Here is a 144,179-nt window from a genome sequence, read left to right as displayed (position 1 = left end):
CTCCCCTACTCTGAGTTAAATATACATGTAAGCACAGGTTTCCCCTTAAACCAGTCCCCTCAATGCTGCTCTCAGAAAAGATATCATGGTAAAATCTGATGAGTGACAGCATGTTTGGAACAGATCTGGAGTCTGGCTCTGCTGTTTTCCCAGACTCACCCTCCTACCTCTGTATTCCGACTCCCGTGGCTGGTCATCAGTGATGGGAACAGGAGTGATTCCTTTGCATCACTGCAAATATGTCACTGCGGATATATCACTGCGGATATGACAACGTAAGAAGACACCATTTCCTTAGCATTTTTGAAATGTAATGTTTGCTGAGCCTGATAAATAATCTGATTGAAAACAACTCAAACTGTATTTTTATAATAAAAATGGTCTTGTGATACTTTTTTATATGGTCCCAATAAAATACTTTCTTCTGACGGTGTGGAATCAAGTAGTTCTGAAGGGTTTTGGAACTAAACGGTACATAAAACTCACCATCCCTTGCATTCTTTAGGATGGTACCTATTAAAATGCTATGGATTTTCTCTCTGTCAAGAATTGAAATTGTGCATGTATATGTATATATACATATATATTATATATATACATTTTCACATATGATGTTCTGCTTGTAATTTCAGTTGTTTCTGAATCTTCTGGTGTCCATTCAAGGATCTGGACATCTGTGACTCACTGTAATTTATTCAGTGTTATGTAACCGCCAGCTAGTGTATTTTTAAGTGAGCTAGACTGGCTTGTACGAGGCACCAGTTTGGCATTTGGTCTCATTTCTGACCAGAGTGAAGTGTCTCTTCTGTAGTTGGAATGGGATCTACTCTGTTATTCGCTTGGTTGTCATCAAACACGAGAGTAGGTTCTCGACAAAACGCTCTCTTTTAACGACATCTACATGGAACACCTCACTGATGATGGCAGAAGACCAAAGCACAATGTTCTGTCTTCTGTTTCTTCTTTCCAAGTCCCTATTTTCTCTGCATTGGTTACTTTCCTCACTGTTGTGGCAGGACACTTGCCGAAAACAGCTGAGGCAGGAGGGGCTTATTTCGACTCACAGTTCAGGGAAGTACTTCTTTGCGGTTGGCCAGGTACGGTGGCAGGAGCACGCGGCAGGCGGCTGCATAGCCCCCGCAGTCGGGAAGTATGGAGAGAGAAGGCCGTGGCTCAGCTTGTACCATTGTTTTTAGATTCCATTCAGGACTCCAGCAATGGGGGTGGTGCTGATAATATTCAGGGTGGGTTTCTCTTCTCAGTCACACATCTCTGGAAGCACCCCAAAGACGCACTTCAAAGTGTTTCTTGGGGCTAGAGAGATGGTGGCTCCTTAGTAAAGAGCACTCGTTCTTACAGAGAACCTGGGTTCAATACCCAGCACCTCCATGGTGGGTCACAACCATCCATAATTCTAGCTCCAGGGATCCAACATCCTCTTCTGACCTCCTCTGGCAGCAGGTATGCATGTGGTACACCCAATACATGCAAGCAAGTACTCATAAACATAAATAAAGAAATTAAAGAAATCTAAAAAAATTAGCCTGTTTCCTAGTTGATATTAAATCCCCTCAATCTGAGAATGAAGATTAATAATCTCATATTGTATCTATTTTTGGGATCAGATATTTTGACTATTGAGTTTGCCCTAAGTCCTGTTTCATATTATATCTACTTTTATTATATCTATCCTCCACCCTAATATCTATTTTTGGCCAACAGAATTGAGTTTTGTCTGTATTTAGAACTCCACCACCTCAGTGAGAAAGGTTGTGGCTGTATCAGTGCATAAAAGAAATGGATTTTCTGTTTTCTGTAAATTGTTCGAGACAGAATGCATTTACATCTGTTTCCTTAGATGGGGGTTATGAGAGGTTTTTTTCTTTTTTTAAGATACTGTCTAATCTGTAACTGGGCAACAGTGCCAAAAACATCTCTCATATTAGTTTAGGAAATTATCTTCAGTTCTTGTAAAAGTGACTCGTTCTGTTCTGTAGTAATACAGAGTCACAAGCAGAATTGTAACCACCTTACTTATAAAGTTTGATGGCCGAATGCAGGAAGACCTGAGACCATTTTGGTTCTACACAGAGACCCAAATTATCACAATTTCTTGCAGACTGTCTTCTGTTAAAACCATGCCTCTCTCCTGGGGACAACAACCATGCCCAGCTCTGGGGTGTCTTTGCCTTGAAAAGCAGCATATTTAGAGTGTGGGAATGGGAAAGAGAGGTGGCCCAGTGACAAGTCTGGGGTGTGCTGTGTGTGGTGGAATACTGGGAACAGAGCTTGACACCAGCCCTGGGCATGCACATTAATGGCCCAGGGAAACTTTGCAGGTAAAAAGGTGGTGTCTCCGGCGAGTTTTGGTGTCAGCTCTACAGAGTTAGGCACTTCCATCACACAGTCTCAAGTCTTACTTCTGTGTAAAGACCCACTGAAGCAGCCTCAAGTTCAAGTGGAGACGGCTGTGACAAGCTTGCCTTATAACTATGCAGTGGGTGTCTAGACTTAGCCTGAATTCACTGTACTTTGATGTATTTATTGTTTAATTACAATGTGGAATGATTTATTCTTTCAAAGAAGTGAGATTAATGGCATCCAGCGGCTTCACTGGCAACACCATCGGAGACAAGAACCAAAGTCTCAAAATAGAACTGAGGAGACAGATTCTAGGCATAAATAAGTGAAAACTGGTTACAAGATTTGTTACCACTTTAGTGAATTCAATGGTGCCTATTAGTGCTATTCTAAATTCTTAATTTTGAATGTATGGTGCTGAGATGACTTCTATAGGATATGTGAGACTGGTATTTCAGAAATGGATAAAAATCCAGTCTTTGAAATGGTCAACCTGAAACTCTAAGCTTTTTCATATCCTCTGTATATACAATAATATTTTTGGTGAAATTCTGGAAACTCCTGAAAAAGAACACATTTCTATTTCCTTTTGGTGTAAACATTTCTTTGGTGCAGGAGGTCCTTATGTATTTGTGTTGCTTTCATTGTTTACTAAAGAAACTGCTTTGGGCCTGGTGATAGGCAGAACTTAGTTAGGCAGGGAGACAGAAAGAGAGTGAGACAGAGAGCCACCATGGAGACACTAGGTCAGACATGCTGAATCTTTCCTGGTAAGCCGTGACCTCGTGGTGAACACAGATTAGTAAAAATGGGTTAGATCAAGACGTGAGAGTTAGCCAATAGGAGGCTAGCGCTAGTGGCCAAGCAATGTTTTTATTGATATAGTTTCTGTGTGATTATTTTGGGTGTAAACTAGCTGGCCAGGACAAACAAGGGGCCCCGCTCCTACTACATTTCTTCTGTGCAATTTTACTTTAAATTTCCATGGTTTTCCTCATTGCATCTTACACATTCTTTGTCTTAGATGATCTAGGAGCATATATATATATGTGTGTTTTAAATTTCAACACTTTTGTTTACTTAGTGTGTGTGTGCCTGCATGTGTGTGTGTACATGCGTGCATGCATGTGTGCATGTATATGCATGCCATGGCTCATGTGTAGAGGTCAGGGGACAACTCACTAGAGTCTTTCCTTTACCACATCGATCCTGGGAATTCAGCTCAGGTCACTGGACTTGGAGGAAAACACTTTTACCCACTGAGTCATGGTCAGATATTTTGACAATTGAATTTTTTCTAAGTTCTGCCTGATATCTATAGCATCTTTTGTGATGCTGTCTTTTATATATTCTGCCAGTGCATAGACATAAAGATAGCCCTATCTTAGTACATTCACACATTTGCGTGTTCTGTATCTGGTCACATTCTCATCTTTTTGTTGTGGTTGCAGTTAGTTAAACAATGGAACGTTAGCTTTAGTCTCTGCTCGGAGACCTTGACATCTAAATTCCAGGTGTGAACAGACTCTGATGGTTGAGGATTCTCACTATGACTAGCAGACTGCCCCTGCTCTCTCTGCTCACATGTGCTTTCTCCTTGAAGCCATCGTCTCTGGTGGCTCTGCCTTTTCTTGTGAAAATTCCAGTCCCCATGAGTGAGGCTTCCTTATGATCTCATTTAACTTAACAAGTTAAGAAAGCACTGTCTCTAAATTTGGATGTATTCAGGGCTAGCTAGATTTTCCACCAACGAGTTAGAAAGGATAGATGTAGTTAGAATCAGAGACTTTCCATGTAGGTCAGTGGGTCAAAAACTGGATCTTCTGACTGTTTTCAGAGGGATGTGGTAGAACCTTTAGGAGGCAGGGCCTAAAGGGAGGAAGTTAGGTCTTTAGAAGCATGCCTTGTAGATAGGGGAGCTCTAATTCCTTCATTTTCTTGCTGATGCCTGTGTCTCACAATGAGGTGAGCAAGTAATTTGCTCCTGCCTTGATGCACAACCAAACGCTGGGCGCCAAGTATCAGTGAATCAATCCTACACCAGTTATGTTTCAAGGGGTTATTTATTTTGGGGGGTAAAACTTACATACACCATAAACCTGGCCCATTATCTGTAGAGAGTTAGTTACTGGCTAACTCTCACATCTTGATTAACCCATTTCTAATAATCTGTGTAGCACCACGAGGTGGTGTCTTACCGGGAAAGATTCAGCATGTCTGACCTGGTGGCTGGCTCCATGGCGTCTGCCTCATTGCCCTCTTCCCAGCATTCTGTTCTGTTTACTCCGCCTACCTAATTTTCTGTCTGATCAGAGGGCCAAGGCAGTCTCTTTATTAACCAATGAAAATAACACATAACAGAAGGCCCACCTACATCACCATATTCTTCAAAATATAAGTGCACTGCAATTTTGCTCTGTTATGTAGCATGTACTCATCACAGGAGAACTAAGAACTTTAAAATACAGACATGGAAACAAGTGAGCATATTTTCTATCTGTTAGGTCATTTTAAATGTTTTTATTGATATTAGGTCATACATATTTTTGTGTTTTTCTGCATAGGCACTTTATATATTTATATTACTGCAAATGCATCACTTTTAATTAATTTATTTTTTAAGATTTTGTTATATTAGGAGGGCCACTTGTTTGTTTCCCAGCTGCCTGGCAACTCAGACCTGAAATAATCATACAGAAACTATATTATTTAAATCACTGCTTGGCCCATTAGCTCTGGCTTCTTATTGCCTAACATTTATATCTTAATTTAACCCATATCTAGTAATCTGTGTATTACCATGTAGCTATGGCTTACTTGGTAAAGTTCCCAGCATCTGTCTCCGGTGGGGCTACATGGCTTCTCTCTGACTCTGCCTCCTTTCTCCCAGCCTTCAGTTTAGTTTTCCCTACATAGTTAAGTTCTGCCCTGCTATAGGTCCAAAGAAATTTCCTTATTTATTAATGGTAATCACAGCACACCGAGAGGAATCCTACATCACCTCCCCATTTCCATTTACATAAAAAAGAAGGTTAATTAAGGAAAACTATAATAATAACTATCTATTCTTCATCTCCATCAAAGACTTCAGAAGGATATATTAAATGCCATATTCTGTAGTCTTTGAAAGGTTTGAAGAATGCCTATCCATCTGGAATACATCTCTGTACATCTAGAAAATCTAAGTAACATAACTACAAGCTTGACTATTATATATGACTATCTATTAACCTATATTTCTTAATTATACATTACATTTTTAAATAAGCTGGACAAACATAATACCTTAATCAAGAGCAGAAATATACATATAACAAAATTGACCTAAATTTGTATCAATAAACCCAAGACCCATAACAATGCAAATCTTTATAATATATCCCCCTATAAATATAAACAAACATTAACAAACAATATTTGGGAATATGGGCATAGTTTCTCTGAACTGCTCCCTGCTTTTTGTTAGGCAAAGTATTTTTTGGGGGTGTTCATGGTGACCTTTTGGGGAGTCGTTGTGCATTAGCCTGGAATGAATCCATAGGTTCTCATCCTCCATGGAAACAAAAGAAAAACATCTTTTCTAAAGCTGCATATCCTTAAACCCAAATTCTGAAGTCAAGATATTTTTTAAAGTATATATTTTGGTTACTTAGCTCCTTTATAGGTAAAAAATTCAAAGAAAACACAATAATATACATAATCTAGACTCTCTTTTATTTTTACTTTATGTGGGTGAGTATTTTGCTTGCACATATATAAGTGCATTTTATGTGAGTGGTGTTCACAGAGGTCAGAAGAAGGCACTGGCTCACTTGGAACTCAAGTTACTAGGTTGTAAACTGTCATGTAGATGCTGGGAATCAAACTTGAATCTTCTGGAAGAATGTCCACTGCTCTTAACTCCTGAGCCATTTCTCCAACCTCTTTAATTTTATTATTTAATTACTTTGTAGGAGTGTTGTATGAGGAGGGTGCCCTTTGTTTGTCTCGGCCACCCTGCTATTTTAGCCCCTGAAATAACCACACAGAAACTGTATTCATTAAAAACTGCTTGGCCTATTAGCTCTAGTTTCTTATTGTCTAATTCTTACATCTTAATTTAACCCATTTTCTTAATCTGTGTATCACCATGTGACTGTGGCTTACCGGCAAGATTCTAACCAGTGTCTGTCTCAGGCAAGAGATCCATGGCATCTCTCACTCTGTCCTTTTGCCCAGCATTCAGTTCTGCCCTATTAGGCCCAAAGCAGTTTCTTTATTCATTAAGCAATGAAAGCAACACATGAACAGAAGAACTCCTACGTCATCAGAGGTTTTATATTGATTCCTTTGTCTATGACCCACATAAAACCCTACTTATCAGGAACTTATTTGAAAGGGCTTGGGTTGTAGTTCAGTGGTCAGGTGCCTGCCTAGTATGTACAAGGCTCTGGGTTTGATTCCTAGACTCTCTGTTCTTTATTACTTTGTATAATACTCTGACTGATAAGAAAATTCAGCAAGAGTCATGGATGTCATGGTAGGAACTTTTTCCCAGCAATAAACTCACAGAACAGTGTAGAGAGCTGCATGATGCCACGCCTTAAAGGTGGCACTGGTTTCGGCCTTCCACCTTCCCAATGGTGAGTGCTCTCAGCTGTGAACAACTCCATATATGGCTAACGCTAAGAGTTTGGCTTGCTTCTGCATTTCTGAACCTATCTGCGTTTCCCACGTGGCTTGCTGGGGTTGGCTACCCAGAGGTTATTTAAGTTGTAGACTGGCTTTGCCCCGGGGCAAGAGGTGCGAGAGGGTGAGAAGATGATTCAAAGGGCCTGAATAAAATCACAGAAGAGTCTGGTGTTGCATCTTCCTTGCTGGCGAGGTGGGCGTGACAGTTGGTGGCCCAAACGGGGAAACGACAAGTGGCTTACGGGGACACAACCTCTTGTCTGGACTCAGAACTTGCTGCGGACAGGGTAGTGCACTGGTAAGTTTCCGATAAAAGCGGGGGTTAATGACCGCGTCAAGAGTGGGGTTAGAGTTCCGCGGTAAAAGCAGATAGTCTGCTCTCCTCTGTAAATAGAGAGTGAGCAGGGAAAATTAGGATAAGTTAGGATAAGTTAAGAAAAATTAGGATAAGTTAAGGAAAGTTAGGATAAGTTAGGAAAGATAGGATAAGTTAGGATAAGTTAGAATGAGTTAGCAAAACTGTAAAACCGAAAAGTAAGAGCGTTCGCATACAGCTCAAAAGGATAAATGTGTACAAATGTATGAAATGTTGATTGTGTTGTCTTTTGTGTTCTGGACAGGAGAAAGACATTTGATTTTAGGAACTGCTAAGAAAGGTATTTTGACTTTAGAATATAGACCTAAGGATTTGATGCTTTGGAAAAGAGGTTCTGTTTTCATCTCCACAGAAAATGAGAGCCTAAGGATTTGTTCGAGATTCATGTGGTTTGAATCACCGAGATAACTGAAAGGTTGCTGTATATACGCTTGGTTTACCCAGTGTTTCAAGGATTTTAAGATGATTGGGTCATTGACTGAATCTGTGGGAACTTGCGGGATTGCAGCTTCTTTTACTGTGGCACAGGTGGAAGCCTTGAATAGATACTGCATGACACCTGGCGACTGAAGTGGGCTTGCTTAGGCATGCCTGAGCCTTGGACAGTACTTAGATTGGAAAGCCTTTTAGATTGAGTTTGCCAGCGAGCAGGCTGCGGCTAATCAGGCAGCTGGAAATCCTGCCTGGGACAGAGATATGCTGCTCAGACAGGGCCGTTTTGCCAATCAGCAGACAGGATACCCAGTACAAGTTTTTGAACAGATTAATAAGATTGGTATAAAAGCTTGGAAGGTCTTGCCTAATAAAGGGGAAGTGAGTGGCAACCTCACTAAGATCTTGCAGGGCCCCATGAGCTGCAGCGGCTCCGGTGCGGATCCCGAGGTGGAGCCGGCCTGTGCCATCTTGGTCACCGGTATGGTGCCTCCAGTGTCAGCTCCCGCCATGCTCCCCACCAGCACAGCTGCGGAGAGCAAGGCCAGCCTTGTGGGGATGGCAGGGAGGCCTGGGGCTGGAGCTGCCACTACAGGCACGGGCTCCATAGCCGCGCGAACCGGGGAGCCGGCGGAGCGGCATGGGCTGGCCTCGGTGGCAGCGGGGGCGCGGCTCCCCCTGAAGGGGCAATGTCTAATGGGGTTTATGCCCTGCCAAGCCCGGCCAACGGAGAAGTGAAGCCCGTAGTGTTCAGCATGCCTCTGGTGAACTTCTTGATGCAGCTGGAGGGTTATACCCCTACGATCCCAGATGCAGTGACTGGTTATTACCTGAACCGTGCTCCAAATTTGTCTAAACAGTTGTCTAGTTATCTTCTAGGTAACAGAACTGGAGAGTTTGATGCCGTGATGGAGCAGCTGAGGGTGGTCATTGTCACTGTGAACTCTACCCGAGTGGATACTGGAATGGCTGAAGGACTCTCGTCCTGGATCTCCACTGCCATGGAACATCTAAAAGAGTGGGTGGGCTTGGAAGTGTTAGCAGGCCTCTTGGTGTTGGTCTCCCTGGCTTGCCTGTAGTGTATATGCAAGATTAGGTTTCCTCTACAATGCAATGCAGCCATGATTATTCAAGCCTTAACAGCCATTGAAGCAGGACAGTCCACCATACATGGTTGACGACCATACAATTGTTACGCTCAGGATGTGAGGCTAAACACTGCACTCAGGGTCAGCCGCTTTGGGCCCAGAGAAGGGCATGCCTGATTGCATGTGGGTTGATACCCTAGATCCCACCTCTGAAAAAAGGTGTCGGACTGGTCTGATACTCTTCAGGTGGATGACACCTGAATGAGGATCAGTACAAGGTCCCAATGTCATTCTATATTCAGAGATCAGGCCTCTACTCTTGCCTGTTGCATCTAAAACAGAAAGGGGGAACTGTAGAGAGCTGTGTGATGCCATGCCTTAAAGGTGGCGCTGGTTTCCGCCTTCCACCTTCCCAACGGTGAGCACTCTCAGCTATGAACAACTCCATATATGGTTAACGCTAAGAATCTGTCTTGCTTCAGCGTTTCTGAACCTATCTGTGTTTCCCATGTGGCTTGCTGGGGTTGGCTACACAGAGGTTATTTAAGCTCTAGACTGGCTTTGCCCCGGGGCGAGAGGTGCGAGAGGGTGAGAAGATTATTCAAGGGTCCTGAATAAAACCACAGTGAGAAGAGTCCGGTGTTGCATCTTCCTTGCTGGCGAGGTGGGCGGAACAGGACAGGATTTCACCATTGATATTAAGCTCACAGGACAGGATTTCACCATTGATGTTACAATCTGTTAAATTGTATAGATATTCTCAAACCCAGGATTGAGAGTGTACAGATGGACCATAGGCTGAACCAAAGATGTCATAGGTTTGAAATGAAATATCACCAGAACACAACCACATCCATTCATATGTAGACATTCTCTGTGGCTGCTTTCATCATCAACAGAATGGTTGTCTTGTACGGTAACAGTGATCCTACGGAAGAACAGCCTCCCAACTCCTGCTTTACCAGGTTAAACTATATCTCTATTTCGATATATGTGTGCCTGCGTGTCTGTGTGTGCCCCCAGCTTTTAAAAGAGGATATTAGATCCCCTGGAGTCAGGTTTATGCATGGTTGTGAACTTCCTGACCCTGGAGCTGAGCGCATGCATGTTCTCTGCGAGAGTAACACATGCTTCTAACTACAGAACCTCGTCTTGTCTGTTTTTATTAAATACCCTTGCTATAAATTTAGCCACTGAAGGATTTTCTTGTCTGTCTGATGTCCAGATAGTGTAACAATGTAGGGAATCAAACTGCTTTTCTCATGTTTAGCTTTTATTCTTGCATAAGCTCTCATTTGTTAAAATGCAGTATCAGTTCTTGATATTGTTAGATTTAGCTGGCTGCTATTTTGTAGAGAAAATTTCCCTCTTGATTTATAGTAAGATTAGCATGTGATTTTTTTTATACTCACTGTTCCATTGTGTTTTGGTATCAAGCATATGCCAACTCTTCAAATAAGCATAATTTATCCATGGCTCACTGGGCAGTGGAACCATGATGCCTGGAACTGGGTTACGGGAAAAGTTCTCACTGTTGATTCAGTTCCTTTCATGACTCTAAGACAGTTCATGCTTCCTTTCTCACTGAGTCATATTTTTTTTTCTGGGAATTTGTTCACTTGTCCTAAATTTACACAAATTCTCATAAGCTGTTCATAACATTCTCTTTGTCCCTATAATATCTGCAGGGTGTTCCCTGTAACTCCCAATGCAAGTTGGGTCTTATCCCTCACTTCCCCGTCAGTGCTTGGTGGCCTGGACTGCTATCAGTTAGAAATTTTTCTTTGATTCAGGGAAGTTGACTTGGTATTATATAACTTCTTGGAATGAATGTTTAGTCATTTTTAAAAGCCATTCTCTTTATTTTAGTATGTACCTTTAAAGATTAAATTTATTTAAAGTTTGTAAATGCTGTGCTATTGTTATTATTTTTAAGAATTTATTTATTTTTATTTTATGTGTACCAGTGTGCTGCCTGCATGTTTGTCTGTGAACCTCATGTGTGCCTGATGCCCACAGAGATCAGAAGAAGGTGTTTAATTCCCTGGAAATGGAGTTACATACTGTTGTGAGCCACCATGTGGGTGCTGGGAATTGAACTTGAGACCTTGGCAAGAGTAAAAATGCTCATAACGAGTGATCCATCTCTCCTACCCCTGAGCCATTTATTTTTATTTATGTGTTTATGTGATAATTGTGTATACACATGAGTACAAGAAGCTCAGAGGAAGGCCTTGGTTTTCCTGGAGGTGGAATCACAGACAGTTCTGAGCTGCCACATGTGTGCTGGGAACGTGGTCTTCTGCAGAACAGGATGGGCTCTTCAGTGCTGAGACAACTCTGCTTCTACCACAAGTTGGGATTAAAAAACCGTAATTCATTCCAGAAATTTACCAAACTTTTCCTTAAATGCTTTTTGAAACACCACTCCCTAATTTTTCTCTGAATACCTTCCTGTCTTAGTCTGTTCTGTTGCTGTGAAGAGACACCATTACCATGGCAGCCTATAAAAGAAAGCCTTAACTGGGAGCTTGCTTACAGTTTCAGAGGGTGAGTCCCATGACCACCACGGTGGCAAGGGTGCCAGTAGGCAGGCATGGCGCTGGGGCAGTAGCTGAGAGCTACATCTGCATCTGCAGACAGGAGGCAGAGAAAGGAAGATGGGGAGAGAGGAAGGGGGACTGGGCATGGCATTAACTTTTTAAACCTGAAAGTCCAGCCCAGTGACACACCTCCTCCAACAAGTGCATATCTCCTAATCCTTCCTAAAGGGCCCATCAACTGGGGGCTAAACATTCAATTATATGCGCCTCTGGGGCCTTTCTCGGTGACCACTGCTCTTTCCTTTACACTCACTGTCTGCTTTACCCTTCACTTGCTCTGTTTCTTTCAGACAAGTGATCCAGATTTTATTTTAGCTTTTTCATCTACAAAATGGGAATAGCAATAGATCTTACCTTATAGTTTTTTTGTAAGCATTAACTGAATGAATACATGCCAACTGCTTTAAAAAAAGCTGGAACAAAGTTCCACAGTATATTGAAGGTTTTACCACCACCACCAACATTATTGTCATCGCCATCATCATTATCATCATCATCATCAACCTCCTCCCTCAGTTTAGGTTTAACCAACTGTCTAACCTCTTCTTGTCCTCCTAAATTCCCTTCTCATCCCTTCTTGTTCTTTTGTTTTATTCTAACAATGAATGCAGAATCACCTATATAAAGCTTAAATTGGACCTCTGGCATCCCTGCTACAACCCTGTGATCTCCTCTGGTTGGTTCTTTCCCTTAAAATTATTTTACATGTGTGTGCATGTGCATGTATGTGTGCTGAGTCAGAGGACAACTCCGTGGAGCTGGTTCTCTCCTTCCACCTTTACGTGGATTCCAGGGATCGAACTCAGGTCAGCAGGCTTGCACAGCATGTGCTTTCACGTGTGGAATCATCTTGTCAGCCCCTCTGGTGGCTTCTGACTGCTGACGGAGTCCGCACTGAGCAGCAAAGGCTGACTCGGATGTCTGCCCAACAAGATTTCAACCTCAGACTTTTGAATTATGCACATGTAAAAAAATAGCTGGAATTTGACACGTAAATATAATTAGACGAGAAGCCTCAAGATTTGTCCTGAACCACATACTGACTTTTCTTGGGACTTTCTGTCTTCAGTGAATTCATACTCCATTTCCAACTATTTTTTCTTCCTGAAGGGGTTAATCTTAATCACCCCAAGCATCTTTCTTTTTCATATTTCTGGTGGATATGCTTTTCTGGCATAATTAACTCCCCTTTTGATCTTTCTTTCAATGTATGGGGAAAAAAAACCATCTTTCTTAGGACACTGCTTTATTCTTTTTTGAAAGACCAGTCTGGCTTATTCTCAGTTTCTCTTACATTTTGGGTGACTCTGGTTGCACGGTTTCCATCTGCCTCAATGAATTGCACACGTGAAGCTGTGCGGGTTTGCATGCCGAGAAGACAACAAGGAGCCCAGACGTGGTCGCTTCCCGTCAGATTCTGAAGCCACCGCCGCAGGTAGAGGTCTTCTTCCTTGTGTTTACACTTGGTTTAGAGTTCCCCAAACGCCTGGCCAGCTCTCTTCTAAAGCCTTCGAAGGTGAATGAAGAACAGATGGTGTAAGCCTTGCTTCACATGTTGGGATTTCTTTTAGAAATCCCCGAGAGCAGCACCTGTCCACGGCCGAAGGAAAATTCTATTGAAGCTTAAGGCAGAGCCAGCGGTTCTCTTGGCACACAAAGCTCTCTCCCAAACCTTCAAATTATAATGAAAATGGATTATGGGGCTGGCACACATTTCCCCCATCAGAAAGCCCCAACCCTATGAACGATCTATTGTGATAATATTTATTCATTGCAAACAACGTATTTTGAGAAAATGTTTGCAATGGGAGATGGCTAAATCAAGTTAATTTATAAATGCAAGACCCCATATACTTATTCTGGGCTTATTGAAATCTCTCAGGAAGATTCAAGCCTATACACTGTTAACAACTCTGGTTAGCAAACTGGACAACTGATCTCTTAGATGCTTTCTAACTGACATATGACAACCTTTACTGATATCTGTCCTGTCTCTACCCCACCTCTCCCAGTCCCCAGTCATTCCCATTTTGCTTCCTCTAAAGTGAGTTTAACTGTTTTTTAAAATACACACATATGTGAGATCTTGTGGCATTTTTTTCAATGACTGACTTCTTTTACATGTTAAATAAAATTTGTGTAAGGTCATTGGTGTGGGCTGAGTGGCACCTGTCCAAACATAATAGATGAGAGTGGGGCATCCTTACCACTAAGACAGCATGGAGTTGCTTATCTGATTATCTGTGAAATTAGGGGACAGATCTGTGATAGACAAATTCCTGAGCAGGCCAGTTTTATGTGTGTGTGTGTGTGTGTGTGTGTGTGTGTGTGTGTGTGTGTGTGTACACTCACATGCATGCTACTGGAGGCCAGAAGAAGGCATAAATTCCTCCTGGAACTTGGGTAATTAAAGTTGTGAGCTTCCAGGTAGATGCTGGGATTCAATCCCAGGTCTTCTGCAAGAGCAGAAGAGGTAACTCTTGGAGATGCACAGTCACTCTCCTGGACCAACTGGAACATCATTCTCTTCCACTGACAGTCTCCTGGTTAATCCTGTTGCATTTCTTCACTTTTATCTGCTGGCTGGTCTGGCCCTTGTTTAGAACAAAGCTCAAGATCTCAGAGCCTAGCAGTGAGTTAGCCCTTCCCCAAGCTGTTTTACCCAGAGCTTTTTTAGGATCTACTCATTGCTCAGGTTCCCATGGTGAAAACTTCCTAGGCATCCCAAGTAAAAGGTTTTTTTCCTGTTCCACAGGATGGCATCTTGCATCTTCCTACAGAGGTAATCTCTTTTCCTAGCCATAGAGTTAATTTTTCTTTTTTTATGTTTCCCAACTAAGATAGGATTACATACTTTCTTGTCTGAGACCAGGAGGGACAGGAGGGGTATTTCCATTTTAATGTTTTATGCACTAAATTATTTGCATATTCATTATTATGTTTCCTCACTAAATTGTAAACTTTAGTCGTGGGCCTTTTTGTCTTGTCTAATATAGTACTAAACTCATTACAAAGAACAGTTACTCAATAACTGACAGCGTATTTAAATTGTGCAGTTAAATGTGCCTCTGTGGTCATGTATCTGGTGGCTAGATGGTTGATTAAGTATAACCCAGAAACCTAAAGATTCAAGATACACACACACACACGCACACAGAGAGGGGGAGGGAGGGAGGGAGAGGGAGAGAGAGAAATCTCAGATTGGCCTTGAACTCACTATGTAGCTGAGGGTGGTTTTGACCTTCTAATTCTACTGTCTTCATCGTCTCAATTCTAGGACTATAGGTATGCCCCACCATGCCTGGCTTGTTCATTCTTCCATTCTTGATAAATTAATTCTCTAAAAGAAAAATCATAGTCGGGTGGTGGTGGTACACTTTTTTAATCCCAGCACTTAGGAGGAGAGGCAGGTGGATCTAAGTGAGTTCGAGGCCAACTTGGTCTACAAGGGCTAGTTCCAGCACAGGCTCCATAGTTACTGAGAAACCCTGTGTCAAAAAACCAAAACCCACTACCACCACCACCACCAACAAAACAAACAAACAAACAAAAATTACAAGTGACTTAAAATTTGTTTTCCTTTCCCTGTACATACAAGTTCATATGCCACTTAAATAATCACACAATTCTTATGCTGCCCTATGTTGGAACAACCATGTTATTTATTTCAGTAGAAGGGGAATTAGAGCAACCAAATTAGAAAGGTCATTAAGAGCACAATTGAGCGAGATAATAGTCTGCAGTCCTGTATCAGAGTGAAGTACACTCCAGAGTAAGGGAGTAACAGTGGGGAGGAGAGCAAGGGCATTGAGAGGAAGGAGAGGAAGTGGTAAGAGGAGGCATATGGAGAACTCAGAGTTCTGTATGAGACAGTTTGCATGGAAGGACCTGGGCATTGCTGTGTCTGATATGAGGACATTTATGATTGTTTGACACTGGGCATCATGATAGACCCTTTCTTGCTCTGTGATTCTTTGATTCTTATTTTCTTCGTGATGAAGATTGAAGATTGTCATAAAAGAAAAGGATGCAGAAGAGAAACACGGATAGCAGAGATGAAAGAGCAGATACACGGGGCAGTAGGGAGCTATATTGCTCCCATCTCCCTCTCTGACTTTATTTATTCTTGTTTCATAGCTGGTGAAAGTGAGGCACACAAGAGGTGCTATGATGTGAGTTACTTAGCTGGTGGGAACCAGAGCGGGCTTTCAAACCCAGGCAACCCCTGAGACCAGAGTTCACACGCTTTAATTCACTCCACACTTCCTAATTGCAACCCCCCAGATCAAAGACAGAAACTTATTGAACGGTAGCGATAATAATCAACCACCCCAGACTTATTTAGGTTAGCACATTCCCTGTTAGTGTTGGGCTATTATGCTTTCTCAGTGGCTGTCGCGTTTTGTGTCACTGTTTCCTTAAAGACCCTTCAAGGCTGAGTAAAACAGAAAGGAGAGAATTGTTCCCCCTTCAGCTGCAAACCAGACAGACAGAGAAGAAAGCCAGGCTCCAAAGACAGCTGAGTCCCCCCTCACACTGACTTCACAAGGGGAAACATTTATTCCCTGTTATTACGCGTTTAAAATCTTTTTATGCTGTCTTTTTCTAATCATTCTAATCAAGCAAGAAAGCACCAGCACCATCCACAAAAGCAAAAAGTAATGACATTAAAATAATTCGAGGTAGATTTTGCCATTAAGAAACCTCAAACTTAATTGCTATGCTGTTCTCCAACTGTAGGGGGCAGCACCTCATTAACAAAAACAAGGGCCAGGGCTGTCTGCCATTGTTTTTGTTGTTTGTCTCCTTCCTAAAGTTTGACTTCTGTAGAGGAAGTACCTACAGGTTAATAAGGGCATGGGATCAGTGTCTGTTGTTGATTTAGTCATGGAGAATTGAATTCCTTGCCCTTATTTCAACATATTCCGTCGAGATCTTACACTCATCATGCCTAGACTTTAAAATCTTACAGCTGGGAGGAAATTACTGCGGCACCCCTTCTTTTGATTTAATCGTTTCATTTTACAGCTAGGGGAGTGGTGAAGTGATTTGCTTGCCTAGAATACCTCATAGCGCAGACAGTACGGCTCCCTGGCTTTCCCACGGCTGGTTCCCTGCCTTCCACCCAACACTTTGGTTTCCAGACCTTTCAACCCTTGTTATTTCCACCTCCACAGCTGAACGCACATTTTTTCCATATTCCCTTTGACTTTCTTTCTTCGGGTCCATTTTCCTTTGGAAGATTGGTGAGAGTAACTGGGGACTTAATGCTGGTGTCTAGAGGGACATTTGGCTTGCTGAAGCCCCAGCAATGAAAGGTCTGCAGGGCTTTCCATTCCTGGCGCCTGGGAGGGATGCTTGCTGACAGATGTCCCAAGCTAGGAGCTAGGTCTTGCCAAACCTCAGGGCACTGCTGTCCTGTTGTCAGTGTGCATTAGAAGTCATCCTTAAGTCTGCAGTCCAAAGCCCGTCTGCCTCTCTGTTCCATCTTTGCTTTATAACTTATTTACATAACGTATGCATTTTGTATTAGTGTAAGACTCGGTATTTAATGACAGACCCATACTCTCTCAGTCTCCGATGCCCCCCCTTTTAAATTCTGCATTTGTTTCTTTAAAAAAAAATCTTGTATTTCATCATTCAAAACTTTAGAATATTCATGGTGCGTGACTTTCCCCCAGGAGACATGAGTAAACAGCGATTCACCCCAAATAGGGCACTGACCACAGACCAAAGAAAAGACTCCTTTCAAGTCTAACTCAGCGAACCAATGAGTTTGCTGGCGTTGGTCTCAGGAATGAGGACAGGGAGCTATAGCAGGATGGGTGATTCAAAGACTGCTGCATCACTGAAAGGCCCACCCAGGACAGGTGACCATGCAAAGGGGCTGCTCCCTGCCCAGCTTGCAAGCAGCTCTACTGGAGAGCCCCTTCTCACTTGCAACTGTTACTGCTTATATAACCTTGAGAAGAAACCTGCAAATCTTGTAATTTTCTGAGCTTTTAGAGCCTTGTAAGTTTCTTAAGCTTCCTTAGGGCTTCCTCTCCCTCTAGGGTGGGAGGTTTCCATTAAAAGGAAACAGCTGTGTGCCAACTCTAGCCCATAATCCCCCCCCCCCAAATCTGGAGCATCCGTTTTGCTGGTTATCTTCTGATACTCTGTATCTCTGTGCTGGTATGAGTATTTGTGTGCATGCTTATGGAGGCCAGAGGTCTCCTGGGAGTCTCCACATGAATAAACACAGATGTTTATTATTTATTTATTTGTGTGTGTGTGTGTGTGTTTGTCTCCACCTTCCATATTGTTTGTTTTTGGGGATCAAAACTCAGGTTCTCTGATGGAGGAGGGTTATCTGTCTATTGTGTTATTTTCATTGGTCAATAAAGAGACTGCCTTGGCCCCTTGATAGGACAGAAAATTAGGTAGGCGGAGTAAACAGAACAGAATGCTGGAAAGAGGGCTATGAGGCAGACACCATGGAGCCAGCCACCAGGTCAGACATGCTGAATCTTTTCCGGTAAGCCACCACCTCGTGGTGCTACACAGATTATTAGAAATGGGTTAATATCAAGATATGAGAGTTAGTCAGTAACTAACTCTCTAGAGATAATGGGCCAGGCAGTGCTTAAATGAATACAATTTGTGTGTTGTTATTTCTGGGACTAAGCTAGCCATGCAGGAGCCGGGTGAGACGAAAAGCAGGCCTGCCCGCAGCCCCTCACTACAGTTCTCAGGCTTGGCAGCTCGCATCCTTCTGAGCCATCTCTCTAGTCTTCCACCTTGTATTTGGAGACAGAGTTCCTCCCTGAAATTGGAGGGGTTGGATTGGCCAGACTAGCCAGCCAACAGATGTGTTTGCCTGACCCCAGGAACTGGTGTGACAGGTGTATACTGCTTAGTCCTGAGTTAGAGCTAGCTCAGGTCCTCATGTTTGTGCAGTCAGAACTGCACAAACTGAGCGATTGCAGCCTCTTCTGATGCTTTTTTAGTGCATGAAGTCTTGCATCTCTGATACTGTGATTTGTCTCAGGATATGCTCAGGTTGGCTCTGCTCTGGGCTACATGATGGCCCTGTAAGGATGAACAACTCCAGCCTCTGACTCTCTCTCCTTGTCACCACATGCCATCCTGCTTTGTGATTGATGAGGTTGACCCGGTATTGTAGGATGATGCATTAGAACATGCTTATTAGGATACTGACCTTTGCTGAGGGGCCACCTATGATGGTTCAGGATGGCAGGAAAACTGTTCCGCAGGGTAGCTTTGACCAACTTCTCTTCTATATTAAAAAATATCTGGACTAATCAAAGTAAATATTAAAAGAGTGGGCTAGTTGCCTTAAAATAAAATTTGGAGTTGGTGTTCAGTAGTAAGGAAAGTAACTGCTGAGGACTTAAACTCAATGTATTTAGAGCTCTGATGTGGGGCTTCAGGAGCAACTGAGTCCACAATAATAAGCTGGCCTTTGATTTTTTCCAATTATTAGTCTTTACTGTAAGGCAGAAAACTCATGAAACAGGAACGAGAAGTCCAATCTCAAGGTGTGGAACAGGGGAACAAGACAGTGAGAGCTGGGTGGGCCGATGTTTTTTTCTTGGTACCCAAAAGGTTGTGACCCAACCTGGTACAGCTTCTTAAAGGTCGTTGGCTGAAGGAGGTTCCCCATCATCTTCCCCTTTTGTCTAAATAAGAGAGTTCCAAAGTCAATACAAAATTATATACTCTAGGAACAGATATCAAGTATAAAATTAGAATTACAACCAGCATAAACAATATTAAGCAAGGAACATACGCTAAATGCTTTAATAAACATTCTATCCTAAGGAGTCTAAGTCTTGCATTGGAAATGGCTTGGCTAGATCTTAAGAGGAAAGTAACTAAGACTATCTAATCTTAAACCCCATAGAAGGCCTGAGAAGGAGATAATATTACTTGAGTAGACAGGAAGTGCAATCAAGCAGCTTCCAAAACAGGCAGTATATGACAGAGACAATTGGCTACGTGAGAAAATCACCCAAAGTCTCATTTGCAATGTTGAAGTTACCAACTTTTTCTAAGGCCTAGAGTAACTGACAGACCATTTTCAGAGGCAGGAAAAATTTCAGAAACATCTTACCTTGTCTTGGCAAGGTTTGGCAGTCTTTTTCCTTGTATCCTGAGTGTCCTATCCAGACACCATGCACTTTGTCAGTGGTTGAGGCATGGGCAGTTCCTTGCCCAAAGGACAGTTTTGCCAAGAAGAAAACAAGCTCTAAGTGGAGTGTCTTTGGTGTTCAACATTCTCTTGGGAATAGATTGGTGCTGACAGGAGCAATTGAGTCTGACTTCAACAGAATCCTAAATTATTTTGGTGTGGGAGAATTGTCTGTAATCTGTCAATCATATTTTAAATAAATGCTGATTGGTCAGGCAGGATGTATAGGCGGGAATACCAGGCAGGAAGTAGAGGTTGAGCAAAGAGAACAAAATACAAAGAGCATTCTGGGAAGCAGGAAGCTCCCTCTGCCATTCCTGCCCAGACCACCAGAGAAGCAACATGTAAGCTGACAGCTGAAAAAGGTACCAAGCCATATGGCTAACATAGATCAGAATAATGGGTTAATATAAACTACAAGAGTTAACAAGAAGCCTGAGCTAATGGGCCAATCAGTTTTATAATCTTATGGAGTCCTCTGTATGATTTTCTTTGGGATATGCTGGCCAATCAGTTTATAATCTTAAAAAATTAAAAAAAAAAGAAAGAGAGAAGTAGGGTGTGGTGGTACACACCTTTAATCCCAATGCCTGGGAGGCAGAGACAGACAGATCTCTGTGAATTCAAGGTGTGGTAGCACATGCCTTAAATCCCAAAGTTTGGGAAGCAGAGACAGTCAGACCTTTGTGAATTCAAGGTGTGGTGGCAGATACCTTTAATCCCAGCACTGGGGAGGCAGAGACAGAAGGATCTTTGTGAGTTCAAGGACAGCCTGGTCTACAGAGTTATTCCAGGACAAAGATATACAGAGAACCTGTCTCAAAAAGTAAAAGTAAAAGTTAAAAAAATAGAGGTTAAAATAAAGCCTCATAAAGATGGAAAATACACAGAGAATCTTGATACTGTATGCTATTATGCTCTCTTTGAATTGTTTGAATGCTGAGGAAGGAGCAACAGTTGCTAAAAGACTTTTGTTTATAAATGCTGCTGAACTAACCCAAGATAGGTATTTTGAAAATCCCTTGGCTTCAAAACTGAAGTCAAAAGGTATGCTACTTTGGAGAAGAGATTTTGCTTTTGTTTCCACAGGAAATGAGAGGCTGTGGATTCATTCTGAGCTAAGAAAAATCAGATTTGATCAAGCAAGACCACCGAAGAAATCTCCAGTAGGAACAGATGGCCTGGATGTCTGAGTTCTACATCCAAAATTGATTCAAGACTGCTGCCTGAGATGATTGAGACTTACAGGATACTCCAGTCAGGATTTGATTATAACTCTAAATTTTCTTTAGGTCCCCATAAGATTATCTGTGCCCCCAACCAGCCGAAAGTAGCCTGGAATACTACGCCCACATTCGCAAAAAATGGACTGTGGATATTTTCCTTTGTTCTTTTTTTTTTTTTTAAAGAGGAGGAAATGGTGCAGGATAATTGTCTGTAATCTGTCAGTCATATTTTAAATAAATGCTGATTGGCCAGGCAGGAAGTATAAGTGGGAATACCAGACAGGAAGTAGAGGTGGAGCAAAGAGAATGGGAATATTCTGGGAAGCAGGAAACTCCCTCTGCCACTCCTGCCCAGACCACCGAAGAAGCAACATGTGAGCTGACAGCTGGAAAAGGTATTGAGCCACATGGCTAACACAGAAAAGAATTATGGGTTACTGTAAGATGTAAGAATTAGTTAATAAGAAGACTGAGCTAATGGACCAATCAGTTTTATAACCTAATGTAGACTGTGTGATATTCTTTGGGGCTTGTCGGTTGTGGGGTACTGGGTGGGACAGAAACCCCAACAAGCCGGCCCTCATGTTACATTATTTAAATGCCATATTCTACAACTCTTTGAAGTGGTTGAAGATTGCCTGTCTATGCAGAATACAATCTCTAGGTATCTAAAAAACCTAATTAGTCTGACTATAAGTAAAAAAATATGAATGACTATTGACCTATAATATTTAATACCTATGTAATCCAAAAACTAAAACTTCATATCAGAATATTAAGCAATTTTTAAATAACTGTGCAGTAAATGAGGACAATGACCTCAAAATGTAAACAATGTATAAATATCTTTTAAAATCTTTTTTCTTTTTTTCTTTCTTTTTTGGAAAAGAAAGCAAGCTATCTTTTATTTTTATTATAAATACATTCCAAGTCCCCACTCCTTCCCTTCCTCCCATTCCCTCCACATACCCTCACTCCATCCTCTGAGAGAGTAAGCCACATTGCTTTGAGGAAGGTCCAAGGCCCTCCCTACTATATCTAGGCTGAGCAAGGGCTCCATCTCAAGAGAATAGGTTCCCCAAAAGCCAGCACAAGCAGTAGGGATAAATCCTGGTGCCACTATCAGTGGCCCCTCAATCTACCCCAACTATGCAAATGTCAACCACATTCAGAGTGAGTAGTTTGGTCCTATGCTTGTTCCTTCCTAATCTGGCATGTGTTGGTGAGCTCTCATTTGCTCAGATAGACTGTTTCAGTGGATGTACCCACCATGGTCTTGATTTCTTTTCTCATATTCTCATTCCTCCCACTCTTCAACTGGACTTTGGGAGCTCAGTTCAGTATTCCAATGTGGATCTCTGCCTCTGTTTCCATCAGTTGCTGGATGAAGGCTCTATAGTGATAATCATCAGTCTGATTACAGAGCAAGGCCAGTTTGCACCCCCTCTCCTCTATTGCTTGGGGTCTTAGCTGGGGTCATCCTTGTGGATTCCTGGGAATTTCTCTAGAGCCAGATTTATTGCTAAACCCACAATGGCTCCCTCAGTCAGGATATCTCTTTCCTTGCTCTCATCTCTGTCCTTCCTCCATCTTGACTCTCCCATTCCCTCACATTCTCCTTGCCCTTCCCCTTCTCCCCTTCTCTTCCCCTTTTACCCTCCTTTCTCCTCCCACCCCTATGATCCCAATTTTGTCAGGCAATCTTCTCTATTACAACTTTCCAGGTGGATCTTTATATGTTTTTCTTAGGGTTCACCTTATTACTTAGCTTCTCTAGAATCATGAACTATTGGCTCAATATCCTTTGTTTATAACTCCTATCCTCTTATGAGTGAGTAGATACCATATGCATATCCAACACACTGTAAACAGTCAAGGCAAGAACAGTTTCTTGCCCAAATAGCTAGCCTTGCCACATTCATATGAGCAAACATATAGAGTTTCTTCAATGCCTATCATCCTTTTTTGAAGTAGATTGGTGCTATCAGAACCAAAATGTCTTACTGTCATGAAAAGCCCTATGTTAACAAAACATTTTAAATGCCATATTCTAACAGGTCTTAGAAGTTTTTGAAGTGTTTATCTAAGATATATCTCTGTATGACCTTGGAAACATATATAACATATCTACAAGTTTGATTATTATAGATTAAGTACCAACCTCATTTCTTAATTATCCATTGCATTTTAAATGAGCTGCATAAGTACAACACCAAAAACAAGAGTAGAAACATACAGTATCACAAAAATAACTTTAATTTTGTATAAATATATCTCAAAAAAAGCTTAAGAAAAAAGAGAGACCTTCTAGCACCACAAAAATGGAAGCCAAGCATAGCTTCTTGGTTGCTACATTTTTTTTCTGATGGGCTCTGTTTGCTAGAGGCAAGCAGAGACACAATTTCTCTAAAAAAAGGTTTCTTTACTCAGCAGCAAAAAATCTGTGAGACTCCTTTCTGATTCTTGCTGGTCTGGCTATGGAGGACTTAAGTGGGATTTGTGAGCAGAGTGCTACAACTTGCCTAATGGCAACATAGACTCATTGTGTCCCTGGAACTGGGGCAGTGAGCATGGCTCTCACAGGTAACAAACATAGCTCAACCAGCTTGGACAGTGTAGAGTCAACAGGCAGAGTTCTGGAGTTGGTCTTATCCGCTCCCGCTTAGCATTTAGAAAAAAAGGCACTCCTGGTCAGAAAATGTTTACATATATGCAATAAAGACAGATTCAGAGAAAAAAAACTCTCAGCAGGTCACAGTGTGTTTCAAAAATATGTGCAAACTTGGGAGAGAGGAAAAAGAATATAGATAAGAGTACAGACAGCCATAGATTTGAGAAGTAAAGATAATACAATAAATATTAAAAAGTAATTAAAAAGTAACACCACATAAAGATGAAATATACACAGAGAGTCTGGATTATATATGATATTGTGTTTTCTTTGAAATTTTTGATTGCAGAGAGACATTTGTCTCTGGGGGGGCTGCTAAGCTATCCAACATATATATTTTAAAGGTGTCTTGACTTCAAAATTTGGGTCTAAGGATATGTTGCTTTGGAAAAGAGGTTCTGCTTTTGTTTCTACAGAAGATGAGAACCTGTGGATTCCTTCCAGGCTAATATGGCTTGGTGCACCAATACCCTCTTGAAAGATCTCTGTGAACCCTAAAATGCTATAAAATAAAGGAGCGGTGGCCCCACCCGGCTCCCGGCTAGCTTTATCCGAAATAACCACATGGAAACAGTATTCTTTTAAACATTGCCTGGCCTTTTTAGCTCTGGCCTCTTATTGGTTAATTCTCACATCTTGACTAACCCATATCTAATAATCTGTGTAGCATCACGAGGTTGTGGCTTATTGGGAAAGATCCTAACCTGCATCCATCTCGGAGAGGAAAGCCATAGCATCTGCCTCACTGCCGCCTTCCTCCCAGCATTCTGTTCTGTTTACTCTGCCTACCTAATTTTCTGTCCTATCAAAGGGCCAAGGCAGTTTCTTTATTAACCAATGAAAGTAACACATAGATGGATGACACTCCTCCATCAAAATACTTTGCTCAACAAACAACAGAAAGCAATTTGAAGAAAAAACACAACACCTAAATTCCCAAAAATGACTTTTTTATAAATGTTTGTTTTCATTTAAAGGGGGATATGATATAGAAACAAATATATTACATTGATATGGCCTTTGGTTTATTGATACAATTTAAGGTCAATTTTATATGTATATTTCCATTCTTGTTTAAAGTATTGTGTTTGTGCAGCTCATTGAAACATGTAATGTATAATTAAAAAATACAAATTAATAGGTGGTCATGTATAATAGTCAAACTTTAGTCATGTTAGTTAGATTTTCTAGATATATAGAGATATATTTCAGTTAGATAGATAATCTTTAACACTTCAAAGATCTACAGAATATGGCATTTAAAAGGTTTTAAAAACTTAGACTTATCTCTGTGATATATGTCTGCCTCTGGCAGTACCAATTACTTTAAGAGGAAGATGGGAATCAACGAGGCTCCTTGTGGAGTTTGCTAGCCATTTAGGCAAAAAATTGCTCTTGCCTGGACTGCTTGATGACATGCTGTATAAATTGGACACACAGGACCCACAAAAATGTGACTGATAAATTTACCAAAAGAAGATAAGACAGTCCTTTAGGGTTCCTGCTTCATGAAAACAGTTTCCCTGTTACTATGGGCCTGTAGGCTGAAGATGGATGCTGTGTTACGGAAGAACTTTGGGTGACTGTACAGGCAGCAAGCTGTCTCTCTTAATTCTAGGGTTTTGAAAGTAGTTGACAATGCACTTTCTGTTTATTTTGGTAATATTATATCCTTCTGGAGTCTTTGATGGTATTAAAGATAGATAGTTATAATTATAGTCACAGTTTTTCTTAGTTATGATGAAAGATAAATTGATATGAAAATTTCCAGATACACATAGACTAAATATTATAAAAGTAATTCTTTCTTGATACCTGTTTGTTATATGTAATTTTACTAAATTTTAAAGTTAATTCCTTACTTTTTATTTAGACAGAAAAGGGGAGATGATGTGGAATTCCCTTCTATTTGCTGTGAATATGTTTCATTACATTGGTTAATAAAGAAGCTGTTTCAGCCAATGCCTTAATAAAGTCAGGTGGGAAATCCTAATAGAGGTATATATAGAGAGTGGCAGAATCAGGAGATGCCATGTAGCTGCTGAATTAAAAAGACACCACTAGAAACTTACCAGTAGGTCACAGTCTCATGGTGATACACCCATGTAGCAGGAGCGGTGGGCTGCATTCCCACCACCCGGCTCCCAGTTAGCTTACCCCCAAAATAATTACATGGAAACTGTATTCTTTTAAACACTGCCTGGCCGATTACCTCCAGACTCTTATTGGCTAACGCTCACATATTGATTTAACCTATTTCTAATAATCTGTATATCACCACAAGGTTGTGGCTTACCGGGAAGATTCTAACCCACCTCCATCTCGGAGAGCCATGGTGTCTGCCTCCTCTGCTTTCTTTCTCCCATAATTCTGTTCTGTCTTCCCCGTCTACCTATGATCTGACTTATCAGGCCAAGCAGTTTTCTTTACTAATTAACCAATGAAAGCAACAGATAGATAGAAGAGCCACCTATATCACACACATTAATATAAATGGATTAATTTGAGATGTAAGAGAGAGCTAAGAATATGCCTAAGCTATTGGTCAAACATTGTTGTAGTTAGTATAGTTTTTGTGTGATTATTTGGGTCTGGGCAGTTGGGGAATGAGCAGGCAGTCTCCAGTTACACACCAACATACTTATACTGACCTAAATACATCTTTTCCTAATGTTTTTCTGAACTCCAGGAATAATGAGCGTGTTTCCTGAGGTGTGTGTATTCTCCTTCAAGGACATGACCCCATCTACCTTTCACTGTGCAGTTTCCTTAGCCTCACTGTCTTCACCTGGGTGTATCATCTTTCACATGGACTTTGTTTTTCTAGTGTTGTTCAAGGGCCAGCTCATGGGCTACATTCCAGTGTTCATTTTATGCCTGGCATTCTCGACGGTAGCTGCTGTGCTTGCTTGGCACTCTTGACTGTAGCTGCCATCACAATTGTTGGGTTGGATGATAACAATGCACAGAAACCAAAACACATTACACTCTGGGAACTGTAGCCTTCACAGTTAACCAAGGAAAATGTTTATGTTAAAACTATCTATCTTGGTTTCCTTTTTAATAGTAGATAATAAACCTGCCCAGGTTTGATGTTGGTTGTGTAAATGTCGTCTGAGGTTCTGTGGTCTCAGAAATCTCATCATAGGCTGCTGCTTTCTGCCCTTTTGCCAAGAGGGCAGCAGAGAGAAAGATACTGTTCTCAATGAAATAGTCACCATCTCCCCTGCACAAGTACTGTTCATCACACATTTGCATTCCAATATATGCTGGAAGACATATTTTTAATCTTTTATTTGTGTCTGCCCTTGTTAGAACTCAGCTGCTAGGGTTTGGAGCACAGCAACCCCAAGTCATTTGAAACCACTTGTTAATTATTGGCCTTTGCCCCTTTCTTGTTGATCACAATACAGTTTTCACACTCCTTTCCCAGTTGGTGACACAGATAGTCAATAATTAACAGGAATAAAATACAGATGGTTCCCAGCTTAAGATGGTTTTTGACTTGATGATGATGTGAAAGTGAGGTACATCCAGTGGAGACCCGACCGCAGGTTTTGTATCTTGACCTTTTCCCAGGTTGGCAGCATGAACCATGATGCTCCTTCATGGTACTGGGCAACGGCAGTGAGCAGGAGCTCTCAGTGAGCCATGTGCTTGTGGGAGTAAACAACCCATAATCCACAGAGTGCTGTGTTGCTAAGCTGTGCTGTCTGGTGACTTAGTTGGATCGAGTGCATTTCCATCTGATAGTGTGTTGAGCTGAGTGTAATCTCAACATGTGCTGGGAAGTGTCTGCCTAGTATAAACCCCAGGAATCAAGACTGCATGACCCTGGAATATAAACAGACATGGCACCAAATCAATGCACAGAACACAACCCACCCTAAAACAAATCCAGAAATTTACCACACATTGGATATTGACAAACGTGCCCAAAACACATCATGGAGAAAGGTGTTATCCATAAATTAATAGGGTTACAAAATCCAGGTGTTATATGCAGAAGAACGAGAGTGAACGCTGCTCTCACACTACAGCAAAATCAACTCCAAATGAATAAAACACTTAAAGGTAAGGCTGCAAACTGAATTAATTGCTTCAACTTGGAGGAAACATCCACCATATTGGTTAGGGCAATGATACTTTAATTTTAAATGAAGTTCAGAAGCATAGTACCAAAAGCTAGAATAGACAAAAGGGGCCACAAATAAATCTATTCATGGCTAAGGAGCCAACAGTGTGAAGAAACAGTCAAAGAAACAGGAGAAATATTTTTAAACAATACATATGACAAGCAAGTTATATAAAAACACACAGGGAATGCAGGGAAAGTAACAGAATGGAGGCAAACAGTCCAACATGAAACTAGATAATAATCCTAAAAGCGTGTTTGTCCAGAGAAGAGATACAGAGGGCCAGTGAGCATGTTAAAAATGCTCAGTGTCAGTAGTCATCAAAAAGAGTGCAAGTCAAAGCCACCACTGCACTCCTGTTAGACTAGTTGATAACCAGAAAAAAGTAAAACAACAAAACAAAATCAAGTGAGGTTGTGGAGAAAAGGGGGCCCTGAATATTGTTAGTGGGAATATAAATTGGTATAGCCGTCATGAAAAACATTCTGGAGGCACCTTAGAAAATTAAAACCAGAATGACTGCATAGTACAGCACTTCTGCCACTGGCACATAACCAGAAGACATAAAATCAGTCCCAGGCAGTTATGCACACCCTCTGTTGCTTGCAGTGCATTAACTAAAATATGGAATCAATCTAACTGTCCCCCAGTGGTTAGCTCATAACTAAAATTGCATGGAATAATGAAATAAAAGAATAGTATTTGACTGTTCAAAAAGAGGGTGCTGATACTTGCTGTACCATGAATGGGCCCTGACAATATTTCATTGACTGAAATAAGCCAGGCCTGTAATGCCATTGTCACATGCTCTTACACTCCTATAGGGAATCCTAAAAGAATTCAATTCTTAGAGATAGAAAGAATGGGTGGAGGGGTGAGGGTGTGGATAGAAAGGTATTGGTCAAAAGGTAAAATTCCTTTCACGGGGAAGGAGTCCAGAATATCTACTGTGCAATGCAGTGATGATAGTAGCTATGATATATAATGTTTGTGAAAATATTGAGAATGGATGTCACCTGTTCGTGTGTTCCCTGGATCTAACCATCCTGCAATGTATGTACACTTCCACATATCAGTATATATATACATATAAGTTCAGTTTTCATTTTACAAAACAATATTAACCTCTGTAAACATGACGTGTAAAATTTCTCTCATCTTCTTAGAAGAACCCCAGGAGAATTTTGGTATTAGCCACCAGAAAGAGTGGTTTTTCAAAGACTGATAACTTGCTAAATGTGGTGGCACAAGCCTGTTAGCCCAGAACCTGAAATGGTCAGGCATTCAAGGTCATCCTTGGCTACATAGTTAGTTTGAAGCCATCTTAGACTATATGAAACCCAGTTTCTAACAAACAAGTCCTGTGCTGACGCTTTCCTCAGACTCCCCACTTGACTCTCAGATCTTGTGAGGATGTCTTGTTGGATCAGGAAAAAGTCCACTTTCCAAAGTCGCTATGGGACAATGGTCTTGTACCCTGTAAAGAGTTCTTGTTTTGAAAAGAAAAAGAATGGGGTGGAAGTGCTGTGGGACAATGGTCTGGTGTCCTGTAAAGATTTGTCATTTGCATTCATTTAATAAAATACTAATTGACCAGTAGCCAGGCAGGAAATATAGGTGGGGCAATCAGAGCAGGAGAATCCTGGGAAGAGGAAAGGCTCAGTCTGCAGTCATCATCCATATGCAGAGGAAGCAAGATGAGTATGCCTTACTGATAAAGGTACCAAGCCATGTGGCTAACACAGACAAGAATTATGGGTTAATGTAAGATGTAAGAATTAGTTAATAAGAAAATCTGAGCTAGTAGGCCAACCAGTTTATAATTAATGTAGACCTCTGTGTGTTTATTTGGTACTGACGGCTGCAGGACTAGGTGGGACAGAAATCTCTGTCAACAGCAAAGCCCACTAAAAATGACTGGTAGCCCTTTTCCTACACTCTGAAATTAGACCATGGCATCTTCAATGTTTCTGTTGTTTCCCTCTGGCAGAAGCAAAGAGAATCTATGGAGAATTTCTTAAGGAAGACAGTATACTTTTGTCTTCATGATAGGATTATCTTTTTCATCTTACTTGTGTAGTTGACAAACTGATTGCAGTAGAGCACAGTGAACTCTGCATGGAGATTTCTTATGTGTGACTCTCACAAGTCATTAGAGTAGTTGCACCTCTTAGATTTTTCACCAACATCATGGTACAGGATATCACTAATCCACATGAAGGGTGAAATCTGAGTTCAAATTTGTTTGACCTGAACTTGCAAGTGCTAGAAATATTTGTTTTAAAAAATTGAGAGATGAGTTTGATTATTATTGGTGATGAATCAAGATCTGTGCTCTAGTGACTTGACAGACCTTTTTGTTCTGAACAAGTTATTCCTAGGCCTATCATAGTCAGGATTTCTATCACTTCAATGAAACACCTTGACCAAGAAAGCAAGATGGGGTGGGAAGGGTTTATTTGGTTTACACTTCCACATTTCCATTCATCATTAAAGGAAGTCATGACAGGAACTCAAACAGGGAAGAAATCTGGAGGCAGGAGCTGATACAGAGGCCGTGAGGGGATGCTGCTTACTAGCTTACTCCTTATGGCTTGCTCAACCTGCTCTTTTTTCAGTTTGCTTGTTTATAGAACTCAGGACCACCAGCCCAGGGATGGAACCTCCCACATAATCACTAATTAAGAAAATGTCCTTCAGTCAGATCTTACAGAGGCATTTTCTCTCCTTTTAGAAGACTTTAGCTTGTGTCAAGTTGTCATAAAACTACCAGCACAATCACTTCTCTGTACAATAAATTGCTTGACTAAAGCTTTCAATGATCCCACAGCAGAGCCTTCTTTGAAGGAAGTGGGAAGAACCACGTTCAAATAAGAAGGGGCATTGACTTTCATTGAAGAAGGCTGTTAGGCTCCTGTAATATTTGTATTAGTAATACATATTATTATAAGTATCTGTTATTTATTTATTTATTTATTTATTTATTTACTTATTTATTTATTTGTGTGTGTGTGTGATTCTATAGCCTAGGATGGCCTGAAAATTATTATCTATTATAGGTTGGTGTTAACATCATGACAATCCATCTGTCCCAGATTCTCAGATATTGGGATTACAAACATCAGGATCTTCAGAGTCCTTAGCAAGAAAATTTTTTTCTGCCTCTCTGGCATTACTGGATCACAGGTATGTTGAGAGTGAAGAGTCTTGGTTTCTTTCAAGATCCTAAATCTAAGGATTGCTTTGCATGTGAGTTGGTAACAATAAATTTATGTTATGATAGACAGAAATCTCAGAATTTTATTCTCTACCTGAGTCTGATTCCTTATTCTGGTTTCTGATTCTCTGTATTCACTTTGCTAGTTATGTCTCATGTTTTTGAGTGTGTGTGTGTGTGTGTGTGTGTGTATGAGCATGTGTGCATATGCAGGTACATGTGCATGCCCATGAAGGTTAGAGGTTTACATTGGATGCCTTCCTCAATTTTTCTTCACCTCAATTGTTATTCACCTTGAGGCAGTGTCTCTCTGAACCCAGAAGTCACCTTTGCAGCTGACCTGACTTGGTAGCTTGCTCCAGGATCCTATATTTCTGATCCTATGGACTGGGGTTATAGGTGGGTGCTTCACCTTACTGGCTTTCCCATGAGTGTTGGGGATTTGGTATCTAGTCTTCAACCTTGCCTGGCAAGCACTTTTCTCACTGCTCTCTTATTTTCATGAACTTCCCTTCATTAACATAACATTAACATAACATTAATTATCTCTTGCTTTTCCTTCCTTCCTCCTCCATTTCTCTCTGCCTGATATAAACAAAGAAATGATGTGGGGTTCCCCTCTGTATGCTGTGAGTATCATTGGTTAATAAAGGAACTGCTTTTGGCCTATACCAGAGCTATAGCAGAACAGAGTTAGGTGGGGAAAACTAAATGGAATGCTGGGAGATAGGAGGTGGAGTCAGAGAGAAGCCATGGAGCCACAGGAGATAGATGCTGGGAACTTTACCCAGTAAGCCACAGCCACAAGGAAATACACAGATTAATAGAAATGCGTTAAATTAAGATGTAAGAATTAGCCAATAAGAATCTAGAGCTGATGGGCCAAGCAGTGATTTAATTAACATAGTTTCTTTGTGGTTATTTCGGGGCTAAGAGGTCAGGAATTAACTAGCAGCCTCCTTACAACAAAACCTCGCCATTAAAAATGTACTGTCTTCTACACATCATCTGGTCCCATTTGAGGTGATAAACTACTTTGAGCAAAAGCAGCATAGGGAATTAAAGGTTTATATGTGGTTTCTGCTTTTAGGTCACAGTCTATTGTTGAGGGAAGTCAGGGCAAGAATATTACCACGAACTGAAGCAGAAGTCACAGATGAACACTGCTCACTGAATTGTTCTCAGGCTCATACTCAGATAACTTTCTTATAAAGCCCAGGTCCATCTGCCTAGGGATGGTTCCACTCACAGTAGACTTGGCCCTTCCTCCTTAATTGTCATTTAAGAACATGCCCACAGGCCATTTGCTAGAGGCAGTTTTTCAATTAAACATCTCTCTTCCCAAGTACATCAAGTTGAGAGGTGATGCTAACTCTTAGAAACTGTGTATATAAAATGAAAACCAAAAATATTTGAAAATCTTTAGAACATTTCTCAGCACTGGGTAAATAATAGTCATTACTATCAGTGTGGTTATCAATAATAAACTATATCAAACATTTGTTCCCAATTGTTATTTAGTGTCCGACAGTGGTGATGGTGACAAACTGCTGTGGGACAATGGTCTGTACCCTGTCAGTTGTATTTTAATAAAATACTGAATGGACAGTAGGCAGACAGGAAGTAGAGGCATGGCAATGAGGATTATGGGAAGAGGAAAGTTTCAGTTTGTGATTGTCACCCAGACACAGAGGAAGCCAGACACAGAGCAAGCAAGATATGACTGCCTCGCCAAAAAAGGTACCAAGCCATGTGGCTAACACAGACAAGAATTATGGGCTAATATAAGTTATGAGTTAATAAGAAGCTTAAAATACTAGGCCAATCAGTTTATAATTAATGTAGACCTCTGTGTGATTTCTTTGGGACTTAATGACTGCGGGAACCGGGCAGGACAGGAACCTCAGTCAACAACAAACAATGCTAACATTCATTACTTTGCCCTCAAACATCATTCTACCACAGTGGTTCACAACCTATGGATCATAATTCATCTGGGGGTTGTTTGTCAGATATCCTAAAATCAGTTATTTACATTACAATTTATAAAACTAGAATATTACAGTTATGAATTATCTATGAATATCATGTAATAATTTTATAGTTGTGATTCACGACATGAGGATCAGTAATTATTAAAGGAATGTAGCATGAAACACTGTTTTATTATCTTAGCAATGGCCTATAAAGTTTTACCTTCATAATCCAGGAACACAGGTTGAGTAAGAATATGGATAAAATCAGTATGAACTGATTTCAGTTCCTGGAAAACCGACAAAGAAACAACAATCATAATTACCTTTTTGTTCTTTCTCTAAGAAACTGTTGATTGACTATCCTGATGAGTTCCCCTCTGGATTTGACCCTTTGGATGCCATACTTCTTTCATTGTTTGTATTTTCATCTCTAACTCCAAGGACACTTGTTAGAGCAGTCTTCATTTCATCATGAACAACACTTCGCTCAGCAAATGTTTTTGCCTTATTAGAAAAGCTTGAAATATTTTAGAAGAAAGGCTGTGTGTGTTCATTTTTTTGACAGGGGATTAACTAGAGCTATAATCATTTTATTACTTGATATTTGAGGAAAATTCCATGATTAGCCTTCTTGTGGTTCTACATACTTTAGCAAAGGGCAAGAAATGCAATAGAAAGCCACTATATGTTACCTCACCAGGAAGATTTGTTTGAGATAGGCCAGATTCATAGAACTAGATGAGCACTAGAGAGAGAAGCCATGGGAAAGACTATTAAATCAACTAACACGGGCTTTTAAAATTAGTTAGCTCTCTCCAGTCACCAGATAGAAGCTTCTTTTTGTAGTAACCATGCAGAAAACCATGATGGTGAATGTGCAGATACTGTAGATTTCTAATCTTAAAAGGAGACATCTATGCACAACTCCTACGTGGAAAGCTCAGGGATTATCGTGGGAGAAAGGCAGAAGGACTGTACAAGCCAGAGGACCATGAGGACAGTGGTGAGACAGTGACTTTCAGACTACTGTATCTATGAACTTTCAATAGTGTGGTTTCCTATACAAGGCTGACAGTAGACCACGTCGGTCAATATTCCTGAACGGACAGGGGAAGGACTTGAAAGGCTCTACCCTCACTGCAAGAGCTACAGGAAGTTGGTGACTGTGGAGGGAGGAAGAGTCAGTGTCAGTTTTCTTCAGGGATAAGACTCTTGATGAGCTGACCACACTCACTTTGTCAATCCTACACCCATGCACATGTAAGCAACATTGCCTGAACACACACATATATATATAGGAGACGGAGAAGACATGAATCTCTAATATTTATGAGGGAACACAGGAAGAATTAAAGGATGTAGTAATATAAAATACATTGTACTCATGTATAAGATTCTAAAACCAAAACAATAAAATAACTAAACTCAGTTACAAAGACAACTCGATTTGAGAAATTTCTTTGCAATAGAAAGAGAGTAGGAAAACGTCTGAGCCTTTCATGTAGTTAATATATTTATTTGGTTTAACTGTGATCTCTAGTAGTTTATTATTCCTAAAGCTTTAAGATATTTGACATAGTATAAGTTTCTTCTCTGTGTACTTTCAATCATCTCCAAATGGTTGGCCTCTTGAAGTCAGAAGGAATCATGTGGCTCAAATATGTTTCATTTCCAGATGGGAATGGAGGAGAATAACAGAGAATATGGCAGGTCCTGACTCTTAATCAGATGTATTTGCCAGTGAATGAAAATTAGAAGCAGATTCTCAGAAAGGTGTTATGATTTTCCTTCATTCCCAGTGATTGACCTCCCTCTCCCGGTCAATCATTGTTCCTTTTAGCAACTGTTGTAAAAGAAAACTCTATTTTCCAACATTTGCTCAGTGTAACTTTCTCTTAGAAAGAAGAATGAGCTTTTGATATGGTGTGTGTGTGTGTGTGTGTGTGTGTGTGTGTGTGTGTGTGCATAGGAATGGATCAAATGCTTCATGTCAGTGGGAAATATCTAAGCAATTTGACAAAATTCCAGAGTTGCGTACTGTGTTCCCCAAACCCTGGGATGCTAGGATAAACTCCTCAGGTGATTATAGCAGAGAGCTATGCTAAATCACGTGTTCAGGAAAGAAACAGCTAACATGGTAGTGAAGAAAAATAGAATAGTTTCAAATGAAAGAAGAGTTATCAACTGTGTGCAGAAGAAATGCTACGGCCAGAAGACAGAGAAATTAATAAATGCTTTTCCTGGAGGAGTCACATCACAACTATACCTGTTTTCAGTAGCACTGGTTGAAAAAGAGAGCCCCACACAACATTCCATAGAACTATTTAATAAAAGCAGAATCACTCTGGGGGCCCTTTCATAGTTGGTAGGCTATGGCCTTCTAGAATAGTCTTACCTCTTGATCCAGGTTGTTCTTAGCCTAAAAATTATAGGTATTTTTTATGTGTAGTGACACCTATGTTGAACTTCAATACAATGATTGTAGGTTGACTGATGAATTTATTTACCCACATTTGAAGTTATTGCTTCATTATGCAAATTTATGCAAAAATAAAGCAAAGCCACATTTTTGAGCCAAGAATACTGTTTTCTTTTTAAAAAGAGTTAAAAGCAAACAAAATCAAGTTGAAGAGAAAGAGCATTAAGGAAACATGAGGGTGACATCTGCTATCCTTCTGGGGCAGTCCCACTCAAGACTCCAGAGACATTGTGGGGTGCTGGGTATGCAAACACAACCTGCAAGTTCAAAGCACTATTCTATGCCTTCATCAGTGCTTAACAAGCATGCAAGGTTGAGGAATGAAGGGTTTTCCATTGGCTGAGGATCAATGTCTTGATGTTCTGCACTCACTTTCAAAAGTAAAGGCAGGAAAAAGAGAATTAATGAGAAAATTTTCATACTGAACAACTTCCCAGAAAATCTTATACTTCTATTCCTGAATTTGGGGAAAAAGAGGCCCAAGAAGGAGTGCTCATCTTTATTTTCTTTACCTTTTGTTCTGAGTATTACATATTTATAATTTTCATAGGAAAATCTGTCCTTTGAGTCTTTGTTATGTAATTTTAAAGAATGTAAATTTCCAATTGAATCATATTCTTCCTACAATAATCAAGCTATAAACAATCTTGACTCAGAATAGTCCCCAGTTGCAGACTTTACCCTTTGGTGTATTATTAAAGTCAGAGACAGCACCACTTATGAATAGTTTTTGTGTCCACACATTAGTTGATTAATAATAATTTATTAGACACCTACTATAGCTTTAATTTTGAGGTATATGTGCATGTGAGTGTGTGTGTTCATGTGCACGCATGCACACATACACACAGTCCACTAAAGCTTACATTGGTTGTCTTCCTCAATAACTCTCTCTTCTTCTTTTGAGTCAGTTCTCTTATCAAATCTATATTTTTAATTTGGCTTTGATGGTTGATCAGCAAACCCCAGGGATCCTCCTGTCTCTAGTTCCATAGCTCTTGCTAATTTTTATCCCTATGGGTACTGGGGTTTAAACACTTATGTGGCAAACACTTTACCAACTGAGCTATCTTCCCAGCCTCTCTAGCCCTAGCTTTATGACCAATACAAAAACATTTGTCTCACTGAAAGATTCCATATTTTGATAAGTATAAATATCTTGGATCATAAACTGACAATCCACTAAAGAAATTGATAGGGATGATGGATGGTTCTGATGCTACTGAGAATTTGGAAGAAATCCAGAGACACTCTGTGGATGTTTGAAAATATAAAATGGAACAGTAGAACAGAGGAGAAAACTGAAGGAGAAAACTGAGTTGCAAGTGCAGAAAGAAGTTTGTGGGTGAAGGCAGGAAACGGAAGACAACATTCTAGGTAGGTGAAATAATGTGAGAGTGGTACTCACCTTTTGTAAATAGTTGAAAAATTCAGAGATAGAAACTCATAACTTCAGTGTTCTTGTAAATAAACCCAGTATATTCATTGGTTCACCAATCTAGACTTGGATAGAACAATTCTTTTGCATTATCCTAGTTACCTGTTTTCTGTCTGAGGTGATTGGACATTTATTCTCATCTTCCAAGGGACAGTGGCATCTGTCCATGACAAGAGTGAGGTTGATCAAGTTTGTGTTTTGCCATGAGATGTGGTATATGGAAAGTTATTTGTGGGTAGTGGTTATCCTGATAGATGGATAGATGAGGAAAGAAGAAAATGAAGAATGGAATGATAGACAGAAGAGGAAGGGTGATGTAACCAGTTGGAAGTCGTCATTGGTTTCCTTCTTGGATTGCCCACTCCCTATCCTTTGTAATAGTAATGTTCCACTGTGGTCATATGCATCTTTGTTCTACTATATGAGCTAGGTCAGGATGACCACCACATGAGGTGTTTCGACATACTCTTGACTTGCTTTTATTTTTTGTCTGACTGAGTCTCTAGCCTTTTAACCTTGGCTTCCTCCATGGTATACTTTCAGCAATTATCACAGCACCCCGCAGTTATTCTGTATTTATTTCAGTTAGCTTCTGTAATTAAAATGCAAGTCTTGTGAGAGAAGAGATCATGCATTATTTATGCTTGTGTCTCTGGCACAGGGCTTGGTCTACAGTAGACAAATGTTTCTGGCAGAAGTGAGCGCTTTGGGGGATTTCAGAAACAGATCACAGGTGAGGAGCCTCCTCCCCCACGATAGAGTATTCTTGCCCCTACCTCTGATTTCAATATTCATAAGCCATATGTTCTCTTTTGAGGGTAAAAGGATCTTTTCATGGTGTTTTAATATAGTCTCCTCATTTACTTTTGACTTCATTTTGGCATCAGCCATCATCATTTATAAACAGTACCAAATAAAGTAGGAGTTTGAGTAGAGTCCTGCAAGGCATGGTGGTGCAAACCTGCAATCTCACAAGAGGTCAAGGTAGGAAGATTGCCTTAGGAAGGTTTTGAGTTCAAGGCCAGTCTGGGTATATTAGTTACTTTCCTGTTGCTGTAAATTAAACATGATGACCAAGACAACTTTGATAATGGAAAGTTTATTTTGGCTCATAAGTTATAGAGGCATCACCATGAAGGGGAAGCATGGCAGCAAGCAACAGGCATGGGGGTAGGTGCAGGAAGTTCACATATTGAACCACAAGCACAAAGCAAAGACAGCAAATGAAGTAGAGGAGGCCTTTCGACCCTCAAAGCCTTCTCCCAAACTTCTTCCAGCAAGGCTGCACCACATGAACCTCACCAAGCAATACCACTAGCTAGAGACCAAGTGTATAAATGCCTAAGGATAGGGGGGCATTTCTCATTCGGATCACCACACTGGAATACACAGGGGGACACTAGGAAAAAAGATCTATCTATCCATAGATCCATGGTGGTTCTCCTTATACTCAGAGAATAGAAAACCCTCTCAGTGGCACCATTTTAATTCTCTGTGGACAGACAGGTGGGTCATTGAAGGCATTAATATGAAATTGTAGATGACATAAGAGCCTTTTTGGCTTTTCTATTTATCCCTCCCAATTTCTTTTTCACAACACAGACAAAATGCGAACAGATTACTCTAATCCTATCAGTTCTTTCCCTAGTCACTTAAACTCTGGAAACCTAGATTTCTCCTCTGAAGGGTGATGGTTTGTATTGCCTCTTCATCAGTTGAAAAGTCTTTAGGATGTAGGTGTCATCCTATAGATTTCTATTCTCATTTTGGAAACATGAAACAGAAAATTTCCTGATAGATGCTTTCTGCTAGTTTTGGGTTTCTGAACACAAAATAGCTGCATATATAATCTGACAGAGACTCACCTGGAACAGCTGATCAGTTAAGAGGTAGGAGATGGATGTAGGGGCATAAGTCTGGGACCTTTGAGGGAGTAGGCAGGAAACACAGACCTCTGCAGGTCTGGACACAAGTCTGGGACCTCTGAGGAAGTAGGCCTGTGCCAGAACCTCTGCGGGTCTAGGTGCAAGTGTTGTAGGGAGGCCTCTTGTTGGTTCCTGGCTGCTCAGCAGCTCAGACCAGAAATAATCACACAGAAACCATAAAGTTCCAGGGTCTGTGTCCGGAGAGGCTACATGGCTTTTCACTGACTCTGCCTTTCTTCTCCCAGCATACAATTTAGTTTTCCCCACCTAGCTCTGTTCCTCTATAGCTCTGCTATAGGCCCAAAGTAGTTCCTTTATTAACCAATGGTATTCACAGCATGCAGAGGGGAATTCAACATCACCCGAATCTAGGCCCTCTGAGAGAGTAGGCAGGTCCAGAGACCTCTGCTGGTCTGGACACAAATCTGGAACCTCACAGGGAGTAGGCAGGAACCAGAGACCTCTGTGGGTCTGGGCAGGACTCTGGGACCTCCAAGGGAGTAGACTGGAGTCAGAGATTACTGCAAGACTAGGTCCAAGTCAGGGACCTACACAGGACCAAGCCCAGGCCAGGGTCATCTACAGAAACAGGTCTGAGCCAGTGACCTCTGCCATAAAGGACTGAAGCAGCAAACTCCACAGGAGCATGTACAAGGGAGCCACTTCTGAGGGAGCAGGCCCAAACCAGAGACCTCTGCCAGAGCAGGCCCAAGGCAGCAACATCAGCAGAAAGAGCTCCAAGCAAGCAATCTTTGTGGGAGCAGGCCTGACCGACCCCTGATATTACAGAGCAAATCCCGGGTGCACCGAGCAACCTCCAGGAACATGGAGTGACAAACATGAGGAGCAGCCATCTGAGCTTTGGGTCTACTGGCACCTGGAAGATTGAGCACCAGAGTAACAGACAGACCCAACTCTACCAATCAGAGGAAAAGATGGGTAAACAAAGTGAGAATACATACAACACCACAAAGAGCAACACGACAGCAGTAAAAACTAGTGACCCTACAACAGCAAGACTTAAACTGCTAAATATAGATGAAGCAGAAAAATGTCCTAAAATAACATTAGGAGAATGTTTAAGGCCCTTAAAAAGGAAATGAAAAATTTTCCTCAAAGAAATGGAAGAAAAGACAATCAAAAACAAATCCCTTAAAGAAAACCAAGAAAAAAAATCAAACATATGAAAGAAACTATTCCAAGACTTGAAAACTGAAATAGAGACAATAAAGAAAACACAAGCCAGGGGAGTTACTGAAATAGAAATCATGAGAAAATGTTCAGGAACCACAAATGCAAGCATAAACAGCAGAATACAAGAGATGGAAGAGAGACTCTCAAGTGCTGAAGATACAATAGAGGAAATGGACTCATTGGTCAAAGAAAACATTAAATCTATAAAAAGCTTAATACAAAATATTCAGGAAATATGAAAAGACCAAACCTAAGAATAATGGGTGTAGAAATAGGAGAAGTCCAACTCAAAAGCACAGAAAATATATTTAACAAAATGATAGAAAAACTTTCCCAATGTAAAGAAAGATGTGCCTATGAAGAACACCAGATAGACTGGAGAAAGAAGGGTGGAGTCAGGGAGATGCCATGGAGTCAGAGCCGGAGATGGACATGTTGAAATTTTGCTGGTAGGCCACAGCCTTTTGGTGATGCACAGATTAATTGAGATGGGTTAAGCTAATATGTAAGAGATTAGCCAATAAGAAGCTAGAGCTAATGGGCCAAGCAGTGATTTAATTATTACCATTTCTGTGTGATTATTTCAGTTCTGGCTGGCAGGGACGAACAAGCAGCCCCCCTCCTACAATCTCTTGAATAAATTAAGAGCATGGGGACCATGGGTAAGGACCGAAGGGGAGGAGATGGGAAAGAAGGAGAGCAGAGCAAAATGTATAGCTCAATAAAATCAAGAGAGAGAAGGGGGGGGAAGAGGTGGATGGATGTATAGCTCTGTAGTAACATGTTTGCCTAGCACTAGCATGTATGGAACCCGTTGATTAGGTCTTTGTATAAAAAAATAAAGGAGCTTCAGTGTGACTGGTTTTATGTTGAGGTCTTGATCCATTTGGATCAGTTTTGTGCATGGTGATAGATAAATTTATTCTCATTCTTCTACATGTTGATATTCAGTTATGCCAAGCACCATTTTTTAAATATGCTTTCTTTTTTGCATTTGATATTTTTTGCTTCTTTGTCAAAAATTATGTGTTGTTAGGTGTGTGGATTAATATCCGGGTCTTTTGTTTGGTTCTATTGATCCTCATGTCTGTTTTTATGCTAATACCAGGCTGTTTTCAGTACTGTATCTCTGTAGTAGAGTTTGAAGTCAGGAATTGTGATGCCTCCAGAAGTTTCTTTATTGTACAGAATTGTTTTGGCTATCTTGGGTTTCTTGCTTTTTCATATGAAGTTGAGTATCATTGTTTTGAGGTCTGTGAAGAATTTTGCTGTTCATTGCCTTGAATCTGTAAATTGCTTTTGGTAAGATTGCCATTTTTACTATGTTAATTCTACCAACCTAAGAGCATGGAAGATCTTTCCATTTTTTTGATGTCTTCTTCAATTTCTTTCTTCAAAGATTTAAAGTTCTTGTCATACAGGTCTTCTACTTGTTTGGTTAGAGTTACTCCGAGAAATTTTATGCTATTTGTGGCTATTGTAAAGGGTGTTGTTTCTCTGATTTCTTTCTTAGCCCATTTATCATCTGTGTGCATAAGGGCTACTTATTTTTTTTGAGTGAGTCTTGTATCCTGCTATATTACTATATTAGGTGTTTATGAGTTGTAGAAGTTACTTGGTAGAATTTTTAGGGTTGCCCATGTAAACTATCATATCATCAACAAATAGTGAAAGTTTGACTTATTCTTTTCTGATTTGTATCCCCTTGATCTGCTTTTGTTGTCTTATTGCTCTAACTAGGACATCAAGAACTACATTGAATGGATATAGAGAGATTGGACAACCTTGTCTTGTTCCTGATTTCAATGGGATCACTGAGAGTTTCTCTCCATTTAGTTTCATGTTGGCTGTTTGCTTGCTGTATATTGCCTTTTTTATGATTAGGAATGTTCCTTGTATCCCTACTCTCTCCAAGACCTTTATCATGAAGGGATGTTGTATTTTGTTCAAACTTTTTCGGCATCTAATGAGATGATCATGTAGCTTTTATATTTCAGTTTATTTGGTGGATTACATTGATTTTGTTATGTTGAACCATTCCTGCATCTCTGGAGTAAAGCCAACTTGATCATGGTGGATGATGGATGGTTCTGACGTGTTCTTGGATTGGATTTGCCAGTATCTTATTTAGTATTTTTGCATCAATGTTCATGAGTGAGATTGGTTTATGATTCTCTTTCTTAGTAATGTCTTTATGTGGTTTGGGTATCAGGGTAACTGCAGCCTCATAAAAAGAGTTTGGCAATGCTCTTTCTGTTTATGTTGTGTGGAGCAATTTGAAGAGTATTGGTATTAATTAGTTCTTTGAAAATCTTGTAGAATTCTGAGCTGAAACCTTCTGGTCCTGGATTTTTTTTTGTTTGTTTGCAGACTTTTGATGACTATTTATATTTCTTCAGGAGTTATAGATATGTTTAATTTGCTTACCTGGTCTTGATTTAATTTTGGTAAGTGATATTTATCCAGAAAGTTGTCCATTTCCTTTTAGTTTTCTAATTTTGTGGAGTACAAGTTTTCAAAATATGACCTGATGATTCTCTGGATTTCCTCCATGTCTGTTGCTTTGTACCACTTTTCATTTCTGATTTTGTTAATTTGGATATTCTCTCTCTGCCTGTAAGCAACTCCATCGCTGGATGTGGTGGTGAGTGCCTAGAAAATCAGGAACTGGCAAACACATGCAAGGGGATTGTGAGTTTGAGGTCAACTTGGGCTACATAATGAATTCAAAGCTTGCCTGTGTTACAAAGTGAGGCCCTGTCTCAAGAACAAAACTGAAGATACAGCTCCATAACAGAGTTTTTCTTCAGTGTGAAAGAAAACCCTGTTTTTTCCCTACCACTGACCAAAACGAAATAATAGTAAACCATCAGAGAGAATGCCAGTTGAATGCTTTCTGTGGAACAACACTGTGTATGTGACTCAGTGTTAGAGTGTCTGCTTAGCATGCATATGGTCTTGGAGTTCTATGCCAGCACCACACAGAGAAAGAAAATAAAATGAGAAACAAAGAATCCAAGCAGCAAGAGATGAGTAATAACATGTAAGCATGTTTCTAATGAAGTCATAGGCCAAAGATCATCAAGAACAAACGTTGTTAGTTGTTAAACTCTTGTGTCTAGAGGGAAGTGGCCCTATGCTCTAAGCCAAGGTTGATGAGTTTATGGGAAAGATAGAAAATGTTAGGTATGGAAGTCAGTGTGGAGACTCTTCCAAAAGTTAAACAGAGAACTCCCACATAAGTTGTTTATGCTGTTCATAGTTCACCACAGCACAGAGACACCTGCACAGCCATGTTTATTGCTATACTGTTACAATAGCTAAGTAATTGAAGTAGCTTAGCTGTTCATAAAGAGAAGAGTGGTTAAAGAGTGGATGTATACACAATGGAGTTTTGTTTAACTGTAAAGAATCATGTCATTTACAGTGAAACAGATACAACCAGCTCTCAGCACATCATGCAAAACAAAGCAGATTAAGGATAGACAAATAATGAATGTTTTCTCTCATTTTATGTACATAAAATTTTATATGTATATAAAGACTCAAAAGTAGGAATGAGACTGTTTGAGGTTATGAATGGAAATAATGTGAGTGGGGAGTGGGAAGAAAGGGAATGCATGGCTGAAGTATATGGTAAACTTATATAAAAATGTCTTTGTAAAACCTGTAATTATGTTCAGTGAATACATACCAATAAAAATTCCAAAAGGTGCTACATGTTAGAATAGACAATTGTTTTTTCCATTTAATAGACATGAATTTCATTTTTTTGTAAGGATATAGCATCAATTTCATTACTCTAATGAACCAGATGTGACACTTTTCTAAAATTGCAGGTGCATTAATTAAAAATTATTAAAACACACTATTATATTAACAAAAATCTCAGCCACTCTGGAAATGTTTAAAAATGTAGATAGTGACAATAATAGTTTCTCCTCTAGGGTTCCCACATTTATGGGTGCAATTTATTGGAGGTTATGTGAATAAATGGTATTTTGGTAAAGGAAAAGGTTTTGTAAATTAGCAACAAACATAATTGTGTCCTCAGGCAAATCAAATTTCATTTGTGGTAGGTATATTGAAAATTCCCTAATAAGGAACAGGCATGAAATTTCTATCAGGAAAGGGTTACAGGCACTGTTGGTTGGCACTGATACTCTATTTCCTAGAATCCACATGAGTAGTTTATAAATGCTATCACAGCACATTAAATGTTATTATACTGATTATTATCACATGGTTAATTATGCCTAATGCAGAGCGGGACTTCATTGCAACTGATTATAATTGGATGTATTTGGCTGCTGTTGGAATTCATAATAGTGCAGGGTTTATATTTTCACTGGGCCCGTGAAAGGAGAGCTTCAGTAATGAGTTTATAGCAATAATTAGGTCATGGATTTACTGTTAAGCACTTTGCTACAGTTAAGCAACTTCATATGTGTATGTGTGTGTATATATATATATGTTTATCTCAGAATAAATGTATACATACTTTAAAAATTTATTAGTTCTTTGAGAATGTTGTAAAATGCATTTTGTGTTTTGGTCATATTCACTGGCCACCAACACTTCCCCAATCCATCTCACTTGCCCATCTACCCAAATTTGTGTCATTTGCAAAAGCTAACCCACCAAGACCAATTTGTTATGTAGGCAGAGATTTCCTGTGCTGATAGTTGCTCCCAAATAATCACTCAAACTTAATATAATTTTAGATGCTCAGCCAATAGCTCAGGTTTGTTACTAACTAACTTTTACATTTAAATTAATCCATAATTATTATGTATGCTGTGCCACATGGCTCATGACTTGTTACCTCATTTTCTCCATGTCCTGTTTCCTCTGTGTCTTCTGGCATCTCCTCGGAGTCTGCCGTTCTTCATCCCAGCATCCTTAGTTTGGTTGTCCCACCTATACTTCTTGCATGGTTACTGAACAGTCCATTTTTTATTAAACCAATCTGAGCAACAAATCTTTACAGTGTACAAAAGAATTATTGCACAATATTATTCCTCCTAAATATTTTTGAATATGTGTCCTTCCATTGGGGTGTGGTCAGTTTACAAGGGAGTTTACCACTCACAGCAGATAATTGTCAATATTTAAATAGCTAGAGATATGAGTTGGTGCCCATCTCACCTTTGGTGCATGCTGTCACAACCACTGTGAGTTTATGCGTGCAGCTTCCCCACTATGTCCAGAAGACTAATGAGAGATACATTAGCTTATGGGTATAATAATGTCATTAGCAGTCCCTTTAATGCCATGTCAGTTTAATAGTAGGTTCTTTCCTAGGGGCTATGGCCTGTCTAGTTATAGGTTCTTGGTCTAATCATGGTACCAGGTATGGGTTTCATCTCATGGAGTTGTACATAAATGTAATCAGAAAGTAGTTGGTTAGTCCCATGACATTTGTGCCCAGCAGGAACTGTTGGAAGGAGCTGTTTGTTCATTCCCTACTGCTCAGCCTTGAAATAATCACACAGAAACTGTAGTAATTAATTACTGCTTGACCCATTAGCTCTAGCTTCTTATTGGCTAACTTTTACATATTATTTTAACCCATTTCTATTAATCTGTGTATTGTCATGTGGCTATGACTTACGGGCAAGATTCCCACTGATGTCTGTCTCTGATGGCTCCAAGGTTTCTCTCTGACTCCACTTCTTTTTTTCCCAACATTCAGTTTAGTCTTCCCCACCTACCTCTCTTCTACCCTATTAGGCCAAGCCAGTTTTCTTTATTAACCAATGATATTCACAGCATATAGAGGGGAATCCCACATCAGGGAATGCCTTGCCAAGCCAGTCATTATAGTAGCTCACAGGGATCAGAACTAGATAAGACTGATGGTTTATTTTCTCCTCCAATATTTCTGCTATATACACAACCAAAGACATATTCAGTTGCTGAAACAAACTGATTTTCTTTTTGCTTCCCTTTTTGTTGCTGTTGTCTTGAAGGCAGAGCAGACATAACTATGTTTTTATATGTGTGTGTTCAATATTTTATGACCTATTGAAGTCATTGGTAAATGACAATCCAGTTTGGGAGCATAGTCATTAGTTTAGTATCTGTGTAAGCAAAGTCTAGGTATGTGTACTAGCTGGAAAGTGTCAGAACAGAACAGCTAAGCTTTCCTTGCATAGCATAGTAAATGTTCTATAAAGGAATTGGGCACACCACTTGCCCTTTAGATCCTCAAATGGCAACAAATAAAGAATTGAGAAAATATTTCTGGGCAGAATGCATTATTTGAAGTGTGATAGGATATTTGCAATAGTTCATAACTTAACCCCAAAATAAATCAGTATATAATTGAGAAGTCTTAATTTTATAGCAAGACGTCAATAAAATGACTTTCAGTTTTAGTGACTCCCTAATTGAAAATTCTTCAAATAATGTTAAAAAAATAATTAGAGTAAGATGTCTGCTCTAAGATCAAAGATGGCTACAAAAGACTTCCAACTTTGTGGAATCCCATTTATGTCTTCTTGTCTTGTGCGAAGACTTTGGTACTATAGCAGTTGACTTACAGTATGTCAGAGTAAGATGCAGGGGCAGAGGTGGAGGGCTTCTAAGATGGCTTCTAGTATGGTCAGCCCTAACCAGTGAAGGAGGACTAGGGTCATGGTACCACATGTACTGCCGTCTAGAGGACTCAAGATAATGGTGGTGCAACTATGCAGAGAGAATTGAAGGTTACTGCTCAAGAGTGGGGGTGGTGGTGAGAGGGTGAGAAGGAAGGGAGAGGAAAGAAGGGAGGGAGGGGGAGAACATGAGGGGATGGGATGTTTGAGATGAGGGAAGGACAGAGAGGGAGAGCAAGAAAAGAGATATCTTGATTGAGGGAGCTGTTATGGGGCTAGCAAGAAACCTGGCACTAGAGAAATCCTCAAGGATGACCCCAGTTAAGACACTAAGCAATAGTGGAGAGGGTGCCTGAACTGGCCTTCTGTAATCAGGTTGATGACTACTTTCATTGTCGTCATAGAACCTTCTTCCAGAAAATGATGGAAGCAGATGCAGAGGTCCACAGCTAAGCCCTGAGTCAAGCTCCCAGAGTTCAGTCAAAGAGAGAGAGAGAAGCAATAATATGAGCAAAGGGATCAAGACCATGATGGGCATACCCACAGGAACACTTGACCTGATCTAGTGGAAGCTCACTGACTCCAGACTGACAGCAGGGGAACCTGCATAGGACCAAACTAGGCCCTCTAAATGTAGATGACAGATATGTGGCTTAGGCAGTCTATGGGGCCACTGGCAGTGGGATCAGGATTTATCCCTACTGCTTGTGCTGGCTTTTGGAGTCCATTCTCTTTGATACCTTGCTCAGCCTAGATATAGGGAGGAGGACCTTTATCCTTCCTCAACGTGTTATGCCAGACTTTGTTGACTCCCTGTAGGAAGCCTTACCCTCTCTGAGAATTGCATGGAGGATGGGGTAGGGGGAAGATGAGGGGAGTGGAAGGAGGGGAAGAAGTGGGAACTGGGATTGGTATATAAGATGAGAAAAGATTTTTTTTTTTTTAAAGAGCAGACATGAAGTTTTGTTTCAGAACCTCAAAAAGAAATTCAGAGGTGGTAGTAATGGGACTTTAATGTTCTTTTAGTTAAATACAAAGTTACACTCCCTCCCCTTTGTGAGGTTTAGATTACTTACTTGGTAGTTAACAAGTAACTAAACATGAAATCATGAAACATGAAATCATGAAACATGAAAACAGAAGTTGTTGCCAAGTCATCCAGGAACAATATGTAGAAGGAAGAATTGTGTTCCAGGAGCAAAGCTCCCATGACTTCCTGAGTACTTAGCTTCTTGATTCTTCAGGTCCTTCAGGAACACACTAAAACACCCTGAGGTTAATGAGTGTGGGGAAAAAAAACCCCTGAATTCTGGACTATGAAAGACCAAAATATATACAATAAATCCTGGAAAATTTTAGCATTTAGATTACCTTTCTCAGATATATATAATTATATATATATAGTATATATACAGAATATATTCTGTATATATAATATATATACATACAGAAGTTTGCTGGTGAATAATATGCTTACAATGTAATAATTAATAGAATTTAATAGAAATTTTAAAACATAAGAAAGGCAGTGAAACTGAATGATGTCAGAGTCTACATGAAATTTAATAACATTATTAGCATGTGCATAAAGTTTGAGTGTTAAATTGACTGAGCTCAGACCAGCTTCCAAAGGAGGAAAACAATACACTCTCTCTCTTTCTCTTTTTCAGTTGGCATCTGTTATATGGTAGAAATCCCAGAGAAAAAGTGAGAGAAGCTGAGTTTTGTAACCCTTGACATGAAGAAAATAAGCCCTCTGGGGACCAAGGAAAGAGGTTGGGAAGGTTGACTTCAACTTGGTGGGCATGCATGAATTTTGCTACTTCTGAGAATGAGAAAATGAAGCAGATTCCTGTTACCAGCTGTGGTAGCCAGGGTGCTGGAGTGCAGAAGAATCAGCTACACAGCCTAAGGACATGTGGAAAGCCAAGGATGAAAACCATCCATTTAAGGGGAGGTAGTAGCTCAGAGCTCAAAAGCTTGCCTGGTACACTAGCTCCTTTTCTTGTTGACATGACAGATGCTTGACTGGAGCAGTTTAAGGAAGGAAGGATTTATTTGGGCTCATGGTTGAAAGGAATACTGTCAATGGGGGGGGGGTTGGGGGAAGGCGTGGTGTGGGGGGAGAAGGCATGTGGTAGGGTGGGCTTTCGGCCAATGGCTGAGTGGAGCGTGACTCACAGTGGTCCTTTCGTAGGACCAGGAAGCTCAAAATAAGCTTTGTTTTTAATCTTTTGTTATTCAGCGAGGAATCCTTGCTGGTGAGACAGTGCTACCCACATCCTCTCCCCGCCCCCCAGCCAATCTGCTCAGAAACTGCTTCTCAAAGGGGTACCTCACTAATACCCCAGGGATTTCCCAATCCAAGTCGACAAAATTAAGTTCTATCCCTGTATGAAAAAATGATGATGATGATTGAATAATACAAGAGAAAGAAAACTGAAGTCCTGTGTCCCAGAGAATGCCATGGAGGAGCTTTCTGATGAAGTAGCATCAGGGAAAGCTGGCATAGCATCTCTGGCTGTAGCAAAAATTACACGGAGGTGTCTACAGTTCAGACTGCTTCAAGGCCTTACGTGTACAGATGATGGTGTTTCTGGCCACCAACATCAGAATTATTGGCAAATCTATGAGTCTTCAGCCTCTTTATCATCTTCTGGAGATCAGAGAGCTCCAGAGGGAAAAAAGAAGAGGCCCTGTGGTTAGTCGACAGTCTACTGGCAGCTGTTATGTGGTATGCCTCTCTCTCTCTCTCTCTCTCTCTCTCTCTCTCTGTGTGTGTGTGTGTGTGCATGTGTGTGTAAGTATGTGTTTAGTGAGGATTTCCCCACTTTCCTTTGGAAAACAGCTTAAAGAGTAACCGTTTAAGAGCAAACGAACCACTTGAACATTCTGAAAAACACAGGGCAGGCATTGTCTCCCACACCTGCCCTTCAGACAGAGAGGGTATTCCTCTTAGCACCTAGGCATCTCTGAGCATTTCTCTTCATTCCCTGTTCCTAGTCATGCCAAAAGCTTGTTCTTCCATCCCTTCAGGCTCTGACTGATGCAGGCTGCACTAGTCCTCTACTATCTCCCTGCCTAGGGCCCTCTTGCCTTGATCTCCATTGCGGGGCCAAAGAGTCATACAGGCTGTATTCTAGATCTCAAAGTGCTTCGCCAGGTTTGTTTCCCCTCTAAGGGTAGATTACAGTCATTGCTGCGGCTGAAGAGACCCAGTGTGGTCTCACACTCCCCCAATCTCCATTCCCTTAATTCCTCTCCTCTTAAGAGAGGGTCTCCTGTATCATGTGCTGGCCTCAACCTCTAGAAGAGAATATGACCGGATGCTCAAAATCATTAGTTCCTAATAGGATGTGATAAAAGCTTTGCAATGTATTGTCAGAGTTTCTTACTGGTAAGTTTATTTCAATATGCATTTATGGAATTCATAGACTGTATAGTCATTCTTTATCATGCCTCTGCTGAAGAATGTCCACAAACAGCATGTTGTTCAGGGGAAAGGAAGGGGATCTATTATAAATCTGTTACAGGTCTATCATAATTGCAGTTAGAGTGAGCAGCACTCTCACAGTGGTGCCTCAGAGAGCAGCCTGGGAAGAGGGAGATTGATTGACAGGGCTTTAAGCCTGGAATCAAGTCCTTGGGAATCTCTCTAGGAAGGGCAGTGATTGCTGCTGGGCCAAGTTTCCATACAACAGGCTTCATATAAAATGTAATAATAGAAAGGAATGCCTACCTCTACCAGCTAAAAAAGCATACATTAGTGATGGTCACTAACTAATTTACAGCTCTCAGGTTCAGCTACTCACCACGGCCATTTCTCACCCTTAGGAGTGAGGACCCTTTCTGGCAGCTGGACCCAGGATATGGTTGGTGTTCGGTGTGCTCCAGGCTTCCTCCCTTTGTCATGCGGGCGGGTGCTGTGTTTATTCTCTACTGTTTATATCCTGATGCTTTGGCTTCCAAGCGGCTTCTCGAGAACAGCGCCTTCCTCTGTAATCAGGACGCAGACTCATTGTTCACTTAGACAACCCGCAAGTGTAGAGTGTAGTTCCTTAGATGTCCTCTTTTCCAGAGTTTTTGACAAACATCTTACTGCCTCTATCACCCAGACGCAGACATTCCTTTCTGGAAGACTATTGCAGACACATTTTCATTATGGCGCATGTCCCAGAAAGGAAGTTACTAGGGAAAGACATGTAGAGAGGGCCCTTGTCTACCTCTAACTAGCAAGAGTTACATGTGCAAAACAAACACTCAGTACATTTTGCACTGTGCAAGCCTCTTAATGAGAATTACTTCCAACTCAAATAGAAAAATGAAAGCAGTGGGGAACAACATGAAATGAACTGTGATAATATGAAGACTTAACTGGCTAAGTGTTTGTGATTTGTCACTCGGGTTGTACAGTTAACATAACTCAACACTGATGGTAACCGCAGCAATGTCTGAGGTTTTTATACCTCACATAGAGCTCCAGTTCTGCTGTTTTGTCCACATGTTACTGTGATGTCATATGCAAGCAGCAAAATATTCGATCTTAAATGCATGACTGACTCACACTGAAATATGAGTCTGTGTCTTCCAACCCCTACCCAGGAATAGGACGTTTCTATCAGTCCCTTCTAGTTTAAAAACAACCACACAGCAGACATCAGGACCTGACTGCTTCTAACTAATCTAGTATTTTATTAAAGTGAAAATGTAAACTGTATACTGTTTTTGCCTGACTGTTCTTCCCTAGTGTGATTTATTTTTTGAGGCTCATGTGTTGCATATTCCATTGCTTAAATGTATACTAGATTGCAAATAGTGGTTTATTTTTCCGATCTGTTGAGGGGCAAGGAACAGTTCCTAGTCTATGCCTGTCATGATGGAAACCACAGTAAACATTGGTATGCAGGGGTATTTAGAGGACATGTGGTTTGATTTCTCCGAAGTAAGTATCTAGAAGTGAGGCTGTTGTCATGGGTGAAGTGGGTATCTCTATCATGTTAGACCTTTGCCAGCGGTGAGCAAGGTTCCTACCTGTTCTGCCTCCTCATCACAGTATGTGCCCACTTCTTTTCTTTCAGCCATCTTCACACAGTGTGTTGTCATTATAAGTGTACTTGGCTTTTTTTTTTGATAGTCAACGGGGCAGAACACTACTTTATGTGATTATTGGCATTTGTGTTTCTTTATATTTTTTTCATTTTATTTTTGTGTATATGGGTGTGCTGCCTCCATGTGAGTGCCCACAAAGGTGAGAAGGTGTTTGATCCCCTGGGACTCAAGTTACAGACAGCAGAGAGCCACCATGTGGGCACTATGAACAAATCTAGGACCCCTGGAAAAGCAGCCAGTGGTGCTCTTAACCTCTGAGCTGTCTCTCTAGCGCCTGTGTTTCTTCTTTAATGAAATGTTTTATGTATATTTTTTAATTAAGATGTCTTATGGTGATATTTTATTTATCTTTTATAAATAAAGCTTGCCTGAAGAACAGAAGGTAAAACTAAGTCACTCGAGGTCAGTTACATACTTTTAACCCCAGGATTTGGGAAAGAGAGGCAGATGGATCTCTGTGAGTTCAAAGTCATCCTGGGTCACACAAGATTAATGTAGAAGCAGATCCAGGATGTGGTGGTTCACACCTTTAATCCCAATACTAGGGAGTCACACACCTTTAATTCCAGCACTAGAGAGGAATATAAGACATTATGAGACAGGAATTATCTCTCTTTTCAGTCTGAGGATTTCTTACAGGTAATAACTCTCTAGTGACTTGCCTGCTTTGCTTTTCTGATCTTCAGACTGAGCTCCAATATCTGACTCTGGATTTTATTATTCATGTTACAGTGTCTATTTTTTTGTTAGTTACATTTTTATGATTCTGAGTTAAAACTCTTGGTCTTTGTACATATTATGACTATTTTTCCCAGCTTGTTTATTTTAAGATTAATTAATTGATTGTGTGTTTGTGTGTGTAGAGGTGGGATTGTGTGTGAGTGTGAGAAGGACAAAGGACATCCTCACCTTCCCTGTTTGTGACAGTGTCTCTCTTGTTCACTGTTGCATATGCTAGCTAGATGGCCCATAAGTTTTCTGGATTCTTCAGTGTCTGTGTCCCATCTTCCAGGAGGGGCTCAGGAGCATTACATGAACATTGCTATTGTATCTGACTTCTTTTCTTTTAACTTTTATTTATTCTTCTCTCAAATAATACATTTGGACTATAGCTTACTCTCCCTCCACTTCTCGCAGTTATCACCGCCTCCCTTCTCCCCCAGAGTTACCCCCTCAGACCTGGATCCCCCCAGAAAAGTGCAGGCCTCCCAGGGACATCCACTGACCATGATACAACAAGATACAATGAGACTACACACAAACCCCCATATCAAGACTGTGATGCGGTAGGAGGAAAAGGGTCCTAAGAGCAAGCAAAAAGCATCAGCATTACATCAGTCCCCCAAAGCAGTAAGTCAACAACCATAACATATATGTAGAGGAACTAGCACAGACCCATGTAGGTTTGCTGATTGCTGCTTCAGTCTCTGTGAGCCCCCATGAACCCTGGTTAGTTGATTCCACAGGCTGTGTTCTCCTGGTGTCCTCAATACCTCTGGCTCCCATAATCTCTCCTCTCCCTCCTCCATGTGGTTCCCTGACCTCTGAGGGTAGGGACCCAATGGAAACCTCCAACCTGGGCTCTCTCTCTCCCTGTGGATGCTCTCCCATAAACTGCTGGAGGCAGCCTCTCTGATGATTGTTGGACTAAGCACCCATCAATGAGTGTAGCAGAACATCGTTAGGAATCATTTTATAGATTTTTCCCCCCAGTCATGTTTGGTTCTACCCTCAGTCTTGGAGCTAACCATCCTTTGATTCCTGGCCATCCAGGTAGTGGCCAGCATGGGCTCCTTTTTATGGCATGGGACTCAAGTTAGACCAGCCATTGGTTGGCCATGCCCGTAAGTTCTGCACGTAAGTGAGTAACATTGTATATCCATATAAGATACCTCAATTTGAATTGAATTTTATCAGTTATATTTTAAAAGTAGATTACAACCTAATAGATTTCCATAAGTCTTTTTACCTCATCCTTAGTATAAGTTAGTCCAACACTGGGCCTTTCTCTCCTCTTTCCTCAGACACCATTCCTACTTAATCCCTCAAACTCCATTATCTCCCCTATTCTTTCATATCACAGCTAATCTATTTCTTCAATAATATATTTGCCCCAGCACATATTGCAGGCAGGATAGACTGTAGGTTGACGGTTTTGTGGCTGGGTTGTTGTACCAGTCCCCGTGCCAGGAGCTTTGCCTGGTTACAGAAGACGGACAGTTCAGGCTCCATATCTTCCATTACTAGGAGTCCTTGTAAGGCCACCCTCATCGTTTCCAGGGAGTTTCAACTTCACTAGTTTCCCACATTGTCCCTCAAATGCCCTCCAATTCCAGTCATCTCTCCCAGTACTCACTTTCTCCACCTGCCCACAACTTGATGCCTGCTGTTTCTTCTTCCTACAGAGATCATGGTCCTCTGTAGAGTCCTTCTTGTTACTTAGACTCTCTGTGTCTGTGGATTATAACATGATTAGAATTTACCTAACAGCTAATGTTCACTTATAAGTGGGTACATACCATGTTTGTATTTCTGGGTCTCGGTTACCTCACTTAGGATTTTTTTTTCTAGTTTCATTCATTTGCCTGAAAATTTAATGATGTCATTCTTAACAGCTGTGGAATACTCCATTTTGTAAATGTACCACATTTTCTTGATCCATTCTTTGGTTGAGGGACATCTAGGCTGTTTCCAGTTTCTGGTTATTCTGAATAGAACATCAGTGAACGTGGTTGAGCAAGAGTCCTTGTGGTAGGATGGAGTGCCCTTTGGTTATATGCCCAAGAGTGGCATAACTGGGTCTCAAGATAGACAGATTCCCAATTTTCTGAGGAACTGCCACACTGATTTTTTCAAGTAGCTGTGTCTTAGGTTTCTATTGCTGTGAAAAGACAGCTTGGCATGACAACTCCTATAAAGGAAAGCATTTAATTGAGCTGGCGACTTGCAGTTCAGAGATTCAGTTCATTATCATCATGATTGGGGGCCAGCCAGCATGCAGGCAGACATGGTGCTAGAGAAGGAGCTGGGAGTTCTTATATCTTGATGCACAGGCATCAAGAAGTGATCTGACTTACCGGGACCTTGGAACCCACCTCCACAGTCACACACTTCCTCTAACAAGACCACACCTACTCCAACAGGGCCACACATCCTAATACTACCACTCCTTTTGCGGACCATTTTCCTTCAAACCGCTTCAGGATGTACAAGTTTGCACTCCACCAGCAATAGAGGAGTGTTCCCCTTGCTTCATATCTTCATCATAACGAGCTGATGCTTGTGTTATTATTCTTAGCCATTCTGCTGTGTCTGGCTTTTAATGTGGCTTTCTGGGCTGGGAACTTGGGTTGCCATGTTTGTGTAATAAACACTTTACTCAATAAACAATCTCTCTGGCCTGTGGATTTTTTTAAATTGAAAACAAAATGTTAATTGAGATGAATAATATCTCTCAATTTTTCTTTTATAAAAGTCCTTTTTATTTCTAGTTTTGTTTTTCCTTGTAGTGTTGGTGAAAAGCATTATGAATGCTAGGTGAGGACTCTAAGCAATGAGCCACACCCCAACCTGTAATAGGCCTTTCTTACTTGAGAAAATCTTTGTTTATTTTTTTTTCCTTCTGGAAGTGTTTTAAATTTGGCTTTTTTTACTTGAGATTGTGAACTCTTGGAAATAACTATCGCATATAATGACTTTTTTTTCATTGTATTTACAGATCCTTGCCCCTATACATGGTGGATTATGTAGTGCTTCAAAGGCTCAATGTTAGAGTAAGATGACAGGAAATACAGTCTTGATTATTATTGATGTAGGCATTCTAGCTCACTAGGGGTAGTTCCCTAGGCAGGTATTTTTGGGTTATATACGAAAGCTAACTAAGAATGGGTTTATGAACAGTCCCTCAAGCATCTTTTCTTCATGTTTTCTGTTCTACTTTCTTGGTTATAACTCTTCCCTGGTCAGAGTTAACACTGTATTCCTGCCTTCAGGTTTCTGACTTGATTTCCCTCAATGATGGGTAATATCCTGGAATTGTAAGATGAAATAAACTCTTCCTTTGACAGAAACAAAAGAAAAGAAAAGAAATATCCATGCATCCATGCAGGAATGTGTGGTTAAACATAAGGTTTATGTTTCAAATCCTCAACAATAAAAATCTTTTCATAAATCTCTTAGTAGAGAAGCATATCTTTTTTTTTTTAAAAAAATAACACCTTAAAACACCCAGGAGACATCATGAACAAAGCATAGAAACAGAGGTAGACTACACAAAGCAAAATAAAACTTCACAATCTACACATTTCTCCATAAATTGAGATCACTCATTATACCTTATTGTAGATTTTTTAAAAATCACATGCTGCATTTTTTTTTTGTTCTGGAGATCCATATATTTCAATTATTGAGAGGTTTTTTGGTGGTTATTATTTTTAACTGTTTTATTGCATTTAATTATTTTTTATATGTGTATTCACACTTCATGACCTGCATGTGGCAGTCAGAGGACAACTTGCAAGAGTAAATTTTCTTTCTGCTGTATAGATTATTGGGCTTGACCTCAGGTCTTCAGGCTTGGTTGCAAGTGCCTTAACCCACTTACTTAGCCGTCATGCTACCCCATATTATTATTAAAACATTATTTTTTAAAATAAGTTCCCTACTGTTTTATCTTTTATCTCTTGGAAAACTGTCAGTTCCATTTTATACTTCCCAAATTAATCTACCTCATCTCCCTTTTCTTTCTTCTACCACTCACATTTTCACAGGTTTCTTATCTGAGAAATCTGTTCACTTTTCTAGACTCAAAATAGGTGTCTTAGTCAGGGTTTCTATTGCTGTGAAGAGATATCATGACCATAGCAATTCTTATAGAGGAAAATATTTACTTGGGGTTGCTTAAAGTTTCAGAGGTTTAGTTCATTATTATCAAGGGGGACAGAAATGTCGCTATTTTAAAAAATTGTTTACTTATTTTGAAATAGATATTTTTCTGCTCAGAGATGTGCTCAAATATTATACATTTTCTGTTCATGATCTTTCCTTTTGTAAAGAGATAACACTTCTTAGCTTTGAGGATGAATTATAGTTACCCTGTATTAAGATTTCAGCACGTCTCAAATTATTCAAAATATTCTAGTGTCATAATAAACTATTAGTTCAGGAAGAGGATTTTCTCTTTCATGCAGCTCTTGTTTTCTGAGTGGTAAAACAAGAAAGTTAACTACAAAAATTTTATAACTCAAGATTATAATTTAATGAAGTTTAATTAGGGGGAAAGAAACTTTAAAAGTTGGGACACAGTCATAAGGTGTTTAATCTGGAATTTGAATCTTCCTGTTTATAACACAAATTCAATAAATGAGACACAGAAATAATGTTGACTGAACAACAGGATATTGTCCTTCCAAGTCATGCAGCTGAGGTTTGTCACTGTTACCCATTGGCTCTCTGTCAGGAATGCTAATCTTTTATGGATCTGTAGCCCACAGCTTTTAGTGACGCAGTTTGAGCATACACAAATAAAGCTGTGCTAACCCCAAGAAATCAATCGCCCAGAAGTATCTCCTGGTTGGCAAACAGCATGGAGACACGAATATTATTGCCAACGCTCAGTCATCTGACTCTGGGTTGCTTACCTGGTGACTGATATCATGAAGAACTGTATTGTTTTTATTGGCCAATGGTTAAGTAACTGTGAGAAAACACAGAGTGTGCAAAACAGATGGCTAGAAATAAGTAGATATGTAAATAAGATGGATGTGGGGCTAAGTAAAAAACCTGTGACAAGCATAATATTGTCACATAATTGTATCCGATGAGACAGAGTTATTAGTGAGGGTATCCATTTCAGGACTCATTGTTTAGCCAAGTTATCTATGGTCCTGGCCTGTGTCATCTATCCTTGTGCAAAAAAAAATGTTTTCTCTTATCATGGAGCTATTTCATGATGCAGAAGGGCAGTGATTTTCTGAATGCCCCGTAGAACACACCTCCTGCCATTTCTCTTACTTCCCTAGCATCCACGCATGATACAACCCCGCTGTCCTTTAGAAAAGGGACAGAGAGCTTTGACAGAGCTTTGAATGGAATTTAGTTTATGAAAACCCTGTGAGTCAATCACTGTGGTCACACGCTTTCCTCTTTATTCTGCCTGGCTGACTCAACTCCCTGTGAGAAGCTGGGCACTTAAGGTTATGTAAGCAGTGCACTGATGTTCAAATATTCATCACAGGAATGCCCATGAGAAAATGCAAAATGGAAGGGAAAGACTGGGGAGAAAGAACTGCCTAGACCTGCTAGGGAGGAATGAAAAATGGAAAGGGATTTGGAGACCTAATTTGGAATTAGAGATTTGCTCCCAGAGGTGATTAATAAAATGGATTTGAGGCATGTTCAGAGTGCTAGGGTACTATTGACTGACATTTAGCCCACATAGATCCCAGCTTCTCCCTGCTATTCCATAAAGCCAAATAAAATTATTTTATTTCATCATAGAATAACAAATGTCTTCTCTTTATTAAAGGCTAGCTAATTATGGTGATGACCTACATTCTTCTCTCACTGACAGAGCTACATATTCACCTTGAAAGCTGGTGACTATCTAGAGCAATGGTTTTCAACCTGTGAGTTGTGACCCCTTGGGGGTTGTATATGAGCTATCCTACATATACATTTACATTATGATTCATGACAGTAGCAAAATTACAGTTATGAAGTAACAGTGAAATAATTTTATGGTTGGGGATCACTAAAACATGAGGAACTGTATTAAAGAATCACTACATTAGGAAGGTTGAGAACCCTCCTCTAGAAAGACCACAGTTAGAGTGGACAGTACCTACCCAACTGTGAGCTCCAAAAGCTCTGAAATGACCAAGGTATGTCTACTGAGAAGGTGTAAAGTGAAAAGAATATTCTATTATTTTATTTTATTTTTTTTTTATTTTTTTTTATTTTTTTTTTTAGTAAATTTTATTAAATTATAAAAGTTTCCATTTCCACCCCCCCTCCCAACACCCTCCCACTCCCCCTACTCCCCCTCCTCCTCCCTCTTCGTCCCCCAGGGCGGTCAGGGTTTCCTGCCCTGTGGGAAGTTCCAGTTCCTTCCCCCTCCCTCCAGGTCCAGGAAGGTGAGTGTCCAAACAGACTGGATCCCCAAAATCCATTATATGTAGAGGAAACAGGTCCCAGTGTCATAGTCAATGGCTTTTCAGAAAGACTTCGGGTCAGCCACAGTCAGAGAATCCGGCCAAATTCGGAGAGTCTGGTTAGATCACGTCCTCTTTCAGTCCCAGTCCAACTGGCCTTGGTAAACTCTCATCAGATCCGTTCCCTTGTATCAGTGGGTGATGGCATCCCTCGCAGTACTGACTTCGTTTTTCATGTTCTTCCTCCTTCTGCTCCTCATTTGGACCTCGGGGGGCTCAGTCCCGTGCTGCAATGTGGGTTTCCGACTGTATCGCCATCCTTCGTCAGATGCAGGATCTATGGTGATAAGCAAAATATACATCAGTATGGACATGGGCCACGGCCGATTCAGGCACCCACTCCTCTGTCCAGAGAGCAATCTGGGGGATCTCTCCTTGGACCTGGGATCCCATATATACTCAAGTCTCCTGTAAACCCTAAAATGGGTCCCTTAGTTGAAATATAATCTTCCCTGATCCCTTGTTCATCCTTCCTCCCTCCCCCCCCATCCCAGGCCACCGAGCTTTCCCCTTTCTTCCCCTACTCCCTTCTCTCTAACCTTCTCCCCTTCCATCGACCCTCCCTCCCCCCCATGCACCCGAGGTTACCTGGGACTCTTGTCTATTTCCTACCTCCTGGTGGATAGCTAAATAATCTTCATCAGGTTCATCTTCTTATTTAGCTTCTCTAGGATCACGAATAATAGGCTCAAAGACCTTTAATTATGGTTAGAATCCACTTATGAGTGAATACATACCGTGTTCCTCTTTTTGGGTCTGGCTTACCTCACTCAGTAAAGCGTTTTCTATTTCCATCCATTTGCATGCAAAATTCAAGATGTCATTGTTTTTTACCGCTGAGTAAAACTCTAATGTGTATATGTTCCACACCTTTTTTAACCATTCTTCTATTGAGGGGCACCTAGGCTGTTTCCAGGTTCTGGCTATTACAAATAGTGCTGCTATGAACATAGTAGAACAAATGCTTTTGTAGTATGATCGGGAATCTTTAGGGTATATTCCCAAGAGTGGAATTGCTGGGTCCTGAGGGAGGTTGACTCCCAGTTTCCTGAGAAACCGCCACACTGATTTCCACAGTGGCTGCACGAGTTTGCATTCCCACCAACAATGGATGAGTGTTCCCCTCACCCCACATCCTCTCCAGCATAGGATATCATTGGTGTTTTTGACTTTAGCTATTCTGACAGGTGTAAGATGGTATCTCAAAGTGGTTTTGATTTGCATTTCCCTGATCGCTAAGGAGGTTGAGCATGACCTTAAGTGTCTTCTGGCCATTCGAAGTTCATCTGTTGTGAATTCTCTGTTAAGTTCAGTACCCCATTTTTTAATTGGGTTAATTAGAGTTTTAGTGCCTAGTTTCTTGAGTTCTTTGTATATTTTGGAGATCAGACCTTTGTCTGATGAGGGGTTGGTGAAGATCTTCTCCCAGTCAGAAGGCAGCCTTTTTGTCCTACTGACAGTGTCCTTTGCTTTACAGAAGCTTCCCAGTTTCAGTAGATCCCATTTATTCATTGTTTCTCTTATTGTCTGTGCTGCTGGGGTCCTGCTTAGGAAGAGGCCTCCTGTGCCTAAATCTTGTAGACTACTTCCCACTTTCTCTTCTATCAGGTTCAAAGTGGACGGATTAATGTTGATGTCTTTAATCCATTTGGACTTGATTTTTGTGCATGGTGATAGATATGGATCTACTTTCATTTTTTTACAGGTTGACATCCAGTTATGCCAGCAAAATTTGTTAAAGATGCTGTCCTTCTTCCATTGTATACCATTAGCTCCCTTGTCGAAAATTAGGTGTTCATAAGTTTGTGGGTTAATATCTGGGTCTTCTATTCGATTCCATAGGTCGACTTCTCTGTTCTTATGCCAATACCAAGCTGTTTTCAATACTGTAGCTCTATAATAGAGTTTGAAGTCAGGGATGGTAATGCCTCCAGAAGTTCTTTTATTATATAAGATTGTTTTGGCTATCCTGGGTTTTTTGTTTTGCCATATAAACTTGATTATTGTTCTCTCAAGGTCTGTGAAGAAGTTTGATGGGATTTTGATGGGGATTGCATTGAATCTATAGATTGCTTTTGGTAGAATTGCCATTTTTACTATGTTGATTCTCCCAATCCAAGAGCAGGGGAGGTCTTTCCATTTTCTGGTATCCTCCTCAATTTCTTTCTTCAAAGACTTAAAGTTTTTGTCAAATAGGTCTTTCACTTCCTTGGTTAGAGTAACCCCAAGATATTTTATGCTATTTGTGGCTATCATGAAAGGTGATGCTTCTCTGATTTCCCTCTCTGCTTCTTTATCCTTTGTGTATAGGAGGGCCACTGATTTCTTGGAGTTGATCTTGTATCCTGCCACGTTACTAAAGGTGTTTATCAGCTGTAGGAGTTCTTTGGTAGAGTTTTTGGGGTCACTTATGTAAACTATCATATCGTCAGCAAATAACGAAAGTTTAACTTCATCCTTTCCAATTCGAATCCCCTTGATCTCCTTATGTTGTCTTATTGCTATTGCTAGAACTTCAAGCACTATATTGAAGAGGTATGGAGAGAGTGGACAGCCTTGTCGCGTTCCTGATTTTAGTGGAAAGGCTTTGAGTTTCTCTCCATTCAGTTTGATGTTAGCTGTCGGCTTGCTGTATATTGCTTTTATTATATTTAGGTATGATCCTTGTATCCCCAGTCTCTCCAACACCTTTATCATAAATGGGTGTTGAATTTTGTCAAATGCTTTTTCAGCATCTAGTGAGATGATCATATGGTTTTTTTCTTTCAGTTTATTTATATGATGGATTACATTGATAGATTTGCGTATGTTGAACCAGCCCTGCATCTCTGGAATGAAGCCGACTTGATCATAATGGATAATTTTTCTAATGTGCTCTTGGATTCGGTTTGCCAGTATTTTATTGAGAATTTTCGCGTCGATGTTCATGAGTGAGATTGGCCTGTAATTCTCTTTCTTGGTTGTGTCTTTGTGTGGTTTTGGTATTAGGGTAACTGTAGCTTCATAAAAGGAGTTAGGCAATGACTCTTCTGTTTCTATATTGTGGAATACGTTAAGGAGTATAGGTATTAGCTCTTCCTGGAAGTTCTGGTAGAATTCTGCATTGAAACCATCTGGTCCTGGGCTTTTTTTGGTAGGGAGATTTTTGATAACAGCTTCTAATTCTTCGCGACTAACAGGTCTATTTAGGTTGTTCACCTGTTCTTGGTTCAACTTTGGTATATGGTACTTATCTAAAAAAATGTCCATTTCTTTTACATTTTCCAACTTTGTGGCATATAAACTTTCATAGTAAGATCTAATGATTCTCTGAATTTCCTCTGTGTCTGTGGTTATGTCCCCCTTTTCATTTCTGATCTTATTAATTTGCATGTTCTCTCTCTGCCGTTTGATTAACTTGGCTAGGGGTTTATCAATCTTGTTGATTTTCTCCAAGAACCAGCTTTTTGATTCATTGATTCTTTGGATTGTTTTCTCTGTTTCTATTTTGTTGATTTCAGCCCTCAGTTTGATTATTTCCAGTCTTCTAGACCTCCTGGGTGAATCAGCTTCTTTTTTTTCTAGATCTTTCAATTGTGCTGTTAATTCTCCAATGTGTGCTTTCTCCGCTTTCTTTAATTGGGCACTTAGTGCTATGAACTTTCCTCTTAGCACTGCTTTCATAGTGTCCCATAGGTTTGAGTATGTTGTGTCTTTGTTTTCATTAAATTCAAGGAAGAGTTTAATTTCTTTCTTTATTTCTTCCTTGACCCAGGGGTGATTTAGTAGTTGACTGTTCAGTTTCCATGAGTTTGTTGGCTTCCTGGGGGGAGCATTGTTGTTGAATTCTAATTTTAGTCCATGGTGATCTGACAAGACACAGGTAGTTACTAATATTTTTTTGTATCTGTGGAAGTTTACTTTGTTACCGAGTATGTGGTCAATTTTCGAGAAGGTTCCATGAGCTGCAGAGAAAAAGGTATATTCTTTCCTATTTGGGTGGAGTGTTCTATAGATGTCTGTTAAGTCCATTTGATTCAATACCTCCAATAGGTCTCTCAATTCTCTGTTTGGTTTCTGTCTGATTGACCTGTCCATTGGTGAGAGAGGAGTGTTGAAGTCTCCTACTATTAGTGTGTGTGGTTTGATGACCGCCTTGAGTTCTAGAAGAGTTTCTTTTACATATGTGGGTGCCTTTATATTAGGAGCATAGATATTCAGGATTGAGACTTCCTCCTGATGAATTGTTCCAGTTATGAGTATGAAATGTCCATCTCCATTTCTTCTGATTGATTTTAGTTTGAAGTCGATTTTGTTAGATATTAGAATGGCCACGCCTGCTTGTTTCTTAGGCCCATTTGCTTGGAAAACCTTTTCCCAACCCTTTACTCTGAGTAGGTGTCTGTCTTTGTGGTTGAGGTGTGTTTCTTGTAAACAGCAGAATGTTGGATCCTGTTTTCGTATCCAATCTCTAAGTCTGTGCCTCTTTATAGGTGAATTGAGTCCATTGATATTAAGTGATATTAATGACCAGTGGTTGTTGACTCCGGTCATTTTTTTTTTTTTGTTAGGTAGTAGAGTATATGTGTTTTTCTTCTTTAATTTGTGCTTGTGAATGGTCGCTAGATGTTCGAGTTATTGTAGGCCGTGTTGGGAATGTTGGATTCCTTCGGTAGTGATTTTCCTTCTAATATTCTCTGTAAGGCTGGATTAGTAGCTACGTATTGCTTAAATTTGTTTTTATCCTGGAATATTTTGTTTTCTCCGTTGATAGTGAACAGTAGCTTGGCAGGGTATATTAGTCTGGGTTTGCATCCATGGTCTCTTAGTTTCTGCAGTACCTCTATCCAGGATCTTCTGGCTTTCATGGTTTCCATAGAGAAATCCGGTGTAAGCCTGATAGGTTTACCTTTATAAGTTACTTGACCTTTTTCCTTTGCAGCTCTTAAAATTTTTTCTTTAATATTTATGTTTTGTGTTTTGATTATTATATGACGCGGGGATGTTTTTTTCTGATCCAATCTATTCGGTGTTCTGTATGCTTCTTGAACCTCCATAGGAATATCGTTCTTTAGGTTGGGAAAGTTTTCTTCTATAATTTTGTTGAATATATTTTCTGGTCCTTTGATCTGCAGTTCTTCTCCTTCTTCAATCCCTATTATTCTTAGATTTGGTTTTTTTATTGTGTCCCAGATTTCCTGAATGTTTTGTGAAGAGAATTTGTTGGATTTGCCGTTTTCTCTGACCAGAGCATTTATTTTCTCTATGGTATCTTCAGAATCTGAGATTCGTTCTTCTATCTCTTGTATTCTATTGGTTATGCTTGATTCTGTAGTCTCCGCTCGTTTACCTAGGTTTTCCATATCCAGCCGGTTCTCGTTTTGTGTTTTCTTCATTGCCTCCATTTCAGTTTTCAATTCTTGGACTGTTTCCTTTACTTGTTTGATTGTTTTTTCTTGGTTTCTCAGGGTATCACTCACGGATTTACTTATTTCTTCAAACTTTTTGTTATATTTCTCATCCATTTCTATACTCATTTCTTCAAACTTTTTGTTATACTTCTCGACCAGTTCCTTAAGGGAGTTATTCATATCCTGTTTAAGGGACTCTATTGCTTTCATAATGGCACTTTTTTCCACTTCATCTGGGTTAGAGTGTTCAAATCCTTCTGTTGTAGGGTCGTTGGGATCTGATATTTTCATGTTGTTTTTCAGATTGTTGGAGGAGGTCTTGCCTTGGCGTCTGCCCATCTCTTCGATCCAATGCTCTCTATTGGAGCTTCTGGTATCGGGTCAGGTTCCCTTGTTGGGCAGGGAGTTCACTGATAGAATGCCTACCTTTCCCCAGGCAGGGTATTGAAGCACAGGCACTCCCTCTTTCCGGGATGCCCCTACAGAGCAGGCCCAGTGTACAAGGCAGCTGAACTGGGGAAATTTTATGGCCTCAGTGGGAGGGGAGAAATATAGAAATTTGTACCTGGACGGAAGCTGGGATGGCAGGCGGGAGAGCCTAGCAGTGTGGACACAGCACTGCAGGCTGACCTGGGAGTCTATGGGGTCGGGGAAAGTCCTAGCTCCTCCTCGCCGGGGCCCCTGCCGTGGCCCGAATCAACTCACCACTCGGAAGGCCCTCTGGATGGAAGCAGGAATGGCTGGCGGGAAGCTAGCAGGGTGGAGCCAGCAGGGCAGGCTGACCTGGGAGTCTATGGGGTCGGGGAAAGTCCTAGCTCCCCCTCGCCGGGGCCCCTGCCGTGGCCCGAATCAACTCACCACTCGGGAAGGCCCTCTGGATGGAAGCTGGGATGGCTGGCGGGAAGCTAGCAGGGTGGAGCCAGCAGGGCAGGCTGACCTGGGAGTCTATGGGGTCGGGGAAAGTCCTAGCTCCCCCTCGCCGGGGCCCCTGCCGTGGCCCGAATCAACTCACCACTCGGAAGGCCCTCTGGATGGGAGCTGGGATGGCTGGCGGGAAGCTAGCAGGGTGGAGCCAGCAGGGCAGGCTGACCTGGGAGTCTATGGGGTCGGGGAAAGTCCTAGCTCCCCCTCGCCGGGGCCCCTGCCGTGGCCCGAATCCCTATTATTTTAATAAATAAAATATTCTCACCTTTAGACGAAGTTCTTCATAAAATTATAAATAAATAAACGAGCAAATAGCTTTACTTAGAAATGCAAAGTTTGAGTGTGTTATCTTGGACTCATTAATTGTGACTGTAACTTGTTTCGTTGGTGAGTCATTGGTTCCATGGGTTAGAAATGTGCAGCTATGCCATTTTTCCTTAAGTAATTCGTTAGAAGGGAAGGCAAACAGTATTGTGATTTTTGGAGGTCACTTGGGCTTATCTTTACTGATGTTTTCCTTGACATTACAAGGGTATGGTAGTTAGGAAGAATTAAATTTGTTTATGAAGCCATTGTCCCAATTTAGTATTTAAAGTTATTCCACATATGTTATTGACATGGAACCATTTTGCCTGTTTGCATAGAGTGATTACCACTTCTCATAACAAAGCAACAAAGTGTGTGTGAATATATTGGAGATGTTTACTTATGAGCAACAGTGGCAATTATTTCACTATAAAATTTGACTGTTACCACTCAGGGGCCACAAATGTGGGCTTTCCCTTTATCACTCTTTTATTCATTTTGTTATCTTAAAAATATCTTTTGTGTGTATATGTGTGTGTGTGTGTGTGTGTGTGTGTGTGTGTATGTGTGTGTGTGTGTGCCTGTGTGTGTGTGTGCCTGTGTGTGTGTATGGTTTGTAAACCAGTTCTCTCTCATCTTTCACTCTTTGAGTCCTTGGAATCAAGCTTAGGTTGCCATGCTTGGCAGTAAGCACCCTTACTCACAGAGCCATCTTGCTGGCTATTTTTACTCTTTTATTAAATTGAAAATAAATTTTTCATACAATATTGTCTCATCATATTTCTCATCCCCCAGTGCCTCCAAGATCCTCTCCACCCATCCAACTCAATGATTTGTTTCACTGTCTCTTTAGAAAACAAACAGGCAAACAACAACAGAATAAACAAAATTCAAAGAAAAAGCATGAGAAATAAAGAAAGACACATTGACACACACAGAGACACACATAAACATATATAGACACATACATACCTACACACACATACACACACTCCTCATAAAAATACAAAATGAGAAACTATAATATAAAAGCAAAAGACCAGTAAGGTTAAAAAAAACGCTCAAACAAAGCAATATGAGACAACAAGTCTTCTAAACTATCATTGAATTTGTTTTTTATTGGCTATCTACTGCTGGATATGAACCCTGCTCTTATAGACCCTGTGATCTATGTTACCAGTGAGACTCTATTGAAGAAAACTCATTTTTCCTTTGCAAGTGGTTGTCAGTTGGAAGTTAACTTCTTGGTCAGGTGGTGTGAGACAATGGTCTGTATTCTGTCAATTATATTTTAAATAAACGCTGATTGGCCAGTAGCTAGGCAGGAAGTATAGGCAGAACAATGGATAGGAAGTAGAGGTGGATCAATGAGAACAAGAGAATTCTGGGAAGAAGGAAGTCCTATTCTGCAGTCCTGTCCCAGCCACAGAAGAAGCAAGATGTGACTGCCCTGCCGAATAAGGTACTGAGCCATGTGGCTAATATAGATAAGAATAATGGGCTAATATAAGTTATAAGAGTTAATAAGAAGTCTGAGCTAGTAGGCCAATCAGTTTATAACTAGTGTAGACCTCTGTGTGATTTCTTTGGGATTTAACAATTGTGGGAACTGGGCAGGACAGAAAACCTCAGACAACAGTCAGGATTAGGAACTTTTGATCAGTTCTCTCATTGCTATATCCCAAAATTGGAGTTTGGACATGTGCAGGCCCTCTGTATGCTGCCATGTCTTTGTGGACTCATGTGTTAATCCTGCCATGCTTAGGAAGCCTTGTTTCCTTGGTGCATTCCACCTCTCTTGCTTTTACAGTCTTTCTGCCTCCTTATTTGAATAGTTTCCTGAGTCCCAAGGGGAGGGTTTCCCTTCCCAGAATTCTCCCGTTCTCATTGCCCCACCTCTACTTTCTGCTTAGTCACACTGCCTGTACTTCCTGCCTGGCTACTGGCCAATCAGTATTTTATTAAAATGTAAGTGACAGGATAAAAGACCATTGTCCCACAGCTTCTTAGTTTTGCCAGTTGTATTTGGTTCTATCCTGAGTATCTCAGTTATCAAGACTCTGGTTCCTGGCCCTCCCGGCAGTGTCTGGCTTGGGCCCCTTCTCATAGCGTGGATCTCAACCACACATCCTATACCACCTTTACCCCAGCATATCTTGTAGGCAGGACAAATTATAGGTTGAAGGTTTTGTGGCTTGGTTGGTGTCCCATCCTTCCACTGGTAGACTCGCCTAGTCACAGAAGATGGTTTGTTAAGGCTCCACATCCCCTTACTCGGAGTCTTTGCTAGAGATTCCCCTGTGAATTCTTAGGAGTTTCCATTGCACTGGATTTCTCCCTGGCCCCCCACCAATGCCCTCTCTTTCTAGTTGTCTCTGCCAGTCCTCTCTCCCTCCACCTCTCCCACCTGATCCTCTTGTTTCCATCCCAACCTACCCACACTCTACCTGTGAAATCTCTATTTTTCCTTCCCAAGGAGATCCATGGGTCCTCCCTTGAATCCTTGTTACTTAGCATCTCTGGCTCTGTGGATTGCAGCATAGTTATCCTTTACTTTACAGCTAATGTCCATTTATATATGAGTACATGCCATATTTGTATTTTTCTGAGTTTGGGTTACCTCACTCAGGGATATTTTTTTCTAGTTCCATCCATTTGCCTGCAAATTTCATAATGTCATTATCATTATTTTTTAACAACTGTGTGAATACTTCATTGTGTAAATTACTACATTTTCTTTATTCATTCTTCTGTTGAGGGACATTTAAGTTGTTGCCATTTTCTGCCTATAGTGAATAAAGCTATGAACATAGTTGAGCAAGTGTCCTTGTGCTAGGACGGGGTGTCCTTTAGCAGATACCCAAGGGTAGCCCACCTGGATCTTGAGGTAGATGGATTTCCGGTTTCCTGAGAAACTACTGCATTAATTTCCAAAGTGGTTGTACAGGTTTGCACTCCTGAAACAATGAATGAGTGTTCCCTTGCTCCACATCCTTGCCAGCATAAACTGTCACTTTTATTTTTGATTTTAGCCATTCTGACAGGTGGAGTCTCAGAGTCATTTTGATTTGCATTTTCTTTATGACTAGGGATGTTGAGCATTTCTTCAAGTGTTTTTTCAGCCATTTGATATTTCTCTATTGAGGATTCTGTTTAGATCTGTACCCCATTTTTGAATTGGTTTATTTGGTTTGTTGATGTCTAGTTTTTTAAATTCTTTTTCCTACAGAAGACTTTCAGTTTTATGAGGTCCCATTTAATTGATCTTAGTGTCTCTGCTATTGGTGTTCTGTTCAGGAAGTTGTCTTCTGTGCCAATATATTCAAGGCTGTTCTCCACTTTCTCTTCTCTCAGGTTCAGTGTATCTAGATTTATGTTGAGGTCTATAGTTTCTTTGGACTTGAGTTTTGTACAGGGCGATAGATATGGATCTATTTACATTCTCTTACTTCCTAACATCTAGTTATATCAGCATCATTTGTTGAAAATGCTTTTCTTTTTCCATTATACATTTCCAGTTTCTTTATGAAAAAGCAGGTATCCGTACATATGTGGGTTTACCTCTGGGTCTCCCATTCAATTCCATTGATCTACCTGTCTGTGTTTATGCCGATACCTTGTGGTTTTATTACTATAGCTCCATAGCACAACTTGAAATCAGGGATGGTGATACCTCAGGAAGGTTTTCTTTTGTTGTTGTTTTTAATTGTGTTTTAGCGATCCTAGGTTTTTTTGCTTTTCCATATGAAGTTGACTATTGTTCTTTCAAAGTCTGCAAAGAATTGCGTTGGAATTTTGATGGGGATTGTGTTGAATCTGAAGATAGTTTTTGATAAGATGTCATTTTTTACTATGTTAATCATATCAATTCATGAGCGAGGGAGATCATTCTGTCTTTATTTTCTTCAATTTCTCCAGACTTAAAGTTCATGAAATAAATGTCTTTCACTTATCTTTTAGAATTACCCCAAGATATTTTATATTATTTGTGGCGGTTGTGAAGGGTGTTCTTTCCATGATTTGTTTCTCAGTCCATTTGTTGTTTGAATATAGCAGGGCTACTAATTTTTTATTTTTCATTTTTGTTTTTTGAGACAGGGTTTCTCTGTTGTTTTGGTACCTGTCCTGGAACTAGCTCTTGCAGACCAGGTTGGCCTCAAACTTCCAAAGATCGGCCTGCCTCTGCCTCCCAAGTGTTGGGATTAAAGGTGTGCACCACCACTGCCCAGCTGCTACTGATTTTTTGAAGTTAACCTTCTTTGCAGCCACTTCATTGAAGGTGTTTATGAGGTGTAGGAGTTCTCTGGTAGAATTTTTGGGGTTGCTTATGTATAAGATCATATAATCTGTAAGCACCTATACCATGATTTCTTTGTTTCCAAGTCATATCTCCTTGATCTCCTTTATTTGTCTTATTGTTCTAGCTAGAACTTCAGGTACTATATTGAATAGGTATGGGGGTAATGTACTGTCTTGTCTTGTTTGTGATTTTAGTGGAATTGCATTGAGTTTCTCTTTTAATTTTATGCTGACTATAGGCTTGCTATTTTTGTTTTGTTTTGTTTTTAATTTCAATTTGTTTATATGCTGACAGACTTTAATTTTGTTGAACTATCTCCATATCTCTGGGATGAAGCCTACTTGATCATGGTGAATGATTTTTTTAAATGTGTTTTTAGATTTGGTTTACAAGTATTTTATTGAGTGTTTTTTCATCAATGTTTATGAGGGGAATTGGTCTGTAGTTCTCTTTCTTTGTTGAATCTTTGTGTGGTTTGGTAGCAGGGTAACTGTGGCCTCATAGAAAGAATTTGGCAATAATCCTTTAATTTCTATTTTGTAGAATAATTTGAGGAATATTGCTATTAGTTCTTCGTTGAAAGTCTGGCAGCATGGTGTATCATCCTGTGTTAAAACCATCTGCCTTTGAGTTTTTTCTTTCTTTTTTTCTTGGGAGTCTTTCAATGACTGCTTCTATTCCCTTAGGGGTTATAGGTCAATTTAAACTATTTATCTAGTCTTGATTTAACTTTGCTAAGTGGTATCAATCAAGAAAATTGTATATTTTTCTTTGATTTTCCAGTTTTGTGGAGTACAGATTTTTGAAGTATGGCCTAATTATTCTTTGGATTTCCTTGGTGTCTGTTGTTATGTCCCCCCTTTTATTTCTGATTTTGTTAATTTGGATATTCTCTCTCTGTGTTTTAGTTAGTTTGGATAAGGGTTTTTCTATCTTGTTGAATTTTTTTTTAAGAACCAACTCTTTGCTCCATTGATTCTTTGTCTTGTTCTCTTTGTTCTATTTTATTGATTTTAGCCCTTAGTTTGGTTATTTCCTCCTGTCTCTTCCGTGTGTTTGCTCCTTTTTGCTCTAGAACTTTCAGGTGTGCTATTGAGTTGCCAGTATGAGATCTCTCCAATTGCTTTATAATGGCACATAGTGCTATGAACTTTCCTGTTAGCACCTCTTTCATTGTGTCCCATAAGATCCGGATATGCTGTGCATTCATTTTCATTGAATTCTAGAAGTCTTTAATTCTTCTCTCCCTTCCTCCCTTTCTCCCTCCCTCCTTCCCTCCCTCCTTCTCTTCCTCCCTTCCTTTCTTTCTTTCTTTCTTTCTTTCTTTCTTTCTTTCTTTCTTTCTTCCTTCTTTCTTTCTTTCTTTCTTTCTTTCTTTCTTTCTTTCTTTCTTTCTTTCTTTCTTTCTGCCTTGACTTTTATAGGTTTTCTGTTGTTGAAATCCACAGCTCTAATCCATGGTGCAGTGGTTATTTTAATTTTCTTGTATCTGTTGAGGCTTGCTTTGTGACTGAGTTTATGATCAATTAAAGAGAATGTTCCATGAGGTGTTCAGAAGGTATATTCTTTTTTGTTTGGGTGAAGCGTTCAGTAGATATCTGTTAGGTCCATTTTGTTTATTATGTCGGTTAGCTCAAGTATTCTGTTTAGATTTTGTCTGGATGAGCTGTCCATTGGTGAAAGGGGAATTTAAGTCTCCTATTACCAATATGTGAGAGTCTTATCTTTCCCATGAGACTGCCTCATTTTTTCCTCATTTTTTTTGTGTCCTTGTATGTATGCACACATATATAGACTGATGGTAGCCAGAGAGGACATAGGATGCCTGGATGCAGGGTCACAGCCAGTTGTGAGCCTCTCAAAATGGGTGCTGGGATCCAAGCTACGAGCTGCCAGGACGCTCAATTGCTGAGCCCTGCTCAAAATGTTTTTAAATTCATTATATTTAAATGATTTATTCTCAAGTTCTTTACTGAGAGCCTTGAATGGCAGTTTCCTGGCATTCCCGTATCATAGATCATCTGTTTTCACGCAGCATCCTGGGTTTGTGACACACTGTGTTATAGGCTTGATCAACTGATTTTCCACTCTCTTCATATCTTGCCGGCTGACAGGCTTTCCCATAAGAGAGTATTTTAAGCTTCTCAGCCTTTGTCTTTAGTGTATTCCATTGATTTGGTCTTTAGCTGTTACCTGCCTGCAAACCTCCACTTGCAGAGCAATATAAAATCCCTTCTGCTTCCACATGAAACTCCTGGCACACGAGGAGAAAGGCCACCTAAATGCCACAGATCGAAGCCACAGCAATTTATGACTTCCTATCACACCTGGTCTGCAGTGCAGGTCCATGTATACCTACTAATGGTCTCTGGACAACTCCCACGTCCATTGCATAGGACAGCATCCTACACCCCAACACCTCTTGTATCCTTTCTGGTTCCCACTCCCAAACCCCATTCATGAGAAATACCTTAGTCTCTAATCGCAGGAGAAAATGAGTTTCCAAACTGTCAGTTAAATTTACCCTGTACTGTGGTGCAATTTCCACCTTGAGCCTCTTCTTCTAAGGGGGTAAAACAGAATTCTCTCAAAGAGAAAACATCATTGCCCCTTCCTGTCCTCCTTGTGTCAAGAGTCTGCTGGCAGTTTTGGGGAGTGGGACATAGAACGACTTCATCTTTCTTCACAGGTCTGCTGGCAGTAGGGGCACTTGCATGGTTTATCCATCCTCTAGTGCTTGGTGGGTTGTTGTCTTGGGATCTCAAGAGGTTTTCTGTGACTGGGAAGTCCCCGTATCACAGATGTGAGATGCATGGACTCAGCTGGGACTGCTCTTAGCTTACTCCAGACAACTATCAGGAAAGTCAGGGTTGGAAATGTTAGGGTTGGAGGATTACTGGAAACTCCAACTGGTCCTGCCTAGACCAGCTATTCTCAATCCTGGTGCCTCAGAAAGCTCACCTAAAGGGTTTAACACTCCCAACTACTGGGTCAATGACTCCAAGTGGGGTCCGGAATAACAGTGTTCAGTCTCATCTGGAGATGGCATACTCTACACCAACTGCGCCCAAATCTACAAATTTGTTTTCTGAAGGAAGGTCCTTCTCTGTTATTCTGGTTTTCTGCTAACCTCTGGGAATGACATTATGGTTCAAGGGCCATGTCATTCTCTGGTGGCTTCAGTGTTTGGTGAAGGAAAAGAACTGTGGACAACAGACCAGGCAAACCTGTCTTGGGGTGTGATGGCTGTCAGCTGCTCAAGACTGCAGGTGGAACAGGACGCATGTTCTGTTTGACACAGACACAGCTGGAGGCTGGCTTTCTCTGTGGATTAGTTTGTCTGACTCTTGTCTTCCCTCAGTCTAGACTTCTTTCTCATCCCCAGAAGCAGAAGTTGAGAGGTGAAGCCTCAGGATTACTCATGACAGTTTTCCCTAGAGTGTGGTCGTGTTAAGTCATGAGTCTCTGTTCTTGTAGGAGACTTCCTATTTGGGGGGAGGCTACAGCCTGTGTGTCTAAACATGCTTTCAAAAGCCAGGTTTTCACATAGGAACCTCAAGGGTATAGAGAAGTTAGTCTTTAAATATTCTATATTTCAGTTGATCTTTCAATTCAATATTTCTCCCCAAAGAATAGAAAGTTGATTTTAGTCTATTAAGAAATTTCCCATATAGTTTGTATTCTAGGTTATTTGTAGTTGTGTGGATGGAGTGGATAGATTTTTGTCATGGCCCAAGTGTGTTGGGGTGGGGAGCACGGCAAGCCTACAGGAGTACTGTCTTAGGAGCAGAGAGAAGTTTCCTCAGACATTTGCATGTACAGATGAGGTGAGTGGGCTGGTCACGGTACATCTGTACACCCATGCCCATGCAACGAAATTGGGGGTTAATTTTTCACATTCTCTAATACTTTAAAAATTATTAGGGTTGAAAATTTAGGAGCATCTCCCTGAAAGCTAATATGGGGGAAGCCCCTTGATAGATTTATTTCCCTGTGATTTCTGTGTAAACTCCAGAGCTTGCGGGAAAACTCAGTTGAGAGACAAGAAAGTGACGGCTGGTTCCTTTCTGCTGTCTCTTCATCCCTTCTATAAAAGTCTTTATCACATTCACTTTTTTTAAAAAAAAGTTCTGGAATTTTCTTGGACATTTTCAGCCTGATAGTAAAAAAGAAGCACATCACAAAGTCACCCCAATATATTTACTACCATACTGTTCAGGCACTGCCTTTTTAAATATATATCATTTCCCAGTTTTTTCTTCAGATCCTGAAAGCATGTCTTAGATATAAATCCCTCCCAAGGAGTACAGTATGTTGTCCCTAAATAAGGAAGTTCTCTTTTGTAACTCCAAAGACACTTTCACCACCAAAAACGGCTGGGGAGCTGTCTCAGTGTGTAAAAGTGCAAGAGTGTTTGCTGCATGAGCGTGAAGACCCCTAGCACTTATGTAAAAAGCCACAAGTGTGCTGCACACACCTGTAATCCCAGGCAGAGAAAGCAGAGGGAAGATCATTAAAGTTTGCTAGCCACCAGCTCAGCTCTAGGTTCAATGAGAAACGGTTTCCTGTTTCAACAGAAGAAAGAGGGGAGTCAGAGCAGGACAGTGTGGTCATTCTCTAGCCTCCATGAGTATGCACATGGCCCCGTGGCACATACATGTGACATACATGTGAGCTTACACCACACACACACACACACACACACACACACACGCACGCACGCAAATACATCAAGGAGTTGCTGACACAGTACTGTATCTCACCCACACGTCCCATTCACATTTCTCCAGCCCTCCCAACAAAGCGTCTTCTCTTCAGGGCCCAGAATTTCCCCAGGAATGTGTGTTCCATTTAGCCACATGCAGTTTGGAACACAGGCCTCTCTCTTCCCTCACCTCACTCGCAGAGTTTGAAATAACAGGCTGTATGTTCTGTTTATAGGACAACACGTGGCCTGGGTCTGTCCAGGGTTTCCTTGAGACTGATTCAGGTCAGAATTTCTGAGCAGGAATCCACAGAAATGATACAATGTTCCCCTCAGGGCTACTACCCTCCTCTGGGGGTACCTCTAGGTGTTTCTAACCTGTCATCTGGCCAGGTTCGTGTGGTGTCTGCTATATTTCTCTACCACAAGCCATTTTTTTTCTTGTGTGCTAACGATCACAATGTCTTGTAGAGTAGATATTCCAAGATCATCCCATAATTTTTTAAAATTAAACCGGTAGCCTTTCAGCCTCCTACTGATAATTCTCATCTACATTAACTGTCACCATGATTGTTCAGTGTTGATTTTCTTTTACCCACTGTATTTATCCACTGACATTCTTGCATCTGAAGTCCTTTCTGATGAGGGGAGATGACTCAGTGAGTTCACATCCTTAGCTCCCATGTAAAAGGCTTGGGGTGGCTGCCGGTGCTCCTGTAACCCTGGCACTGTGGGGGAGGGAGAGGGAGGCTGTATGGGGCTTGGTGGCTGCTCTCCTAGCTCAGACGCAGTGAGAGACTCAGCCTCAAGGGAATAAGTTGGAGAATGGTAGAGGAGGGCACCAAGTGTCCTACTCTGGCCTGTGTATGGATGCTCAGGCATGCACACCTGCACATGTGTGAGCTCGCACGCACAGGCATGCACATGCAGAGTGCCATCTCATTTACATACCTGTAGATTAATCAGCATTGTCTGTGCAGTCCCGTCTTTACTCATTTCTTTCTTCCTCTGTTAACATTGTTGCCAATTTGACATTCCAACATGTCTTAGCTATGGCTCAAGGTGACTTCTGTGTCCGTTTGACATATTCTTGGATTATTTTTTGATATTCTGGTCCCATTTGCCTTGTCCTTTCCCTGCCCCTCTCCATAGAATCAGTGATAAGTCCTGTTGTAAGATCTCAGTTATGAGTTTGTCTGTTAGTGATAAGCCTTTGCTCCCTAGGCAGCTCATTTGAAACCAGCAATCTCTCCTTCCTTCCCCTTTCTCCTCCTTCTCATCACCCTCTTCCTCTTCCTCCCGCCTCTGTGTATCCAGGCAGATAATTAGACAGCCTTTCTCTGGTTTTCAGATATCATGCCAGTCACTTCTAGACATCCTTCTTTCCATATTCAAGTGCGTTCCTCAGGAGCAGAGGCAGGAATCTGGCAGTTGCTTTTCTCAGCGGTTTTCTTCATTGTGGTCCAGCCAATATTCCTGCCACCACTGCCACCTCCACCTCTGTGCATCCATTCCCTGTGACTCTTGCCTTCTGAGAGGTCGGCAGCTGCGGTGCTTCTGATGGGAGCGGGATGAATTCCCTTTGGCTTGAGTCCTCTTCCCACCTCTCTCATTGTCCTAAGGGCGTTGCCATGGCATTCACGTGAGCCCCCATTACTCCTCCCGTCGGCCTGCTGTGGGGGTCAGAAGTGAAACAAAGGAGTGGAAAATGTAAGGGAAATGCTTAAAGCCATTTCAATTTTTATCCCAGAAGTCATCTCCCACATCAGATCCCCGAGTCTCCAAATCAAGTGCATGTTGTACGTATCAGAAATTGGTCATAAATCATTGAGCCGATCGTTCCTCTAAATTTTTAGTCTCGGCTCTGGACATTTCCATAACACTTGTTCATGATAGTCACATGGGAGATTTTGCTTAAGATCTTGTCTTCTTTTGAATATTGAGCTGATTTGCATACTGTAGTATTTGACTTCCTGTAGCAGAGTAGATGGAGGTTTTCAAACATATGTAACCAACATTCATTTCTTTAAATAGCTTTTTGAGATGGTCTAGGGGAGCCCATACTTCTCTTGATCTCACCATGCAGTTATGCATGACCTTGCTCTCCCCCATCCAAGGGCTGGGATTACAGGTGTGCACCACTGCATCCAGGGCTTATTTGCTTTGGTGGAAGGCTGGGCACTCTTACAGGTCCTGAATGAATGGCTGTTAAGGGGTTGTTAGTTTTAGACTTATCTCTTTCTCGGTTCACTGATTTTGTTTTAGTGAAGGACTCAGGTGTTTCTGTCATGTCCTTATCTTGAACAACAGCAATTTTCTGAAATTTGGTAATTTCATCCTCAACAATTATGCACACTGTCATTTCATGTCAAGTTGTCTTTAGAATTCATTTGCTGAATTTGATCTTTTCTATGACATCATCACTTTTTATAGGCAGAGACTAAGTCATTGGTTTTATGGTGCACTACAACTGCTTTACTCTTGTCAAATACATAGAATAGTGCTTAACACACAAGAGATACCTAATAAATATTTGCCAAAATAAATTCCCATGCCATGTTGTAAAGAATTGACGGTTTTCGTCTGTGTCACCACGAAAAATTAGACAACGTTAAACACTGCTCAAGTCAACATTCAGCAAGTTGGCTAATGTCTTGATGAGTTGCAGGTGGTTCCTGCTCTGATTTTCTTGCTCTTGCTATGATAAAATACCCTCACCAAAGGCAACTTGGGGGAGGAGATGGTTTATTTCAGTGTACAAATTACAGTCCGTAATTGAGGGAAGTTAGCGCGGAAATTCAAGCAGGATGTTGAAGCAGAGACTATGGGGAACACTGATGTCTCTTGCACTATTTCATGCTTAGCTTGCTTTCTCCTATATTCCAGGACCAGATACCCTAATTTTAGTGGGCTGGGTCCTGTTCCATCAGTTGATAATGAGAACAGTCCCTCACAGACAAATTCACAAGTCAGTCTGAGCTAGGCAACTCCTCAATGGAAACTTTCCACTCGAATGTCTTTAGCCTGTGCCAAATTTACAACTAAGACAGTTTTCCATATAGAGAGGTTTGGTTTAACATTTTTTTTTTGGGGGGGGGGGTTTGACTTTGCAAGCCGGTGCTAAAAGAATGTGTTTGTAGTAGAATCCAAACTTTGAGTTTCTGTTTTGATCTCCTGTGTGAGTTGTGGTATGCAGTCTAATGTTCTGAGCTGACCAGAGGCAGTAAGCTGAAGCCCCCACTAAGCCCTGTGGTCACCAGGGGAACAGAGCCTGCGGCACATTGTGTTGCTGACCTATGATGTTCAGCAGCTTAGATGTACCAAATGTGCCTTAGACTTCGTATGTTTCCAGGCTTCCATAAGCTTCTCAGGACACAGCTCTAGCATCAACTAGAGGTCACTGGTGTACATATTTGTTCTCTGGTCCTTGTTCATAAACTCTAGGTCTTAGTGTGTTATTTAACTGACAATTGGACTTTTGATTCTCACCTAAAGGCATAGGTACCACCTAACAACAAAACAAAACAAAACAAAACAAAAAGACCCTGCGTGGTTGGAAACTCACTGTGTACATTACTCAGTTTCAAACTTCCAAAGATCTGCCTTGACAGATACTTTTTTTTTCCTTTTTGTTTTTTGAGACAGTGTTTCTCTGTGTAGCTTTGGAGCCTGTGCTGAAACTTGCTCTGTTGACCAGGCTTCCCTTGAACTCACAGAGATTCTCCGGCCTCTGCTTCCCAAGTGCTGGAATTAAAGGTGTGCACCATCACTGCCTGGCTGAGAGCTGGGCTTAAGGGCACGTACCACCACACCTTGCTGTTTTCCCCGCTCCTATAGACAGATGATTTTTACTAATAAATTACAGCACTGTTTGCTTCTGATTTTGAATTCCACTTGCAAAACTTTCTCAGTATCATTCTGGACAAACAGTACTAACCAATTGTTTTTGATATTTGAACCCCTTCTGCTTTGTGCTTTTGTTTCATGTTTCTTTTTTAAAAAAAATTTTATTTTTCGAGATTGTAGTATAATTCCACTATTTCCCACTGCCTTTCCTCCCTACAAGTCCCCCTCCCACATACCCCTCCTTGTTCTCATTCATGGTCACACACTCTGTTTCAGGAATGGTTGTCACCTGCATACACATGTAACTTTTTAACTTGCAAGCTGTGACAATTTTGATTGCAAGCTTGGCAAGATTTGGATCCTAGATAACTTCTGAATGTGTCTGCAGTGGGATCCCAGAGAGGGTGTGAAGACCTGTTCTGACCGTGGGATCTTACTTGGCAAGGTTTGGATCCTAGATAACTTCTGAATGTGTCTGCAGTGGGATCCCAGAGAGGATGTGAAGACCTGTTCTGATCGTGGGATCTTACTGTATGGCGATCGAGTGAGCTGACACCAGCATTCATTCTTGTCACAATGAACTGAACCCTCAAACTGGGAGGCAGAGTAAGCCCTTCCTTCATTAAACTGCGTTCATTGTGTATTTTAGTCCATCAGGGATACAAGTGCCTCTTAGCAGACCTAGACCAAGTGTACTAAAGCCCTGGCACCTCCCTGAGGGGTATGTCCCCAGTAACGTCTGATGTGGGGAACTCATGTTTACAAATCATACTTTGTACACCTTTTGGTATTAAACATATCACTTTCCTCTTGCTCCCCCCGCCACCACTCTTTTGCCGTCTGTGAAATGTCCATCATCTTTATTCAACACCGGACTTCCTGTTTCATCATCCCGGCACTTGAGCTATGGGAGATCTCAACTCAAAGTGTTTCTAGTTGATCTTATGTTTCAATGTATTCTGACCTTTGCGTCGACTGTTCTGGGATAAATAAAAAGATGACGTTTAAACACATTATGTGGTTTTTTTCCCCTGTCCTTTCCCTAACACATGGGATTAATCAAGGCAGGCTATAGATGGGCAGAGGTAAAATAGGAATAAATAAAATGCCTTTTTGATATATTATAAAGAAATGCCTCCTTTGTTATGGATCTTGTGTGTCTAAGCTTGTGTGACTGGCTGCTCAGAGCTGAGTTCTGGGCCTAAAAAGAAGGTACTGCCACAAGAAATTGTTCTATCTAGGTCAGACTGGCTGGCCATTAGAATCTTAGTCGTTGAGGTTGCATTCTGTGTTTACACAATTAAACTTCTAGAACTTACCATATAGCCGTGGTTATTTCATTCTTTCCACTTGGAGGCTAGCTGTAATCAAGGGACAGACCGTCATTCCACATAAGAGCGATGAAGTAAATATGATGTCCTTCATCTGATTTAATGAAGGACCACGATGCCTAGGAGCAGACAGTTCCTCCTCAGAACATCTGGCAGCCAGCACAGTCATGTGGGTTGGCTTCACATGTTAACGATTGGAATTACTTAGCTGGAACAACACACATGTCAGTGTCAGCCCACATGTAATCAGAAGGGTCCCTGCTATGTGCAAGGGAATCCAGTGACTGGAAACCACATGTGGCTCTCTAGTTGTGTCTGGGTCCCTAGAAACTCCCGTGGAAATTGTTCACAGTGACCCTCAGAGAAGGGAAGGAGTTATCTAGTCACTGTCCCAGACTCCGAAGTCCTATAGTTCTGGGACTGCTTTTGACTGGTACTACTTAACCTTAAAGCTACAATGACCCTGGCATTGGGTCAGTGTTTGCTCTCATTCAAATAAAGTTGGCGAGGGGCTCGCTTTGTGCCAGAGTGACTACCTAGCATACGGGAAGCCTGAATCCAATCTTTAGCACCACAAAAACTCATGATTGTGGCTCTAAGTGTCTCTTTCATAAAACTGGATTTCTCTTTTTTGGTTGTTTTATTATTATTATTATTATTATTATTATTATTATTATTATTATTATTATTATTATTATTATATACAGAGTCTCTTGCAACCAACACTGGCCTTGAACTCCTGATTTTTCTGTCTGCATCATAAGATTACAGGCACACACCCTGCCCAACTTGTATATTAAGATATTTTTGGGGCTGAAGAGATTGCTCACTGGTTAAGAGCACTGGATACTCTTGCAGAGGAACTGAGTTTTGTTCCCAGCACTCACATGGAGGCTCACAACCTCCTATAACTCCAGCTACAGGGGATTTAAGACAGTCTTCTGGCTTCTGAAAATCTGCACTCACAAACATGAATGCACACACACACACACACACACACACACACAATTAAAATAAATCTTTCAAGGTACTTTGATGACACTTGCATTGTTATGTATTCCTGTAGCAAACAGAGGAAAGTGCTGGCTTAGGGTATCGTGGGTGCTTCTAAACACTGAATACACTTTGCTAGCCCTTCCCAGTTATAGGGTCAAGCATGGAACTCCCACACATCTAATATTGCCACATTCTTTCTCATTGTGTGTGCGCATGTGTGCATTTATGCACACATATGAGGGAATGAGAACACAACTTCCACTGTCATTTCTCAGGTACTACCCACCTTGTCGGTCTCTCACTAGCCTGGAACTTGCTACATGGAGTAGGCCAGATGACCAGAGAGCCACAGGATATCCATCTCCATGGACTGCATTTCAAAGCGTGCACCACCATGTCCAGCTCCCCCTTCCCTCCCTCCCTCCCTCCCTCCCTCCCTCCCTCCCTCCCTCCCTCCCTTCCTCCTTTTTCTTTCCCTCCTTCCCTCCCTCCCTCCTTCCCTCCCTCCCTCCTTCCCTCCCTCTCTCCCTTCTTCCCTCCCTTCCTCTCTCTTTCCCTCCCTCCTTCCCTCCCTCCTTCCCTTCCTCCCTCCCTCCCTCTCTCCTTCCCTCCTTCCTTTTTCCCTTTCTTCCTTCCTTCTTTTCTTTTTCTTTTTACAAGGGTTCTGGGGGTCAAACTCAAGTCCCATAAAGCTAGCTATCTACCCAGTTCCACTGGCACACTCCTCAACTTCCAAAGACTTAAGCCAAGTGAAGAGCAGCAAGGACTAGGGAGGTAGTGAGCATCAGAACAGGAAAGTGGAGCCAGTGGGCCACGGATTTAAGCTTGAAAAAGTCAATACGTGCTGATAGAAAGAGACCAGCTGAGCCTTTCGGAGTTACAGACCGTAATAAAGAGCTTAGAGGTCTTTTCTGCATCTTTCCCATCTGGTTGTAAAACAGATGTTTTCCTCTGTATGTTTACTGTTTAAGTTTTTTCCCCTTGCTGTTTCCCATGAAACTTCCTTTGTTTCTGAGTCACCCACATTACTTTTTAAGCTATATAATAGAAACCTTGTGACAGCACCTTACCAAATAGATTTATTTTCTCACAAACCAATTATGATTTTTGAAACTCAGGACATAGTGGCCCCGGCTCTATTATGTCCGAGGTTTAGGCAATAGGAAGGAGTCAGACAGAGTCATGCATTAACAGTTTATCTACCTTTTGGATTATTGGTTTTTTTTCTTTTTGTTTTTGAGTAAAATCTCATATAACCCAGGCTAGCCTCAAATCTATGTTGGCCAAGGATGGCTTTGAATCTCTGATCCTCCTATCTCCACCCCAAAGTGCAGGTGTGTACCTCTGAATTCAGGAATGTCTGGCTTTTTAATTAGGAAGACAGCAGATTCTACAATAGCTCATCTCAATGGCCTCTCCTTCACACGCTCTTGGGCAGAACTGCAGTCTTCATCAACTGGGGCTTTGGCTTCACAGGCCTTTTAGAGGGAAACAAATTTTGAATTAGGCATGTTGTTACTCTAGGCAAATTTGTCCTTCTCCATGAAATGACCAGAAGGAGACCAGACAGCACACAGCCAGTTAGCAGCGTCTGCTGCAGCTGTGGACTGGATTCAACTTAGAACTTGCTTATTTTTCCATCAGCAGAGCAGCGGACAGTACCTGCTGTGGCGTCTCAGCCTGACCGGTTTGTAGACACTGCCTCACATGGAAGCCACCGCCCTAGCTGGGTCACTCCAAACACCTGCAGGAAGCAGTGTGAATTCCTCTAACACAATAGTGCCTCCAGAGTGACTTAACTGCCCCTTGTCTGTTTGCACTTTATGTGGCAGCCCAGCTCTGTGAGAACCCAAGGAGCTGAACCAGCCACTTCATTTTCTCATGCTGTGACTTCCTTCGTGAGAGTATTTGGTAAGGCCCTGTGATATCAGTGTCCCAATATGAGGCCCGTGACTTCTACCTCTCCTGTCTCTCCCAAGCCCCTTGCATATCAATGAATTACGATGGCTCTTACTTTTTTGACTCTGTCTGCTTGTCACTCTTGTTCTGCTGGGTGTTCAGAACGGGTCCATATTCTGCTTCTTCGTGTCTTGTTCAAGGCATTTATGCTGTAGGTGACAGAGGGCAAGCCTTTGACAAATGCTTCTAAGCTGAGGGAACATATCAACTATAGGGGTGCACATCACACTTTAATAATCTTTATATCCGATAAAGACTTCACATTCTAAACTCAAACTAAATCAATATAAATTCTCTCATGAATGTGTTAATTTTCCTTAATTGTTAACGATCACATGTCATTCTTTTTCTAGAGAACAGACTTCTTTGTGATAGAGAATACTTAGAAGACTTTTCACTAACACTTTTTACAGCATATGTTTAAAGCTTCTGGATGCGGCATTCAGAATACAGTGTTTACAGAGAGCTTGAGCTGTGGATGTGGAAATCTGTGACCCACACATTGTTAAGAGCAAGACTGCAAAGTGTTCTTCTGCAGCAGAGCGAAAACAGGACACCAAGCCCCACAATCCACTTTTCAAAGTTAAGGGACGTCAATTGTATGTTTTAAAACGTTTACATTTATTTATTATATATATGTGTGTGAGTTTACACAGAGCATGTATGTGGCAGTAGGAGGGCAACTTGTATTAGTCTCTCCTTCTACCACATGGGTCTTAGGGACCAAACTCAGGTTGTCAGGCTTGGCAGCAGATGCCTTACCCACTGAGCCATTTCTATGGCCTTGGAGCTGCATTTATATACACTTGAAAGTATTGTCACAATAACGGAATCTTAAAGAACAATGCCCAGAATAAAGTACTAAGTCAATAAAATTTTCCACATCCATTACTGCTTTGAAGTATTTACCTTTGACTGGGCGGTGGTGGCATATGCCTTTAATGCCATCACTTGGGAGCCAGAGGCAGATGGAACTCTGAGTTCAAGGCCAGTGTGGTCTACGTAATGTGTTCCAGGACAGCCAGGGCTGTGTAGAAAAACTCTATTTCTAAACAAAGTGCAAAAAAAGACAAATATTTTTGTATTGTTGTTTAGAGAAGAGAAATAGTATTTAAAAATTTATTTTTATTTATTACCTTAAAAATGAATATGAATGAACTTGTGGATATTGGCTCACTTGTGCTCTAGGCCAGGCAAGTGTGTCTTCTGTTCCCATTTAGGTGAGTCGGTACAGAGTTCAGAGCTTCAGATAGATAGATATCTGTGAAAACTTTTATAGGAAGAAATTCTTGGTGTCTCGCTGCAGAGAGAGTGAATCCTGCAGGTAAGAAGGCAACGCTATGCATGGACTCTCTGGTTTGGCGGGTAGGATGCATGTGGCTCACACAGGGTGGACTGGGTTTGGGTTGAAAGTGTGGTGTTGTGAGTGTGATGCTCAGTGTTTGAGGGTCTGTGCACCCATGATTGCTCTCCCTTCCCTGCTTCTCTCTCTCTGGCTGATTGTGAACTCACACTCAGTGAGATGATGAAGATGTTTTTCCTTCTCTTTTCTACTTAAGGGCACTAGCACGTGATCCTGGGAGACAGAAGAAAGTAAAATATTTTATATTATGCACTAAGGTGTTACAAGGCTTCAAAGCTTTTCTCCTTGTTTTTTTATTGTTATTATTTGCATGGCATACGTGTATGTGTATAGATGTGTGTGTGTGTGTGTGTGTGTGTGTGTGTGTGTGTGCATGTACATGTCCGTGACTATGCATGTGAAAGTCAGAGGTTGGTATCAGGTTCTGTCCTCTATTTTTTTCTGCCTTGTGTTTGAGGCAGAATTGCTCACTGAGCCTAGATCTTGCTGTTTCAGTTGGATTGACTGGCTGGTAAGCACAGGATATGCCTGTTACCCTTGACTCTCCCCTACCCGTGTGCTGGGGTTAGAGGTCACTACCCTCTGCACTGGGGTTAGAGGTCACCACCATCCCCAGTTTTTCTGTGGTTGCTGGGAATCCCCACTATGTTCTCAAGCTTATGTGACAGGCATTTTATCCCCTGAGCCTCCTCCCCAGCCCCTCTTTCCTTTTAAAATTCTACTATTTGGGTCAAACAAGTCTAGAATGAGCTGTGTACACCATTTCCTGTCGTACTTGATCTACAACATCAGTCCAATCCTTTTAATGAATCTCTGTACACTTTTTCCAACTGTTTTAAATTTTGTGTCCTTGGTACTATTGGATAGTAGAGACAGAAGAACTCTGGTTTCACAGTGAGATTCTTTTTTTATCAAATAATGTCTATTCACAGGCTAAGAAACCCCACAGCAACTTAAACAAATTACATTTCCCTAGTTGTTCTTTTTGGTACTTTAAATTGAAAATAGATTACACTTTCTTTAATATATATTATTATTAATTAAATTTTATGGAGGGGAAGAAATTGGAGCCAGTTAGCCTCTGATTATTCAGATAGTGATGCAGATTTTAAAAAGGCTTCTTTTTTATTTTTTTCCAGGCTGAAGCCAACTGACATTAGCCTCAGGAGCTTTATGAGTTCTTTCGCACAGACCTCAGCTCGGTTCCTCTGCCAGTTCAGTGCCAAGATTCATAAACAAAGATATCCCTGCTGCAGTCCCTGTCAGGCATGGTCAGACAAACGCTCCTGGTCAACTCTCCAGGGTTGCTTGTGACATTTCAGTGCAAATGGCTACTCAGTAATTGGCTTAATAGTTCCATGTGCAGCTAAGAGGGAAGCTTCCCCAGAGGCAGTTCTAATTCATGATGTAACCCCCAGGTCAACAAACTACAAGGACAAACTGGGAAGTGCCATCTTCCTGGCTCTTTTTCTCACGGTGCCACACCACATCCCGAGAAGGTCTGCCGCTCAGGTATTCTGGAGATATTTATGAAGTGTGTCATCAAGGATAGTTCTCCCAAGCCTCTATCCTTCATTTCCTATGGGATACAGCAGAAACTATGTCTTTAAAAATTTCACGGACTTGCCTCTAAATAGAATTGCAGTTCAAACACTGCTCTAACTAAGCTTGGTCTATGCCAGAATTTCAAGCTAACTGGATTGTTCCTCAAACTGCAGATGTGAGAAGGAGATGCCCAGTGTGATAATGTAAGGGGTAGAACCACCCTACGATAGTCCAGTAACCAGCCTCTTGACTGAGTAATGGCTACTGATGCTCCTATCAAGACAGCCTGAGGGAGTGTATTTTTCCTTTTCATCATGGAAGGCACATAGAGGGTGTTGTTTGTGAAATAGGAAGCCCTCTTCAAACACCCACACTATTGGTACATTTTTTTGAAAATTTTGGCAAGCTCTCATGTAGTGCAGGCTGGACCTTGAATTCTGTAGGTAGAATTCAAGATGACCTTGAATTTCTAATCCTTCTGCAGCTACCCCCGAGTATTGGGATTATAGGCAGGTACCTCCACCCCTCCCAGTTCTGTTTCTATCTTCATCTTGGATTCTCAACCTCCAAAACTGTAAGGTTTGCCATTCATATTATGCAAACTAATATATTTTGTTAGAAAGTGAAATAGACTAATGATGCTGGACTAAAACCCTAAACTAGGGGAAAAAAAACCCAGGATAAATTAAAACATTAGAAGACAAAGGAAGCATCTAGTATTAAGGAACAATTATTTTAATATTAGAAAGTCCTGAAAAACAGTCTTGAGTTCACAGCTACGGTGCTTTCTCAGTTTCCACAGGACACCTTTGAATTTTTGTCTTTATCCCACAGGACACCCCAGAGTAGACCAGGCCTGAACATAAGAGAGCGCATACTGAGAAGGACGGTTGCTCGAGATCAAATAAGAAGAGCTGTGGTTATTTGATTGTTTACTGGCACTGGTTTTAGTACTGCCATGCCTCCCTTTCTTAACTTTTCCAGCCAATAGGAAGATTCCTTTTCTGGATGATGCACCATCTGTCTACTCTTTTGACCCCATTATTCATATGTTGCTCATTGAATACCCTACCCTTCCTTATGCTTCACATCCTGTCTCTTCCAAACGCTGCTGATGGAACAAGAGTCTCAGAGGAGGGCACACATGCCGGGAAGCACTGTGGACAGAGATGCTACGATTAGTCTCCAGATCTGCCTTCACATTCATGTGCACCCAGGCAACCCCATGACACCAAGGTGTCACACACACACACACACACACACACACACACACACACACAACCTAGCCCAGTTAACTTTGTAGGAGCTAAGATAGCTTTAATAATTACCCACTTTCCCCAGGGAGCTCATGTTCCTATGAATCATACTTGCTGATATTCAATATTAGAAAATAATATAGGAATTTTTGAATATGAATTCACATTTACTTAAAAACAATAAATACATTACATGTGGATATGGACAAAAAATACCACTCTATTTATAGATGCTAAAGCAATTGTCACCCCTGCCCCATATTTCTCTGAAACCTGTTGTCTGTGCTCCTGGAGGGGGGGACAGTGAAGTCTTGTTTTAGTCTGTGATGTATGTGAATATCTGTAGATGGAGAGATACCCTTTGGAGCTGTCTGAGTGACTGGATACAGACTGCATAGAGGGCAAACAAGTAGACTACAGCTGTCAGTGGTGTCACCTGATTTGTGTATCCTGAAGACTCATTCTCATATTTTCTTCCACTTGTTTTTTGTTTAACTGAATTGTAGGTCCCCATGAGTCTTCTCAATACGAACTGACTGAAAAGCACAAGAGGAGAAATGTGCACCACTAAGGAATAATACTGTGGTTGGGACAGCAATATAAAAATGGGACACATTTTAGTATTGTGTTTTTTTAGAAGATGGCATGCTTCTTGGTCACTTCTTGACATGATAATAATAGCTGATATTTCAAGGTGCCCACTACACCAACAGGGATATCCCAACTGAGATTGTTAGGGTACTCCACCTTGCCCACATGAGGTTACAGGGGTGACCCCAGCATGCCCAATTTCCCCCTGTTCGAAGCACAATGGAACTTTATAAGTATCTCCAGCTTCCTTTGCCTCTTTCATCTGCAAGGCAAAGCACTGTAAGGGATGTTTCCTGAATGTGTTTCTGTGTTGCAGAGCATCACAGAATGGCTCCATGTCTTAGTTTGTGCTGATCTCCTTTAGTAAGGAGTTAGGGCACATGCACCGCCATGCATTCGTTTGTCTTTCATCTGTGCACTGGCCAGAATTTCCAGGCTCAGGTTAGTCTTCGGTTGCTAAGCCGTCACTCACCCCTACTCATTCTCAGAGTGGGTTTTGTGTCCCTCTGCCTTTGCCGTTGGGTTTGAGGCTGTCTCAGATGAGAACTCAGGCTTTAGAGTCGTTCCTTGTTTTCCTTCATGCCCACCTAAAACCGGAGGATGAACTCCAGCAGAACCACTCTCTTGACCTATCTTACATTCCGGCGAATGGTATAATCATTTTCTTCTCCGATTTCTCTCTAATTTTTGAACGGAAACTGTAAAAGTTAGTGGAAACCTACCTATAGTACAATATACAGAAAGGCTGGGAAGACAGTTCAGTTGGTAAAGTGCTCATCTCCCAAGCTTGATTGAGGACGAGAGTTCAAGCCCCAGGACAGCCCCACAAAAAGTTGAGCATAGTGTCATGTGGCTCTAATCCCTGCCATGGACACCAGTGGCCATATCAGAGGGGCAGCGGGTGGCAACCGACTTCAGGAGTTCCATCCACCAGAATTCAAGGCACTGATGGGTGAATCTCAGCTAGGCAAGGCCCCAAGGGCTTCAGCTCCAGACTGTCTCTTGCCGCTGCTGTGCCTGTACATGCTTGCCATTGCCATTTTCCCTTGATACCTGGCGTGGTGAGAATGGGTGTGGAGAAATCCCCACTGTCTTTAATGTAGTGTGAGTATCTCATGGAAATAGCCCATTCTGCAGGCATTTTAACCTGTAGGTTATTATGAAGGTGGTTTCCACTTAAGCTGTACTGCTTAATTGAAGTAATGATTTTATGCAATAATAGTGTTAGTTTAAATAGAATTTTGACGATTAAGGGTTTTTAACAAACGTAGTAAGGGATTATGGTAGAGGTTAGTTTAGTGGGAAAGTGAGTATAGGTAAAGGTAGGATATAGTGTCGCCTCCTGTGCCTGATAAAGCAGGGGCTGCAGAGCACAGAAAAGAGGACTAAGGGAGTGTCACACAGCCAGGATTTATGAGTTTCTCTTGAGAAGCTCTGTAGACTGTGGTTTAGGTTAATGATTAAGGGAAACAATTGAGTCCTAGGAGTTAGCTCAAATTCTTTCTGATACTGGGAAATGTGTTCATGGGTTTTGGTGTGTATCATAGCTAACAGAAAGCTTTAAACACTTGACTTCACGTAACTGGAAAATAAAGAATTAGATGGTTCGTTAAGACAACTGAACTGGACTCTAAAGTATGAAAAGTAAAACTGGTAACCCGTTTCTCTGGCAGTTATAACAACTACTGCCTATGGAAATGGTTATGGCTGAAAGACTCCTGATCTGTGGGAAGTATAGAAGATAAACATTTTAACTGTATGTGGGTTCTTGGGGATAATTTCTTTTTCACCTGTAGTATGTAAAATGTTTAATCATGTAAGGGATATGGAAGACAGGATTTTTTTTTGTTGTATTCATTGTAAATCATCCCCTTAAAAATAGTATGTAATCACATTGTAATTTTTATATTGTTTGAAAGATTTTGTTGGGGCATATAAGCTGTAAGGGAGAAAATAAAGACACGTGGAAGGAAAACACCAGGAAAGATGTAGAAGGAAAGAAGAAAGTCATCAGGAAGTGATGAGGAGGAAGTCATCAGGAAGTGATGAGGAGGAAGTCACCAGGAAGTGGAGAGGAGGAAGTCATCAGGAAGTGGAGAGGAGGAAGTCATCAGGAAGTGATGAGGGGGAAGTCATCAGGAAGTAGAGAGGGGGAAGTCATCAGGAAGTGATGAGGGGGAAGTCATCAGGAAGTGGAGAGGGGGAGGTCATCAGGAAGTGGAGAGGAGGAAGTCATCAGGATGTGGAGGGGAAGAAGTCATCAGGAAGTGGAGAGGGGGAAGTCATTAGGAAATAGAATAAGGGAAATATCAGGGTAGGAGAACAGAGCAGAAAAAGAATAGAGTAGAACAAGCAACAGAAAGAATAATAAAAAGAAGAAGCTTTTATCCAGAGAAAAGTCTGTGTTTGTTCTTGCTGACTCTGCATCTCATTCCCAGTCTTAATGATCTGCAGGTGGGAGGGGGAGGCAGGTGGATCCCTGGAGCTGAACTAGTGACCTTCAGGGTCAGTGAGAGACCCTGACAACAATGGAGAGAATGATAGGAGAAGGCAACAAATATTGACTTCCAGACTTTACCTGTGTGCACATGGGTGTACATTTTCATGAACTTGCAAATAAACCATGTACGTGTACACATATAATGTTAGAGGAACTGGAGAGATGGCTCAGCAGCTAAGAGCACATACTGCTCTTGCAGAGAACCTATTGTTTCACAGCTTTCCTGTAACTCTGACTCTAGGGAATCTGGCTTTTCTGCACATCTGAGCATGTATTCATGCATAAGCATGCAGGCGTGCATGCATGCACACACACACACACACACTTAAATGGTAATAAAAAAACAAATCTTTAAGAAACTTTCATTAGAAAATTAAGTGTTTCAATACATGGTTCAAAGAAAAAAAATTTCACTGGCTCTCACCATTGTCACAGAAGCCAAAAGAGAAACATCTGCTCCCTAACTAATATACATGTCTATGGGATCCTCCCTATCCCCACAAATGAAATCATTCACTGGTATATGAACTGTACAACCACCACCATCCAGGTAAAAACTCAGATCTTTAGGTACTAACTTTGCTGAGTGTTTCTGATTCAGTGGATTAAAGAGTGGCCTAGAAACCTTATTTTATAAGTCTCCCAATTGACTGTGATGGTTATCAAAGTTTGGAAACTATCAGCTCAATTGATAAAAAGGTTATTTATGAATCTCCTTTTCTTGGAATATTTCCTAGATGCTCTAGATATGCCGCATTATCTCTCATTTCAGCATCTCACACAGGTACCGGGTTGCTGTGGTCCATAGTCTCTCTCTCCACATGCAGTGTCCTAAGGCAGCCGTCTTCTGTTAGCTGTTCTTGTCTATGGCTTGGCATTTTGCTGTGGTGCCATGTGACCAGTTGTTCTCAAGGGCAGAGCTGGGAAGGCAATACCGGGAGGAAGAATGTGTTGGGGCTTGGGAGAAGGGAGGGTGGGCCTGGGGTGAAATGTCCGAACCGTTTCTCTGTATTATTCATGTCCTGTGGTACCATGTGCATCCTTGCAAGGACTCTGATTTGGCAGCAAGGACCTGGGGCCTTTGATCTCTCATCTCTCCTGACCTCCACATGGCAGTTTGAGGCTGCTGGCAAGGGCTCTATGGCAGAGCCTGTGATGAGCTCTCTGCCCCCCAGTGCATCACTGCGGGCTTTTCTCTTGATGCTGGAGCCAGCTCTGAGAGGATGCTGGAAGCAGTGGCTGCCTTGGCTGAAGGTGAGATAGAAGAAATGTTCTTTTTTATGTAAAATCAAATGTGTCCACAAATTTAGAGCAACAGTGGAAATTTCTTTTACAGAAAAAGAATGTGAAAGAAAGCCTTAGATGAGCGGGTGGAAACAGTATCCAAGCAGCCAGCCTTCTGAATGTAACTTGTGTCATGTGATGAAGCACAGAGGTGAGGGAAGCTTCGGAATTAATTGCCCCGATGGCAAGGACATCAGTAAGGAGTGATGTGATGACTGGTGACATTGCTTTCCTTTGGTCTGAAACAGCATAGCTAATATACCTTCAGGGATTGAGTTGCTTAGTTTTCTAATCCAGTTTTTTAAAGATTTATTTTTATTGTTTTTAAACTATGTATTTATGTTTCGGGGGACATATGCGGTGCTTTATGAAGAGGACACTAGATCACCAGGAGTGGCATTACAAGCCAGTGAGCCACCAGAAGTGGATGCTGGGGACCAAATTCAGATCTTCTATAAACACCGTGTGCTCTCTTAACTGCTGAGTCATCTCTCCAACCCCTCTTACCTAGTTTTAAGGATCTTTCTTTGTTATCCAGTGGTGTTTTTTATTCTTATTTTCATGAGAAAAGGGTCTATCTTGATATTTCATGCCCTGAACTTTGTTTTTATTGTCCTCACTACACCTAAGGCAAAGCATTCCGGGTTTATGAAATGTCTCCTGATTCCACACACAGAATTCTTACAGCTGGGTAACTCATGTGCCCTGACTCAGGAATTTGACCATCTTATGTGATCACCTCGATGAGGGACATCTTTAACCTAATTTCATGTCAGTGGTTACTTCTTTTGTCTGGGAAGAGTGTCTTCTGTTGCTTAGGCAAGAAAGGGGTTAAAAAATTCCAGGCCTTTCCCTTATGTTGCCATTCTGTATGTAGAGAGAAACCCAGTGCACTCTTTTCAGGTAATATGTGAGAATGTGCTGTGACAGCCAGACCCAAAGTGATGTATACGTAGAAATAACAAGGGCCACAACCTTCACAATGACAAGAATTTCCTGTGTCCTGGAGTGTTTCAGGGATTGGGGAGATGGCTCAGTGGTTAAGAGTGTATACTGCTCTGGCAGAGGAGCCAAGTCTGGCTCCTAGCATTCATGTTGGATGAAGCACGGCTAGTATAGTTCCAGTTCTAGGTGATTCTGACTCTTCTGTTCTCAGTGCACACCTGCACCACACACAGACAACACATGCATTCACATAATTAACACACACACACACATGCATATGTAACAAATGTGTATATGAAAACAGCCCCACAAGGGTGTTGTTTCCCCCATTTCCCAGATGAAGAAATCAGAGCTCAAGGAGGCAAAACCATGTTCAGAGCGCCCACATTTACTGGGGGCCCATCATCCTGTGGGCTTCTCTAAGGACTTAGTGAGTGTAGTTAATCCCTGGGAACCCTAGGAGGCGCTGCCTCATTTTACAGACAAGGGGACCCACACACGGGTTAGGTCCCTTATCAACACATGAAGAGGGCAACTTGTTTAAAGTCCCGCTAGTGGTGAGCGCACAGAGGAGTTCCTATCCCAATCTGCGAAATTTTAAGACCTCATGCCGTTTTTAGTGGACCTGGTGTCCCTGGAACCTTGGATCTCCTAGCTGACCTCATAACCTCTGTCTCTTCTGCTCTGCCTCAGTTGGGTCATCTGCCTTGGAACAAATTCCGTGTACCACCTCCTAGGAAAAGCTTGAGGCTCTTGCTTCTGCCCTGCCCAGAGCTCACAGCAGTGGCTGAGAACATTAAACCCCGAAGTTGTCCCCTGCCTAGGACTCTTGTTGGCTTGCTCCTACTCGCAGCTCCACAGGCAGCACAGGAGGAAACTGCTTTTCTCAGAGAGAATTTACAGGCTCCACAGCATGGCTGAGGCAAATCTTTATTGCCCTAGTGCCTTGGGAAAGACATTATCTCTCCGGGTGGGGGGCGATAAGCTGTGACATCAGTGAGGCCTACCCTGGTGTTAAAGTACGGTCACAGGATCTGTTTTATTCTGTTTAGTCACACTTCAAGATACCGTTAAAGAGACGCTTCCAAGCAAAGGTCGCCTTTTGTTGCTGTTGGTCTGCACATTTGAGACAGTGTTTCACGTAGCTCAGGCCGGCCATGAACTTGTTACTGAGGATGCAACCCAGGATGGCCTTTAGCGCTTTCCCACTTGTCTAGAGCTGGGATTTTAGATTAGGGCCATTAGGCCCGGTTAAGCACAGATCATTTTAAAAATTCAGGTCAAAATTGTGTGGTGAATCTATAACACAAGTTTTGTAAATTGCACTCAACAACAACAACAAAGCTTCTGCAGTCTTAAAAGGTAACTAGTGAATATTAAATACTTTATGAAATGAAAATTTAAAAGCTCTTTCTAATCTCGCCGGTTATACAGCCTTAATTACTTTGAAGGCGCTTGGTAGGAAATAAAAGTTTTATTAGTTTATATTTTTCAATCAACATAAAACCAACAATAACTGTGGCTTTCTGATAAGGTCAGACACGTGGTACTATGAATCCTACAACATGTGTAATTTTAACTCCATCAAAACATGCATTTCATTGCACGGTTCAGTTTTTCTGCATTTAGCATTGACTTAAAAAAGACTTATTTTTATATTATTTTAAATTTTGTAGACTTGTGTGTAGGTGTGTACACATGACCGCAGGTGTCTGCAGAGGTCAGGGTTGTTGGACTTCCTGGGAGCTGGACTTCCAAGTGGTTGACTGTGAGCCTTCCAGCGTGGGTGCTAGCAGCCAGATTTGAGTCAGCTGGTAGAGCAGTACGTGCTCCAGCCCCAACCTTTATTAATTGCTGACAAAAGAGCAGTATCATGGTTCAAGCCAACCCCACAACAGACAAAGGACTAAGAAAGCTTAACTGATTTTTTGTATTATATAGTTTTGTGTAAGGCCATTTTCACGCATGTTCACGCTGCTCACAATATCCTCCATCCATACTTTGCCACCTTCTCCTTTCCTATTCCCTCCCTAGTCCCTTTGTTACCGAAACAGTTTTGCTTTGACATTCATATCAACTACATGTATGTGACATGTAGAATCTAAGAACCACACATGACAGAGAACACATAACATTTGTCTTTCTGAGACCGCTTAGCTCACTTAATGTGATAGACTCCAGTTGTACCTATTCTGCAAACTGGCACAGCCTCATCCATTTTCATGGTGGAATATATTCCATTGTGTGTGTACAGGAACAGAGATTTCTGGCCAGGGTGTTCAGAATTGCTTGCTTCTCTCAGCCCCAGCTATGCAGTTCTCAGCGGCTCAGCTACTCTCAGATGCACTCAATGAGACACACTTTCCTACATTACCGTGTTGACTCGAGAATAAAATGTGATAATATGAAAAGAATTTGAAGAGAAATAGTGTAAGATATTGTCTACAGTTTAAACCATGAAAATGTATTTTTACCTGTTATCTAGATATACCCATTCACAATTTGGTCTCATAACTTACATCAATACATGATTAACATTTACTATTACCTGTATTTGTCTATGTTGTCTGTGTCAGGGTGGTGACGTGTGTGCTACAGCGTACGTGTGGTGGTCAGAGGGCCACTTGCAGTAGCTGGTCCTCTCTTTCTAGTGCGTGAGTTCCAGGTACTCAGGTAAGCTTTGGTGGCAAGCTCCTCTGCTCACTGAGCCATTTGGATGACCCAGGTTACATCCTATAGTATGTATTCCTTCTTGCTAGAAGTTGAACAAGTCACTGTGACATGAAAATCTTCCTATGCAAGAACCAACTTTGAGGTCTGAGAAGGCTTCTGCATCTATTGCCTTTCTGGTGCTGTGATAAAATGCCATGAGCAAAAACAACTTAAAAGAAGAGATCCTTCTGCCTTAAAGCTCCAGAGAGCTAATTAGCCGTAACAGCTGCGAGGCAGGAAGCTGAGAGACCACATCTAAGTGGAAGGAGAGAGCACAAGCGGCTGTCAAACCCTTAAGTCCTCCACTACCCCTCCGACACGACCTGCTGCCTCTAGCACGGCTGTCATTTTAAAAGTTCCATAATCTCCCAGGCAGCGCCATCCACTGGGGATGTTTAAGTTCATGAGCCCGTGGGGGACGTTTTTCATCCAAGCCACAGCAGATGCTGTTGTAGGACTTGGGAGCCTTGGCTTTTGCTTCATGCTGTTACACCTGTGTCTAGAGCCTCATGCCGTCCCTCAGGGTGTTAATTCCAAGGGGCAGGAAAGCATGGGTTGCATGGGCTTTTTGTATGGAACCCTTCACGTCTATCGAGTTTTTTCTGTCTACGTTTTAAGCTTAATGTCAGTCAGTTCTGGTTATTAAGGGACATATTAAAAAGTCAATACATGATCAGTTTAATAGTTTTACTTAAAAGATATAACAATTTTATTAACCTAGCAATTTAAACCTGTCAGTATATATCCCTTAAAATCATATAGTATTAGGCAAAGTATCATTTATTTTGTTGCACTTTAATAAATACTCTCCACACATTGTAGTGAAAATTCTAATTGGTCTTAATAAAAATGTGGAGTCAGATATCAGGGTCAATGCTGAAAGATCAGAGAAGAAGCCAGCCACTAGAGAGACGTTTTACCTCTACTGAATCCTCAAACCAAAGGGAGCAGTATCCTGTCTCCATGAATCTTCAAACTGAATAATGCTTTGACTTCTTGTCTCCTCCTGCTTTATTTTCCTCTCTCTGCCCAGCCATATCCCTCCCTGTCTCCACTTCCCTAGTGCTAGGATTAAAGACGTGAGCTGCCACTGCAAGGCTTTTGTTTCCCTTGAGATTGGATCAGTCTTGTGTAGTCCAGGGTGGCCTTGAACTCACAGAGATCTATCTGCCTCTGCCTCCCAAATCCTGGGATTAAAGGTGTGTGCCACCAGCGCCTAGTCTCTATGGCTATCTAGTGGCTGGCTTCACACTCTGATCCTCAGGCAAGTTTTATTTGTTACAGAACAAACACAATATCACTACAGTCTGTTCTTTTTTTAAATCTTTGCAATTTTTTTGAATCATTTAATGAAAACACCTCTTGGTGGTTCTGACAGGAGCTCAGTCTAAAGACATGAGTACTGTCTGGGTCTAACTTCTTATCTGAAAGTTTGACTAAGGAAGGAACACTTAAAATTTTTACTCTGAAGCGACACTGCTTTCTTTTTTGCTAAGATATTTTTAGATCTCCCAAATGACTCAAAAAGTTTTTCCCTAAACCTGGTATGAATAATTATAGTTATATATTCTGATATAGAATGCTTAAAAGTGATTGTATCTTTCTATGCTACACTTAGCCATTGTTAGAAGAGAAACAAGTCTGGGGTGAGAAGAATGGCTTAAGTGAATCCTGTCCCCCACGGCAAAATCTCGGGGACTGCAAATGCTGAGTGGGTTGGCTTAGGGTTTCAAAGCACTGCATTCTGTAAGCACAACTTCAGCTCCATCTATCAAGCAAAGTTTTAACTCTACCCAATAGAGCATTGTTATAACATTTAGTCCACATTTTAATAATTTATAGCAGAATTGAATGTAGGTAAATCAAAAAAATATTTTAATGCATTATTTATTTGTTCATTTTGATGTTTGTGTGTGTGTGTGTGGCATCTGCCTATATGTGTGTACCTGTGCAACATGTGTGTGGAGGCCAGGGGTTGACATTGGCTTTTATGTCTTCCTCTATTTTACTATAGTTTATATTTTTTCTTTTAGTGTCTCTCATGGAACTAGAGCTCACTGGTTACCTCAATTTACTGGCCAGTGAGCCCCAGGTATTTTTGTCTCCTCTCCTTTCCAGCTCTGGGATTGAAGGTGTGCTGCTGCAGCTGGCTGTTATACGCTGGGACGTGGAATGTAGGCCCTTCTAACTGCATCTTCCCCGTCTCTACTTAGGGGGTCTTTGTATGGATTTGAACTCCCAGGCTCAAATTATCCTCCTGGAGTCGTCGCCTCTTGAAGTTGTGGGGACTACACATGGTTACAGCCATGGCTGATTAACACTTTAAAGGTTTCAGCAGTGACAGAAATGGAGTTCTTATAGAGAGTTCCTGGGTATAACTGGGATGGTATAACTGAGGAATGCCCTCCATGGTCTCCAGTGTTTGAACACTTGGTCCCCAGTGGGTGGCACTGTTGCAGAGGCTAGGAAGATGCAGCTTTGCTGGAGGAAGTACATTGGATTTTGAGGGTCAAAGGCTTCTTCCATTTCTAGCTCACTCCCTGTCATGCTTTCGTTGAAGATGGGATGGCTCAGTTGCCTGCTGTTACCTTCATTCCTCTCCCCTGCTGCCATGCCTCCCTGCCATAAAAGAGTCTTGTCTCTGCATCTGTACACCAAAATAAAGCCTTGGTCATGGTGTTTTTATCACAGCAACAGAAATCAATAAATAGAGTGGCTCATGAGGCAAAGTTAATAAAGTGCTCCAGTTTTATTTATGAATAAGAAAGGGAGAGAATCTAAGGTGATTTTAGGATTGGGGAAGGTGGCTCTGACGGAAACTGTGGCTGATCACACCCAAAGTTCTGGACTTGATCTCCACCATTGCAAATAATATTAACAGTTGTTATGCTTTAAAAACCACTTTAGCAAAAATTAATTAACATGTAATTTTATGAAGCAGTTTGCAAAGGATCCCATTACTATTTAATAGCTTTAAAGTCATCTCCATTTGTCTTCTATTCCTAAGAATGTGGAAAGCACAACTCAAGGGACAGATGCCCAGCACAGTGGTTGTGCGTGCTCAGAGGGGATTGTGTGGCTTGTACCTCACCTTGGAACACCTGCTTGCTGTCTGGCTTCTTCTTCCTGGAACTCTGTGATCAAAGAGAGCAAATGGCAGGTCTTTGGCTAAGAGTAACCATTCTCTACTTTCTTCTCATAAAAATTTAAGTATCTTATGAACATTTTAACTGTGGTTGACACAAGGCAATATTGAATTCAACTGCCCAGATTTGGACACGTGGAAAAAGACATCATTATACTTGAGTTGGGAAAAAAAGAAGCAAAAAAATTCTGATGAAGTGAGAAGTGAAAATACTGGAGGTGGATTATAAAGTAGTGTGTGTGTGTGTGTGTGTGTGTGTGTGTGTGTGTGTATGTAGCAAATACACAGTTGTATATCTGTTAGAATCTAGTTAAAGAGTTATTTGTATTTAAATTTTAGTTTCTTTTTTAAATTTTATATATATGAGTGCTTTGTCTGTATGTAAAATGTGTTTTGCCACCGTAAGTAAGTAGCCTTTTACTGTCTGTGTTAAATGGCAGTGGGAAATAGGGTAAGTAGAAACATACATGAAAAGAAATCTAATCCTTATGATTATTCTCTAATATGTTCCTAGTCTGTGGTTTTCCAATGTCACCTACTGTGGAGTCAAACAAGAATACAGAAGAAAGAAAAAGAAAACTTGGATCCAACTTTCCGAAACTCTAGGCGGACTCACCTTGTATTGCAACCGCAAAAGTCTTTGGTTAAATGTGTGAAGCAATTCTCTTCAGTCTTTCCAGGGTCTCTGGCTCTGCCCATAGCTCCCAATACAGCAAAACAGATAACACCGATGAGTTGGCTTCCAGTTCACCTTACATACTACTTTGAATTAGGGGTCCATGCAACTTCTAGAATATACTAGACAAATGTTGATGAGGGTGTAGGGTCTAGTGACACCTCAGTAGGACACTTACAGGCAAGGACTGCCAGATTTACCACATTTCCTCTGAGACTACTGCTTGCTATAGCTTGTACCTTTCATTATTCTTTGTGTGTGTGTGTGTGTGTGTGTGTGTGTGTGTGTGTTTCTGCACAATACTGCTCTATAGAGCAAAGTGGGATGTTCTATCTTTTTTACCCAACACTGGGGTTTTCTTAAGAACATCTTCATCTGGGTAGTTTCTTTTCCTTCCTGGCTGGAGTCTGTTTCAGCTCTGGATTAGCTTCCACCAGAGCCTACATATGGTCTGATGACCTTAAGACTGTTGGGATGTTTTTAGTACTAGTGAAAACTTGGATCACTAAAAGAGTTTATATCTCGTAGCACATACGATTTTATATGGGCTTCATATGGACTTGCTTACTGTAAATGCCTCTCCTAGAATTTCCTTGTTTTTCTCTTTTATTTAAACATCTAGGCCTCTCTAGATGCTTCTTTGTATCACAAACAAATGAATCTATTTTTCCTTTTGAAGAGTTATTAATATTTTTATATTTCCATTAACTTTTGGTTGCCATTGCTCTTTCAACCAATGGTTTTAATCAAAAGTTCAGTACAAAATACATAGCTGAGTATACAAATAAGATCAACCAACCCACTCACATATTTATTGGCTTGGATGACAGACAACAATATCCCTTGATTATATCAATGTCCAACTCCCTCTTTCCACTCCTCCTATCCCTCCCAATCCATACATCTCCTATCTTCATGTCCTCTTACCCTCCTATCACACAGTGAGACGAGTTAGCCAGCTAGTGCTACCTGCATTTGAGTGGTGTGGGGCCATTCTTCAGCACATAGATGATTTACAGTGGCCACCCTCACCCAGAGTCCACCTATTAGCAATAGCTCTTCAGCTAGGAGTGGAGCCTCATGAGCCCCTCCCTCACCTGTGCTCGAAGGCTGACTGATCCTGGACAGATAACTATACCATTGTGTGTTCACGAGTACAACACATCTAGAAGAAAGCATGTCACAACACTCCTGCCCAACCTCAGGCTCCTACGTTATTCCTGTTCCCTCTTCCTGAGTGTTCCCTGAACTTGGGCGGGTGGGGGGCTTGATACAGGTGACTTGTTTAAGGTCAAGAATGAAACAGTCTTTTAATCTTTGCATTTTAATCAAGTATAAGTCTCAGCATGGATGATTACCAACTGCCAAAAGGAGCTTCTCCAACCAGGGCTGAGAGCAGCACTAATCACTAAACAAATGCTTAGAAGGCAAATATCTCCAATTTGACAAACAATCTAAATTAGCAAAGCAGCAGTATCATTTCCTTTCTGGAACTATTGATTTAAGAACACTGATTACTTTTGCCCTCATACGCCATCATTGGGCATTCCAGGGTTCAAATTTTGAAATAATTATGATGGGTCAATTTTGTGTTCAGGATAAGAATTTGGATGAATCCTTAGCTCTCTTTGGATAGGGGATAATAATGCCTCCTTGGTAAGAACGTCCTGACAACTAAGTGGGGTTGTTTTCTAAAGGCACTCAGCACTCCTGTTGGCGTCACTGAACGGACTATTTTAAGAAAATAGTGAGGAGACTGGGAAGCAGAGGGAGGCAGACATCTGTTGACACCCAGGTCCCACAGCCAAGACGAACCTCTTAATGGGCCGAGTGGGAATAGCTAAGGTCTTAGTAATTTGTCGATGAGTGTGTTATTAGTTACCACGAGGTTTCTACAGTAGACTTTCCACGCCAAATGCACACAAACAAGCAAGCGCATTCCTTTATCACAGAAACAACTTTTAAAATGAGCAAAAATATGAAACTTGTTTTACTTCTTTAAAATTAAGATTCTCATGTTTAGCATTTAAATTTGGAGTGCTGATATGGAATGCTTACAACTTTTGTTTCAATCATGGGTAAATATATACATGGCCGTTCCTCAGTAAAATTAGCCCAGAGAGGAAGGTGTTAATCTTTAAAGGGTGTACTAAGTGCAGGAACGTCACGGACAGAGCATTGCATTCTTATGGTCAGAGGTTATCTCCGTTCCTCCTCTGGAGATCGTCACAGGACTCAAACATTTGTAAACTAACCCAATACTAGTTTTCTCAAATATGTGCAATATTTGCTCATTTGGAAATATGCAGCTCCTTGGCTCTTGTTTTTGTTTTTCTATTCTCTTGCCTTTTTGGAGCATTTTAAGTCGTCAGTGTGACAGTGGCAGGGTGGGAAAGAAGCTTGGGGTCACCATTAAAATCTCTCCGACAGTCTCATTTATCTAACTTAGGCTGTGAGTCATTAAAGGGCTGTTTAAGACAATGTGAAAACCCTGGGACTTTTGTCAGCCATGCTACTATAGTTTGTTCTGGAAATGGGACAGTTTGCTGGGAAGAGAAAAGTGTGAGAGAGTGTCTCATGAGCTGGAGAGATGATCATTTTGCAGAGACATTTCATAGTCAGTTGATCTTTTCCAGAGCGAGCCATAGCAGAAGGTGGGTACCTCCTTCTCCTTTTGTGACAGTGTCTCACATAGCATAGGTCAGGTTTGAACACAATTTGTGACAGGACATGGACTTGGACTCCCAAATTTTCTGCCTCCACCTCTCAAGTGCTGGAATTGCAAGGGTGGGACGCCACATTCTGTTGACAATGTAGTTTCAAAAGTATAGATAGAAGGGTACAGCACAGCAGCAGAGTGGGTAAATCCAGAAAGCCCAAACAAACACACACACAATAGGCATGGGAGGAGAAAACAAGGGAAACTGAGGGGAACCAAATGAAGGAAAGACTTCCAAGCTTGTTCTTTGAGACTTTCTATATGTAGAACCATTGTTCGTGGACTAACTTGGTATACATGTCAGTAGAGTTGGATCTTGCATGTGGGAAACTGTGCAGTTTGGATACTTGGAATGCACTGTTTACACAGGACAACACAGAGCTATCTTCTCCACAGTCACCCAGCTATCAGCACTGTCCCAGCCACAGTTTACATGTCTAAACTCTCAAGATGTCTACCAACCTTGGTGCAATACATGAGTTAGTTAAATTTGCTTTTAGTTTTAAATCTTATTTTCCCCACCCATATTCTGTTAACCTAATATCAAGAAAAATATATTTTAAATCTCCCAGATAGGATTCCCTGGCTTGGCAACTGTAATTTACCAGAGCTTTGTAAACAATCACATTTAATTTCCTCTTATTAGTGTGGCTATTGCCTATCAAACATGTCATGTTGCAGAAAAATCAACATTGATGCTAGTTAGTTTTCTTAATGCCTGATTTCTAAGGGAGGTAGAAAAAGGGAAACTCAGCAATATGTTTTAAACGTTTTTTTAACATGGGTAATTACATGCTGTTTAAGAATCCATTAACAAACTATCACCTAAATTGATATGAATATCAAGTGTATATTGAAACTAGACTACTTGTTTCACTTGGTTGAGTAGATTGGCTTTTGCTATATAAAATATTTATTAAATACAGTGCAAAGTGGTAGCATCTAGAAAGTGAGCAGGGAAATTTAAAGGTATCTTTTACATGTTTTGCAATCAAGTCAAAGGATCCACTTGTAATTTTTTACGTGAATATTCCCATTCTTTCCCATTAAATAGTTGGATTCTATATAATACTATTGGAGATTATAATCTTAACCCAATGTACTTTCTTTTTTAAAAGATTAATTTATTTTTATTTTATGTGCATAAGTGTTTTGCCTTCATATGTATGCACCATGTGTGTGCAGTGCCTAGGGAGGCCAGAAGAGGGCATCATATCCTCTGAAAATAGAGTAATGGGAAGTGTGAGCTGCCATGTGGGTGCTGGGAACTGAGTCCAGGTTCTTTGGAAGAATAGCCAGTGCTCTTATCCTCTGAGCCATCTCTCCAGCCTCCAGTTTACTTTCCTTAGTCAAGAGATTAGACTTTGAATAGTCTTTCTTTATTATATAATATCAATTATCAAGCATGATATAATTTATCACTTTATTTTCATTATTTAGCCTTAAGAAAAAAAGTTCTGATACATCCTGCAACATTGTCAGACATTCAGTGCATTGTGCTGAGTAAAACAGCCATAGAAAGGCAGATGCTCTGTGTGTCCTGGAACTCACTTTGCAGACCAGGCTGGCCTCGACCTCACGGAGATCCACTTGCCTCTGACCCCTGAGTGCTGGGATTAAAGGTGTGCGCCACCATCACCCAGCTTATGTCATTTATTTTTTAAGACAGGTTTTCATTATGAAGCGCAGGCTAGTCTTGAACTCACAACAACTCTCTGATCTCATCCTGCCAAGTTCCAGGATTATAGAAATGAACTGCCATGCCTGGATTAGACGCTTTCTTAGTTTTTGCAAGATGATAAACATTCTGTGGGTAGGTGTGGTGACAGCCTCACACACAGTGAATGTATTTACTACTGTAGAACTGTACAGATAAAAATGTCGGAATGGCAAATTTCACATTATCTATTTTTGCGAATTGAAGTCTGTTTAGTAATGTTAAGATTAAAACAGTCATCCAAGGGACAGTCATGTTTATTATTTAGAAATATTTTAATAAGTTTTCAAATAAAATAAAATTGACTTCCTCCAGAATCAGAGAGAAGAAGCCAATGGCTCTTCTGACGGGCAGAGTTTATGTTCCTGTCCCTAGAAAAGATTAAGTCTATTTTGATTTTTCTATTCATATATACATATTCATTCAAATTGTAGCAGGCATTCTTTTGGGCCACTAACCCCCAAATAATGACACAGAGTCTTATTATCAGTTATGAATGCTCAGTCTTGTGCTCCTATCACTTATTTTAACCCGTTTCTCTTCATCTACATTTTGCCTTATGGCCTTTTACCTTTCTTTCATTCTGTATGTCCTACTCTGTGTCTGGCTGTCTGGATGACTGGCCCTTGGTGTCTCCCTCTCTTTCTCCCTCATTTTCTCTCCTCTTTCCCAGCCTAGATTTCTCCTTTCTGTGTATGCTCTCTGCCTGCCGGTCCTGTCTATTCCTCTACTGAGTGACTAGCTATTGTTCATTCAGCTTTTTATGAGATCAATCAGGTGCCTTAGGAAGGCAAAGCAACACATCTTTACATCATTAAACAAATGCGGTATAAACAAATGTAACACACCTTTACATAGTTAAAGTAATATTCCACAACAGAAACAAGTGTAACACATATTTGCATAGTTAAAGTAATGTTCTAGTCCGCAATGTTCAATTGTATACAGATATGAACGAATGGATAAGTTTCCCACAGAGTTCTGATGCAGACCTCATAGAACCAGATCAGACAGCTTGGCATAGCTTGGAGGAGGACCAGTGTGTTCCACCCTGTTGTCTGTCACCCATCTTTCATGTAGAGAAGACTGCCCGAGACTATTCCACTCTTTCCCATCTGTCAGCTGATTTAGGTGTTCTAAAGGAGAACTCAAGAACCATCTAGATTAACATAAATGGGGCTATGCACCCTTGTGAAAAACAAGTCACCGTCAAGCTGCTGAGTTGGAGATAAACTGTTACTTAGCAAAGGTTAAAGAAAAACCCCTAACTATCACTAAATGATACCTTTTCCTCCCCGCTCAGTCCTTTAAGGTTTAGAGTTAAGGTTACCTGCCCCCATTTTCCCATATCCATCCTCCAACTTGTGAGCAAACGTTGACCATTTTCCATTCAAAGCCAATCCCCAAACTGACTATATCTTGCTGTTTGGCCAGTTCCAGGAGTTATGATAAAGAAAACCAAACAAAGGCTTTAGGAGTTAGCAACAGAAATGTTGCCTTTAAACATGTCTGTTTACATAATGTCCATGATGCTTATAGTTCTGCCTTCACAGTCCCCCTCAGCTGTTCCTTCTAGCCCATACCTATTCATTTGGGACATGCTTCCCACCCCAGATCCACTCTCTTCCAGGTACCCCACAGGTTCTATATTTCTAATTTTTAATTATGTATATGCATGAATGTCTGTGTGTGGGTTTTGTGCACATGGATACAGTGGTAGCAGAGGTCAGAAGAGGGTATTAGATTCCTGGGAGCTTTAGCAACAGACAGTTCTGAAACACTCATCAAGGATACTGGGAACTGAACTTGCTAGGGGGTCCTCTGCAAGAGCAAGTAGCACCCTTGACCATAGACAGAGCCATGTCTCTGACCCCTCTCTCCTTTCACTTTTACATCCAGGAACTGAACATTATTGAGTAGCAAACACTTTCACTTACTGAACCATCTTGCTGACTCATGTCTGTTATTTCATGAACATATATCTATATCTATCCATATCTATAGCTATATCATCTGTTATCTATCATCTATGTGTCTTCTGATTAGTGTTATGCTGTGTTATCTCCCTACCACCCCTTCCAAATCTCTCTCTTTAAATGTTTTTCACATTGGTTTTTCCAGTGTGGTTATCCTGCCTCATAGGAAGCATCTTAGACGGTTCCTTGTTTCCTTCTGTGACTTATAGCAGTTGTCGAGTGTTTCCCAACTCCACAGATTGCAGCACTTGAAGGAACATCCTCTGTGCCACTGGTGTGCCATCACACACAGCGTAGGTGTTAATGTTTGCAATCTTGAATGTCACTGAATTTCTACTTAAATTCATGGAAGAATTCACTGCAAGGACAATAAGTAGTCTCTAAAGATTCAAATGCTTATAACAAAAATTTGAAAGACACTTCAGATAAATATGAAATCGTATTTAGATGTCAAAAAGCAAACAAGCAAAACTAACCAATAAAAATCCAAAGAAAAACTCCAAAAGACTTTTAATCCTTGAAGATTGAGCTTTTTAGAAAGTTTTTTTTTGTGGGTATGTGAAATGGGCCAAGAATATGTTCTTGATTAGTGGGTTTTATCTTCTCATCTTGTCTTCTTGCCAGAAAAGATATTAGGACTAGAAGAATTCATTTCACTAATATTAGAATCTATTGGACTTTTGTGACTTTTGAAATATCTAGTAAATTTTGAAAGTTGGAGATATAAAAGTTTGCTTTTTCCAAAGTGTGATCATCTCTGAGTAAGAAAATATTAGAATAAAAATCCTTTAAAAAGTTTGCTTAGCACTAAGCTGTTTTCGTAGAAACAGAACCACACAAGTTATTGTTGAATCCATTAGCAGACTGATGTAGTTTCCTGAAATTACATGAAGAAAATTTGATTGTCCTAGAGACACCAATTTTGTTTTAGCTGTGAGCTTCTGTGTGTACCACAATGTCTGGGCAATTGACACTCCCACCTGAACATCAGAACTCCTGGATGCTTCAGCCTCCTGTGTCTACTCAAGGAGACATAACACTAAGAACTTAGGTTATCAACATTCTGATTCTCAAATTCCAAGTGTCTTCAGTGCTATAAATAGTGAGAAGTCTTGTTTTCTCTTCTCTTTCCTTTCCTCTTTCTCTTCTCATGCCTCCTTAAGTGCATCTCCTTTGCCCTTCCTTACAAAATGTGTGTTTCTCATCCCTAGGTCAGGATGTTGTTCCAGGTTGTAATATCATCTCTCTGACTCCTTTTCCCCAGTGGTCACTAGGTCTTGGAGAGGGGATGTGATGCATCTGTGCTGGGCATTTCCTAGTCTCTTATTCTCTACCTTTGAAGAGTTGTCATTTTCTGTGTAAACCACTGTCCACTCCAAGAAATTTCTCTGAAAATGTTCAAGTGGTGCACTGATCTATTGGTAGAGAGATATAAATATAGAAGTTAGCTTGATACTATGTGCAATTTAGCAACACAATAATAGGAGGTTCATTCTTGGGGCCAGCATGGTTTCTAGTGAGTTCTTGGACAAATTTATAAATAGGCATGTCTTTCCTGTTGTAGAGGATGCTTCAAATCAATTCAATAAGTGGCTGAGCAGTCTTTGTTGCATCTATGGGCATATCTTGAAATGTAGTTCACAGGTGTCATGGCTGGGTGAGACTGGTGGTGACTAGCAAGCAGGAGGAATCTTTCTGTTGAGTACCGCCTAGATTTCTCTATGCCCTATGACAAGTGTGTATGATATCTTCAACAATAGGGTCTTACCATCAAGTTCTGGCAGACAATCAAGAGCAAAGGCAGGTTTTAATGTCTCTGGACACCTCTGAACAACAACATGACAAACCAAGGCAATTGTCCTCCTCCTCAAACTGCCAATACCATATTAATGACCCTAACCAAAGTGGCCTAATGAAATTCCAGATGTGGAATTCAAAAGAATGATTATCTATATGGTAAAAGAGCTCAAAGAAGACTTTAATATTTTCTAAGAATACAGAAAACTGAATGAAATAACAAGTCCATTCATGATATGGAAATAGAAATAAAAATCTAGAAATATTGAAGAAAACTGAAATGGTGATGGAAATGAAACCTAAAATAGGTCAAATAAAACGTTCAGTGGGTCATGTGGAAGATAGAGCATCAAGGTATTTATCATTATCAAACTACTCAGGAGAATCAGGACAGCCATTTTCTATCTCTCACACACCTTTTGCCTCCCCAAAGACTGAGTTTTGGTTAGATGTTGTTCTGAACATTTAAAGTCACCAGAATGTCTTTTCTTCTAGAGCAAGGTATCTTCTCCTGGGGGCAATGGATGGTTTGTGTTGGTCTACAAAACTTCTTCATACATTTCTGCTAATTTTGTGGAACCAAGTCGGTGGTGTTCGTTGACTATTGTAACAGCATTATCTTAAATATAGCAGATATAAATTGTGGTTTCTGGCTGAATGTTATTTCTCAATTGGCATTGTTGGGCTATAAGGAATATGTATTATATGTTTGCTCACTGACCAGTATCTGCAGTCATGTATAACCTACCCAAATATAGGAGACATTATGGCACTCCAGAATGCTTCCTGCATTCTTTGTTGTCAGTCTCCGAGTCCCAGCAGCCTGGTCTGCTTTTTTGTCTTTTCTATCAACAAAGGTGGTTCTAGGTGGTGATTCTTTTCTAGATGGTTCCTGCAGTGAGATGGGATACAGCGACAGGGGGCTGGTTGGAAATACCTGAACCAGCTAATTTAGGGTATACAGCATAATAGCAGAAACAAGAAAGAGTCTGCTTCAAAACAAGGTGAAAGGAGAGAACCATATCCTAGAAAAAGTTGTTCTCTGATCCCCCCCTCTGTCACATACATACACACCAAATTAAACAAAAGTAAAAATAAAATTTGTTAAAAATATCAAAACACTGGGAAATGTTAGTTTAATTGTTCAAGGAGTAGAAGCATTTGTTCAGCACATGGTAAATAGAGTTTAATGTCAGTTGTTGTGTTCCATGCTAACAGAGTGACAGTATTTAAAATTGATAATCATTATTATGAATGACACACGAATATAGAAGATGAGGAAAAAAATCAATGGAAGATATACTGCAAGGCCAGCATTGTCAGTCTCTGGATGTTCCTGCATGAATTTGCTGCCACACATAAACCCAAATTTTAGACTCCATTGAGTTCACAGTTAAGGTCACGTAGTGACCTGTTTCCAGTTCTCTACTCCTACTTTGAGTAAAAAAAGATCTAATTGTCTAGGATGCTGCACAGTGGAATGGAGGCCTGTGAATTCAGGGTTGGTTGTCTGCTCATTGTTTCTCAGTTCCCGTGGACAGGGCGTGTTTCTCTTCTTCATCAGGGCTCCCTCAGCCTCAGCCTTCAGCATTCATATTTTATAACCTTTTACTTTCTATAACTTATACTGTAAAGATGAGAGTTCTCTTCCTTCCTAAAAGGATCTTCATTGATTTAATTTTACACAGCTTGTGGAACCATTGTTTGTTGTGGAATATTATTTTGTGTATACATTTGTGTGTATATTACATATATTTATTCTGTGGAACATGTGTTTTAATGATTCAAAGATGTGTTGCATTCTTTTATGTTGTATTTGTTTAATCCTGTGAAGCTATGCTACTTTGCCTATCTAAAACATCTGATTGATCTAATAAAGACATGAATGTCCAATAATAAGACGGGAGAATGGATAAGGGGAGCTGGATAATGGTGAATCAATCCCACACCAGTTATGTTTTAAGGGGTTATTTATTTTGGGGGGTAAAACTTACATACACGATAAACTGTCAGGAAGGGAGCCTAGTCGCTGGAGCAGGAGCCGGGAGTAGGAGCTGGAACCAAGCGCTGAAACCAAGAGACTGAGCTGAGGCTTGCCGCTCTTCTTTTAAAGAGAAATATACCACACCCCAGTGGGCTGGTATTTCAGCGGCTATTGGCTGATGGAGCAGAAGGCACTCCCACAACACTGTGAGCTTGTGCTTCAGCGACTATTGGCTGAAGCAGCGGAAGGTACTCCCACAGCAGCTGGCAGGTAGAGAATATAAAGAGAAGGAGAAAAGAGGGATCAGGAAGCAAAAGAGATGAAGGAGTGAGAAGAGAAGGGAGCAACCACAACCAGCCACCAACCACCAGCCACGGAGTAAGAGTAAAATTAAGATTACAGAAGTAAGAAGAGGAAAAAGCCTGGAGGAAAAAGGTAGATGGAATAATTTAAGTTAAGAAAGGCAGGCTAGAAATAAGGCCCAACATTTATAAGTAATAATAAGCCTTCATGTGTTATATTTTTGGGAGCTGGATTGCGGGTCTTCAAAAAAAAAAAGCAACAATAAAAAAAACCCCAACCAACAGCAATTGTTTAACTCTCCTTTTAGAGTATTTTCTCATTGGGGTATCAATTGAATAAATGGGAAATAAGCTTTCAGAGTCTTAATCACTTACCTAGCAAACAAGATGGGGTTGGCAGGAGAGAGCTGGGGGGAAGGGCAGGGTGTTGATGACTGGTCCTCCATGTGACAAGGACTGATGGATGGCATCTGTACTATTTTACTAACAGGCTTCCTGCATAGTTGTGCAGGGCATACAACATCGCAGTTCTGGCAGGCCGTGCTCTCTGTATTTGTAGCCGTTATTGCTTTCTATATTTACAATGGCAATTTTCTAGCAGATGTTGGTGCATTGTCTTGAGAAAGTGTCAGATTCCATTCATTGTTGCCAAGATGCTTTGGAGTGAGCAAACTATTGTCTGATCATTATTAGAGAAGCCTGCCACTTCCATGCACTTGCCTGTGTGTAGAATATAATATTCTAGACCTAAGATTTCTCATCTGCAAAGCTTTTAGCAATACATCTGAAATGTAAGAATAATTGTTAGTTTATGAGCTTACCTGTGTAAACAACCCTCCTGGTAGCTGCCAACAAGTGGGATGATTATTGTTACATTCTGATGACAGAAATTAACAACAGGATATCCTTTTAATGAATATTTAAAAGATATCTTTGTTTGCTATATTCCTATACAGCTACTAAATTAAGTCTGATGAAAATACTAATGGTAGTTTATTCATGTATGTATTTTGAGACATGGTCTTGTGTGGAACAGGTTGGCTTGGTTTCTATGTAGCCAAAGAAGATCTAAAATTCTTCCTTGATCCTCCTGCCTCTACTTCTCAATTGCTGGGATCTCAGACATTCACCATCACACTCAGAAACAATGACAGTTTGTATAAAAGGTTTTTCAATACAGCAGAAGAGGGGTTGAGGACACCATGACAATACAGACTCCAGAATGAACTAAGCAGGGCCATAGGGGCTCACAGAAACTGAAGTGACAAACATGGACCCTGCATGGGTCTGAACTGGATTCTCTACATGCACCTTGTAGTGCTGTGTAACTTGATGTTCTTGTGGGAATTCCAATAATGGGTATGGGAGTGGCTCTGACTCATTTGCCCATGCTCAGATCCTTTTCCTCCTACTGGGTTGCCTAGTTCAGACTTGATTGGAAGGCTTGTGCCCAGCCTTATTAGGCCATGTTCAGTGGATATCCCTGGAAAGCCTGTTTTTTGATTTCTTCCTTCCTTCCTTCCTTCCTTCCTTCCTTCCTTCCTTCCTTCCTTCCTTCCTTCCTTCCTTCCTTCCTTTTCTCCTTCCTTCCTTTCTTTTTAAAAAGGGAAACAGAGAAGGAGTTGATCTGAGGGAGAGGGAAGGTGGTGGGAGGGACTGGAAGGAGTGGAGCTTGAAGGAAACTGTGGTTACGATGTAATATATGAAAGAAGAATAAAAGTTAAAAATAATTAAAGGCAAAAATATGTATGTAAAAAAAGAAGGGGGTTTCCAATAGAAATTCTTATTTATATTGTAAAACGTTTAATTTAAAAGTGTAATTATTAATACATTCCTAAATTTCAAATATTTTTTATCTAATTGAAATGTTATGATGTCACAGTAGTTAAATGTCATGTTCACCTTACAAGATGAACTCAGTCTTAGTTGAGGTTTCTGTTGTTGGACTGAAACATCATGACCAAAAACAACTTGAGGAAGAAAGGGTTCATTTGGTTTTGAATTCCACATTGCTGCTCATCGTTGAAGGAAGTCAGGGCAGGAGCTCCAGGCAGGGTCTGGGAGGTAGGAACCGAAGCAGAAGCCATGGGGAACACTGCCTACTGGCTTGTTCTCCATGACTTGCTCAGTCTGTTTTCGTCCACTACCTAGGACCACCTGCCACCGTGGGCTGGGCCTTCCCATATCAATCACTAATCAAGATAATACCCCACAGACTTGCCTCCAGGCCAATCTTAGGGAAACATTTTCTCAGTTAAGATTCCCTCTTTCCAGATAATCTAGGTTTGTGTAAAGTTGATAAAACCCAACCAAGACAAATGAGACCAAATAAAATTAATAAACTATCATTTGCTTAGTATCTTCAGCATACAGGATACTCATATAAGCTACAGGAGTTAATTTTCTTTATATTATGATGGAGGAGGGTCATCTGTCTATGTGTTACTTTCATTGGTTAATAAAGAAACTGACTCGGCCTTTGATAGTACAGCAGCTTAGACAGGTTGAGTAGACATAACAGAGTGCTGGGAGAAAAAAGCAGAGTCAGAGAGCTGCCCGCCATGAAGTTGCCAGGTCAGACATGCTGAATCTTTCCCGGTAAGCCACGACCTCGTGGTAATATATAAATGATTAGAAATGGGTTACTAGATATAATGGACCAAGCAGTGTTTAAAAGAATACAGTATCCGTGTAATTATTTCTGGTAAAGCTAGCCGGGAAGGCAGTGGGAAGCAGCCCACCATTCCTTCTACAATTGGCACCTCAATGTCATAAACTGGATCCATGTAAAACCTGAGAGAGCTTAAAAAGGAGAGAGAGAGAGAGTTTAACACAGCTTGTTGCTGTTTGCTAGGGCATGCTGTAGAGAGATTTCCTGATTCAGCAATAGTGACAGAAAAAAAAAAGCTGTACCATCCATTTTAAAATGTGACTTCCTGGGCCCTGCCGCCAGTGCAAACTCCGGCTATGGAGTATTTCTGGGCCCACTTGGGGTCGGGAACAAAGTAGCTGAGACCATGCCTGTGGCCCAACTCTTCCTGCCTGAGTAGGCAGTGGGATCAGGTCTACTAGAAAGTGGCAGTTTTGAAATACCAGTTTCTGGGCTGTGCCACCATTGCGTTCTCTCTCTGGCTCCTGCGGGAGACAGAGCTTTTGAATGGAACATTTGGAGTAAAGTGCTATGATTTGTTTAATGGCAACTAGACTCACTGTGTGCCTAAAAGAGGATCATTGTGTGATGCGGCTCAGAGGCACAAGTGCCTCTGCCATGCTAGCAGTGCAATGTGCAAGGCTCAGAGGTATGAGCGGCTCCACCATGTTGGACTGGGTGGGACAAGCCGGCACTACCTGTTTTTGACCTAGGAATGTCACAGCTTAGATTCTTAAGTGCTTAGTGATTTAAAAATGCAAAACAAAAATGCTCCTGGATAGTAAAAAATTACAGATTCACAATAGGACAGATTCAGACATAAAAAACCTCTAAATGGGTCACAGTGTTGGATGAGTGTACATAGGCTTGGGAGAGAGAAGAAAAAGAATATAGAGAATAAAGTTAATGCCTTAAAAAAGGGGATAAAGTATTTAAAGAGACAGAGTACAGATAGTTATAGATTAAAAACAAATAAATAAAAATAAGCCACATAAAAATGGAAAATTCTCAGAGAGCCTGGATTCTGTGTATTATTGTGATTTCTTTAAAACTTTTGATTGTGAAGCAGCAAAGTACAAAAAATCATTTCATTAAATGGGCTGCTAAGCGGAACCTGCATATATGTTCTAAAGGTATCTTGACTTCAGAATTTGGATCTAAGGATATCATGTTTTGGAAAAGAGTTTCTTCTTTTGTTTTCACAGAGGATGAGACCCTGTGGATTGCTTCTATCCCAATATGGTATGATAGACCATGCCCTCCTGAAAGGTTGCTGTGAACACCCTCAAAAAATTACTTCACTCAACTGCCGACTGAGATGAACCTGGCACACAGGTCAGACAATGAAAGATCTGATTAACTGTGCCCCTATTCAGCATGAAGCAGTTTTTAAGAGAAATAATTGCACCCATATTCCCAAATATTGTTTATAAATGTTCTTTTACATTTAAAGGGGGATGTGATATAGATATGAATAATTTGCATTGGTATGTATTTTGCTTTAGTGATATAAATTTAAGGTCAATTTTGCTATATGTATATGTATTTCTGATATTGATTAAGGTATTGTGATTGTGTAATTCATTTTAAAAATGTAATGTATAATTAGAAAATATAGCTTGTTAATGGATTATCATCAATAATAGTCAAATTTGTAGTCATGTTAGTTAGATTTTCTAGATATATAAAGATATATTTCAGTTAAATAGGCATTCTTCATATCTTTCAAAGACTATAGAATGTGGCATTTAATGTTTTAATAACTTAGGGCTTTTCATGACAATGAGACATGTCTGCTCTTGCCAGCACCAATCTACTTCAAGAGGAAGATGGGCATCGAAGAGGCTCCTTATGGAGTTGGTTAGCCATTTGGGCAAGAAACTGCTCTTGCCTGGACTGTTGCATAAACTGAACACAGAGAACCCGCAGAGAGAGGATTGCTGAACTTGCCTAAAGTTGAAATGATCCTTTGGGGTTCCTGACTCATGAAAGAGTCTGTGAGACACTCTGCAGGACACAGCAGAAAATGACTGAACTGTCTTTGGAATTTCCTGCTTCATGGAAATGTCTGCTGGATACTATGGGCCTGTAGGCCAAAGATGGATGCCCCAACGGTACAGAGGAACTTTGGGTGACTGTCCAGGCAGCGAGATGTCTCTGTCATTTCTATGGTTTTGGAAGTTTCTTACTTCTTGTTTACTTAGGTAATATTATATCCTTCTGGAGTCTTTGATAGAGTTGAAGAATAAATAGATAGTTATAATTATAGTTTTCCTTAGTTATGATCAAAGATAAAGTAGATATAGATATTGTAACTATAATTCTTGCTTTATAACTGTTTTGCTATATGTAATTTTACTATGTTAAAATGAAAGTCTTCTTTTTTGTTTAAACAGAAAAAGGGAAAATGATGGAGGAGGGTCATCTGTCTATGTGTTACTTTCATTGGTTAATAAAGAAACTGCCTCAGCCTTTGATAGGATAGCAGCTTAGATAGGCGAAGTAGACAGAACAGAATGCTGGGAGAAAAAAGCAGAGTCAGAGAGCTGCCCGTCATGAAGCTGCCAGGTCACACATGCTGAATCTCTCCCGGTAAGCCACAACCTTGTGGTGATAAACAGATTTTTAGAAATGGGTTGAATCAATATGTAAGAGTTAACCAATAAGAGGCTAGATATAATGGACCAAGCAGTGTTTAAAAGAATACAGTTTCTGTGTAATTATTTCTGGTAAAGCTAGCCAGGCTGATGGTGGGAAGCAGCCCGCCATTCCTTCTACAATATTAAGTACATTTTATTATGAATATATACTATTTTATAAATATAATTTGGCTACGACTACCATCACTACCACCACCACCAATTTCTTTAGTCATCTGAAGGCTATGGCACTAAGTGACTTCTAACCCCTGTCCCACCGAGAAGAGTAGGCTAAGAAGAAGTGTGTGACCGAAGTTACAACAGTTAGATCAATTCCTTGATCATATATGAAATCAGAGCTCAAAAATCTGAAAGAGCCATGGACATGCCCTCTGTACATTAAAGAGAGTCGGAAATGAGGCAGGTCACTCAACAACTGCTTTTACATGAAAAATACCTGCACTGCAGAGGCCTTCCTTGCATTGGCTCAGAAGAGGCACAAACTGCCGTAAGAAACAGTCATTGTTTTCTGAACACTAAAATATATTTCTGTATTTGGCAGCTCTAGGATTGCACAGTACGTGTTTTTTCTGGGTCTTCCATTCTCTTGACTTGTGTTGAATTTCCCATCTTTTCTTAAGTGCAGTCAAAGCTGAAAGCAGCTGTCTGATTTTTTCCCAAATCTTACTGAGGTAGGAAGTAGGACTCTGATTATTCAATGGACACAGCCATGGAGCCTGTCCTCAGGGTTTGAGTCCTCAGAATAGCAGCATTCTGTGAAAGTCCCTGATCCCTTGCTTGCTAGCTCCATACAGATGCCAGGACACCAAAGTTTGTGAATTATATTTTCTTACTTTGAATTTCTTGGCTTTCATGAAAAATAAGGGACAAAATCTGGAGAAGGAAGTGTGTGTAGGATGCTTTGAAAAAACAGTTGATTCAACAGTGTTAAAAAGTGAGACACTAGAGAGTGGAGGCAAACGTGAAATAGTAAAGCAGGGAGGAATTCTGAAAACCTCATTAAGACAATGATGAGAATATAATGTGGTATTAAAAGACAAAAACAAATGCTTTTAAATCCGTAGCCACACACATCATTGAATTACCAGAAAACATTGCAATAACCCAATCTTTCTTGGTTATTTACATTGAAAACTACTATTAATTTAGCTAATTAAGTTTGGGGGATAAAACATTTGGATTATGCAGGAACTTTGTGAAAGGCAATGTTATGCTTGCCAAATGGAAAATAATGCACTCTGTGGAGTACACAAGCCATGGCAAACATGTAGACAACACTCTGAACTCAGGCGTTCTTAATCAAAACTGTAGTGTGTGGCACTGTGCATCATAGAGCCCAAAGCTAATCATGAAGCCATGTCGTGTAAAGTCTTATTGAGACATCACTGTAATTCAGGAGTTCAAGCCAACAGAGGAGGAAATTTAAAAAAAATGATAACCTAGCTTGTTCAACCTCAATGAACAGGCGGAAATTGAAGTCACCCTTTGATCTCTGCCCTGGCTCCGAAGAGTTCTATTCTGATCACTTACTGCCATGGTCACCCTGTGGTGGCCCCACCCTCAGCACAGCTACTCTTGTGTGCTATGATCATGAGATATAGTAAGATTTGCTGCTAGATCTACAAATAGAGTATTTTATTCCACAGTTTTCCAGACCCACAGGTATATTTACATACTGTACATGTGACAACTGCCACATTATAATTTTATTATAATTAAAGGTTTAGACTTACAAAATTTACCAGGATACATACAATAGAATAAACTCTGATTTTTTTTACATATTTATTTATTATTATTATTCATGTTGGTGTTTGGTTTATTTGTGTATAGGTGTGCTTATCTGTGCCTGTGTAGAAGTCAGAGATTAACACTGGGTGTCTATCTCTATTTCCCTACACCTTATTTTTGAGACGGGTTTTTCACTAACCTGGACTACGCCATCTTCACTATGCTGGCTGACTAGAAAGTCCCCTCAGGGTCCATCTTTCTACTCTTGAATAGCACCTATATGGGATGCCTGAGATCTGAATTCAGGTCCTCTTGTTTGCTAAATAAGCAATCTGCCTACTGAATCATCTCTCCAGTCTGTTTACTCTGCTTTCAAAACACCAAGAACTTCAGAAAGCAGGTAGTGAGTGAAGAATCAACTTCAAAGAATGAAAACAAATTTATCTTACTGGTTAAAAATTGACAGACATCATAAACCCTGATGACAGTTTTCTTTTGATAAAACATCAACTCAAATCAATAAAAGTAGCTGGCCAAATTATGCTCCTGCTATTTTTTGTTGTTTAAACCATTTTATGTAATTCCATCCTTTCATTCAGATGGTGTTCCCTGTAGTTGGAGAAATTTATGATTAAGTAAACTAATTAATGTTAACAGCCACTTTGTCACATGATGTCTGAGGATTATACATAAACATCAAAAGAAGCAATAGCTCATTGGATGACGCCTGGTTATAGTGGAAGGTGTGTCAAATAGAAGGTGTTTTATTACAGCCATCTCTGGTTCCATGGTTACCTACATGGGGCGTGCAAAGCGAGATAGCTGAAAAGAAGGTCCACGTTGACTCAGAGGATGGTGTGTTCTGAGCTATTATTATAAGGAATAGAAAAATGCCATTGCCAACCTGGTCCCAAAGACATTAATTTGTTTGAATGTTATTAAGAACCCAACCCTATGGCAAACAGAGAGCCATGTTTGAAAACAAACATCACCTTTCCCCACCAACATTCAACCCTCCTCCCTTCACACATACTCACACATATTTAGGGAATTATATAGAAAATTCCCATGATCACTTCTAAAGAATTCTATGACATTGCTAAACTTTTATTTATGTGGGACATGTGTATTCATGCTCCCGTGTGTGTGAACCTGTGTATTTGAGTGGGCATATACATGCATGTGCATGGGTGTGGAGGCCACAGGTGATGTCCTATGCCTTCTTTCTCTCCTCTCTATCTTACTTTTTGGACATAGGGTCTCTGAAGGAACCCAAAGCTCACCAATGACTTCAACAGATGGCCAGTCAGCCTGAGGTGTCTGCCTATCTCTGCCTCCCAGAGCTGCGGTTACAGACCAAAAACTGTATCTAGCTTTTCGTGTGAGTGCCGGGGATCTGAACTCAGGTCCTCACACTGAGCATGGCACAGCTCCTCCCAACCGAGTTGCCTTATACATGCTAACATTTTCAATGGTGTGAATTGCCTATTTTCTGATTGCTAGTCTGGCCAGATACTTACATATGCAACATTGAAATATTAGTTTAGCTATATATTACTAAACAAAATCAAGAAGCCTTAGTTAAGGAAAGAAGGTTACCTGATGTCAGAGTTGCCTCTGTGTGCTGTGATTACCATTAATGAAAAAAGAAACTGCCTTGGCCTGTTGATAGGGCAGAACTTAGGTAGGCGGGGAGGATGGAACTGAATGCTGGGAGGAAGAAGGGCGGAGTGAGAGACACAATGGAACTGTGGCTGGAGATAGACGTGCTGAAAGTTTGCTGGTAGGCCACGACTTCATGGTGATACACAGATTAATAGAAATGAGTTAAATTAGTCTGTAAGAGTTAGCCAATAAGAAGTTAGAGCTAATGGGTTAAGCAGCGATTTAATTAATACAATTTCTGTGTGGTTATTTCAGTTCTGGGTGGCCAGGACAAACAATCGTCTCCTCCTACAGTTACCACAAATTCTTACTATCACATTATAACAGTGACTGTCAGCTGATGGGCTTTTCACCGTTGCTTTATGAAGTGCCATAGAATTTTCAGAAAGAGTCTAAGAATAAAATACCTTAGAATTTTCAGAAAGAGTCTAAGAATAAAAAGAAGCTAGGAATTAAACTTAAAGTGGGTTTTTTCCTTTCCTCAGTGATCATAATGTCATTTATGTATTTCTGAAGTACAGCCATAATTCATGACCTCATATTGTTCCACTTTGGTATTTATGTTATGTCCTAACTTTGTCATCGAAAATTTTTTTTATAACAAAATTTCTGTTGACACTTTATTACCCGTTAATGAAATAGTTCCTAACATTTAATCTTCCTGGCAATTGAGAAAGTAGTAGGTTGTGAACTTTTTCTATCACAGTGATCTCCTTACTACCATGGTTCCTGTAGGCATATTAAAGAGTTTTACAATAGTCTAGAATGGATCATAACAGAGATTTATTTACTTCCATTCCTTTTAAAATGTGAGTATTTAGTTTTGATTGAAAAAAAAAGCAGTTATGAGTGTGCCATGGTTTTTGCTTGTTGTCGTTTACCTCAGTGCTTTATTTAATCTTTCAGTTTTGTGTTTATCTGCTTGGATATGTGGATATTCCACTAGGGAGGGACAGAAGTCCCTTCTGTCTGGTGCAGAGCTCTGGAGTGGGTGGCTCCTGCATGTTAGTCATATATGGGGGATACACTGTGTCCCCAATCTTCATATGTTCATCTTAAGAAAGTTTGTGTAGCAGTGTTTTGACCACATGCATGTTTCTGTACTACATACAAACAGTGCCCTGAAGGCCAGAAGAGGGCATCGTATGCCCTGGAACTGGACTTGCAAATGGCTGGAAGCTACCACTGTGTGGATAGAATTGAACCCAGGTCCTCTCTAAGAACAGCCTGTGCTCTTAACCACTGAACCATCTCTCTAGCCCCTATATCCTGAAATTCTTTTTTTTTTTCTTTTGAGACAAGGTTTCTCTGTAGCTTTGGAGCCTGTCCTGGAACCAGCTCCAGGCTGGCCTTGAACTCACAGAGATCTGCTTGCCTCTGTCTCCTGAGTGCTGGAATAAAGGTGTGCATCACCACCGCCCAGCACATCCTGAAATCTTAGCCTTGGGACCTTAGGATGTGATCTTATTTAGAAATAGGGTCTTTCAGGAAGTAATGAACTTAAAATGAGTCAGTCCATTGGAAGGGCTCCAAAAAATGACCGACATACTCATTATAGGCAGAAATTGAGAGCAAATGTCCAGAGGGAAGCTTTATAGATGCAGGCAAGTGTCTTGTCTATTTGATGGAGTAGAAGACTCTCCAGAAACCAGATACAATGCACAATGACTTCAAGCCTCAACGATGAGGAGAAAATAGTTTTTTCTGTTGTTCATTTGTTGTTTGCTTGTTCATTTGTTTTCTGTTGAGATGGGGTCTGGTTATGTAGACCTGGCTTGCTTAGAAATTGTTGAGTTGGCCAGGCTGGCTATGAACTGTAGTGATCTTTCTGCTTCAACCTCTCAAGCACTGGCCCTACCTGCTTTCCTTTGATAGGTAACTCTAAAAAACTTCAGTCAGCGACACCCCAGTGCTGTCAGGAAGGGAGACATCACTGATGGCTGATTGTGTTTTTATTATTCTCATGTTTGCTTTTTGGCCTTCAACCATCTTTTCATAATTCTCAAAAAAAAATAGCTTGGCTGTTTGTTAGCTACAGATGATTAGAACATTTTGACCCTCTGGTTTTAACTGTGAGGTTTTAAGTTGTCTCCGGTGAAGGTCTTGGGGACTGGAGCTGTCAGTGCTCCTTGTGTTTCCTTGCTGTCCAGCCCTGTGACTTTGTCAGGTTTGCGTTCCCTGTGTGCTGCCTGCTGGCAACCTTGCCAGGGAAATGCCTGCGAAAGATATTGCTGTGTGAACTTAGCAGTTCGAACAAGTGCTAGTCAGCATACGCAGAGGTCTGACTCCCTGGCAAGGGTTTGTTGTGGAGCAGCTATTTATTATACCAGTTAACTTATCATTAACCAATAATAAATGATCTGAAATGCTGGTAGTCATAGCTCCAGGATGAGTCAGCATTTTAATTGGAGTCATCGGGTGTTTTTGTTTGTGTTTTTGTTGCTTTTGTTTTTGCTAAGACACATTTGAGAAGCAGGATTTCTCAGCTCAGTTCTGACAAGGATTGTAGTTTCAGGCTACCTTGTTGCTTTGGGGGATTTTAAAATCTAAAGAAATTAGGTGTTTTTCTTTTTCTTGGCATTCTGTAGTGGTTTCTACACTCACAAACCCAATTTTATTCCACCAATGATACTTAGCTAAAATTTTGTTCCTTTCTCTTATTTCTTTGGAGTAAGAGTTTTCCAAGGAGCTGGTCTTGAACTGAGAATCCTCCTGCTTTAGTAACCCAAGCACTGGGGTTACAGATGTTTGCTACCATGCCTGGCTAAAATTTTTATTAATTGCTTGATAAATGGGAATTAGATATGACTCATGGATTGCTGCATAGTGTATCTATCTATCTCCATTTTACCAGTCATACTTGAAACAATTTGAAAATAATTAAAGATATTAGTTTGGAATTCTGCTGACAGTGATGACCACTGTTTTTAACTGGCAATCAGTTTTTTAACTGGTAGGCCTGTATGGCTCCAAACAGCTGTAAGTTACCCACTGGAAATTAATTAATTAATTTATATCAGACACATGAAAATGATCTGTTTGCAGGAGCCAGTCTGGTGCTTTGAAATGGGTACGCTGTACATTTTTAAAGTGAGTTTCTTTTCTAATAATTTTCAACTCGTTACTGTCTGTTCTTTCTTCACAGACATGTAACTCATTTTTCATCTTCACAAATCTTAGGGCTTTATAGACCATTTCTACTGATGAGTATAGACTCAGTTGGGTCAAATGTTAAGCCTTTTAAAACTAAAAATCTCATCAGTGTGGGCACAAACAAAAAACTTCTCTTTTTTATTAGTCAAAGTTGGGGGAAGGTAAAGTTCAGATCAAAAGTTCCAAATTGAGTGGAGAAGGTGGAAACAGATGGATTGCTAAGGTTGATGGCCTGCCAGCCTGCCCAGCATACTCAGTGAAGTCCATGCCAGTAAGAGAACTATTTCAAAGGTGAACTTATGCTGAGGAATGACACCCAAGGTTGTATGCTGGTCACCACATGCATGTAAACCTCCTTCCACATACACATGTGCACACACATATACATGTGCTCACACACACGTGTGTGTACACATACACACGATGTGGGATTCCTCTCTGTATGCTGTGAATATGATTGCTTAATTAATAAAGAAAACTGTCTTGGGTCTGTGCAGGGAATAGAGATAGGTGGGGGAAAACTAAACTGAATGTTGGGAAAAGAAGGAGGAATAACAGAGAAGCCAGGTAGTCCAGCCAGAGTCAGACACCAAAACTTTAGCCAGTAAGTCACAGACACATGGCTTTACAAAGATTACTAAAAGTGGATTAAATTAAAATGTAAAAGCTATCTGATAAAACATTAGAGCTAATAGGCCAAATAGTAATTTAATGAATGCAGTTTCTATGTGATTATTTCGGAGCTAAGCAGCCGGGAACAAACTAGTGGCCTCCTCCTACAAACTGGCCCTTTACTCCGACATACACATGTGCACATGCATACACATGCACACACACATACATGAACACACACATGTGCACACATATACACATGCATGAACACATACACATATGCACACATATACAGTTTTAAGTTGGATTAACTTTGATGATATCCAGATTTATGGTCTCTGGTTCTCATTTTAGAACCCAAGTTATGAGAGATAGAAGACTTCTTCATTCTTTTATCCTTCCTGTTTTAAGAGGATAAGATATATATTTTACTTTTTAACCATATTCTTCTTGTTATTGAGGTAAATTTTGTTCCTGGAATTCCCATATAAGTTATGCACTGACATTTCTGTAAATGGGCACTATCATCTATATTTTAATTCAGTTGGGTACCAGGGGTGTGCACTTTGGAGGATGGCTTTTGTTCTTGTTCTTGGGTAAGGCCTGCAGAGTCATCCAGAGGTTTTGGCTGTAGTCACTGTTTTTGAACTCAGCCGACAAATCGTTCTCTGTGCCAAACAGATGCTTCCCTTTTAGGTTATGACTCTCCTTGAAGACCAGTTTTCCTTCCTTAGAGGAAATATCAACATGGCCATAAAGTAGAAGTGTCTCTGAGCAGCCAAGAACACAGCCGGGAGCAGTGGAGATGTGGGGAATGTGTGTGGAGAACCATTTCCACGCCAAGTACCCAGATCTCTCAGTTCTGTTTTCTCTTTTCCTTTCTACCATCCAAAATGTCACTTCATAGCTCATGAGAGTACCTATTTGAATTCATTTTTTATTCCTTCAGAGTTCCATGCATAAAGTTCAGCTATTTTCACTCCCTGTGTTCCTGACTCACCCCCTCCTTGTGCCCCTGAAAACTTCTTCCAAACAATTCATCTCCTACTTACACTACTTACATGTTTCTGTGTGTGATCCCCTGAGTTTAATTAGAGTCACCTGCATGAGCACGGGGGGGGGGGGGCGCTATTTGCTGGAACATGTGACCCTCAACCCCCAACCCCCAGCCACTGTTAATTGTCAGGAGTCCTTCAGAGGGACACAGGACCTGGGGAGACTTTTCTCTTTATAGGATGAAATGTGTTGGACCCACCCATCAGTTTTGTGCAGATAACCACAGGGAGAGCAAGTCCATGAGTCCAGGGGTCCTGCTGTATCTGACCATCCTTCTTTTCTCAGTGCACCACAAGCCTTGTTTGTGCGGGCTGAAATAGAAGTGCCATTTCTGGCTGACAGAGCGTGTGCCTGATATTTATCTTTATTGTTGTTGCTTTTTTTTTTGAGACAGGGTTTCTCTGAGTAACAGACACAGTCACCTGGAACTTGCTCCATAGACCAGGATGGCCTTGAACTCACAGAGATCCACTTAACTCTGCCCCCAAGTGCTGGGATTAAATGCATGTGCCACACCATCTGGCATTGACTTTTATCTTTAAAAACACTTATTGAATGGTTTATGAGGTATGTGTCCTAGTACAAGGAGCTTGAGGTGCGAGGGAGGAGACTTTGAAAACTGCTGTTTGTTGTCTGGTATATTCTGGAGGGTTTTTTCCAAACTGAACTGGAAGAGAGGTGCTCAGATTCTCCATCTGAAAGATTTGGGAGGGTGTCATGGTGCAGGCCTGTGATCCCAGCTTCTCAGAGGTTGCTGAGGGAGGATCAAGAAGTTTAAGAACTGCCTGCACGATGCAGGGAGTTAAAAGTCATCTGGGTAACATAGGAAGATCCTGGTTCAAAATAAAATATTAAGTGGGGTTGAAGATAAATATTGATGTGGGAGTCCCTGTATGTTGCTTGTAGTGGTTAATGAATAAAAAAACTGCCTTGGCCTGATAGGGCAGAACTTAGGTAGATGGAGAAGACAGAACTGAATTCTGGGAGGAAGAAAGCAGAGTCAGAGAGATGCCATGGATCTGCCAGAGACAGACCCTGGGAATTTTACCCAGGAAGTCACTGACACATAGCGATACACAGATTAATAGAAATGGGTTAAATTAAGATGTAAGAAGTAGCCAATAAGAAACTAGAGCTAATGGGATAAGCAGAGATTTAATTAATACAGTTTCTGTGTGGTTATTTTGGGGATAAGCTAGATGGGCAACTGGGACAAACAAGTGGGTCCTCCTTTTTCAACAATGGCACCCAACGTGGGGCCCGAACCCATGACCCTGATATTAAGAGTCTCATGCTCTACTGAATGAACTAGTTGGGCAGCTGGGACAAACAAGCAGGCCCTCCTCTTTGCAACAAAATATCAGTGATAAGCTGATTGCCTTGCATGTGGGAGGGATTTGGTTTCAACCATCAGCAAATAAATACACAAACAATTAAATGGATGAATATATGCAGTCATAGCTAGAGACTTCTTATTATAAAGAAAGGTGCTCACAGAAGATCTGCTGTTTAATCAATGTTAAAATGCCCGAATAGCCAGTTGTTTTCTTCTAGTAATTTTGTCTTCTGTGAAATATTGAGTTGTATTCCCCCCTCCCTGATTTTTTTTCTCCCCAGTGCCAACACTCCAACCAACTGCACATGCTATGCAGTCACTTCCTCCTTCCTCTGTCCACCATTGTTGTGGAACACATCTGCTCCAGTGCTTTCTTCCTGTGAGGCAGTTATGGACAATTGTGAGCTCCTGTTTGTAAATACTGTCATTATTTCATGTCATGTGCAATCACAGTGCAGGCACATGCCTATTTTGGAGGTAAGGTCTCATACATTGCAGGTTGACTTCAAACTCACTATGTAGCCGGAGTCACCTTGAACTTCTGATCCTTCTACTTCTCCCTGTCAACTGCTGGGATTTCAAATGGATCCCTTCATCTAGTTTATGTGGTGTCAGGGACTGAATGTAGGGTTTTGTAAAAGCTGTGTAAGTGCTCCACTAGCTAAGCTATACTCCTAGATGAGACTCTAAACTTAAGGGTTTTGAACCAAAGTTCTCAAAAATCACCTTGACTTCCTACCCTCAGCTTAACCCTCACATCTGTTATCGCAACAATAGGAAAGTAACTAAGACACCATCCAGCTGTAATCATGTGACTTATGGCAGGTAGGGGATCAGTACTTCTTTTGACCTCATTATATTTTTCAACTTATGGTGGTTTTTATTATTGTAACCCATCATAAATGATGAAACATCTGTCTATAATTTGTAAAACCCATCTTACAGTTTCCTTTTGATCTTAATATTTCATATTCTGTTTTTTGTTTTATTAACATTGTGGCTTGGATTGTAGTTAGATTTTGCAATAGCCTGATCTTCCTCCTTCAGTTTTTCTTCTTCTGAATCTATCCATCAGGATGCTGTCAAATGAGGTTTGTGAAAAATGTCGCTTCCATCATGTAAAGGCTAAACAGAACTATTCACACAAATCCTGCTTTCTGTGTCATACTTGCCTTTTTTTTACTTCTTTGAATGTTTTTCTATTTAGTTGCTTGATTGAGTCACACATCTTTTGAAGCTTACTGATGTTCAATGTCACTTGCTTGAAGAAGCAGCCTGATGTCACCAACTCTTTCATCTCTGATTCTTCATGGGTTTTATTCAGCCTTTCCAATGGTTGATGGAAAACTCTCATCTTGGTATTGTATTATAGCCAGGAGTCATCACAAAAGGAAGTAAATTAGAGACAAGAGTAAGAAGTGCCTTTGTTTGGCAAAACTTCTGGAAAAGTGATCTATGTTGTAGGAAGACCTCAGAGTGCATACTGGGGATCGAACAAATATAGAAAAATTAGAGTTCAAAACACGCAGAGACCGAGTGGAGCCTGGAACAGTGATGCTCAAGGAGACAAAGGGAAGAAAGTTTATAAAAAGTAAAGGGTTCTACATAAATATCTAGAGCCCTTGTAAAAGTGATGAGAATGGAAGGTAGATTTCTCGATAGAAAGTAATCCATTAAAAGGTTTAAGAATGAAGCTATGAGCTGGGAGGTCGTGGCCCATGCCTTTCCAGTCTGGTCTAGAAAGTGAGTTTCAGGACAGCCAGCATAGTTATACAGAAAAACCCTGTCTTGCAAAACTAAACAACCAAGCAAACAACCCGCAAGCAAGCAAACAAGCAAACAAGAGAATGGTGCTGTGTGTCAATCAAGTTAAACTACAAGTACTATAGGGTACCCTCAATGTTATAACTTAAATATTTTTCATTTCATAGTGATTAAGGTCCTAGAGGAAAAATATGCCACTAAAATTTGGTAATCAAGGATAGAATTGGTATGAGCAGGGTTTAGGAAAACCAAGGTGGGTTGTAGGTTGATGTGTTCTGAAGGAAAGAGAGAGTGAGGAAGTTGCCAGATGGAAGCAGAGGGAGAAATTCAGTTGAATTGAAGGGTCAGAACTTTGGAAGAGGCTGAGAGTCAGCAAAAGCAGTCAACATGCCACAGCTCCTCGGGGGACCTGAAAAATAATCTCATTTGGCTCGCTTTACTCCAATGTGTGATGTTTCCAGCATCTTCCATTGGCCACACCCAAATGGAAGTCAGTGGATTCTGGCAATCATTGAGCAGAGTATTCCCTCCAGACTCCTAAGCTGTAGATGAAACCAGTTTAGGTGCTTTTGAGCAATTAGGTGGATTATAATAATTTGAAGGGGTTGACAGAAAATATTCAGCACACACAAATGTCTGAGTTGCTTTTGTGAGATCAACAACAAATGAATAAAATCCCATGGTGAAGTTAACACATGGCAGGCAGCAGCAGAGGCAACAACCAAGAGACTGAGAACTTGGTGAAAACTGGAACTAGGAGTCACACAATTTGAAGATTTTCCATCAAGTGTTACTCACTGTTTCCTCTTCAATTTCTGTGGGGGCTTTGATTTAATTTCATCTGCATCTCTAAAAGCAGAACAACCCATCTAAAATACAGGGTACTTGCTTATTTGTATACATAACTTGCTTTCTTTACTCCACAGCATACCTCCCCAAAGAAATAAATATTATCCATCTTTTTGTTGTCCCAAGGTCCTAACAGCTTGTGTAGAATATATATACCAACTGTTTTAAGGAGGGTTGCTTGTTTGTCCCAGCTGCCCAGAACCGAATAATCACACAGAAACCATATTCATAAAAATACTGCTTGGCTCATTAGCTCTAGCTTCTTATTGGCTAACTCTTATATTAATATAACCAATTTTTGTTCATTTGTATATTGCCATGTGGCAGTGGCTTACTGGCAAAAGTTTGGCATGTCCAACTCTGGCGACTTCATAGTGTCCCCTTTGATTTTGCCTTTTCCCTCCCAGCATTTTGTTTATTTTTCCCTTGGCTAAGTTCTGCCCTATCAACAGGCCCAAAGCAGTTTATTAACCAATGAAATCAACACATAGACAGAAGGACCTCCTATACCATTTCCCCTTTTCTGTTTAAACAAAAAGAAAGGCTGGTGCTGGAGAATTGTCTGTATTCTGTCAATCATGTTTTAAATAAATACTGATTGGCCAGGCAGGAGGTATAGGCGGGAAAACCAGACAGGAAGTGGAAATGATGCAAAGAGAGCAGGAGAATTCTGGGGAGGAGGAAGTTGATTTCTCCCACTCCTGCCCAGATCACCGAAGCAGCAGGATGTAATCTGCCAGCTGAAAAAGGTACTGAGCCACATGGCTAAAATAGATCAGAAAAATGGGTTAATCAAGATGTGAGAGTTAGCTAATAAGTAGCCAGACCTAAAGAGCCAATCAGCTTTATAACTTATAGAGATCTCAGTGTGATTTTTCTCTGGGACTAAACAGCTGGGGTACTGGGAGGCACAGAAAACACAAACAAGCCGGCCCTCGTGTTACAAAAGGCTTTAGTTTTAACATAGTAAATTTACATATAACAGTTATCAAGCAAGAATTACAGTTGCAATATTTATATCTACTTTATCTTTTATCATAACTTAGGAAAACTATAACTATAAAATCTTCAACTCCATTAAAGACTCCAGAAGGATATAATATTACCTAAGTAAACAGGAAGTGCATTGTAAGCAACTTTCAAAACTCTAGAATCTCGCTGCCTGAACAGTCATCAAAGTTCTTCTATATCTTTGGGGCATCCATCTTCAGCCTATAGGCCCATAGTATCCAGCAGACTTTTCCACGAAGCAGAAAATTTCGAGGACAGTTCTGTCTATATTGACAGTTTGTCAGTCACTTTCTTTTGTATCCTGCAGAATGTCTCGCAGACTCTTTCATGAAGCAGGAACCCCAAAGGATCGTCTCACCTTTAGGCAAGTTTAGCAGTCATTTTTTTGCGGATCCTGCGTGTCCAGTGAAGCAGTCCAGGCAAGAGCAATTTCTTCCCCAAATGGCTAAGGAGCCTCTTTAATGCCCAACTTCCTCTCGACTACAATCTTGACTATTATAGATGACGATCTGTTAACCTATATTTTTCAATTATATATTATATTTTTAAATGAACTACACAAACACGATACCTTAATCAAGAGCAGAAATATACATATAACAAGACTAACCTTAAAGTTTAACAATAAATTAAGATCTATACCAATGCAAATTATTCATATCTGTATCATCTCCCCCTTTAATGCTAAAGGGATTCATAAACAATAAAATTCTTTCGTTCAGAAAACAGGCTTCACTATACCATTCTGGTAGAGCCCTATTTTATTCAATTTATTTATCAAAAATGTGTGTGTGTGTGTGTGTGTGTGTGTGTGTGTGTACATGTGCTTGTGTCTTATTGTATGTCTGTGGAGGTTACAGGACAATCTTAGATGCTGGTCCTCATCTTCCATCTTATTGGAAAGATGATTTCCTTGTTGTTGTTGTTCTGTCTCCATCTCACATTTCCTTGTCTGAGCCCTGTCATTACAGATGCTCATACTGTGTACCCAGCTTTAAGGTGGGGTTTGGGGATTTGAACTCAGGTCCTCACGTTTGTGTGGCAAGTATTTTCACTTGCTCATTCATCTGTCTAGTTCTTCGATTAGTTATTCTCTTATTGGAACATGCCTTGATTTGTGATAACTCTGTCTTTGCTCAGTTGGTTTCCGCACTCACTGAGTCACCAAGTCACGGACATGTTTGTGGTGTCAACAAGAGTCTAATGATGCCAGTTGCTAACTCTACAGTTCCCTAATATTTTATAACTTTCTTGGATTTGTTAAGTCAGAAATGTCCAAAATGCTTACCTTTCATTTATCAGTGGAAATAACCAAAACTTAGGTTGGATAAAATATCTTATTTACTCAAGCCAAGAACTGACTCAGACTGCTCAGTTGTCGTCTATATTTTCCATTCCTCCAGAATCTGTCCTCTTCTCCTGGAAGAACACTCCTTGACTATTTGAATGGTTTCTAATATGCCCTCCCCAAATCACAGAGATCTTAGATCCTTGGATTGAGCACTGCCAGCACTAAAGTTGAGTGTATTCCTCATTGGTTCAGTTGCCTGAAAACTTTGAGAACAAATGCTGACAATATGAGCCAGTGTAGATATCTATTTAAAAAAATACACTAGTCAATCCAAGGGTTTACGTGACATTAGGCACCCAGTCGGTCCAAGGGCTTACGTGACAGTAGGCCCCAGTCCTGCTGCTTGAGATTTGTTTTACAGATTACTCATTGAACGGATGTATTATCCACTTATCTAGAGATGTTATGAAGTGAAAAAAAAACACTAAAAATGAATGATGAGCAAATATTGAGATATGCATTTGGGAGAACTGGGTGGAGGGCCTTTCTTAGGGCTGTTAGTTGCCGAATCAAGGATGTAAACAGAAAGTGGCAAAATCCTCTTTGAGTCTAGAAAGCATGTTTTCATTTTCCTTTCCTTATATAAGTTTGGTGCTTTCCTGCCCAGTATACCTAGTTCTTGAGAGCTCATTATTTTACATCCCCCACAAAGCTAACAAATAGCATGGCCTGACTTAAATAGCATATTACTTCCAGGTCAGTGTGGCAAAATGATTAAATACCCTCTGGAGCAGTGATTAAGGGAGTGGGGATGGTCTTTCATAAAGGTCTGGGTAACGCTGTTTTATACAGTAAGTGGAATGTCTAAACCAAACAACCGAAGAAGAATTTTGTCTGATTCGTCATTTTACTGGAGACACACGGTATTAGTGAGGTGGAATACCTCACCTGATATAGAAGGAATGTTAAAATCAGTGTCCAGGACTTAACTTTAGCCATGTCCTTTGAATTACTTGGTTTAAAAATCCAATAAAAAGCTTTTCCTCCTTGAATGGAGGCAAAACTGGTTTAAAATTATTTTAATGTAATTGTGGGCATAGGAAGTTCAAGGTTTGGGAAGGGCTGTGCCATAGACCAGCTAGTAAGACTCGCCTTCCGTGACTTGATGTCAAGTCATATTAAAGCATAATGGTTGGTGAGACCAATCTATCTAGGTGTTTTCCGCTTGGCTGTCAGTGTAGGGTAAACTCTTGCTGTGTTAGGGAGACAGAAACTGGCATATTTGAGCTAGCTAGCTTTCTGCTGACAGTTTAATTGTGCTTATCTGTTTAGAGGGATAACACCCACCTTCCAGTAGTTGTTTCTGGCTTTAAAAATTTCTACATCTTGTTCCCTAGTGACTTTCTGTCTAATACCATAATCAGTCTCAATGCTGTTTACTTCTTTTCTAGCCTGAGTTCCCATTCCATATGACTGATATAAAGGATTGTTAATTTAATGTATTAAGTTCTTCCAAAGTTCTGTTCTGTCTGTGGACATTAAAACATCTCAGCTTAATATTAAACCTTTATGATCTTGCATAATTTTGTGCATGGAAAAATGTTGAAATGGATACTGTCTAGTATTGGCTAAAGAATGTGATTGGGAAATTGCTAGAAAAGATTAGGAGAAAAAGAGCCCCTTTTAAAAATGTAATTCAGAGTTAAAAAATTAAGCAAATGAATACCCCCTGAGATGGAAACTTGCCACTTCTGCCATGTATACCTGACATTGGATAAGCATAATACACAGGAATAAGAGCAGATTCTATTTTCCTTCTTATTTTAGATTTATGTTCATTTTTCTACAGTTCTTGTTAGAAGCAGGGGGAGAAAAACACCAGGAAATAGAAGTAGTTAGAGTCCTAAACAATCTCAAAGGAAATGGCAAAGCTACGCAGTTCCATATTTCATCGTTTAGACAAAAGGAAATATTTGGTTTTAAATAATATCTTCTTAAGAATATTTACACAGTTGATTTAACAATCTATCAGTTGATGCCCATTGTATGTTTTAGATAACATTGTTGGATTTCCTTTGACTTCACATGAGGTGAACTTGTCAGTGTGGAGAGCTATGCAGGCAGGCCCTCCTCAGTCTCGATGAAATTCAACTACTAAACAACTGCTGGAATAGCCATGCCCAGAAGTCTCCGGCACGCTGAGCTTTGAGACTCAGCCTCAGGGCCAAGGAGGCCACATTCCTTACATCATCCTCTTAATCTTGTTCTACTAACTGGATACTTGTAAACTGTATTTTAAAACAACCGACCCAAACCGTAAGCAAACAGAGGGTGCAGTGCTCACGTCTTCACCAAGCATATCTTGATATTAACTGGAAGAAATCTATGAAATCTAAATGTAAAGACTTTTTGCAACTCATGGAAAGTAGAATATCTCAAAATATTAGTGCTCCAAATATTAACATGCTGGGATTCCCATTCAAAGTGGGCAAACTGCCACCTTTAAAGCAATCGGTGATCTCGCAGGCAGGTAGCCTCGTGTTGAGAATCTATAAGGTCACAGTTCCCACCTGTGGGGTGGAGTTAGCAGGTCTGTGTTTCCTGAGATTTCACAGTCATGATACAGGTCTTATAGTTTGCATTTTGAGCATGTGGTACTCTTAGCAATGAATAAAAATATGTTTATGTGAATCAAGATATACTGTGGAAAGCAAACCACTATACAGACCATAGCCTCTTGTTTTTTTAAACCACAGATCATGTGGATGTTAGTTTTATGATCATTTTAAAGCTATGTGTACTTATGTAGAAAAATACTCTCAAGATAAAATGGCAATTCTAGAATGCCTGTGGTCTATGTAACAGTTTTGAAGAATGCATATACAGGACAGCTCATCCAGTGATGGACAAATGCATATTAAAGCAGTTCTTTCTAATAAGCATTGGATTTTTCTGGTGAAAATTACACTGTAAATGTAACATGAAATCTGCGTAAAGGAGCTTTAATGTAGTTCAGACTGTACCTGTGTAGAGCCTGTGGCTATCAAGTAACCTCAAATCACCTGCAGGTACACAGGTCGGGAAGGCAAGAGATTGAGATGCAAAGACTGTCTCTGCTCACAAATCCCCTGTTGGGAGCAAAGGGCTGCGTGATGTACTGCTCTAAACTTGCTGGGGTAACTGAACTTGTTCAGGTCATCACCATAATAAAGACGAAGCATAGGATGCATAACCAGCTCCGGCCAGTCACAACCAGCCGAAGGGTTGGGTGGGTTCTTAAGGAGGAAATGATATCTAGGCCAAAGTAAGCGTCAAACTTAGTTAAATGGTATTTACCCATGAAAATGCTTACCAACCAATGTGTACAATACATCCAGCATTCAGGATAGTGCCACATACCTTTGCATGGCTTTCCTTGGGTAAGCATGAACAAATGACACAACCCAGATTGGGTACCGATGACCACAGGAATGATTTCACTCAAACCCTGCATGGTGAGAAAGCATGTTTACTGAGATCACTTATAGAGCATTGCTAGAAGGTCCACCCACCCTAGCATCACAACAATCCTCAAAGACTGCATCCCTGGAGCTCCCTGTCCGGCTCTCAGACAGGTCATCAGAGAGTTTCCTCTTCTCTGCAGTTTTTAATTTGTGTTTCTAAGTTTGGGTAGCGGCCTTGGGAATTCTGGAGTCTTCTGAGCTCCCTGGAGCCTTGGAAGCAGTTCCAGCTGAATCTTATGAGCCCCCTTCCAGGAGGAAAGTTTCAATTAGGAAAAAAAGAGCTAATGCAACACATAGGAAATGATATGAAGAAAAAAGTTAAATTTTTATCACAAAATGTCTTCCCTTGTTTTCATCGCTGTTCAGTGCATAGAGCAGAGGGCTGACAACAGACAGAATAGATCAGAATCCCAGGAAACACTGAATCACCGGTAGCAAGGAGGGCAGTTAATGTGTGATGGGCAATACAAAATATATTAGGCAGTCTCCGACTGGTCTTTGAAGGTCTGCTTTCCTCCATAACATGGCTGGTACCTGGGAAGCTCTCCTTCCCACTGAACAAAGAGAATGTATCATTCCTAGAACAGGGATGGACAACAAAGAGAATGCAGGCAAAATCCATAGGAAACAGATCCTTGCGGGGAACAAAGGCAACTGTGTGATATGCAGGGCCATGTTGATCCAACAAGAAAAAGCTGCTTGGAGCAGGTAAGTGATAATCTGAGAAAGCAGAGGCATGGGCACAGTTCTGTAGAACTCTTACTGTTGCTTCTGTGAGTAAAGTCCACCTTACACACATGAGTGAGGAGTTCTTCACAGGACAGGAAGGGCATTCACATAGGAAATTCTACTGCCAGGGCAGGCAGAAGAGACAAGAATTGCATAGGGAGGACCAAAGATGATTACCAGGGCAGCGGAAGAATGGCCTCCACGATTAGCTGAATCGAAGCATTAATCTCTCAGATCAAGTGGACCCTGCTATGGTGAAATATTGTACATCCCAGGCCCCTTTGGGGATTGTACTATGTATTTGTATGCAACACATACATACATATATATTGTACATATACATATTAAGCTTGAGGAACACAAGCTTAATTAAAGAAAGTCAAAGCAGAAACTCAAGTCAGCTGCTTGAGGTGGAAGCCGTTGAGGAATACTGCGAACTGGCTTGTTTCCCATGGTTTGCTTCACTAGCTTTCTTATACAGCTCAGGTTTTGTAGTCAGGGCCTGCTTGTTTGTTCCCAGCCACCCAGTCCCGAAATAATCACACAGAAACTGTATTAATTACAGAACTATTTGACCAATAGCTTAGGCATATTTCTAGCTAGCTCTTACATCTTAAATTAACCCATTTCTATTATTTCATATTTTACCATGAGGCTCATGGTTTACTGGTAAGGTTCCATGGCGGGTGTCTTTCTCCTTCAGCAGCTACATGGCTTCTCCCTGACTCCGCCTACTCTCATCTATCTGCTTGGAATTCCTGCCTTGCCCTATTCTGTGCTGCATTAGGCCCAAAGAAGATTCTTTATTAACCAATGGTAGTTATAGCATACAGAGGGGAATCCCATATCAAATCAAGTTCAGACATATCTTCCCAGGGATGGCATTACCTTCAGTAGACTGGACCCTATTACATCAGTTAACAATCAAGAAAGTGCTTCCAAGACATGCCAACAGGTCAACCTAAACAAGTCAACTCTTCAGTTGAAGTCCTGCCAAGCAACTCTAGAGTATGTCACATGGGCAATAGAAATTCACCAGCACAAGACCCCCACATTTTTGTTTCATTTGTGTGAGTTCTATCTGTTGATATTTATGGAATTTGTAATTAAAATTGAGATTTTGTGAAATATTAATTTAAGGTATGTTACATTTCTTCATACTGCTTTTGTTTACAATGCAAAAACATGTTTTATTTGTTTGATTAAATGAAATTAACCTGTGGTCAGGAGGATGGGTCAGCAACTAACTGACAAGAAGTGTCAGGGAGGAACCAGGTGTAGTGAGTGTCCTTCCGTGGGAGCTCGGCGGAAGTTCCTGTGGGTTTTTTAGGAGAAAGGAGCAAGGAGAGAAGGTTAACTACTGGTGATTCAGCCTCTCTGAGTTAGCAGAATTTCATGTCAAGCTTTGAATCCTGAATTCCATATAGAGTTAGAGATCTATATAAAGTTTACCTTAGTGGCTTTGAAAGAGCCTGTGTGTGCGGGAACAGAATTCCCACTGGCTGTGGCCCTTGCAGTTGAACTGCTGCTGGTAACAGTGGAGCTGCAGTTGTGGATTAGGACAGCAGTTGCTTAAGGGACAGCCACTGAATTGGGTAAAAAACACTACCAACTACATGCTATCTTCAATATTTTAGTATTAAAAGTAAGATAAATAGCCAAGAGTGGTGTTGTATGCCTGTAATGCCACCACTTGGGAAGTGGAGTCAATGTCCCACCCAGTTAACTTGTTTAAGGACAGCCTTGTGTAAATGCCTTGTGTAAAACAAACAAAACAGAATGTTTTAAATAAATTTAAGGGGTTTAATTATAATAACCAATGTTATTGATTCCCTTTGAAAATCTTGATATTATATGTCTTTATAGAAGATGGCATGCTGGCATTTCAGTTTCCGATATGCATGCAGCGATTTGCTGTATGTTATTTTGAGGGAAGTAGATGAAGGACCTACCTCATCTGTACCCCTTTTTGAAAAATACAAGAGTATCTTGAAGATAATTCAGGTCACAGGGAGCATCCTTCTTTGATATTACATCAAATACCACCCAGAGGTCATTTCTTAAGTCTAGTTGTGATGTGGAATTGGTCCATATGGTGAACGCATGTGCTGTGTGGTCTCTTGATGTCTCTTGCACTTCCTTCCATCATAGACTCTCTAACCTAATTAGTAAGCTGAAAACTCTGATTTCTCTGAGTTAATACAACCCTCCAAATCCTAACAAATTTCATTATACAGCATAAAAAATATTTTCATTAAAATAAATTTCAGGAGGTCCCAGCTATTAATTGTTGCTCTCAGTGTCTGTGCTACTGGTGTTATATTTATGAAGTGGTTTCCTGTGCCCATACATTTTATGCTAATTACCAAAGCACAATTAATAAAAAACTGAGAGAGAGAAATTGGGGTTCAACCTGAGGACCTGAAAAACGAATCTGGCTCTTACCTCGACCTGAGTCTGAAATGGCGATCCTGCTTCCAGGAAGCTCAGAATGAGACTGTGTGTTGAGTGCTGATTCCTCCCATTTTATAATCCTCTCTAGGGCTGGGATTAAAAGTGTGCACTGCTTTCATTAAAGGAATGATCTGCCCAGTTTCTATGGAAACTAGTGTGGCTGGCTACTGGGATTAAAGTTGTGTGTCATTATGGCTATTGGGATTAAAGGTGTGTGTTATCATAACCTGGTCTGTAAGGCTGACCATTGGGAATGTTTTACTCTCCAATCTTCAGGCAGTCTTTCTTTATTAAAATGCAATTGATGCCACTGCAACTTTCTACTTTGTCTTCTGTCAGGCTCAGTGTAGCTGGATTTATGTTGAGGTCTTTGATGCATTTGGACTTGAGTTTTGTACATGTGGTATGGGAGGTCCTTCTGTCTATGTGTTGCTTTTACTGGTTAATGAATAAAGAACTGCTTTGAGCCTATGGCAGGGAATAACAGAACTAGGTGGGGAAAGCTAGGCTGCATGCTGGGAGAAAGAAGGGCGGGGTCAGAGAGACGCCATGGAGCCACCGCCAGAATCAGACATGTCAAAATTTTGCTGGTCAGCCACTGCCACATGGTGATGCACAGACTAACGGAGATGGGTTAAATTAATATGTAAGAGTTAGCCAATAAGAAACTAGAGCTAATGGGCCAAGCAGTGATTTAATTAATATAGTTTCTGTGTGATTATTTTGGGTCTAAGCTAGCCTGGCAGTTGGGAACCAACAAGCAGCCCTTCTCCAACAGTACATGATGATAGATATGGATCTAGTTGTATTCTTTTAATGTAGACATCCAGTTATGCCAGTACCATTTGTTGAAGATGCTTTCTTTGTTACATTATATAATTTTAGCTTCTTAGTCAAAAATCAGGTGTTCATAGGTGTATGAATTACTATTAGTGTTTTTAATTTGATTCTATTGGTTCACGTCTGCTTTTATGCTAATACCAAGTTGTTTTCATTATTGTAGCTCTATAACAGAGCTTGATGCCAGGGATGGTGTTGTCTCTGGAAGTTTCTTTATTATACAAGATTATTTTGACTATTCTGGGTTTTTTGTTTTTTCTTATCAAGTTAAGTATTGTTCTTTCAAAGCCTGTGAAGAATTTTGTTGGGATTTTGATGGGGATTGCACTGAATCTGTAGATTGATTTTTGTATGATTGACATTTTTATTATGTTGATCCTATCTATCCATGAACATGGGAGATCTTTCCATTTTCTAATATCTTCTTCATTTTCTTTTTTTGAAGACTTAAATTATTGTCATATAGGTCTTTCTCTACTTTGGTTAGAGTTACCACAAGATATTTTTTTGTTATCTGTGGCCATTGTGAAGGATGATGCTTTTCTGATTTTTCAGCCCTTTTATAATTTGTATATGGAAGGGATACAGATTTTTTTTAGTTAATCTTATATTCTGCCATATTTCTAAAGGTGTTTATCAGCTGTAGAAGCTCCCTGGGGTCACTTATGGTTACTATCATATCATCTGCAAATAGAAGTTTAATTTCATGCTTTCAAATTTGTATCCCCTTGATCTCCTGTTGTTGTCCTATTGCTCTAGCTGGAATTTTGAGTACTATATTGAATAGATATGGAGAGAGTGAATAGCCTTGTTTTGTTCCTGATTTTAGTGGAATCGTGTCGAGGCTCTCTGCATTTAATTTGATTTTAGCTGTTGGCTTGTTGTATATTGCCTTTTTTTTTAATGTTTAGATACATTTCTGAAACTGAGAAGTTTTTATAAAGGAAAAGACACAGTCAGTAAGACAAAAGGCAGACTACAGAATGGGAAAATATCTTCATTAACCTTACATTGGATAGAGGACTGATCTCCAAAATATATAATGAACTCAATAAACTGATATCAATACCAAATAATCCAATTAAAAATGGGGTACAGATTTAAACAGAGAATTCTCAATAGGAGAATCTCAAATGGCCAAAAGATACTTAGGGAACTTAAGCCATCAGGGAAATGTAAATCAACATCCTTAGCCATCAGGGAAATGTAAATCAAAACAACTCTGAGATACCATCTCTTTTACACCAGTCAGAATGACTAAGATCAAAAACACCAATGACAGCCAGTGTTGGAGAGGGTGCGAAGTAAGGGGAACTCTCCTCCACTAAGGTGGGTGTACAAACTTGTACAGCCACTTTGAAAATCAGTATATTGGGAATCAATATCTCTTAAGACCCATCAATATCACTCTTGGGCATATATCCAAAAGATGCACACTCATATCACAAGGACATTTGCTCAACTGTGTTCAAAGCAGCATTAATTGCAATAGCCAGAACCTGGAAACAATCTAAATGCCGCTCAACTGAAAAATGGGTAAAGAAAGTGTGGTCCATTTACCTGGTGGAGCACTACTCAGTGGTTGCATGCAAATGAATGGAACTAGAAAAAACCCATACTGACTGAGTTTACCCAGACCCAGAAAGACCAACAAGGTATGTACTCACTCATAAGTGGATATTAGATGTAAAGCAAAGGATAACCTGCCTAATTGTTCATGACCCCAGAGAAACTAAGTACCAAGGAGAACCATAAGAGAGACATACATGTATTCCCCTGAGAAAGGGAAATAGACAAGATCTCCTGAGAAAATTGGGAGCATGTTGGACATGGAGGAAGAAGGTAATTGGGGAGGAGAACATGAGGGAACGGAATGGTCAAGATGGGGGAAGGACAGAAAGGCAGAACAAGGAAAGAGATATCTTGATTGAGGGAACCATTTTGAGACTATCAAGAAACCTGGCACTAGGGAAATTCCCAGGGATCTACAAGGATGACTGTAAAGTGCACAGACTTTGGGATTGTCATAGTATCCCTTGACAAACTCAATCTAGAGCTTCCATGTAAAGGTAGACACCTCCCCATGGACACTTAACTTCCCCTTCCTGATGTTCTTGGGGTTGATTTCATCATCAACTGTGCTGTGCCCAACACAATCAAAGAAATCTAAGTCTTTCACCACAACAGATGACCCCAGCTAAGACCCTAAGCAATAGTGGAGGAGGTGCCTGAACTGACTTTGCCCTGTAATCAGATTGATAACTATCTTAATTGTCATCATAGAACATTCATCCAGCAATTGCTGGGAGCAGATGTAGAGATCCACAGCCAAGCCCTAAGCCAAACTCCCAGAGTCAAGTAGAAGACAGGGTGGAGCAATAATATGAGCAAAGGGATCAAGACCATGATGGAGATATTCACTGAAACAGTTGATCTGAGCTAGTGGGAACTCATTGATTCTGGACTGACAGTGGGGGAACCCACATATGACCACACTAGGCCCTCTGAAGGTGGGTGACAGTTGTGTAGCATGTGCAGTTTGTGGAACCACTGGCAGTGGGACCAGGATTTATTCCTAGTGCGTGATCTGGTTTTTTGGAGCCCATTTTTTTTGAAGGAATACCTTGCTCAGCCTAGATATATGGGTATGGGCCTTGGTCCTGCCTCAATGTGATGTACAGACTTTGTTGACTCCCCATGGGAGGCCTTTTTCTCTTTGAGGAGTGCATGAGGGGTGGGGTGGGAGGAGGGGAGGAAGTGGGAATTAGTATCGGTATGTAAAATGAGAAAACATTGCTTAAAAACTATTTTCATTAAAATCACCAAATTCATTTTAAAAGTCCCTAAAAAGTAATTATCAAGCCTGTGTTGACAAATATAAGCTTTCTAAAATTCTAGTCTTTTGCTTGGAAGCTTAAATTTTATAGTGGGCTACAAGCCTCTGAGTTTCCTTTGAAATGATTGGCTGGCTTCTTTCATTTTGAAGAAACTATCAGCCAAATGGGCAAATCTAACAATAGTCTGTCTGCCATCATTTAAAACCAAAAATGATCCTTTGAGATCTGTTAGTTTGTGGTTCAAAATCTTACACCCATTATTCTTGCAAAACCATTATAGTTTATTGCACTGCAGAGCGCTTCATGCCTGCCACCCATTACATTTCAGGGTGTTAAAAAATAGACAAAAGTTTGAGATTTCAAAACATTATTAACTTATATTGCTTCCTCAAAGAAATTCTCATTTAAAATCAGTTTGCGAAAGCTTGTGAACGAGCATAGTTGGGCATCCTTCTTTGGGGCAGAACCATAGTTTTACATGACACACCTGTTGGGTTCTGTGGGGACACACATGGGAACAGAAGGGTACACTACCCGTGGTGGGATCACAAACATGATCCTGATTTCTCAAATTACTGAAGAGCCTTCAGGGACTCCTACAGATAGAGTGTGTCTTAAGGAAGTGGTTCTCATTCTTCCTAATGCTGTGACCCTTTAAAATAGTTCCTCCTGTTGTGCTGACCCCCAACTATAAAATTATTTTCATTGCTACTTCAAAATTGTAATTCTCTACTGTTATTAATCATAATATAAATATCTGATATGTAACCTCTGTGAAAGGGTCAGTCAACTCCCAGAGAGGTTGTGATCCACAGGTTGAGAACCACTGTCCTAAGGTGTCTACCCCAGAATCATGTGTTGACCCCACATACTTCTCAGGAACTCTTGCTTACAAATGAAATATTGGCACGTTCGTTCAGTGGGCAAAGCCTGTAGAAGGAGACTACTCATTTGTTCTCGGTCACCCAGACCTGAATCACACAGAAACTATATTAATTACAACATGGCTTGGCCAATAGCTTAGGCATATTCCTGTATATCTCTTATATCTTAAATTTATCCACATCTATTAGTCTGTGTATTGCCATGAGGCTATGGACTACAGGTAAGGTTCAGTGTCTTTCTCCTTAGGCAGCTACATGGCGTCTCCCTGACTCTGTCTATTCTCTCTCATCTCTGTTCTGATTTCACACCTGGCTTTACTTTGCTAATCCATTGGTACAAACAGCTTTATTCATCAACCAATAAACACAACACATATACAGAAGGACTCCCCACATCAAAAGCCACCTGCCACAAAGTCTGATGACTTGAGTTTAATTTCCAAAAGCAGAAGGAGAGAACTGACAACTGATTCCTGAAAGTTGTCCTCAGACTTCCACATGCACGGTAGCTTGCTCATGCTTCCAACAGATTAATAAATGGAAAAAGATTACATGAAGTAATAATTAGCAGTAACTGTTTTGAAGTCTCCCTTATCTCTCGTTTAGCCTACCTTCAGGCTTTCCTCAATTCTATTTCCTTGCAATGAAGACACTTCTTAATATAATATGTCGTGTGTTTCACGTATGTACTTTGTACCGGGAACTTGGATGCTGTTCCTATCATTATTTTCCAATGCACACTTTTCTTCTTGTTACTGTTACTTTTTTACTGTGTAGATACTTCAGCTATAAAAATGTTGTTGTGAAAATTAGAGTCTCGCTAATATCATGACTAGTAAACCATAGTGTATTTGAGTCTAAACAAAGACACATCTATTTAGAGTCATGCTGCTTATGATGACTTGCAGACTCAAGAACTCTTGTCTCATTTATCAGCTGTAGCCTGAATCTTATCTTTCTCAAAGAAAGAAAAAGTCTCTTTGCAAATTTAGTAGAAGACATGCTTCCCCTGTGAACTGACAGACCCTCCTTTCTGGACACATATGTGAGCAACTGTTGCCTGGTCCTCATGGAAAAAGCCCCATGCTGTCTTTCTTTTTTTCTTTCTTATTCCTACACCTAGAAATTCAGGCTGTTCACACTTTTCAGAAGTGAATACACAGTCTGCTGTGTCACGGTGACAGATACCAGAATGGACAACCAACGAGCTTGGAAATGTTGGTATATAAGCAAGTGTTTATCATTTCTACGACATGGAGGGACAGCACATAGGAGGACGCAAGCATCCTATAGCCATTTGTATTTCCAAGAAAATCGGATAAGTTAACAGAAACAAAGTCCTCCAGCTAACTCAGATGCAGCGGAGGGAAAGGACAGTCTTTCTATTCTGCTTACTTTAAGCAAAGTTTACAGGGGAATCATTTATAGCTTCACACGCTCACGACATGCTTAAATGAAGTGCCAGTTATATTTCACACAGTTTCACGATCACTCGTTGCACCCCTGCTAGGGAGGAGAGTGGTTGTTTTTAGGCACAGGAAGAGACATTTCTTTCATAGCATCAATAGACAAGGCAGTGTTTACAGCTTAGAAGGTCTCCTTTGAGAGTCTCCTTAGGAAACTGCCCAGCATGTAAACCAGCCTGATCTTGCTTTTTCTGTCCCAAATTGCCTGAGGCTGCCATTGCTTAGCTATGTGGTGTGGGCTGATGGGTCGCAAGCCAGACAGCTGACAGAACTGGGAGACCATCAATTTTAGGGCAGAGACTACAAAATCATGCAATCTCACATAGCCACATAGTAAAATTCAAACTTTACTATGTAGCCAAGGGTGACCTTGTACTTCTGATCCTCCTTACCTCTACTTCCAGACTGTTGAAATGATAGGTATGTGCACCAACAGACATTATGTATGTGGTGCTGGGCTCTGAACCCAGGGTGTCATGCATGTCAGACAAGCACTCCACTAACTGAGTTACTTTCCCAGTCACAGAGTCTTAATTCATTCTTGTCTTTGTGAAAATTGAACCTGAGGTTTTCAAGAAATAGCATGAAAACACATGCTAAGGAATATGTTTCTCCAGTAACAACATGTCTACAATATAGAGAAGGAAAACCCCGCAAGAACAAGGAAGTTGTTTTCCTAGGCAACATGACCACCAGAGCCTGTGCTTCCCACCACTACACCTTCCTATCAGGGAAAACCCTAGGGACTGGTTGGCTCTGTAGTGTTTTGGAACATTTTCTTGTTCAAACCACGTTTTCTTCCTGTCCTCAGTTTTTCTTTCCTTCCTTCCTTCCTTTCTTCCTTCCTTCCTTCCTTCCTTCCTTCCTTCCTTCCTTCCTTCCTTCCTTCCTTCCTTCCTTCCTTCCTTCTCCCTCCCCTCCCTTCCTCCCTTCTTCCCTTATTTATTTTCAGCTAAGGTTTTCTCTGTGTAACCCTGGCTGTCTTAGAACTCACTCTGTAGATCAGGCTGGCTTTGAACCCAGAGAGATCCACCTGTCTGTCTCTGCCTCCCCAACCCTGCAATTAAAAGCGTGTACCACCATAGCTGGCCAACCTCAGTGTTTCTTACAACCCTCTACTGTCTTCTTTGGTATTTGTTTATAATTGTTTTGTTGCACTTTCTTTTTGGTGGGAAATCTTTTGTATGATGTTGCACGCTAGGGTTTTTCTAGTTTTAATAAGTTGGGTAAATTAAACAATCCACCTCTTCATGTCGGGATGCTTGGAGCTTGCTGCTTTCGTGGAGCTTGAGATGTCTTGATAAATACAGAGAGGTGAACAGATTTTGCATTCAGATTTTTCAGAGCCCAAACCAGCAGCTTCTCCTTCTTCTCCAGAGTGAGATGAATTTGGTCATTGGCCAGAAGACACCACCTGATTTAAGCGTCTCACCAGGATTTGTATGTTTCTGTGTTATTCATCACATTTGTCCATGCTTTGGGCTCAAAGAGGCCTTATGAGGAAGGGCCAGATAACTAACCTCTTGATGCTTCTGTGTCAAGACAACAGCTGTCCTGTGTTAGGAAAGTCTGCACTTTATAAACTGTTGGCCCGGCTTTGTAATCCTAGTGCATTGGAAGCAGCCTTTGACTTTCTCCTTTGTGATTAGTTGTGTGGTGGTTGGTTTCTCAAGCTAAAGTCCACTTTCTGCGGGAAAAGAAGGGAGGTAAATAAAAGGAAGCCAGGGGAGAACGCATGTGATTGCCCACAGGTGTACTGTGTGAGGAAGTCAGAGGTCATCACTAGGTGTCACCCAATCTTGCATCATACCTCACCTTGTGTTTTTGAGACAGAATCTCTCACAGAGCCTGGAGCTTGCTAGACTGGCTGACTAGGAAACCCGGAAATCCCACTTATCCTCCCATCCATCCCTCACTGGAGCTGCAGGCACATGCACCTGGCATTGACATGGGCACTGAGAATCCAAAATCAGGTCCTTCTGCTTGTGCAGTGAGCACTTCCCCCACTCAGCCATCTCTCTAGCTAGAGAGGAGATTTAAAATCCTATGCTGAACACATGAAGCTAACCATCATGATACACTGGAAAGTTAAAACTGGGGATTAGCTAGTGGGATGGCTTGCAAGGTAAGACTGCTTTCTGCTTCATTCAGATGGTGTTGATGGTGGAGAAAACCACCAGGTGCTCCGGCTGCCTGGACGTCTAACTTCTCACATGGTTTGATCCTTTGAGGTTCTACTTTTCTGTCACAGACACGCTGTCTATAGGACAGTGCATCAGAGGCTGAGTGTGTGCGTGTGTGCAGACACACTAAATGTCTAAAGGGCTGTGTGGCAGAGGCTAAGTGTGTGTGCCTGTGCAGACACACTAAGTGTCTAAAGGACTGTGTAGCAGAGGCTGAGTGTGTGTGTGTGTGCAGACACACTAAGCGTCTAGAGGGCTGTGTAACAGAGACTGAGTGTGTGTGTGTGTGTGTGTGTAGACACACTAAGCGTCTAAAGGGCTGTGTAGCAG

Source organism: Myodes glareolus, chromosome 3 (assembly GCF_982192425.1).
Source record: "Myodes glareolus chromosome 3, mMyoGla1.1, whole genome shotgun sequence".
Lineage (NCBI taxonomy): Eukaryota > Metazoa > Chordata > Mammalia > Rodentia > Cricetidae > Myodes > Myodes glareolus.
This window is presented reverse-complemented; position numbering follows the sequence as displayed.